Source organism: Scyliorhinus canicula, chromosome 11 (assembly GCF_902713615.1).
Source record: "Scyliorhinus canicula chromosome 11, sScyCan1.1, whole genome shotgun sequence".
NCBI classification, from domain to species: Eukaryota; Metazoa; Chordata; class Chondrichthyes; order Carcharhiniformes; family Scyliorhinidae; genus Scyliorhinus; species Scyliorhinus canicula.
In genome coordinates this window covers 5,036,594-5,180,772 of record NC_052156.1, presented here as the reverse complement: position 1 = coordinate 5,180,772, position 144,179 = coordinate 5,036,594, and the positions used below count along the sequence as shown (strand labels likewise).

At 46.0% G+C, this 144,179-nt stretch overlaps 2 protein-coding genes across 2 annotated transcripts in view; both read left to right on the top strand.

Annotated features, from left to right (window-relative positions):
• Positions 1-18,736, top strand: part of rpn1 (ribophorin I) — a 21,000-nt gene extending 2,264 nt beyond the window's left edge. Inside the window, exons 2-10 of the mRNA XM_038812141.1 lie at positions 4,492-4,556; positions 6,764-7,070; positions 9,481-9,690; positions 10,841-11,033; positions 12,393-12,492; positions 14,595-14,733; positions 15,209-15,328; positions 16,722-16,967; positions 17,937-18,736. Of these exons, the coding sequence (XP_038668069.1) occupies positions 4,492-4,556; positions 6,764-7,070; positions 9,481-9,690; positions 10,841-11,033; positions 12,393-12,492; positions 14,595-14,733; positions 15,209-15,328; positions 16,722-16,967; positions 17,937-18,119 (1,563 nt within the window). The 3' untranslated portion in view covers positions 18,120-18,736. The remainder of the gene's footprint in view (positions 1-4,491; positions 4,557-6,763; positions 7,071-9,480; positions 9,691-10,840; positions 11,034-12,392; positions 12,493-14,594; positions 14,734-15,208; positions 15,329-16,721; positions 16,968-17,936) is intronic.
• A 4,918-nt stretch (positions 18,737-23,654) lies between these two features.
• On the top strand, positions 23,655-139,835 carry LOC119973732 (host cell factor 1-like). Its single transcript, XM_038812140.1, has 26 exons — positions 23,655-23,844; positions 48,723-48,871; positions 56,733-56,893; positions 59,521-59,726; positions 60,949-61,033; positions 61,150-61,256; positions 62,000-62,179; positions 67,085-67,447; positions 69,885-70,060; positions 74,171-74,368; positions 75,494-75,721; positions 81,262-81,363; positions 82,773-82,992; positions 86,085-86,221; positions 86,955-87,102; positions 90,623-90,831; positions 94,254-94,512; positions 96,439-96,599; positions 105,108-105,510; positions 108,694-108,996; positions 113,349-113,467; positions 123,540-123,683; positions 125,553-125,741; positions 127,895-128,192; positions 133,663-133,720; positions 135,974-139,835. The coding sequence occupies exons 1-26, from the start codon at positions 23,685-23,687 to the stop codon at positions 136,017-136,019; spliced, it is 4,809 nt and encodes a 1,602-aa protein (XP_038668068.1). The 5' UTR covers positions 23,655-23,684; the 3' UTR covers positions 136,020-139,835.
• Positions 139,836-144,179: the final 4,344 nt, after the last annotated feature.

Here is a 144,179-nt window from a genome sequence, read left to right as displayed (position 1 = left end):
TCTCAAGTCCCAGACTCGCCAGCCAGTGGGAGATTTAAAAAAAATTCCTGATTTCACTTTGATCAAAACTGCTGATGATTTTCATCACTTTTTATGTGGTATTGTTTCCTGACTGAGAGTTTGACTGGTGCTTTTAGAATCAGAATTTACAGTGCAGAAGGAGGCCATTCGGCCCATCGAGTCTGCACTAGAGAGGCGGAGAGAGATAAATTGCCCTTGGAAACAACACCCCACTTAAGGCCATGCCTCCACACTATCCCAGTAACCCCACCTGACTTTTTTGGATACTAAGGGCAATTTATCATGGGTAATCCACCTAACCTGCACATCTTTGGACTGTGGGAGGAAACCGGAGCACCCGGAGGAAACCCACGCAGACACAGGGAGAACGTGCAGACTCTGCACAGACAGTGACCCAGCACGTAATCGAACCTGTGGGAGGAAACCGGAGCACCCGGAGGAAACCCATGCAGACACAGAACGTGCAGACTCTGCACAGTGTTCCAAGCTGGAATCGAACCTGGGACCCTGAGACTGTAAAGCAACAGTGCTACGCACTGGGCTACAGTGCTGCCCATTTCCTCCATGTGAAATGCTTTAAAGAAAGGAGAATTTGCATTTATGTAGTGCCTTTCCCAACCTTATAAGATGTCCCGGGTGCTTGCAACCAATGAAGTAGTTTTGGAAAGCATAGTCGCTGTTGTTGTACAAGAAGTGCAACAGCCAGTTTGCGCACAGTAAGCTCCAATAAACTAAAAGAAAAAATAATTGTATTTATACAGTGCTCAAAGTGCTTTACAGCCAGTGAAATACTTTTGAAGTGTAGTCACTGTTTTAGCATAAGAAACATGGCAGTTTATTTGTGTTCAGCAAGATCACGCAAACATTAGTGTGATAGTGTCTGGCTAATCCTTTTGCATGATGCTGTTTGAGGGATAAATATTGACCAGAAAACCAGAATTTTAAAGAAAAATAGATCTTTGATCAAAGATCAGATCTGTTTCATGTCATGTCCGAAACACAGCGCCTCTTGACAGTGCAGGATTCCCTCCGTTCTGCATGGAGTATCAGCGTAAATGCTTGTGCTTAAGTATTGGATGATTCTTAAACCCAAAGCCTTCTGGCTGCAAGTTGTGCGTGCTGCCCACTGAGCCAACACAGCAATCACATTTCACCATGGAGAATTGTCAGAAATACCTGGTGGCATCCAAGGAATGCTTTTGAAGTTGGCCATGTCAGGAGATACGTTTATACTTTTTGGAAATGTATCCTCTGGTTGTTATGGGAAACTTCTGCATTTCATTTCTGTAAAATGATTTGCAGACCCTGTGAACATGTTCCAGCCCTGTACTGCTTCATCTATGCTTTTGGGTGACTATTGTGTTCCTCTGTTCTGGTTGATCTGCCTCCCATCTTGAGATTGTCAAAAACAGTAACTTCTGCCAATGTTAAAAAGTATGGTTTATGGGTAATGATGCCATCATGCAGAGCAGACTTTGCAATGGCAGAGTTTTTGTTCTCTTTTGTATTTATTTGGTCTACGCCATTTTCAATGCAGGCAGCTGCCTGGATTATTGCTGCCAGTGAGATCACAGATACTGACGCTGCCTTTGTGGGCAGCCTCTGTATTTGCGATGTCAACAAGCACAGTCAGTTGCACCAAGTCCCATTCACCTATCGCCCCCTGTGCTTGCTGAACTCCACTGGCTCTCAGTCCAATAACGCCACGTTCACATTCCTCTATGGTCTTGTCCGTCCCTTCGCTGAAACCTCCAGTCCTTCAGCCATTGAAGATCTTGGCATTGCTCCAGTTCTGCCGTTTTGTGCAGTCCTAATTTCCATCATCCCATCATTCCTGGCTGACCTTTGAGCGGCACGGTAGCACAGTGGTTAGCACAGTTGCATCACAGCTCCAGGCTCCCAGGTTCAATTCCCGTCTTGGATCACAGTCTGTGCAGAGTCTGCACAGTCTCCCTGTGTCTGCGTGGGTTTCCTCCCTTTCCAGTCCAGAGATGTGCAGGTTGGATGGATTGTGTATGCCAAATTGGCCTTAAGTGTCTAAAAAAACCTGTTAGATGGGGCTACTGGGTTATGGGGATAGGGTGGAGGTGTTGGCTTGGGTAGGGTGCTCTTTCCAAGGGCCGGTGCAAACTCAATGGGACGAATGGCCTCCTTCTGCACTGAAAATTCTATGATCTTCCAGCTGTCACGATCCTAATCTGGAATTCCCGCCCTAAACCTTGATGTCCAATTTGTATCTCATTACGCTTCTTCTGAAGTGTGTCAATAATAATCTTTATTAATATCACAAGTAGGTTTACATTAACACTGCAATTAAGTTACTGTGAAAATCCCCTAGTCGCCCTACTCCCGCGCCTGTTCGGGTACACAGAGGGCGAATTCAGAATGTCCAATTCACCTAGCAAGCACGTCTTTCGGGACTTGTGGGAGGAAACCGGAGCACACGGAGGGAAGACACGGGGAGAACGTGCCGACTCCACACAGACAGTGACCCAAGCCGGGAATCGAACCCGGGTCCCTGGCGCTGTGAAGCAACAGTGCTAATCACTGTGCTACCATTTATAAAGGTATAATGTTAAATGGCTGATGCTGGGGTATTGAGTCTGAGATCATTGGGTCCTTAAAGTCTGACACAAATCTTGGAGGTTTCAAAGTACTAGTCTTGGATGATTTGGGTAGCATTCTTGCCTGAGTCAGAAATTTTTTCTCCCATAAACTTAGAGTACCCAATTTTTTTTTCCCTATTAAGGAACAATTTAGCGTGGCGAGTCCACCTACCCTGCACATCTTTTTGGGTTGCGAGGGTGAGACCAGTGAGTCAGAATTTGCTGTGCTTGAGACTCCAGTGCATAATCCAGCCCAACAGTCCCAGTGCCAATTCCCTAGTATTCATTGTCGGAGGCGTCTTTTAATGAGACATTAAGCCAAAGCTCATCTGCCCAAAGCAGTGCATGAAGAAAAGCAAAAGAGTTCTTGACTATCTTGCGCAACATTTAATCCTCATCTAACATTGCTGTTTACTATGTACAAACTGCCGAGTTTCTCTATTTTGTAACAACAATGTCACCTTCCTTTCTGTCCCTCCCTGTGTAGCTCAACCATGTCCTGCTGTAACTGACATTTAAATAATGTCTAGTGTCTCGCTCACTTGCCTTGTTTTAGTAATGTCCTCTTTCTTGCATGGGTCACTTTGATGTTTGTTCTGGTGGCATCTGAATAATGACAAATATATTTTAATGGGTTAGATCCAGAGTAAAGCTCCCTCCTGAACATGGACGACTAGGTATACTTTCCCCACGATAAATGATATCTGACCCCGGGCTGTTCCTGTCCTGGGAGTGTTTGATGGGACAGGATAGAAGGAGCTTTACTCCATTTCAACCCATAGGGAGATATGTCATTACCCAAAAATTGTCAGACTGACTGAATGAGTAGTGGGAAGAGACTAGCTGAATACTCCATTCCCTTCTCCCTGAGAATGTGCAGGGTCAGCGCCTTTATGTAAAAAAAAAACCCATCTCCAAACCTGAGACAGTGAATGGGAGATGTATCCCTGGACAAGAGAATGACCTGGAGCAGAGAGGTTCCACTGGACTAGGAGTTTCTCTCCGCTTGTTCAGACTCTGCTTCCAGTGATTTTGCTGGATAGGGTGCATAGACCCCTGAGAACACATGGCCTAGTTCACCACAGCAGCTGGTCCTTGTAGTGAATTATTACTAAGAAGCTGCAGGACTGAGTCGCTCCACAACTTGTTTCTCTTCCTCAATCTGTGTGGAGTTAACTGAAATCAGCAGGCAATTGGTGTACGAGTTTGTATGTCAGCCTTGCCTCAATGCTCATATGTTACAAAGTTCGGCTGCGGGCATCACAGTGGCGTAATAGTTAGCACTGCTGCCTCGTGCAGCCAAGGACCCGGGTTCGATCCCGACCCCAGGTCACTATCCGTGTGGAGTTTGCACATTCTCCCCGTGTCTGTGTGTGATAGGTGGATTGGCCATGCGAAATTGGCCCTTAATTGGGAAAAAAAAATTTTTTAAAAAGAAGGGTCGACTGCTTTTTCTAAGACTTGGGCAGGTAATCTAGATTGACACAATAGTACGAGCCTGGTACTCGAGGGACTGGTGTACTATCACAGTTTCTGTCTTTAGGATGAGGCATTAAACCAAAGCACTGTCCACACCAATGTGAAGTGCTTTGGGACATGCTGAGGCTGTGGAAGGAAAAATAAGTGCAAGTTTATTAGTTCATTTCAGTGTTTGCCATTCTGGCCCTGGGCTGAACCAAGATAGAAATATGGTGATTTCTATCCTTCGGTAGAAAGTTACCCATGTGCAGGGTTTATCTATTGTCAAGCATGCTGACAATTGGTATCTGGGTCCCTACACAAAGATGATGTTATTTGATAAGATCGTCGATTATAGATTGGTTGAGCTTCACTTTATGATTAATTGCACTATTATTTTATCCAGTTGAAATTTGAAGATGAAGAAGAAAGTTCATTGGCTTTGGAAGAGACGCGTGTCACAGGCCAGAGGTAAGTGGTCTATCTTCATTCTGCCCATATCCATTCTCTTGCCTTTGTGCTCATTTGGGGGGGGGGGGGGGTCAAGGCTTTCCGTTTCATTGAAAAATGTATCAATCCCCATAGCCAGGGTTACGAGCTATTGCTGTCCAAATTGAATGTCCAGTTTTCCACGTCTATTTTCCTTGGATTTAAACTGCAAATGGTGTGTGTAGTTTCCCATAAATCTGCTTCCCCTCCTTTCCCAATGTGTTACTTGACTTTCATTCACCTGTTGGTGCAAATTCGTTAATGTTGCAACTTTTCAACCAACCGATTATCTGACAACTTTTGTATTTAAAAACTCCAATTCATTCCCCAAAAAATTTCTTTTCAAAATGAAAACTGGCACGATCAGGTTTGTGCTGATTGGGATTCTGGGCAAAATCGGGAACTACAAAGTGTGGTCAAGGGTTGCAGAAGGTAGGTCGGTTGGAATTTCCAAGACTGATATTAGGTAACGGCACCTTGGGGTATGGAGCAAAGGTGGGTTAATAAAATTGAGGCATACAACAGCCTTGATTCAATGTAGTGGAGCAAGCTCAAGAAGCTGAATGACTTTCTGCAGATATTTTCATTTACACTCCCTCTATTTTTTTTACACATTCCCCTCCCAACTGGCAAAGGGTTGGCGAGCTGCCCTCATGAAGTGGACCATTGGGGAGCTTGAGTTTTATAACATTCACTTTTCTGAGAAGTAGTCGCCATCTAGTTTATTTCAAAGCAGTGAGGAGAGTGGACGGGGTTCACCCAGTCCATGCTCCATTTGAACCCTCTCCCATCTTTCCATTGCAAAACCTACCATTGTAACCCTCTATTCCCATCTCCCTCATAGGTTGTCAACTTCGCTTTCAAGTTTTACATTCACTACCCTGGGTAAAGAGGTTGCTTCTGAATTCCCTATTAGACTTCTTGGGGGCCATCATATATTGATGGTCTCCAGTTACATTGGCTTAATAGTCTCCAATGTAGATCATATTCAAAAAATACTTCCAAAGTCCCATCTAGGTGCATCATGAGTATGATAGAATATTTCCACCTCCCTGAATGACTCTAGCAGCAACAATATGAGCTCAGTGCCATCAGGATAAAGCAGCCCACTTGAATGGCATTCAATCTACCACCTTAAAACTTCACTCTCCACTGCCAATACAATGTGGCTGTGGTGTTTACCATATGGAAAATCCATTGCAGGAACCTGATGAGGCAGCACCTCTCAAGCCATGACCGTTGCCGCTTAGAAGACAAGGGCAGCAGGCGGGTGGGAACATCACCCCCTGCAAGTCACACCATCCTTTTTTATAAATGTTTTTTTATTGAGTTTTCATGTTTTATATATGGCAAGTTACAAATTATTAGAGAGAAAAAAAGAAAACACAAAAATTTAACATGTGTATTTACAGGTAAGCATCTTTAGAACAACAATTGTGGCCGCCCCCTTTAGCCGGCATACATATTTTACATTCCCCAATATGGCCGAGGCACATGTTTATAGGCATTTATTTATAGTTTGGTTTTGGGCCTTAGCTTGCCATCAAATCCCCATAACGAACCTGTGACCCCCCCCCCCCCCCCCCCCCCCGGGCTACCTTCCCCCGATTCCCGTCCATGTTCCCCTTATTCTTGGCCAAAGTCACACCATCCTGACGTGGACAAATATCTGCCTTTCCTTCACCACTGCGCAGTCAATATCCTGGAGCTCCCCAAAATGGTTAAAAGCAAGAGAAAATCAGCAGGAACGGTTAGGTAACTGGATAGCAGCCCAGCAATTGAGAGTTTAAATCTGTCTCAGGACATTGAGGAAACTGGTGTGGCTGGTGCCTGAAGGAAAATGGCCACAAATTGCTGCAAGAACTTATCTGGTTCATTCTTTTAGTGAAGAGAGCTGGCCATCCGGCCTGGTCTGGCCTTCATCAGACTCCAGTCCTTTGTGAAGTTGCCTAGCAAACCACTCCATTCGAAGCACAATTTCAACTTGAAGACCTATTGGGGCATTTAGAATTGGATGATGAATGTAGTGATGCCCGGGTCACACTCTCCCTGAGAGCAAATAATTTCTCATCTGGCTGAGCGTATATTAAAGCTATATTGGGTTAACTAGTGGGGCTTTTGTTTATTGAGTCTAATGCACCAGAGAAACCTCCTGGGAGCTCGCCCAATATTTTCTGTTTTATTTGCAGTGGCAAGTTCTTCAAAGTGAAGTTGGGAATGCAACTGGCTGCCGGTGCCAAAGTCAAACTGGCCCTTGAATCTATGTACACACATGTCTTGCGCCCTTTCCCAACTCACATTGCTCAGGCCGAGAAGCAGTTTGTGGTCTTTGAGGGCAATCATTACTTCTACTCTCCATATCCCACCAAGACCCAGACCACTCGGATCAAGCTTGCTTCGAAGAACATAGAAAGCTACACCAAACTTGGTAACCCCAGCAAATCGGAGGACTCTGTTGATTATGGACCATTCAAGGACATTGATGCCTTCAGTCAGGTGAGCACAACAAGTTTGTTTTGAATGTTTCCCGCTCTCCAAATCCCGCCTCATCAAACACCTTGGCTTTTCCTGTCAACGGCTGGAATTTGGAACACAAAACGTGCTGTTCACATCGTGAGTCAGTCAGGGTAACAGAGACCTGCCCAATTAACATTCCCCAGCCGGTAGACCTCCATCCGTTTGGTCACCTGGAATATTAGGGCTGAAAAGGCATTTGCTCATCTCAAGAGTTTAAACTACAATGAGGTGTTTTTACAATAGACCTACTTGCGGGTCAAAGTGGGCCAGGTTTTCATTCGGGTTTTGGTGGCAGGGCCAGGGGTACAACAATTCTAATTAATAAAAAGGTTCAGTTTTCCTCCTCTTAAGATTATTGATGACACCAGCGGTCGATATGTTGTTGTCTGTGACTCTCTGGTGGTGGTGTTTTTTGCACCAAATGATAAAGACTTTTTGTCTTTTCACGTGTCCTAGCATATTGGGGTATTGATTTATTTGTTTTGGACAGGGCTCTCTTCCCTTCAGCGGTGGCAGCTGAGTGCTCAGCAATTGTTATTCCTGACCATACTCCGCACTTTATTAATTTGTTGCTAGAGTCTGGTCCTACTCAGTGTCCACCCTGGAGGTTAGATATAGCATTTTTAACGAATAAAATGTTTTGTGAGCGTATGTCCACTGCAATAGAGGACTGTATAAAATCTAACAACCCCGAGTCAGTCTCACCTTCCACGTTGCAGGGGCTCTTAAGGCAGTCCTCATGGGACGGTGTGGGGGACATATTTATTGACGACAATGAGGTTGGAGCAGCAGACTCTGGTGGATTCCATTTTAGAGGTGGATCACCAGTACTCGCTTGATCCTACTCTGGAACTGGTGGCAAGTAGAATAAAACTACAGACCCAGTTCGAGCTATTGTTGACTAGCACAGCAGTAAGTCAATTCCAATGCTCCAGGAACACGTTTTCTGAATGCAGGGAGAAGGCCAGTCACCAGCTCAAACGGCAGGCAGCCTCCCGGGAGATAACTCAATTTGAGTGGCAGTTTCTTTACCGCTCCATCTCTGGTTAATGTGGCTTTTGAATATTTTTAACCGCAAACTTGAAGGCTCGGAGCCTCCTGTGGATGAGTCGGTCATGGACTTTCTGGATGGTCTACCCTTCCCAACGGTTGAGGCAATAGGAGCGGTGAGTTGGAATTCCAGTTATGCCCCAACGAGAGTTAAAAATGTATTGGGTTGATGCAATCTGGCAACGCCCCTGATCCGGACGGCTTTCTGATTGAATTAGAACATAGAACATACAGTGCAGAAGGAGGCCATTCGGCCCATCATGTCTGCGCTGACCCACTTAAGCCCTGACTTCCACCCTATCCCCATAACCCAATAACCCCTCCTAACCTTTTTGGTCACTAAGAGAAATTTATCATGGCCAATCCACCTAACCTGCACGTCTTTGGACTGTGGGAGGAAACTGGAGCACCCGGAGGAAACCCATGCACACATGGGGAGAATGTGCAAACTCCACACGGGGAGAATGTGCAAACTCCACACGGACAGGGGAGCTAAATCACTGGCTTTTAAAGCAGGCCAGCAGCACGGTTCAATTCCCGTACCAGCCTCCCCGAACAGGCGCCGGAATGTGGCGACTAGGGGCTTTTCACAGTAACTTCATTGAAGCCTACTCGTGACAATAAGCGATTTTCATTTCATTTCAGTGACCCAGAGCCGGGATCGAACCTAGGACCTCGGTGCAGTGAGGCAACAGGGCTAACCCACTGTGCCACCATGCTTGACAAATCTACTGGAATTCTTCCTTAGAGTTGATGAAGGGGAGTCAGTGGATGTGGTGTATTTGGACTTTCAGAACGCTTTTGACAAAGTCTCACATAAAAGATCAGCTGGTGGAATTTCTGAGCCTTAAAACTTGACGGGTTGTTCTTGGCTCAGTTGGTGCACTTATTTCGTGCATTATCGCATCTTTCAAACGTCTTGTGGCATTTTGCAAACTAGTGTACTACCAAATGTGACTGTTGATTTGCGCAGTCAGTAATTGGTTTGGGGAATATTTGCCATTCATTTTATTTCTCTGACTTGCACTCCTGCACTCGGAGAACCTGGTATGAGTTTCTCTTCATGGTGCAGAGCTAACTGTTACCAACAGTGTCAGACTCCGATTAGTAACCTGACAGAGACTGGTGTTTGCAGAAAGACCGGGAGGTGTGACACAATCAGTGAAACTGGTTCGCTGCAGACTCCCTCAATTCTGCACTGTTAACAGGTACCTGTGAAAATGTAGCCCAAACACATTAGAAAGATAATAAGCAATGGCGCTTGTATAGAATAACGAGCAGAAATCCAGGTCTCTTTGGCTATTTTTCCAACTGATTGCGATCTGCCTTAACATTTCAGGACACACTGAAGCTGCACTATGAGAACAACAGTCCTTTCCTGGCTATCGTCAGCATGACCCGTCTCATCGAGGTGTCGCACTGGGGTAATATTGCTGTGGAGGAGACCATTGACCTAAAGCACTGCGGCGCAGTCCTGAAGGGACCGTTTTCACGCTATGACTATCAGAGACAGCCTGACAGCGGGATCTCCTCTGTTAAATCTTTCAAGGTATACTGATTTACAGTGCTGCCCTGTTACACTGGAGATGTATCAAAGACCAGTACAATGTGAGGCAGTAATATCGATCCACTGGATAGTTCAACTTGGGTCACTTGTTGCTTTCAGCATGATTCATATTTATGGATTTTCACTGATTAGAATGTAAAGATCCTGGGTTCAATCATGGAAAAGCCTACATAAACTGGCATAGGTATGATTAGCTGATGGGCCATTTTCTGTGCTATATCATTCTATAGAGGAATTGGGGGTATAGTTCTAACCCCAGACCTGGGGATGGTTGTACACATCTTTGAAGGTGTTTGGCAAAGCAGTTAGCAAGGCATAATGAGATCTTGGACTTTATAAATAGAGGCATAGAATACAAAAGCCTGTAAGTTACGTTAAATGGATACAAAACAGTTGCTCCAACCCAAATGGAGCATTGTGTCTAATTCTGAGAACCACATTGTGGAAGGTTACGATGATGGTGGATAAGCCAGAGACATTTTTTTATGGAAATGGTCCCAGGGATTACTGTTAGTGGAGAGACTAGAGAAGCTGGGGCTATTTTCCGACAAGAAAATATTTGACAGCGGTGTTTTTAAAAAAAAAGATTTGGCCAGAGAATATAAAATCCGTGGCCAGCGGTTGATGGCAGAAGAGCCAAAGGTGACTTGAGCGGGAACCTTTTTTCAGCCATGAGTGGTAAGGATTTGGTACGCACTGCTTTGCAGGGATCTGGATACAGATTCAGTAGTAGCTTTCAAAGGGGAATTGGATAAATACTTGATGGAGAAAATAATTGCAGGAAAATAGGGAACGAGCAGAACTAATTGAATTGCTTTTTGAAAGAGCCAGTGCAGACTTGAGCTGAATAACCTGTTCTGTGGACACTGTTCAACAAAATAGATTAAAGTCATCTACATGTCGCTCCTCGTTCTTCCTACTTAAATGTGTACTTTCAGACTTTCTTCTGCCATGTATTGGCCCATACCACCAGCTTATCTCTGCCTTCTTCAAGTCTGTCGCGATCCTCTGAGTTCACAATGCTTCCAGGTCTTGTGTCATTGGCAAATTTCAAAATTGTGTCTATAAGTCCAAGTCATTAATGTACGTAAAAAACAGGAGTGGATCTAGTATTGTTTCCTGCTTATTGCAGACCATCCTACCTGCTGCGGCGCAGGATGTTTACTACCGTGATGATATTGGGAACATCTCCACCAGCCACCTGGTTGTTCTGGATGATTCCGTGGAGATGGAAGTCCGTCCTCGCTTCCCACTCTTCGGTGGCTGGAAGACTCACTATGTCATCGGATACAACTTGCCCAGCTACGAGTATCTTTACAATCTCGGTCAGTACCCACCCCAGCTTCTTAAATGGAGAAGTGAGGTCTTAACAGAGAGTTCTATTTGTTCAGACTTTGAGTAGCATCCACTTTAAAAATTGCTTTGCACACAGCCAGTGACGATACTTTGTGTAAGTTAGCAAGGGTAATTAGCAGGACCGGCACCTGTTTGTGGGTGGTGTCTACAATTCTGGACAGGTGTGAGGACCAGTCTGAAGCCTGTCAACCCCAGGTTAAGTGCTCCATCAGCACTGCCCAGAACCCACAGCTCTTATTCTTTTCCCTGTCCTCTCCTGAAAGCAATAACTTTCAGTGCTCATTTCAAGCAGTACCTCATCCAAATCATTGGCTTCAAGTTGTTTTTTGTTATCCATTCAAGGAATGTGGCTAGACCAGTATTTATTGCCCACCCTTAATTTCCCTTGAGAACCTGTTGGTGACCTGACACCTTGAACTGCTGCAGTCAATGAGGTGTAGATACACCCATGATGCTGTTAGCAGGGGAGAGTTCCAGGATCTTGACCAGTAACAGTGAAGGAACGGTGATATATTTCCAAGTCAGGATGGTGAGTGACTTGGAGGGGAACTTCCAAGTGGCGGTGTTCCCATGTGTTTGCTGCCCTTGTCCTTCTCGGTTGTAGCTGTCATTGGTTTGGAAGGTGCTGTCTAAGGAGCCTTGGTGAGTTGCTTCAGTGCATCTTGTAGATGGTACACACGGCTGCGACTGTGCATCGATGGAGGAGGAAGTGAGTATAGATGGGATGCCAGTCTAATGGGCTGCTTTGTCCTGGATGGTGTTGAGTTTCTCAAGTGTTATTGGAGTTGCGCTCAACCAGGCAAGTGCAGAATATTCCATCACACTCCTGACTTGTAGATTGTGGACAGGCTTTGGGGAGTCAGGAGAGTTACTTGTTGCAGGATTAGCAGCCTCTGCAAAACTAGATTGATTGTCAACAAGGTATTCAACCATAGGAAGGGGAGTCTCTTGTGGAGCTTGGGTGGTTGGGCCAAAAAGGCCTGTTCCTGTGCAGTGAACCTCTGTGAAAATCCAGACCCATCATTCATTCAGGAAGGGTTCAGATTCCCTGAGACTTATTTGTAATGCTCCATAAACTGCCCTGGGTCAGATCTGTCGGGGTACCTTACTGACCTATCTGGCTCAATGCCAGGCATTGCACTGACCCATCAGTATCAGAAATAACGTTGCTCTGCTGCTGTGATTGGATCAAATTAGCACGTCTCCCATTCTTGGCCCTGCTCCGTTACTGTGATTGGTTACTTACTGCATATATTGTATTACTTGTATTAGTTCTGCTATTCCAGTTGTTTACGCCCATGTATGGCATGCTTTTTGTTTCCTGCCAGGTGACCAGTATGCACTGAAGATGAGGTTTGTTGATCATGTGTTTGACGATCAAGTAATTGATTTTCTGACTGTGAAACTTATCTTGCCAGAGGGAACAAGGTAAGTGATCAGCCAGACTCTCTGGGTTCAGGGAAAGACGTTGTTTGGAGTCTGTGGTGTATCTTCATGTTACACTCCTGGGAATTGCTCCTGTCCTGGGTTCAGTCTGAAAGCACTGCTCTCACTAAAGTGGCCATTCTTCACACATGAGCTCCTGGTGAATGTTTGCCCTCCATCCCAGGGAGCCAAATTTAATCCTACACTTGTCTGATCAGTGTCAGTGAGCACAGGTACAAGGACCTATTCACCCATCGTCCATTTGCTTACTACTTTGGCTCCCAGTTAAGCAACGTGTTAATTTTAAAATTCTCATCCCTGCTGTTCAATCTCTCCATGACCTTGCTTCCCTTTCTCTGTAATCTCCCCCAGCTCTAGAATATTACAAAATACCTGAATTCCTGTAGTACGTTAGTATGCAGGGGGCTGGTTTAGCTCAGTGGGCTGGACAGCTGGTTTGTGATGCAGAGCGAGGCTGACAACGTGGGTTCAATTCCCATCCCGGCTGAGGTATTAATGAAGGCTGTGCCTTCTCAAACTTACACCCCCAACACCCGACAACCTGATGACAGCCCTGCCTCGACATCTGGTTGTCTACAAACATCACCAACCACAACCTGGTAAATAACCATACAGCACATAATCCAGAGAGCCCTCAGCCGTTTCAGGATGGACCGGGGAAGATGTTGCAATTGTTCCATAAAAGGGACTGTGGCCATCCAGATCAGACCATCGCCCACCGATGTCCTCCGAGACCTGTTCCAGGTGGCATCGCAATCATTCACACTACGTCAACTGAAACGTTCGAATGGATTGTTAACTTTGACATCCAACTATAACTGCAATCTGGGCCATACAAATGGAAAATAAACTGTCCTAATATCACCCGAGTGCCAGGTAGTTTCATAAATTGCTGTGAAATGCCTTGTATGCTTTATTAATGGCATTATATAAATGCAGGCAATAGAGTTAGTAATTTGTAGAAATTATTCTGAGGGGCAGTGAGCAAGAGCTGGAATGCCAGAACATTCCCCCCCCCCCCCCCCCCCCCCCCCCCCCAATCTCCCTTGGCTCCACTGCATCCAGTTTCATGCCCAGACTGGAGATCCAGGCATGTCAACCTTGCCTGATGCTGTACTCCGCATTTACCAATTGGACCATCAACTTTGAATGATGAGAAACTGGTTTAGTGGGACATTGATGGTGGAGGAAAGAACAGATAATGTACTAGATAGACTGAACAGTTTTAAACCCGGTGACATGGGTTTGACATGGACAGCAGGGTAGCACAGTGGTTAGCATTGTTGCTTCACAGCTCCAGGGTCCCAAGTTTGATTCCCGGCTTGGGTCACTGTCTGTGCGGAGTCTGCACGTTCTCCCCGTGTCTGCGTAGGTTTCCTCTGGGTGCTCCGGTTTTCTCCCACAAATTCTGAAAGATGTGCTGTTAGGTGAATTGGACATTCTGAATCCTCTCTCTGTGTACCCGAACAGGGGCCGGAATGTGGCGACTAGGGGCTTTTCACAGTAACTTCATTGCAGCATTTATTGTCACAAGTGGGCATACATTAATACTGCAATGAAGTTACTGTGAAAAGATTATTATTGTATCATTATTATTACATGAGTACCCCTGAGACACATTAAATCCATCTGTATGAGGCTGGACAGTCAGTGCATGAAGAGACTACTTTCTCATCTATACATTTCATTACTTGCTACAGATAACAATCGTTGGCAGATTATTGAGCCAGATTAGAGGGAACGTTACTCTGTATCTAACCCTGTGCTGTCCCTTCCTGGGAGAATTTGATGGGGACAGTGTAGAGGGAGCTTTACTCTATCTAATCCTGTGCTGTACCTGTCCTGGGAGTGTTTGATGGGGACAGTGTAGAGGAAGCTTTACTCTGTATCTAACCCCGTGCTGTACCTGTCCTGGGAGTGTTTGATGGGGACAGTGTAGAGGAAGCTTTACTCTGTATCTAACCCCCTGCTGTACCTGTCCTGAGCATCTGATGGGGGCACTGGGTAGTTGAAGTGGAAAATACTTTGCCTTGAGCACATAAATAAGCTGCTCAGTCACTTCATTTTGCCCTTCAATTCCACAGGAACATTCACGTGGACACTCCATATGAGATAAATCGACAGCCTGATGAGCTTCATTACACCTATCTGGACACTTTTGGGCGGCCTGTCATCATTGCTCACAAGTCTAACCTGGTGGAGCAGCATATTCAGGATATTGTTGTAAGTTGATTGGGTGTGATGGATCCAGTGATGAGGTGTCTCATGATGGATACCCTGATTGCCGCGGGAAGGGGAGAACTGGTTGCAGACCCACTGATAGTGAGGCTGGTGGTATTCACATTGTGTGTTTCCTGTAATGGTGTCTGTTTACCGTTGTCATTTCCCTGGCTACACAGACAGCTGAGGAATTAACCTGGCTGGTATTTAAATCAGTGTTGGGTTTACACTACCTGTCCTTTGTCTGTGAACCAGGCTTTGGGAATGAGGTGATTTTTCCTCCTCTGCACAGCGGATAATTGATACTCCAAAGTCACACCCATCACTGTACAGCCTGAGATATTGATTTTACAACTTCCCATATTGTACCGTCCCACAGCTGTCATACCCCCGCCCAAGGAAGCTGCATTAAACTTGAACTGTTGCCTGCAATAATAAATGCACTTTCTCAGGTCTGTATCTCTATTTTTCTCTTCAGGTCCACTACACTTTCAACAGGATCCTGATGCTGCAGGAGCCCCTGCTGGTGGTCGGAGCTTTCTACATTCTCTTCTTCACCGTTATCATTTACGTGCGTTTGGATTTTTCCATCACCAAGGTGAGCTGGTTAAGGTTAACAATCCTGTCACTGTGCCTCCTATTAAGTTGCCCCTCCAAAACGTTTAGTCTGTCTTTACTCTGCTGCTCGTATCTTATCGCAGTAAATCCTAGTCCCATCGCTCACTATGCCTTCTGACCTACATGGGCTCCCAGTCTGGTAAGACCTTGTTTATCCTCTTCCCCCCCCCCCACCACCCCCTTTCATCCTTTTGCTAGCTGTGACTCAGTTGGTCGCACTTTTGATTTTGAATCACTCAGTTGTGGGTTCAAATCCCACTCCAAAACCTGAGTACGCTTTGATGGACAAGTGCTATACTGGGAGTGCTGCCAATGTTGGAGATATTATCTTTCGGGTGAGACCCGGAAGAAAGACCCTGTTTGCCTTTTCGGGGGAGATGTAAAAGATACTACTTCAAAGGAGCGAGGCATTTCCAATGCCCAGATTAACACATCATTCGAGTAAAATCACATTATTACATCACTGTTTGTTGGATCTTGCTGTCCACAATTTGACAGGCATATTTTCCATGTTACAGTGGTGACTGCACTTTAATTTTTAAAAAAGTACTTCAATGGTTGTAAAGCTTTGGGGCACGTGGCGGAGATGAAAAGCAGCATAAATGCAAATCTTGCTAGTGTTCTAATCTACTCCATACACCCCTCCAAGATATCTGTTCTGCTCCAATTGCATCTCCAATTTTAATCACTCTGTTGTTGGTGGCTGTGCCCTCAGCTGCCTGGGCCCCAAGCTTTGGAATTCACGCCCTAAATGTCTCCACCCCTTTACCTCGCTCTCCTCCTTTAAGATGCTCATTAAGACTTTCCTCTCTGAGCAAACTGGTCAGTTGTCCTAAATTTCCTTCATGATTTGGTGTCAGATTTTAAAAAATTTTAAAGTACCCAATTCTTTTTTTATTTCAATTAAGGGGCAATTTAGCGTGGCCAATCCACCTATGCTGCACATCTTTGGGTTGTGGGGGTGAGACCTCTGCAGATACGGGGGGAATATGCAAACTCCACACGGAAAGTGACCAGGGGCTAGGATTGAACCCGTGTCCTCGGCGCCATGAGGCGGCAGTGCTAACCACAGAGCCACTGTGCCGCCCCTGTGGTGTCAGATTTTGTTTCACATTTATTCCTGTGGGGTACCTTGTTTCCCTCTACACGTTAAAGGTGCTACAGTAAATTTCTAAACCTGCAGCATCACACGTTTGGTTAAACATGCTGTATCAGAATCTGCCTTTTTGAAAGAAAAAAAATGTGTATCTCCCCCCTTACCCCATTCCATGAGACTGTGGCAACATTGAACTGTACAGAAGCCAATTTGATCCTTCTAGTTTTTTCAACTAACCCAATCTCCTGTTCCTTCCACATGATCCCCACCCCTGCAGGACCCAGCAGCAGAAGCCAGGATGAAGGTGGCATCCATCACTGAACAGGTTCTGACTTTGGTTAACAAAAGGTTGGGCTTGTATCGGCATTTTGAAGAGGCTGTGAATAAGTACAAGCAGTCGCGGGATGTTGGCACGTTAAACAGTGGCCGCAAGGCTCTGGAGACAGAGCACCGGGCTCTTTCTGCTGACATCAGCGCCCTGCAGTCAAAGCTGAAGGCTGAAGGATCAGACCTGGCTGAGAAGGTAAGGGATTTCTACTCAGTCTGTCCTGGCACACGTGACCCATGTCAGGTTTCTATCAACATTAAAAACAGATACAGGGACTAGATCCAGAGTAAAGCTCCCTCTATACTGTCCCCATCAAACACTCCCAGGACTGATAAATCTTTATTTCTAACTGGCTGAATTAGTGGGAAGCTGGAAGAATATATTTTGCAGATTGGGCAATGAAAATAGCGGTAGATAATTATTTGAAACGTCAATTCTGTTCTTTGAGAAGGAGTGAGATGGAAGCAATGGGATGAAAGGAAGGAGAATAAATGTACTTCCTGTTCTTGTACAGTAAGAAGTCTTACAACACCAGGTTAAAGTCCAACAGGTTTGTTTCAAACACGAGCTTTCGGAGCGCAGCTCCTTCCTCAGCTGCGCTCCGAAAGCTCGTGTTTGAAACAAACCTGTTGGACTTTAACCTGGTGTTGTAAGACTTCTTACTGTGCTCACCCCAGTCCAACGCCGGCATCTCCACATCCTGTTCTTGTAGACAGTGGAGGGCTGTCTCCCTTGTGTAGAGGAGGAAGGTTTGATAAAGTGCTATCAGGTCCAACTGGCCAGAATTCCTGACAGGATCATTCTTAAAGGTTATGCCCTAGTTTCTTTCTTCCAGTATAAACAACTTAAACCACTCATTCCTCCACTCTCCTTGACCTCATCAACATGTCTATGGGGCTGGCGGACTATTCTCCCCAAGATTGAGACCTCCCCCACCTCCCTCTTTTTCACCTTGCCCTGAACTCTCATCTTTACGAGTTCCTCTTGCCCATGAGATCCATCTCCTAGTTTGACCCTATTCCCACTTGGGATGGTTAATTCATGAGCTAATAGAAATGTAATTTGCAATTTGGGAGTCTGTGTTCAGTGGCTACTGAACATGGGAAGGAAGAAAGGGGAATGGGTTGGGCTGTGTCACTCTGGCTGATTCTGTCTCTCCGACAGGTGGCTGAGATCCAGAAGCTGGATGGTCAGGTGAAGGATCTGGCACTGAAGGCGTCTCAAGAGGCAGAGCGGCTGGTTGCCGGCAAAGTGAAGAAGGACACATACATCGAGAATGACAAACACCTCACCTCCAAGCGGCAAGACCTGGTGTCTAGGATCGATACTATTCTGGACACCTTGTAGTAATGATCAGAAACCTGTGCATTTGGTTTATCTCCTCGCCCCCCCCTGTAAATGCAAGATCAGATGGTATTAAATCAATTATTCCTTTTTTGATGTATGGTGTGGGTCGAATATAATTGGGTGAAGGGGTGGTGACTGCTTCAGATTTTGAGGCTTTTACAGTGCGTGGGAGGGTTGGTCTTGTTTTTTCTCTTTTCAGTTCTTAAGCAATCCCCTCCTCTCTGCCCCAGCTGACTGGTCCTTTTGAAGTTTTAAAAGCAGCTGCCAAAAGGCCCTGGTGTGGGTTGTGGCAGGGCGATGATGATGGGGGTGGCTGATGACGAGGAGTCTGATTCGGTGCGAGGAGGTGTGTGTAAAATTGATCACAGTGTATATTTGAAGAACCTTTACAGACCAAACTGCGCTTGTGTAATTATTTTTTAAAATGGAGATGAAAACAAGCTTTTTTTTTTACTGTGTATCATCGTGAAGCCTCAAACTCTGGAAGGCTTTTCCAGGGGGAGGGGGGGCTCCCTCTCCAAGCTGAGCTGCCACTCCCCTCGTTGGAAACTAATTTCAACACTCTTGGATTTCTTAAAGTTGGACGGAGCAAACATTAAAAGTACAACAGAACCAGTTTTCCGTCTCTATGATACTTGTGACTGCTGATGTAATATTTTATCTAAATCTTTACATCTTTCTCCCTTGTACACTGCTGGGGGAAATCTGAGGGAGGGAAGAGTTAGAGGGAAAACTAGAGCTAGATTCTAGAACATGAAGAGGCACTGTGCCAAACAATCACGATACATGCACCAAGAAATCTTCAGCAGCTGGGCTAGGGTGGCGAAGAGAGAAACAAGTTAGATATCTAACTCCGATAGCTGTCTAGTGACCTTTCCTGGTAAATGTGTGTGAGACTGTCAGATGAGGTATGGCAGCAGATGAACAACCTGCCAGCTCAATGATTCACATATGATGGATGGTCAGTTGAGTGTTGCTGTCTGGAACTATAAGCAGCTAGTCAGTGATGAGGAAGAGATTCCCTCAGCCCTTTGCACCCAGAAAGAATTGGGCTAGAGGGGGGGAAAATTAAATTTAACTTCACAGCTTGCCTGAGAGTTGATTATACAACATTCATTCACTTCAAAATTTAATTCATCCCCATTTGGAGATGTTTTGGTGGAACCAACACGACTGCCACCAGTCAGCCATCACAGATAAATCTGGTCATTTCACATCATTTGCAAATTAATTCCTCTTACTTAAAAAAAAATAAAAAAATATTGGCTTTGAAAGATGTCCTGTGGTGTGATGCAAATATAAACATTTATTTCATATCTATGAAAGAATGAAATAACAGGTTCTGTTTGCTAACTTTACCCCCTCAGCTCAGGTCTCCATTGCCTTATCCAACTGTGATGTCTACTTTCCTCTTGAGAATTCTGTACTCCATGTGTCATGATCTAAAGTCCCCAATCCATATCCTTCACCTGTGCAATTATGTGGAAATAAAGTTACAGCAGTCAGCGCTCTGAGGTGTCCCCAAAACCCTCGTGCCTCTCGCTTCCTACATATCCCACTGTGCACTGAGCCACCCGGTCGCAGGGAGTGATGTTACATTTGCTTCCGAAAGCCCAGAGCAATGAAACAAATCAGCCAGGGATCGGCTCTGTCCCCAGGCTGAAGAGGTCTGATAATTGCAGTCAAATAACTAGGATAACGCATGAACAATTGGAAAACACTGAATGCCCAACACTCAGAGAGGAGCCAAGGGTGCAGGAAAATAAGCAAAACTGTTATTAAAGTTGTTAATATTGTTTGGGACAAACACTTGTAACATCTATTATTACATTGATTCAGTGTTCCTTGAAATATCTTATCCATCTTTAATCAAACTTCAGTCAGATGGATCCCCTGCTAATAGGCTGAACGATGCACAGGCTGATACAATAATATAACTGACAAGATAGTTGAAAAAATGACAGTATTTTGTATGCTGGAAAACTGAAAAATTAACTATTGCACTAAAAGTTGGCACACAAATACCAATGTTGGCAATTAAATATAACAATCCAAGATTAACTAGTTTAAAAATATAATTGATTTTTTTCAATTGCTTTATAATCCTGACTCATTTCCATCTGAAGGTGAACGGTGATTCAGATAACTTCAATGTTTATGCTCCGAATATCAATGCTGGGTGCATTTACCAATTGAACCACCAGAGAGAGCCCTTGGATTATTTTCACTCACCTTGCAGCCTCTGATTAAATTGACAATTCAGTTCCGAAGAGGGAGCATTCTGTGCTGTGAATGCTGCCTTGCAGTAGAATGGAAAAACCTGAATCCATCTGTCATGGCTGGGCCCTCTGATTCAAACCAGTTGTTCTAACGGTTGAGTTTAGTACAGCTGGAATTTTGGAAATGCTTATGTCAAAAGTGTCAATGTTATTTGGTTTGATTATCTGCCAGTTTGTGTGAACTCCAGATGATGCTGAGAGAGGGCCACGGCACAAATTTCTCGTTCTTGTTTTCTAATCCATCTGCAGTCGCATTCCATCTCTTCCTGTCCCTCAACTCCAAGATGATCTTTATTGTCAAATGTAGGCTGACATTAGCACTGCAATGAAATTACTGTGAAATTCCCCTAGTCACCACACTCTGGCGCCTGTTTGGGTACACTGAATTCAGAATGTCCAATTCACCTAACAAGCACGTTTTTCGGGACTTGTAGGAAACCGGAGGAAACCCACACAGACACGGGGAGAACGTGCAGACTCAGCACAGACAGTGACCCAAGCCAGGAATCTAACCTGGTACCCTGGTGCTGTGAAGCAAGTGCTAACCAAATTTTATAATGATTAAGTGTAACAAGAATGTGCCTATGTGGGTTTGTTTTTTCCTCCATTCGCTGTCCTGTCCAATATTTATCCCTCAACGAACATCACAAAAACCATTGAAAAAATCTTGCACCATAGGCCGTGCCTTTATAAACAATGAAATACTTTCTTGAAATATTGGAACTGTAGTAGCCAATTGGACAACAGCAATCTCCCATAGCAACAATGTGACAATGACTGGCTAATCTGTTTTGTGATGTTGACCAGGCATAAATCAGGATTGGGGGGGGGGGGGGGGGAATGGGGGTGGACATCGCCTCTTCTCATCAATATATGGGATCTTGTATGTTCATGCAAGCCGACAGAGGTCACCTTGTTTTAACATCTTGCCTGGGGGGGGGGGGGGGGTGGCACAGAGCACAGTGTTTAGCACTGTTGCTTCACAGCGCCAGCGTTTCATGTTCAATTCCTGGCTGGGGTCACTGTGGAGTCTGCATGTTCCCCGTGTCTGTGGGTTTCCTCCCACAAGTCCAAAAGACGTGTGGTTAGGTGAATTGGACATTCTGAATTCTCCCTCTGTGTACCCGAACAGGAGCTGGAATGTGGCGGCTACAGGCTTTTCACAGTAACTTCATTGCAGTGTTAATGTAAGCCTACTTGTGACAATAAAGATTATATTATTATGAAAAACAGCACCTCTGACAGGGCAGCACTCTGGAGTGTGAATTGAATCTAGCCTTCTGAGGATCACCTGGTCTCCAAACGTTAGCTCTTTTCTCTCCCTACAGATGCTGCCAAACCTGCTGAGATTTTCCAGCATTTTCTCTTTGGTTTCAGATTCCAGCATCCGCATTTGCTTTTATCGAGTGCTACCAACTGGGACGTGAATATTTATCATGTTAGGATCTTACTGTGTGAGCAGGTTACCATGCCCGACAATAGTGACTGCAATTCCGTTTGCGGTTAAGTATTTTGAGACCTGAAGCTGTGTAAGACACTACAGAAATTTAAATCAATTGATATATAATAGAGGGCATTAGAACCATGGATCTCGGTGTTAATCTTGCCCTTAGAGGTGTGGATCATCTTCGATGGTGCATTCATCCAGTTTGCAAGGCTCTACAGAAAGGTTATCATTTTTGTTTTTACAATCTTATCTTTCCCATCAGCATCAGACTTTCCATATGATTTTAAAGAAAAAATAGCGTGCCCATGACAATCCCACTAACTCTCTTTGGGCGGGATTCTCCCGAATCCCCGCGATGGCCCAAAGTCGTTGTAAAAAATGGCGCGAACCACTCTGGCGCCGGGCTGACCGGAAGTTGCGGAATCCTCCGCATTTCCTGGGGCTAGGCTGGCGTGGAGGGTTTGGCACCATGCCAGCCAGCGCTAAAGGGCCAGCACGAATTAACGCATGCGCAGAACCGCCGGCATGTGCGCAGACCAGCCGGCGTATTCTAGCACATGCGCAGGGGGTGTCTTCTGCACCGGCCATGGCGGAGCAGTACAGGAAGTGTCCCCACGGCACAGGACCGCCTGCAGATCGGTGGGGCTGGATCCGCCCCCCCCCCCCTCCCCTCTCCATGAGGACCGCACCAGCCAGGTGCCACCCTGTGGGACCATGTCCATTTCATGCTGGCGGGAATGGCCAGAAACCGACAGCCACTCAGCCCATCGGGGTCTGGAGAATTGCCCCGGGGGGGGGCTGCCAACGGGTACCGAATGGCATGACGTGATCCCCGCCCATAAAACGGCACCAGAGAATACTTTGGTCAGACATTTACTAACATCTCTTCATTGGGAGTGTGACTTGTCTGATACATCCAGGCAAGACTTTGCATTCCATAGGATAAAACAAAATAATAGAAATGAAGATATGAAATATGCTGATACACCCAATAAAAATATTAAATATTCAGTGGTTCCTCCCCCATTGGTGAAATTCACAAGTAACACTTCAATTCATGCTTCAACAGGACCCACGATGAGCTGTCTAAATCATCTGCCTCATTGCAAAAAGAACATTCCTGCTGACAGGATTTGTTTTGCATTCGATAAATTGATGCGCAAACATTGCCTTTTCTTTTTTTTAAATCAGATTTTCACCAAATAAATTGTTAACAGTGGGGCCTTTCTTGTGGCTAAGCCCCTATATAGGTGTCCAATTTCTTGGCCTCTTTTATCAGACAATTAATTTACATTCTGGTCTCTCTCCCTGAGCTCATCCGGGGACTTTGCCCCAGTGGTTAGGTGCCTGCGGATATTGCCTGCGACGGGGACGTTGGTGGATATTTGTCATTTTCGCACCGAAAACCAAATCTACCTCCGGAATAGTCTGAAAGGAGTATTTTTTGACGGATGGAGGGTGAAAAGTGAAAGAACCGTCACTTGTTTCCACCGCCCTCGGGCCGGTCCTGACATCCGGGCATTCCGCCTCGGCGGGCCCCGCCTTCTTTCCGTCGCCCGGGAGCTTTGCCCGAAAAAAATGATCCCGTGAAAGGCGAGCGGACGTCAGTTGTTTGATGCTTAAAACAAGACTAAAAATAAAATGAGCCACGGGGAGAAAAGGCGAAACGTGGGGGGAAGGAACGGAAGGGAAATGTTTCCCTGGGAGGTGGATGGTGCAGGCGCGGGGTTGGGGCAGCCCGGCCGGCGGGGGCCTGCCGAGGAGGGGGGGTCCTCCGCTGACAACATCCGGGCTCCGTTCTTCTTCACCCGCCGCCTTCTCTGGGAAAGCGGCGCCAAGATGGCGGCTCCCATACTCAAATGGAAGCGCGTAACCAACTCGAGCGGCCCGGTGCCCAGGCCTCGCCACGGCCACCGAGCCGTCTCCATCAAAGAGCTGATGGTCGTTTTCGGCGGGGGAAACGAGGGGATCGTGGACGAGTTGCACGTTTATAATTCAGGTGGACTCAGTAGTGATAATAATGCGCCGCCGCGGCAGAGTTTTTTTTTTCAACATCCCCCCCGCCTTCTCCCTGTCCCGGGCGGGGGGGAGGAGCGGCCGCGGCTGGAAGTGGCGAGTGCGCGTGCGCACGCAGGGCCGCTGGAGGGAAGGGGAAGCAGGAAGCAAGATGGAGCCGGGCTGCGGGACCGGCCTCAAGTCAGCCAGCGCCGCCCGGCCGCCCCGCCCCCTCAAAATGGCGGCCGCGCGCGCGCGCACTGGCCAGCCCGGCGGACAATCCCGTGTTGGCGCCAAATCCTCTCAGGCTCAATCTTTCTGTTTTATTTTATCTAAACGTAAAGAATAAAATTCACCCCCGCCCAAATTCAGTCATTTAAAAAAAAAACAGCCGGAGATAAAAGTGGCTCATCTCCCGAATGTCCAGCTAATGTTTAACTCTTTTCTCCCCCCCCCCCCCCCATCAATAAGTTTAAAACGGGAAAATTGTCAGATTAATGGATGATTTGTTTAAAAATTGCTGTATTTTAATGTCGGGGTTGAGGGTGGAAGGGAGGTTTCCGCCGGCTCCCGGCCGCCATCTCAACATGGCGGCGCCCGCCGGCTCCCCCTCTCCCTGTCTGTTCGAGGGCGGGGAGACGTTCCCCAGCCATGGCCGGCCTTCCCTCCCCCAGCCACGGCCGGGCCTCACTCCCCTCGGTTACACCGTGCTGTTTGGGTGCTCGGTACCTCCACAGTCAGCGTTCTGTCTTCTCCCTCTCTGTGTACAAATGGCGCCATTTGTGTCTGGTTGTCAAGGGAAGGAGCTGCAGCAGCTTCATGTCCACGGGGAGCTTTCTCTTTTTTATATATTGTCACACGCAGGCTTGCATTAACACTGCAATGATGTACATATTCCGTGTCCTCTGTACTGGGGGGTGGAAGTGCCAAAAAAATCGCCTGCGCCTATTAAGTTTTATTTAAAATAAACATGACGCAGAGTAAACATCCCAGATATTTATTTTTCCCTCCTCTCCGAATTAAAGTTTCCAGTACTTTCTGATTTAGATTTTTTTTTGTTTCCAGTGAGCTCCAAGGTTGGTCATTGGTTTGGCAGCATTGCCCAGAGCCTATTGAAATATTTTTGATTCTTGACTCGGTTGCTGCAGTCAGTGTATTAATAATCTTTATTAGTGTCACAAGTAGGCTTACATTAATGTTGTCATGAAATTACTGTGAAAAGCCCCTAGTTGCAACACTCCCGGCAGGTAGCACAAGTGGATAGCACTGTGGCTTCACAGCGCCAGAGTCCCAGGTTCGATCCCCTGCTGGGTCACTGTCTGTGCAGAGTCTGCACGTTCTCCCCATGTCTGCATGGGTTTCCTCCGGGTGCTCCGGCTTCCTTCCACCGTCCAAAGACGTGCAGGTTAGGTGGATTGGCCTTGGTGTATCTAAAAAGGTTGGGAGGAGTTGTTGGGTTACGGGGATAGGGTGGAAGTGAGGGCTTAATGTGGGTCGGTGCAGAGTCGATGGGCCAAATGGCCTCCTTCTGCACTGTATGTTCTGTGACTGTTCGGGTACACTGAGGGAGAATTCAGAATTTCCAATCCGCCTATCAAGCACGTCTTTCAGGACTTGTGGGAGGAAACCGGAGCACCCGGAGGAAACCCACGCAGACCCGGGGAGAACGTGCAGACTCCACGCAGACAGTGACCCAAGCCGGGAATCGAACCTGGGACCCTGGAGCTGTGAAGATACAGTGCTAGCCACCGTGTCACGTGCTGCCCCACATGAGAACTAGTCTTACAGTTGCCTGTGGTCTTTTTTTGTTTGGGTACTCTATGCTTTTTCATTCTTTTGTTTCTTTTGCAGCTATTCAATAGTGCCATATCTGGGGTTCATTTTCTCAGTGGTGCAATAAATCACACTTTTCAAACATTACCCGTTTATGTTCTTTACATTTACATTTCTACTAAAGTTGTTGAAAGTAGGGTTTTTTAAAAAAAAATGCAAATTGTATTTAATTCTTCATGGCCCCAGTTTTCTTCTACTTGGCCCTTGCTGGTTTTAAGTTCCCTGTATGTTTGCAGCCTTCCAGTCGCTCGCTCGCCGCCGCCCGGCCACTGTCTGACATTGAACCAAACTGTTTGCAATCTTGTGTTGTCTTTGACCCAGCAAGAGGCAGCACGGTGGCGCAGTGGTTAGCATTGCTGCCTCACGGCGCCGAGGTCCCAGATTCGATCCTGGCTCTCTCACTGTCCGTGTGGAGTTTGCACATTCTCCCCGTGTTTGTGTGGGTTTCGCCCCCACAACCCAAAGATGTGAAGGGTAGGTGGATTGGCCACGCTAAATTGCCGCCTAATTGGGGAAAAGCAAATCTTTGACCCTGATATAATCTTCTGATCATTGCCAGGTTTGGCCATTCTGTCGCATCCAATTTTCACCGCTGCCTCAGCTCATCATCTGCTGAAGATGGTCGAGGCTTGACTATTCCATAGCAGCTTCCCATACTCCACCTTCTTTGAGTTTGAGCACATCCCAAATTCTCGTGCCCATGTATGGACTTGTACTAAGTCCATTCACCCATTACCCCTGTCCTTGATAACATTGACCTGGCAATACCTAGGCTTTTAAAATTCCTGTACTTGTTTTCAAATCCCTAAATGGCCTTACTACTTAACACTTTTCTTCCCGTCCTCCTCCACTCCCATCTCTGTACCCTGTAAGATATCTGCACTCTCTGATTCTGGTCACTTGCACCCTCCCCGCTTTTAAACGCTCCCCTGTTGTCATCTATGTTGTTACCTACCAGAGCCCGCCCTGGAACTCTCTTGCTCTTTAAGATGCTCCTTAACAACCTTTCTGTTTGAACAAACATTTGGTCATCCATACTAATGGATATATAAAAATAACATCATAAATCCTTTGGTGACTCGTATCAACATTTGTTTGATTCTGTAGGGTGCCTTGTGGTGTCAAGGCATTATATAAATTCAAGTTATTGTTTGAAGTGGCTAGACAAGTTGATAAGATCATTGAAAAACCATTGGTTTTATAAATAGAGCTATAGGGTTCAAAAGCAATGACATTATGGTCAACCTTTCTTCTTGGGCAGTCCCTCAGTGTGGAGGATGACCTGCTTCCACTCTGGGAAGGTGGGTTCAGCGGTGACTGAATAGTCCGATCCTCGATTCCCATGTGTCGGTGAGGATTTTGCATTTATTTAGGGGGGCTTTCAGTGTGTCACGCAGCATTTCCTCTGCCCTCCTGGTGATCACTTGTTACTGCAGAGCTCGGAGTGGAGAACTTGTTTTGGGAGTCTTGTGTCGGACATGCAGGCAGGGGTCGAGTGTTACCAGTGCTCGATACTGGGGATTTTGGCTTGGGAGAGGGCGCTCACGTTGGTACGCCTATTCTGCCAGTGGATTTGTAGGATTTTGCGGCGGCAGTATGGGTAAAGAGGTGCCTACTGTACATTGTCCATGTTTCTGATGCATACAGGTGGGCGGGACCATGATTCCTCTGTAGACCATGAGCTTGGTGCTGGATTTGAGGTCTCGGTTTTCGAAAACTCTGCTCCTCAGACATCCGAAGGCTGCACTGGCACATTGGTGTCGATGTTGGATTCCATCATCCATGTCGCCTCGCACCGAGAGGGGGCTTCCGAAGTATGGGAAATGATCCACATTGTCCAAGGGCTCACTGTGGGTCTTGATGGTTGGGGGTCAGTTCTGTGTGGTTGGAGCGGGTTGGTACAGAACTTTGTTTTCCGGATGTTTAGTCTGAGGCCCATTCCCTGATATGCCTTGGTGAATGTGCTGACTGGTTTGTAGCTCAGCCGTTGAATGTGCACACGCAGGCGTTGTCTGCTTACTGTAGCTCTTATGGCAAAAGATTGGGTTGGTTTTGGCTTGAGGGCATCAGAGGTTGGACAGTTTTCCGCTTGTCCAGTAGGTTAGGTCGGGATGGAGTGTTGCTGCGAGGAAGATGGAGAAGAGCGTGGGTGCGATGACTCCAGCCCTGTTTGACTCCGGTTTGCGCGCACATTGGGTCTGTGGTGGTTCCATTTGTGAGGGTCACGACTTGTATCATCGTGGAGCAGGCGGAGGCTGATGACTAATTTCTGTGGGCTGCCGAATTTGAGGAGGATGCTCCACAATCCCTCACAGTTGACAGAATCGAAGGCCTTTGCGAGATCGAAGAAGGCCATGTACAGAGGTTGATACTGCTCCCTGAACTTTTCCTAGATTGTCGCGTGCTGAAGATCATGTCCATTGAGCCCCTTGATGGGTGGAAGCTGCACTGAGACTCGGGGAGGAGCTCTTCAACCATTGGGAGGAGGCGGTTGAGGAGTATTCTCGTGATGACCTTGCCCGTGGCGGAAAATCCCTCTGTAATATCCGCATTTGGAGCTGTCTTCTTTCTAAGATGGTCACTCCTGAATGATTCTTACAGAATCATAGAATTTACAGTGCAGAAGGAGGCCATTCAGCCCATCTAATCTGCACCCGCCCTTGGAAAGATCACCCTACTTAAGTTCCACCCTCTGCCCTTTATCCTCGTATCCCCACCTAACCTTTAGAGCAATTTAGCATAGCCAATCCACCTAACCACATCTTGGGACTGTGGGAGGCAACCGGAGCAAACCCACACGCAGAGAGCGTGCAGACTCCACACAGGGTCCAAGCCGAGAATCGAACCTGGGACCCTGGAGCTGTGAAGCAACTGCGTAGCACTATACTCCGTATGCTTCACCCGATATCTATGTATTTACATTGTGTGTTTATCGTATGTCTATGTTTTTCATGTATGGAAAAATCTGCCTGGACTATATGCAGAACTATACTTTTCACTGTACGTCTGTACACATGAAAATAAATCTAAATAAAGGCATCTCTCAGATCATCCGGCATGCTCTCGTCATTCCAGACACCGGTGATGAGGTGTGGATTCTTGTTAAGAGTGCATCTCTACAACATTTTAGTACTGCGGGGATTCCATCTGCGCCAGAGGCCTTGTTCTTCAGCTGTCATTTGTCCTTTTCAACCTCTCAGCGAACTGGTGTGCTGAGATGGTGGCGAGTAGTGTACTGCAGGATGGTGTCAGGACACTGTGTCGAAGGCTGTGTCTTGATTGAGGAGGTCCTCGAAGTCCTCTCTCCAGCGGGCGTTGACTGCCTCTCTGTCTTTGAGCGCTTCTCCGTTTCTGGCTCTCAGTGGGGTGGGCCCCTGGGTGCTCGGACCGTCAATGGTTTTGATTGTGCTGAAGAAGCCATGCCATTGTGGTTGTCAGCAAGTTGCTGAGTCTCCACGCTTTCCACCCACCATTTGTTCTTTGGGTCGCGGGTTCTTTGTTGCACCTCTGTCTTCAGTTGCCTGTAGACTTGTTTCTTCTCACTCTTGGACAGTTCCGGAATGCTGTGTGGATTTTGGTGGAACCGCCATTCCGGAACGCCTGGTGCGTGTGGTCAAGGAGATCCTGGGTCTCCTGATCGTTCTCGTCGAACCAGTCTTGGTGTTTCATGGTCGAGAGCCTCCTCGCAGGTGCTGACTATGGTGGCTATTAGGGTGGACCAGGCGCTGTGGGCGTTCTGCAGCTCTGGCTTGTTGGTTGTCACCAGGTTAGCTGTGAGGTGCCAGCAGAGTAGCTCTTTCTTCTCTGCGTCTTTTGAGTCCAACGGCATTGAATCTCTTGTGGATCTCTTGCAGCAGAGTTTCTTATGCCTGTGTCGGGTTGGGACCAGAGTGATGGGGATGGTAGAACGGATTAATCAGTGTTCAGTCCAGCAATCGTCTGTTCCGGTCGTGGTGCGGGCGATGCTGGCTTCTTTTGCCGTCCCTTGCCCGGATGATACAGTCTATTAGGTGCCAGTGCTTGGAACGGGGTGTTGCCATGAGGATTTCTCCTTCTCCCTCTGGCGGAACAGGGTGTTTGCGATGACCATGTTAAGTAATGGGTTAAGAGACATTGCAATTAGTTGTCTCATTTATGTTAAGTGTTCAATGATTGTCTCATTTACGTTAAGTGTTCAATGATTGACACTGATATATAAAGGGCTTCCTCTGGATCAGGTGATGTGTAGAGTCTTGTGCAGAGTCTGTTGGGAGAAATAAAGGTGTGTTGGTGAAAAGGGAACAGGACTTTTGTCTCTTCATACCACAGCTTGGAGTACGTTTAACAACCACGTCATGTTCTAAACATTTTGTCAGGAAGAGGACTCAGTTGGCGTTTGTTTTCCCCGTGCCTTCCCTGTCGAACATGCAGTTCCAAAGGTTTGCGTCTTTCCCGACCTAGCATTGAAGTCGCCGAGGACAATCAGCTTGTCTCTCTTTGAGATGCAGGACAGCGTTTGGTCGAGGCTGGAGTAGAATACCTCTTTCGTCTCATCCCTTGCATCTAAGGTTGGAGCATAGGCACTGACGGCTGTGATGTGCTGTTTCTGGGCCAGGGTGAACCGTAGGGTCATGAACCTTTCGCTCGTCGCGCAGAGATGTCCGTTGAGGTCAACCTTTTAAAAAAAAATATATATATATATTTTTTTTTTTTTTTTAAATCACTTGTTCAGTTATTGTATTGTATTCAATTCTGCCCACCACACCTTTGGAAGGGAACCAAGGATTTAGAGAGAGTGTAGAAGCAACGTGTTAGAATATCAGAAGTGAGGGACTTCAGTTTCATCGAGAGACCAGAGAAACTGGATTTGTTCTCTTTAGAGCAGAGAAAGGTGAAGAAAGATTTGATCGAGATTTTCAAAAAAAGTCGACTGAGGAGAAACTGTGGTTATCAGCACCTGCCACTGGAAACCAATTTAAGATGATTGGCAAGGGAATCAGAGGCAACATATGGGGAAGAAATATTTACACAGCAAATTGTTGTGATCTAGAACATGTTTCCATGCAATGGTGTTGGAAGCAGATTCATTCAGAAAGGAATTGCATAAATACTTGGAGAGATACTTACTGCACTGTGGAAGAGCTGATGTGTAGCGAGACAAGTTAGGTATCTCTTTGATAGAGACAGCATGATGGGTTGAATGACCAGCTTCTGTGCGGTGAGATTCTATGATCAAGGGAGGAATGGCTCCGCACTCGGGACGATGGTACATTTTGAAGCTGATAATGTAACTTGCCTGACAGCAAAGCTGATGAGAGCAGCAGTGATGCACTCCCACCGATCTGTGCTGCTACACGTAATTTGTGTGTCTTTGTTGACGATGCCTTTTGGAATTTAAAGCAGTTGGTTTCTAGATCTATATTTAAATTTTCAGGGGTGCTTAACACAAATTTGAAATCCGTACTCAATTGTTCCATTGTATGGAAGACCACTCGTTTGTTTTTCGTTTTCTTGCACTTTCTGTGAATAACAACCTCATGGAAATATAAACTGAACTCTGAGCAAAGGGTTCTGCTGCTAATTTTTATGCCCCTTCACTGATTATAAATTCCTAGGCCTACATCTATAATGGGATTTACCTGTACACATCTCCATGCTTTGATTGCATTACCTGGCTGCATAGTGTTTTTGTGACCTACCTGGAAATATCTTCCCAGAGGCCCTTGGTGCCTTTTGAGAACTGGTTAATGGACAGAAAACAGTAGGTTTAAATAAGCTATTTTCAGGTTGGCTGGTTGTGACTAGTGGGGTTTGGCAAGGATCAGTGTTTGGACCCCAACTATTCACGTCCATTAATGATTTGAATGTGAGGATTAAGGGTAATATTTCCAAGTTTGCAGATTACACAACTGAGTGGTTTCACTTGAGTAGGACGCAAAGACGCTTCAAGGGCACTTCGAGCTGAAACAAGCAGGCAAAAATTTGGTAGGTGGCATACAATATGGAGAAATATGAGGTTATCTACTTTGGTCGGAAGAACAGGGAGACGGGGTATTTCTTAAATGGTGAGAGTCTGAACTTCAACGGTATTTGTGTCCTTGTGTCACTGAAAGTAAACATGCAGGTGCAGCAAGCCAATATAGAAACATAGAAAATAGAAGCAGGAGGAGGCCATTCGACCCTTCGAGGCTGCTCCGCCATTTATTATGATCATGGCTGATCATCAACTTCAATACCCCGATCCCGCCTTCCACCCCCATATCTCCACCCCATATCTCTTGATCCCTTGAGCCCCAAGACCTATATCTGTGTGCGCCAGTCATGTATTTGTGTCACCTCAAGAAGCCAGACTGAATCGGAATGACCGGTTTCTTCAGCCAAACGTTATCAGTAAAAAGCTTGGGGGTTTTGCAGCAACCCTGCTTGTCTGGTGCTGAGTCACGGATTTAGTGAATTCAGGTTCAGAAAATGCTGTAATAGGGTTTGCATTCACTATCTTGCGCAGGTGGCTGGGGGAAGGGTTGTATAGGTGAAGGAGTGAGGGTAATTTTTGCTGCAGTCTCTGTTGACACACTTGGGTGAACGATGCCTGTGCAGTTGTAAGTGTTGGAGCTTTCAGTTGAGGGATCACAACTCATCCAAAAATGAAATCCCATCAAGCTTTTAACCTGTAGTCTTTCTGTCAATCCTCTTGCAGCATCCAATTAATTCAAGAGATTTTACCCCACAGCCCTTTTGGGAAGAATTTCTTGACGTCCGACCTAAGTGAATCATTTGTTTGAACTGATGCAGTGGTGTTAATCAGAGATGAAAATATTATCAGACAGCATTGAATCAGTGAAATGGTCACTGTACTGACATACAAATTAGAGAAGCTTGCAACACAGGAGGCCATTTGACCTATCTTGTCTGTGCTGGCTCTTTTTGAAAGAGCAGTCATGCTTATTGTCCTTGACCCTGGTTTCCCCACATCCTTTGGTAGCTGTCTAGCTCCCATTTAAAATTAGTTATGAAATCAGCGTCGACTCTTTTTCAAATAGAGCATTCAGATCGTCGTAGCTCTCAGTTTGAAATAAAAAATCTCATATGTCTCCTCTAGATCCTATGCCACTGGTTTTAAATCTATGACTCCTGATTAACTGCTTTTTCACAGCAATGTGACAGATTCAAGGTGCAGCACCTTAACCACAAACAATCGGTACAAGGTATTTATGTAATTCAATATGTTAACATTTGGGTCAGGCTTGCACCTCATTTAAAAAAAAATGTTTTCTGGACTAATTAGTCTGCCAATCTCAAATGATGTCCTGACAAGGGAGGGCATGTGTGTGCACTTGTAAAAGCCCAGTAATGCAAATCTTCCACGCTCTGGTAAACAAAAGAAAAGTGCACTTTAGGGGTACAATATAATTTTTAAATTCCTTTACTGACTAGGCTAGCATTTAATGCCCATTCCTAATTTTCCTTGCAAAGATTTTAAAAAAAAATTTAACATACCCAATTCATGTTTTACAATTATGGGGCAATTTAGCATGGCCAATCTACCTACACTGGACATCTTTGGGTTGTGGGGGCGAAACCCACGCAAAGAGGGTGAGAATGTGCAAACTCCACACGGACAGTGACCCAGAGCTGGGATCGAACCTGGGACCTCGGCGCCGTGAGGCAGCAGTGCTAACCACTGCGCCACCCTGCCGCCCTTCCTTGCAAAGATGATCGATCATGAGGCACCTTCTTGAACTGCGACAGTCCATGTGGTTTAGATAAACCCACAGTGCTGTTACAGAGGATAGTTCAGGATTTTGACCCAGCGGCAATGAAAGAACAGCAATATATTTCCAAGTCAGGATGGTGGAGATTGGCCTTGATTTGAAAGGGGATGATATATTAAAATAAATAGGGAAATCTTGCTACAACTGTACAGGGTATTGGTTAGACCGCATTAGAGATTGAGAGGTGATCTTATTGAAAAATGGTATGAGGTAAGGTTGACAGGGTAGGTGCTAAGATTTTCCCTCTTTTGGGGGAATCTACAACCAATGGTCACAGTTTAAAATAAGGTGTCTCCAATTTAAGATGGCGATATGGAGGAATTTATTCTTTCAGAGGGTCTACCTCTTTAGAATTCTCTTCCCCAGGAAGCTGTGGAGGTTGGGTCATTGAATATATTCAAAGCTGAGCGAGAGAATTTTTTGATAAGGGAGTCAAATGTTATTGGGGGTGGGTTAGGCAGGAGGTTGAAACACAATCAGATCAGCCATGGTATTATCGAATGCCAGAGCAGACTCGATGGACCGATGTCCTGCTCCTATCTCTTATTCTTACACTGACTTGTAGAATGTGGACATGCTTTAGGGGTAAGCAGGTGAGTTATACGCTGCAGAATTTGCAGCCTTTGGTCTGTTTTTGTCATCCGTTTTGTTATCTGTTGGTATCAGTTTCTGATTGATATTAGTCCCCTGGGATGTTGATATTGGGTCACTACCTGGAGGAACTCCTGCAGTAATTCCTTGGGACTGAGATGATTGACTGCAATAACCACAACCTTTGTGCAAGATATGACTCCAACCAGGGGTGAGCTTTTCCCCTGATTCTCATTGACTTCAATTTTGCTTAAATGCTGCCTCGATGTCGAGGGCAGTCAACTTCATTTCACCTCTGGAAGTCAGCTCTTTGTCCATGTTTGGACCAAGGCTGGAAAGGTGTCTGGAGGCGAGTGGCTCTGGCGGAACCCAAACTGATCATCAGTGAGCGGGTTATTGCTGAGTAAGTGCTGCTTGAGCACTCTTGCTGCCACCTTTTTATTGTTTTGTAGTTGATCAAAGTAAACCATTGGAACTATAATTGGCTGAATTGAATTTTTCCTGCTTTTTTGTGGGCAGGACATATCTGGACCATTTCCCATTGACAGATAGATGCTAGTGTTGTAGCTGTACTGGAACAGCTTGGCGAGGGAGATGGCTAGTTCTCGAGCACGTGTTCTCATTACTATAGCAGGGTTCTGGTCAGAGCCCCATAGCTTTCTTTGGAGCTTGTGTTCAGCTGATCTTGATACCATGTGAGGTGATCCGGATTAGCTGAAGACTGGCCTTTTATTATGCTGGGCTTGTCAAGAGGAGCCTGAAGATGCCTTTAGCACTGATGAAAGTTCACCATCATTGAGGGTGGGGGTGAGGGTCGGGGTATTTGTGGAACGTTTTCCTGTCATTTAATTGTTCACCGCCATTCATAACAGTTTGCAGCAGGACTGCAGAACTTTGATCTGATCCGTTGAATCTGCGTACTTCCAGCAAATATAAGGGAGGCGGGTTCTTATACTGCATGCAGAAGACACACGAGACTGTTTATACTGTATCAACTTATTTATAAGTTTATTACATAACTGTTTAACACACAATACACTTTAAAGTGGCTTCTGGTGGCGGCTATGAAGGAGTAGGTTGCACATTTGGTGGCTCCCGCTCGGGCCGGACCTTTTCCCCCGATATATATTTTTTAAAATCGGACTTGATTTGGCAAATTGATGGTAGAGGCAATTGTGGAGTGGATTTCTACATCAGTGCGTGGAGAGGTGGACGAGAAGTGCTCGCAAAGGAAGAAATAGACAAACAGAGAAGGCTTGGGCTGAAGTTGCGGATGACCGGAGTCCTGGCTTGTCGACGTAGCAGCTGATGCAGTTTACTCAGGAGGGCTTCGCCACGCAGATGCAGCAATGCTTGTACCCGATTTAAAGAATTGATTGCACGTCTGGAAATTAGATTGGATGCCCAAGGTCGGGCAATCCAGAAAGTAGAGAAGGCACTGGCCGAGCAGGAGGAACATCAAACTGCGGTGGAGTTGGAGGTGGGGATGCTGAGAGACCAGTTCTGCTGACGGGAGAGGGATTTTTGCTGTGGGGCAGAAAGGAGGTCGGGGGCAGAATATGTGTGTCCGAGCGGTGGGACAGAAAGGAGGTCGGGGGCAGAGGCAGTCTCGGGGCGGGCCGGCGGATGCGTGGGGCGCGGGCTGGAGACTGGCCCAAGAAAGGTGATGGCTGATCGGCGAGGGGGGGGGACGCGGTGAGCCCCTTGACTAGGCTGATCACATGGAATATGAGGGCTAAATGGGCCATTTAAGAGGGCACGCATGTTCGCGCATTTGAGAGGACTGAAGGCGGACATGGTAATGCTACAGGAGATGCACCTTAGAGTATCTGATCAGATTAAGGAAGGGATGGGTCGGACAGGTTTCTCACGTGGGGCTGGACCCGAAGACTAGAGGGGTCACGATCCTGATTAATAAGCGAGAAGTATTTGAGGTGGGAAGAATAGTTGCGGATGTGGGATGTTGGTACATTATGGTCAGTGGGAAACTGGAGGGGTTGCAGGTGGTACTAGTAAATGTGTACGCGCCAAATTGGGATGATGTGGAATTTATAAAGAGGATGCTGGGAAAGATCCCGGACCTGGATTCGCATAAGTTGGTTATGGGAGGGGACCTTAACACAGTTATTGACCATGGGTTAGACCGGTCGCGCTAAGGACAGGCAGGGTGCCAGCAATGGCAATGGAGCTAAAGGAGTTTACGGAGCAGATGGGGGGGTGGACCCATGGAGATTTGGGCAGTCGAGAGTGAAGGAGTTCTCCTTCTACTCACATGTGCATAAAGTGTACTCCCGGATTGATTTTTAAAATTTTGAATAGGGCTCTACTGATGGGGGTGGTGGACACGAGGTATTCGGCAATCACAATCTCTGAATGTGCCCCGTACTGGGTTGACCTACAGGTTAGCAGGATTTATTATTCAGGATTTTGACCCCTCGATTAGCCAGCGCCCGCATTTGGACACTCAGCAGGGGTGAATACGGCGTTCAAGGAGTTTTACAGTAGGCTATATGGGGTGAAATCCCCAGCGGGGCCGGAGGTGGACGGGGGGGTTGGTGGAAGGGCTGGGGGCCCCGATCGGGTTGGAAGAGATAGCAGAGGGTCTGAAGGCCATGCAGTCGGGTAAAGCCCCGGGGCCAGACGGGTACCCAGTGGAGTTTTATAAAACGTTCTCTGGGATATTGGGGCCGGTGTTGATGAGGACATTCAATGGCAAGGGTGCATGGGGTGCTTCCCCCGAAGATGCCATAGGCCACAATCTCATTGATCCTGAAGCGTCACAAGGACCCGGAGCTACATGGGTCCTACAGGCCAATATCCGTATTGAATGTGGATGCCAAACTGCTGGCCAAAAGCTTGTCCTCTAGGATTGAAGACTGTGTTCGGGCGTGATTGGGGAGGACCAGATGGGGTTCATTAAGGGTAGGCCGTTGGTGGCCAATGTAAGAAGGTTGTTAAATGTGATCATGATGCCCCCAGAAGGTAGGGAGGTGGAGGTAGTGGTTGCAATGGACGCAGAGAAGGCTTTTGATCAGGTAGAATGGGAATATCTGTGGGAGGTGCTGGGACAGTTCGGATTTGGGTGGGGCTTTATTGACTGGGTCAGGTTGTTGTATCAGGCTCCTGTCGTGAGCGTACAGACGAATAGGACAACATCGGGCTATTTCAGGCTGCATCGGGGGATGAGATAGGGATGCCCCCTCTCCCCACGTTGTTTGCAATTGTGCTGAGAGCCTCAAGGGGCTGATTTGGGGGGGGGGAACACAAAAGTCTCGCTTCACGCAGACAACCTGCTCCTGTATTTATCGGACCCACTGGAGGGGATGGAAGAAATTATGACGATTCTGGGGGAATTTGGCCGGTTTTCGGGGTATAAACTAAATATGGGGAAAAGTGAGGTGTTCGTGGTCCAGGCAAGGGGGCAGGAGATGCGGTTGGGAGAACTGCCGTTTAGGGTGGTAGGGGGAAACTTTTGGTACTTGGGTATCCAGGTGGCACGGAAATGGGAACGGCTACACAAGTTAAATTTGGCCCGATTAGTAGACCAAATGAAGGACGATTTTCGGAGGTGGGACGTGCTCCCGTTGTCACCAGCTCGGAGGGTGCAGACAGTGAAAATGACGGTCCTCCCGAGATTCCTGTTTGTGTTTCAGTGTCTTCGCATCTTTATTCTACGGTCCTATTTTAAACGAGTCAATAAGGTAATCACTGGCTTTGTATGGGCGGGTAAGACCCCGCGAGTAAAAAAGGGGATGCTTGAGCAGAGCCGGGGGGAGGGCGGGCTGGCCTGCCGAACTTTAGCAATTATTATTGGGCGGCGAATATAGCCATGATCAGTAAGTGGGTGATCGGGGGAGGATTTGTGTGGGAGTGTTTTGAGGTGGCTTCATACAAGGGCACCAGTTTGGGGATGTTGGTAACGGCGCCTCTGCCATTCCTGCTGGCATGGTATTCCACCAGCCCTGTGATGGTGGCGGCCCTGAGGGGCTGGGGGCAATGGCGGATGTGTGGGGGCAGAGGGAGCATCGATGTGGTCTCCAATCTGTAATAATCACCGGTTCGCCCCGGGAAGGATGGATGGAGGGTTTTGGAGATGGCAGAGAGCAGGGATTGAGAGGATGGGCGATATGTTTATAGAGGGGAGCTTTTCTAGCCTGAGGGAGCTGGAGGAGAAATTTGGATTGGCGAGGGGAAATGAATTTAGGTACCTGCAGGCGCAGGACTTCCTACGCAGGCAGGTCTCAACCTTCCCGCTCCAACCACCAAGGGGGATACAGGACAGGGTAGTTTCTAGAGTGTGGGTGGGAGAAGAGAGGGTTTCTGACATTTACAAGGAACTCATGGGGCCAGAGGAGACGCAGACCGAGGAGTTGAAACGCAAGTGGGAAGAGGAGTTAGGAGGAGAGATAGAGGATGGTCTCTGGGCGGACGCGTTGAGTAGAGTCAACACGTCCACAACATGTGCCAGGCTTAGCCTGATACAATTTAAGGTCGTGCACCGGGCCCACATGACAGTGGCCCGGATGAGCAGGTTCTTTGGGGTAGAAGGCAGGTGTGCAAAATGTGCGTGAGGACCAGCGAACCATGTCCATATGTTCTGGGCATGCCCGAAGCTCGGGGGATTCTGGCAGGGGTTTGCGGACGTCATGTTCACGGTGTTAAAAACAAGGGTGGCACCGAGTCCAGCGGTGTCGATTTTCGGTGTGTCGGAAGATCCGGGAATCCAGGAGGAGAAAGAGGCAGACGTTCTGGCCTTTGCTTCCCTGGTAGACCGGACACGGATACTATTAGCCTGGAGGGACTCAAAGCCCCCGACGACAGAGGCCTGGTTAACTGACATGGCTAGCTTTCTCTGTCTGGAGAAAATTAGTCTTACAACACCAGGTTAAAGTCCAACAGGTTTGTTTCAAACACTAGCTTTCGAAGCACTGCTCCTTCCTCAGGTGAATGAAGAGGTAGGTTCCAGAAACATATATATATATATATATATACAAACCTGTTGGACTTTAACCTGGTGTTGTAAGACTTGCTGTGCTCACCCCAGTCCAACGCCGGCATTTCCACATCATGGAGAAAATCAAGTTCGCCTTGAGAGGGTCAATGTTAGGGTTCGCCCAGAGGTGGCAACCGTTCGTTGACTTCTTTGTGGAAAATTAACCGTCAGCAGGGGGCCTGGGGGTTAGATTAGTTTAGAGTAGGGGTTAGTAAAGGTGGGACCTGTAAGGAAGGGAGACGGCTTTTGCACTATGTTTATAAATTCATGTACATTGTTTATTTTGTTGTTGTAAAACCATAAATACCTCAATAAAATGTTTAGTTTAAAAAAAATACACTTTAAAGTGGATCAGTACGTCGCAACATTAATGGCTATAAAAACCTAAGGAAACATCATCTTAATTCTAATGCAGAATCCAGTTGAAATATAAAAATACAATGCCACAGCTCATATCAGTGTTAGAATACCCCAAAGATGTGCAGGTTAGGTGGATTGGCCACGCTAAATTGCCTCTTAATTGGAAAAATAAATAATTGGGTGCTCTAAATTTATTTTTAAAAAAGAATCCCCATCAGTATTCAAAGTAATGTTTTGCCTGAATTCCCGAGTGAATCAGTTGTTGGGCAGTTGGATACAAAAGTTGTTTACAATATCCAACTCCACGACAACCGGAGAAACTTTGAGGAGGTGCTGCTAGTACCCTACAATAATAATAACCTTTTATCGTCACAAGTATGAAGTTACTGTGAAAAGCCCCTTGTCGCCATTCCTGCTTTTCTGAAAGGAAACTGGAACAGTTATACCCTAGTAAACCAGATTACATAATTCTTTAGTAGAGATGGGTGTTGTCTCTTTGACTAACTCCTCTTAGATGTGTGCTTATTATTCGCTATTATTGAATTGTCAAAATGATTTTTATCATAATGATCACATGCCGTGATCCAGATATATGATCATTTTCTTAAATATGTTCTTAATATCTTTCCTGTTCAGCCCCAACTTTTTAAAATATCTATTTGTTGGATTTTCCATTTTATTTACAAAAATCCACCTCCAACAAACAAAAGTAGAAAGATAGCTGTAGGTATCAATGTACCACGCAAAACAATAGGAATTACATAATTAGGAACAAAACTCCGGATGAATCATTGACAAAATATCCAACATCTTCCTTCCACGGATAAATGACCTGTCTGCACCCAAACAGGATACAGGCAACATTATGGACCTACGTCTCACCCATAGCTACAAAACAAAATGATAAAGAAAACAATACCCCCAAAACCCCAGTGCTACAGTGTAATTTGAACCTAAATTTCAACTTTTCTCCAGATCCACAGTCAGGTCAGGCAGTCACCCTACTTCGTCAGTAAGTGTGTAGAAGACTGCGTGCCAAAGAAGGTAGTACGTGAGGTCCCCAACCCGCAACCACGGTTTAACCGGGCAATTCACTCCCTACTGAAGGCCAGGTCGGAGGCGTTCAAGTCAGACGACCCTGACCTATCAAGAAATCTAGGTACCAGCTCCGCAAAACCATCGGGGACACCAAGCGACAATACCAGTTAATACCAGCTAGAGTCACAGACTAACAACGTGGACTCTTCGTCAGTTGTGGCAAAGCTTAAACAAAACAGGCTACAAAGCAGAGCAGAATCTCCGACAACAGCGCATCCTTCCCCGATGAATTTAGCATTCTATGGTCGTTTCGGGCAGGAACCCGACAAACTGCTCCAACAGGACACACCCCTACCTGCCGTCACAGCCTCCAAAGTCGATAGGCCATCTTGAAAGAGAACCCTCGGAAAGCAAGGGGTCCTGGTCATGCACTCAGATCCTGCGCAGACCAACTGGCACCTGTGTTTCTGGACATCTTCAACCTGTTTCAAATAGATCATCATACCGGTGCTGAAGAAGAACCAGACAATGTGCCTCAACGATTACTATTCTGTGACCTTGCCATCTATCATTGTGTTTTGAGAGGTTGGTTATGAGGCACATCAGCTCCATACTCCCAGAATGCCTTGATCCACTGCAGTTCGCATACCGCCACAACCAGTCCACAGCAGGGGCCATCTCCCTGGCCCTACACTCATTCCTGGAGCATCTGAGCATCAAGAACTCCTATATCAGACTCCTGTTCATTGACTACAGCTCTGCCTTCAACACCATAATCACCATATCAAAACTCCAAAACTTAGGACTTGGGTCCTCCCTCTGCAACTGGATCCTTTACATTTATCCAGTTAACGGGCAATTTAGCGAGGCCAATCCACCTACTCTGCACACCTTTGGGTTGTGAGGGTGGGACCCACGCTGACACGGGGGGAGAGCAGACCCCACTCGGACAAACCCCACTCGGACAAACCCCACTTGGACAGCGTTTCATATGGTCTTCAGCAAATGTGAAGATATCCTTCATCGTATATCTGGAAGATTTGCTCAAAACTACTTGGAGCAACTCGCCCAAGCATTTGGCCAATTCATGCTGAAATGTTCCACAAAAAGAAGATATAATATAGATAGTGTTGCAGCACTTTATCATGGCAATCTAGACCCACCACGGCAATCAGTATTCGTTCAGCTTATGTACTCAGCAACACTCTCAATTGAGTTCAGTTTTGTTGGCACCATGTATACTCAAATAGCTGGCGTTGCCACCTCTCTAGACCCAGCTCTCGCAAGCATCTTTGCTGGGTTCCATCAGGAACATGTCTTCAGTGGAGTGACACCTAACCTACCTCATGCATATTACTGAATGAAATGTTTGCTGTGTTTAAATCTGTACCAGTATGCAATAATGTCCTTGCATGACTTTAATGGGCTCCATCTGTGGTGATATGCACACACCAATCACCACATCCCATTTCCTTTGGAAATGTGAATGTTTAACAAATATAACTGTGCTTTACAGTCGGCAATAGGGTCAATATACAAGAACACACCGAGTAGGAAGCATCGCTTCAAAAGGCTGAAAGAGTTGGTGACTCAAAGACCAGCCAGAAAACAGGTGTTTCAAAAGATAAAACGAGATCACGTATTCAGTCAAGGTTCAGGAGACCAACAAGAACATAGAACAGTACAGCACAGAACAGGCCCTTCAGCCCTCGATGTTGTGCCGAGCAATGATCACCCTACTCAAATCCACGTATCCACCCTATACCCGTAACCCAACAACTCCTCCCCCTCCCCCTCCCTCTCCCCCTCCCCCCAGTTGGTACTAAGTTGTACCAGAGGACAGTCGCATTAGATGTAGTTCCAGGAGAATTCACTTATTCGTTACCATTTGTATTATACTTTGTTCGTTATTGTTCCACATGTTCATTTTGTTAAGAAACTATCTTACTAGTCAAAGAACTAGATGTTCTGTGTGCATCTTTACCACGGCCACAACGCAGAACATAACACCATCCTCCACTCAAATTCACCTTTTTTGAAAAGGAGCAGTCACCTAAACTACCTTTCCTTGACGTACTCATTAAGACATCCTCCATTGGGTTCACTACCACTGTTTATTGCCAACCTGCCTCCACTGGTGAATGCACGGGTTGTGATACTTCTAGTTCCACATACTGCAAGATTGGCCTTATTGGCAACCTTGTAAATAGGGCCATTTGCTCACCATGTAAGCTTGATGCTGAAGTAGGGCATCAAAGACAACCTGCAGGATAATGGTGACAGGTCATGAGTTTATGTGACATACAGTGCTAATTGAACAGGCCTATAGCTGTCATTTCTGGCCTTGAAAGTACTTAACCTACCTCAGACTAGCCTGGAATGCCAAGGTATCTAAAGATGTGAGCAGCAGATGAAACTAACTACTTCACGCTGCTACTATACAGTTGCAACACGAGTGGTATTCACCACTAACCAGATGCTGCCATCTAACTGAAAAGACTTTCTATCACGTACATAAACAATATGGTACATGAACATCAGTGCCAGTGTGATGCACTGGCAGATCATATCAAACAGCATGTCCTTCCCTTCTGCCCCTCACAACAGACCAGTTACAGACCATATCCAACCAGCTTGTGCTTGCAAAATTCAAAACATTAGATGTGATCCTGTGATTGGACATTTGGTAAATAATCCTAAACGTGATAAAAAGATACGCTGACAACCAATTATCAATTGGGCTTGCAGTGTGGCTTGTACTGAAGCTGCATATACACAAATAAGGCCCTGTTTTGTTTTTTTGCAGAAAGAAAAAACGTGTACACACATTACGCCAGTTTCAACTAGACAGAATAACTGACAGCCATTCACAGGTTTAATCCACAGGGCAATGCATTGACTAATCAAGTCGAGCTGCCTGGTTTAAGATTTCAAACAATGTTTGGCAGTTAACTGTCAGTCACCATTAACTGGTCGATTGTCTGTTGCAACACCTCGACCAACCAATCAACTGTCTCCTTGTACAGTACAAAGTTGTTGATTCTTCTGCCATTGGTATTCTTCTGAATGTCTTGTCGAGTGCACAACGAAAAATTTATATTTTTCAGCAGTACTCCAGTTCATACTCAAATAACTAATTGAGCAATTGTTATTTAAGCTGTATCATTGTTGCCTTAGTATCAGAATATTGTGAGCTTGGGCCTCACTAGACTTGAGCATGCAATCTAAACTGACATTCCTTTCCTGTTTTCTGTGTGCACAGTCACTCGTGAAGAATAATAGATTCAGTCTGCTGACCCCAGGGTGAATAAATGGCTGCCCTGGTGTGGCGAGAATGATGCCTGCACGTTACTATTTATTTATTTGGCAGATTCTTGGGCAGATCTAGGCAGATCCTTTCAGCCTCCAGGACTGCTGAACTAAGATAGACAGCTTCTTGTAAAGATTGCTAAAGGATATTCCCAGTTTCAGCTCATGCCTGACCTTGGTAGCTGTACTCAATCCTGTCTCTTCAAACTGATTTTGTTTTGTTTTTTAAAATGTCAAAAGAACCATGGTGAGATTGTTTCCTTTTTATTCTGCTTTTTGTTCAATGACGATGGAATAAGCTTGAAACACTGAATGCACTATCGCTATAATTTAGCCGATAACTCCATTATCATGGTGTGACCCAACTGCCGAGGAGGTAGAAGGTGAATCTGGATTAGAAGTGGTTGTGCTTTATCTAGCAATTCCTATGTATTTATCAAAAGATACATTCTATGCAAGCTATATTTGAACATGGATTTACATATTGCAACTTGTACTTCTATTTTCCCATAGAGCATACAATGCAGATGGAGACCATTCGGCCCATCGAGTCTGCAACGACCCACTTAAGCCCTCGCTTCCACCCTATTCCCGTAACCCAATAACCCCACCTAACCTTTTTTGGACATTAAGGGCAATTTATCATGGCCAATCCACCTAACCTGCACGTCTTTGGACTGTGGGAGGAAACCGGAGCACCCGGAGGAAACCCACGCAGACACTGGGAGAGCGTGCAGACTCTGCACAGACAGTGACCCAGTGGGGAATCGAACCTGGGACCCTGGCGCTGTGACGCCACAGTGCTAGCCATCTTCACCTGTTTGTGTCTTTAATGTTTTCTTGCAGTTGATTGGATTGGATTTGTTTATTGTCGCATGTATCGAGGTACAGTGAAAGTGTTGCTCTGCGTGCACTCTGATAGATCATTCCGTACATGAGAAGACGATACATAACAGGGCAACATAAAATACACATTGTAAATACATAGGCACAGGCATCGGGTGAAGCATGCAGGAGTGTAGTACTACTCAGTTGAGAAGAAGATGTGTGAAGAGATCCAATCAGTCCATAATGTGATTTACGTGGATCTATGATATTGGCTAAGAATTGATTGTTCTTTGGTCAATGTGACCTAATTTCACCAAATCATCGGTCTGCATATTCCTGTTCCTGTGTTTAAAAATCTATATTTTTGATTTGAAATATTATTCAGATCACCATTATTCCAACACTAACCGTGTTTGCACCAGTCAAAGCCAAGGCTTCTCTTTCAAACTTTTGGGAGTGCCATTAGAAGCCGTGAAAATTAATGATGAACCTGGTGCCCAATGGTTTGTTTTATTTCCTGAGGAGGTTAAGTGTTCTTTTAGAAGTTTATTCCTACTAATGCCACTGTTCTTGGTTTTTACAGAAAGGGTCTTTTCCAAGAAATAATGAATGAGATCTCTAACTGCGCCACGGGTACCTGCTGTTTGCCACTTGCTAGCATGTGTAATTGAAAGGGATGTCACCGGAGAATAAAAACTGGGAGAAGTGGGTGTTGGTTCGATCGGTTTGGGAAGTTTTTCTGATTTTTTTTTTTCCCAGCTGGATGGGTATATTGAGATATTTGGTGTAATTCTGTGCTCCTTGTGTTTGGATGAATATGGACAGTTCCACTATTCGCCACTGACAGGATGCTACAGTCAAGTCAAAAAGCCATTCTGCCTATCACACAAATGAGTAATGCGGTTTTAGAATTTCAATGCTGGGTAATGCAAGCCGCATGTCCCAAACACTAGCAGACCTTATCAAACAACATGTCCCCTCCACTGTTTGCGAGTCCATGCTTGCAAAACTCCGAACAAGTATTCAATATGAGATTCCGTGATTTGACCACATTTGCTCACTAACCCTCGTGTGTACTTAGAATTCCGCTGGCACCCAATTAAAAATAGTCAGACGGGCTCGCAGTGTGGTGCATTTGTGTGTACTGGAAACTACATATTATTACACATCGCCCTGTTCTTTGCAGATAGTGAGATTATGTGCGCACACTGCATCTGTTTCAGCTATTAAAATAAAAGGACAGTCATTTGCTGGTTAATTCTTCAGGGTAATGCCTTGAGCAATCAGAGTCAAGCTGTCTGGTTTAAATTTCAAACAATACTCGTCAGTTAATTATCAGTCACCCTCAACTGCTGCATTCTCCATGACAATTCCTCCACCAGTCGGAGTCAATTTGCCAACCAATCGGCAGGCTCTTTTTGTGCAGTATAACTTTTTTATTTCCCTTGGGTTTATATTCTGGTGATTGTCCTGATGAGTGCAAGACTAAAAAGATTTGACAAAATGCCTTTTTTCCCAGCAATACTCAGTGTCAAATTTTGTTTGCTGCTTCTTAGGATATTACACTATGTTAAACATGTTACACAATTACGTGCTGTTGTACAGATGGAGCAGTTTATGGAGAAGGATGAATTCTGTAAGATAGTTTTTTTTCACGCTGACGTTCTGTCTCGTGCTCCCTTGTGTAATCCATAGAATCCCGACAGTACAAAAGGAACCCATTCGACCCTCCAGTCTGCACCGACCCTCCGAAAGAGCGCTCTACCGTGGCCCACTCCCCCCACCCTATCCACTGAACCCCGCGCATAGATCATGGCCAATCTGCCTAAGCTGCACATCTTTGGAGTGTGGGACCAAATCCACACAGAGACACGGGGAGAATATGCAAGCTCCACACACAGCCACCCATGGTCAGAATCAAACCCTAATATAATTTATTTTAAATATGCAAACAAACTATTCTCCCATGACAGTTTGAAATAACAATTCTCGCAGAGGCCAATTTTCCTGTGCTGTAATTAGCGTGTCGCTCTTGGTGATGTCCTGTTGCATGGAAATGGAATTATGTCACTTTCAAATCACTAGAATGATTTTTGCATTGCAGATTTATTTGAAAAGATTTTGAAATCTGCATCTTAAACTTCTATGCACAGCAACAAAACAGTTCTTGTGCAGTCTGTAGATGTTTTTGAGGACTAAAACACAGCAGAATACAGTAAAATGTTGAACTTTGCTCATCAAAATTAATTTTTAACATGTGATGTCCTGAAAAGATACATAGCCTGTGACCTGATTTGTGATGCCAACTGAAACCTGGCCACTTTTCTAATGCAGGCAGTAGGATAAGGATCTTGAGATCTTCTGTATTTATTTCAGATGTGTGTGTGAGATCTCATCTCAAAGTATCTTTTTTCTATATCTTTGAAGTTAATCACAGATGAAAACAAAGGTTTTGGGAAATGCAAAAATATTTAACTATACTTCATCTCTAAATTTGACTTCGCCAATTGACATTCACCCAACCTAGCATATCTGGAATTTTAGTGTTTATACTCTGACTCTCACCAAGTCTCACTGGGGAGTCGACTCCAGTGGCGGCACGGCAGCACAGTGGTTAGCACTATTGCTTTGCAGCGCCAGGGTCCTAGGTTCGATTCCAGGCTTGGATCACTCTCTGTGCGGAGTCTGCTCCTTCTCCCAGTGTCTGTGTGGGTTTCCTCCGGGTACTCCGGTTTCCTCCCACAAGTCCCGAAAGACGTACTTGTTAGGTGAATTGGACATTGAGGTCTCCCTCTGTGTACCCGAACAGGCGCCGGAGTGTGGCAACTAGGGGATTTTCACAGTAAGTCATTGCAGTTTTAATGTAAGCCTACTTGTGACACTAATCAAGATGATTTAAAAAACATTCTCCCACTCCTTCCTACTTGTCTCCTAAATGCATACAATCTATATTTGCAACCTCTTTTAGCCTCGAGTCCCATCCTGTGTCCGCTGGTTTTCTGTTGTGACCTTTTCTCCCCACATCAAGTGACAAATCCTTCAGTCTCAGCTACTTTGGCTGGAACGTTTCCTTCACCACTATCTAAAAGATTTCTTCAAATTCATTTATTTTTAGCTAAGGCTTCTGACATTGTTCCTAAAATTTCCATGCCACCAAACATTCTGTTTCACGGTGGAGTTGCCAGATTCATTCTTAGTTTGTGTAAACATCATATTTGCTTTTACATGGGAGAGATGCAGAATTACCATCATACCTCCGTCTCTACCTCTTTGTTGACATGTTATTGCATTCCAAAATTAATTTGGTGTTTTTAAAAAAAATTGATGTTTTTGTGCCAGCTGTGGCCTGGCAACATTCTTGTCAGTGAGGTGCAAGTTTCCAAGTTCCCAAGCCCCTGTGGGTGGCACGTAGCACAGTGGTTAGTGCTGTTGCTTCACAGCACCAGGGTCCAAGGTTCAATTCCCGGCTTGGCTCACTGTGCAGAGTCTGCACGTCCTCCCTGTGTCTGTGTGGGTTTCCTCCGGGCGCTCCGGTTTCCTCCCACAAGTCCCGAAAGAAGTGCTGTTAGGTAATTTGGACATTCTGAATTCTCCCTCTGTGTACCCGAACAGGCGCTGGAATGTGGCGACTAGGGTCTTTTTACAGTAACTTCATTGCAGTGTTAATGTAAGCTTACTTGTGACAATAAAATTATTGCTATAAGTACCATTCCAGGGCTTGAGTACAAAATCAGAACTGGGGGTGCTACGTTTCCTGAGGAGTCATCTTTTGCATGGGAGGTTAAACCCTATCTGCTTGCTTGGCCGTATGTAAAAGATCCCACGACACTATTCTGAAGAAGAGCCTGGTGTCCTGTCCAAAATATAATATCCCTTAATCAACAAAACTGATGATCTGGTCAGTATCACATTCTGTTGGTAGGAGGCGTTTGATGTGTGCCTATTGGCTGCCATATTGTCCACAGTACAACAGTAACTACACTTCATAAACAGTACCTCATTGGCTGTAAAATGCCCTCCGAAGTCCGGTGGCTGTGAAAGGCCCTCTATAAATGCACGCCAATTTATCTTTTTCTTGTGATAAAGTGTGATAGAAGTGCAAGTAACTAGCTTAGTTAGTACATTGGTTTTGGGACACAATGGGGGAATTACATTTTCTGTCTTTTTGCCTGCCATCAGCAACCAATCAGTGGTTCATCCCAGCAGTGAGGGGGGACATTCCTGCAGGCTGTGCGGCCTATGGATTCGTATGTGATGGGACTCGACTGTTGGTCTTCGGTGGCATGGTGGAGTACGGAAAGTATAGCAATGAGCTGTATGAGCTACAGGTAAGGTGTTGCCAGTAAAGTTCTTTTGAGACAAAGTACTGAGGAGTTGGTATAAAATAACAGGTTATGTGGGGTTTACGGGGATTGGGTGGGGGAGTGGGCTTGGGTGCTGTGCTCTTTCAGTGGGTCGGTTCAGACTTGATGGGCTGAATGACCTCCTACACTGTATTTTTTTAAAAAGGACTTCATCAATACACTGTTTTTAAGGGCTTTGTTTAGCTCATGCCTACGAATTTTAAAAAAAACTTTTGCTGCAACAATATCTTAGTTTTCCTTTGGGGAGCTTGAATGTGTGCATACCCAAAGATCTCCAATGCAGAAAAGTACTTGAATGCATCTCTGCCATGGGTAACTTGAGAGGAAGCATAGTTTCAACATTGACTGACTTTGCACCTTGTGTTTTTTCCTAGTATTTGCCCCTCCCCACATACAGCTCAGGACACGTTGAGAACCAAATGTTTTCCCTTCCCCTGCTGCTGTCCACCTAACCTTAGTTACCACACGAGAGGCTGGGCCTGATTGCTGAGGTTCTTGAGTGATGCATGTTGTGAAACATTTAGAGAGGTTATCATTGTTGTGTTGGCACCTGTGTGAGGAGTTCACAACTTCAGTGAAGTATATTTCAAAGTTTACCGCACTTTTCCTCGACAATCTGACAGCTGTTTTTATTTGCTTGTTTCCCACTGAGGCTCTTGCGCCAGAAATTACCGTCATGCGTTTGCAACATTTATCCAAATTCTCCAGTTCTGGGAAATGTTTTCCAAATAAAATCATGAATACCTGGAGTTTTCAGAGCATTTGTGTTCTGATCAAAGCAGGCCTGCCTGGGTAAATCTCGCCTTCTGTTTACTAATGCAGCAATTTAAAGAGGGAAAAAAAAGATTCTGGCTTCTTCCCAATTACTTTCTGATGCCGTGTTTATTTTAACCCCATTGTTGTTTAGCCATAAACTAGATTTTTTTATTTGAGTATTGTTGTGAAACCATCACTGGCAGAAGAATTCCCGAGGGACGTTACATCGCTGGCTAGGCCAACATTTGCTGCTTATTGGTAATTGCCTTAAAGGTGGTTATGACCTGCCTTCTTGAACAGCTGCAGTCTATTGAGTACTGGTACATAGAATGCTGTAATTGATTTCAGGGGATTTAGGGACATTTCCTTTGTTTCACCGAAATATAGACGATAGGAGCAGGAGTGGGGCATTCGGTTCTTCGAAACTGCTCCGAAATTCATTATGATCATGGCAGATCATCTAAATCAATAACCTGTTGCTGCCTCTTCCCCTCCCCCCAATGTCCTTTAATCCCTTGAGCCCCAAAAGCTCTATCCAACTCCTTGAAACCATACAAAGTTTTGGCTTCAACTACTTTCTGTGGCAGCGAATTCCACAGTCTTACCACTCTCTGGGAGAAGAAACTTCTTCTCATTCCATTCCTAAATGGTATATCCCATATCCTTAGACTGTGACCTTTGGTTCTGGATTCCCCCAGATGTTCCCCATTCGGGAACATCCTTCTTGTATCCACCCTGTCTAATCCTGTTAGAATTTTATATGTTGCTTCCGGTGGCGGCTATGAGGGAATAGGTCGCACATTTGGTGGCTCCCGTTTCAGGCGGACGTTTGGACCTTTTCCCCTGACTTTTTTGTGCTTTTGAGCGCGGAACTGGAAAGCAATAGTACTCAGGCACAGAACCCATATAAAATTGTATGGACCTAAGAAGCCGGAGGGACCGTAAACAGCAGAAGAAGTGGTTGAGTAAGGGCACAGTGGAGGCTGTGAGAGAGACCAGCATGGCTGGTGTTCAGAGCAAGGAGCCGACAGCCCAGCCCACAATGCAGCAGCTGCTGCAGACTATGCAGCTTTGAAGTGTGACAACTTGGAGCCGCTTCAGAAGTCGATTGATCGGATGGGAAAAAGGCTGGATGATCAGACTGAGAAGCTCCAGCAGTTGGAGAAGTCAGTGGAGGAGCAGGCTGACTTTCAAACGGTGGCGGATGTGGAGATTCGGAGGCTGAGGGACCAGCAAAAAGTGCTTCTGGAAAGGCTGGAGGATCTGGACAACAGATCTCGCCGGCAGAACGTGAGAATAGTGGGCCTCCCGGAGGGGGCAGAGGGGCTAGACGCTGCCGCATATGTGGAGGGTATGTTTCAGAAGTTGTTGGGGAACGAGGTGTTCGCGCGCCCGCCGGTGGTGGACAGGGCACACAGAGTGCAGGTGAGGCAGCCGCGACAAGGGGGTCCCCCACAAGCGATGGTGGTACGCTTTCACAGGCACCTGGACAAGGAATGGGTGCTGGAATGGACAAAGAGCGCACAAAGCTGTATTTGGGACAATACCACCCTGCGTGTGTACCAAGATTTGAGTGCGGAGGTGGCCAGGAGGAGGGGAGGCTACAGGAAGGTGAAGGAGATACTGTATAAAAACAAGGTGAAAGTTGGGCTGCTTTTTCTGGCGCGACTCTGGTTTACGTACAAGGGTCAGCACCACTATTTCGAGGAACCCGAAGAGGCAATGGACTTCGTTAAGAAGCAAGGGCTGGCCCTGAGCTGAGGATGTTTGGACTCATGTTAGAGCTTTTAAGTATATGTGGTGTCTCTGCCGTTTTGGGCTGTATCTTTTTTTTTCTTGTTTTTGTGTTCTTTTTGCGTGGTTTTCCTGAATGTTTCCTGTTTGGGCTCTTTGCTTAGTTGGAGTTTGGCTGGGGGGGAATTAATAAAGAAAACAGTTGAAAGGGTTGGGTTAAAATAGATGCTTCAGGGGAACTTTGTGCAATTTGTTTCTGTGTCTGGGTAGGACTGAAGAGTGCCTGTTATTATCTCTTTTTTTCTTGTTTAACTTGAATTGTTCCATTTGGGGGGGTTGTTTATGACTTGTATTGAGTGTTTGCTTAAGTAGGGCTGATCTAGGAAAGTGGTGTGGAGGGGTCAGAGGGAGGGGTGACAGGGAACAATGGGTGGGAGACAGGCTGGTGCCGAGGCTGGGAGCCCCAGGCTAGCTCAGTGCAGCTAGTCAACGGGAGCCGAGGTCGGGGCGTCCATATAGTTAGATGGGGGGGGGGGGGGGGGGAGTTCTGCCGACGGGGATGGAAACTGGGCGGGTGGGGGGGGGGGGGGGGGAGTTCTGCCGACGGGGATGGAAACTGGGCGTGGGGGGGGGGGGGGGGGGGGGGGAGTTCTGCCGACGGGGATGGAAACTGGGCGGGGGGGGGGGGGGAAGGAGTTCTGCCGACGGGGATGGAAACTGGGCGGGGGGGGGGGGGGAGGAGTTCTGCCGACGGGGATGGAAACTAGGCATGGTAACAGTGAGGAGGTCATGGGTGGAGCTGGCTAGGAGGCGGGCCAGAGGAAGCACGACACATGGCTGGGGGGCTGGCCACGGAAAGGGGAAAGCGAAGTGCCCCCCAACCAGGCTGACCACCTGGAATGTTAGAGGGTTAAACGGGCCAGTGAAGAGGGCACATGTGTTTGCGCATCTGCGGGTTCTGAAGGCGGACAGAGTCTTGTTGCAGGAGACGCACCTGAAAGTGGCAGACCAGGTTAGGTTAAGGAAGGGCTGGGTCAGTCAGGTCTTTCATTCGGGGCTTGATTCTAAGATGTGGTGGATTGCGATCCTGATTAATAAAAGGGTACAATTTGAGGCGGAGGGCACAGTCGTGGATGGGGGTGGCAGGTTCGTTATGGTGAGGGGTAAGCTCGAAGGGGTGAGAGTAGTCCTGGTCAGTGTGTATGTCCCTAATTGGGACGGTGTGGATTTTATTAGGAGGATGCTAGGAAGATCCCTGACTTGGACTCGCGTAAGTTGATCATGGGTGGGGACTTTAATACAGTCCTGGACCCGAGCCTGGACCGGTCATGCTCAAGAACGGGCAGGTTGCCAGCCATGGCAGGAACTGGGAGGGTTTATGGAGCAAATGGGGGGGGAAAATCCGTGGAGATTTGGCCGGCCGACGGCGAGGGAGTCCTCGTATTACTACCACGTCCACAAGGTGTATTTCCGAATTGACTACTTTGTGGTGAGTAGGGACCTGCTGGCCGGAATGGTGGGAGCAGAATATTCGGCAGTTGCCATATCGGACCCTGCTCCGTACTGGGTAGACCTGCAGTTTTGTAAGGATAGCTTTCAGCGCCCACCATGGAGGCTGGAAGTTGGACTACTCGCGGACGAGGCGGTGTGTGAGAGGCTGAGGAAATGCTGCAGAATTATCTGCAGGTGAACGATACTGGAGAAGTCTCGGCAGCGGTGCTCTGGGAGGCATTGAAGGCAGTGGTGAGAGGGGAGCTGATTTCATTCCGGGCATACAGGGACAGGACAGATAGGGCAGCGACGGGCCGACTGATTAAGGAAATTCTACGGACGGACAGGAGTTGCGTGGAATCCCCGAGGCCAGAGTTACTCAGGGAACGACAGAGGCTGCAGGCCGAATTTGGGGTGCTGACTACAGGCAAGGCTGTAGAGCAGCATAGAAAGGTAAAAGGCACGATTTATGAGCATGGGGAGAAGGCCAGTAGAATGCTTGCTCAGCAACTGAGGAAGAGGGAAGCGGCTAGGGAAATGGGGAGGGTAGTGGATGGGGAAGGTAATCTAGTGGGTGACCCGGCAGGGCTGAACAAGGTCTTTAGGGACTTTTATAGGAAGCTGTATACTTCGGGACCGGGGGGGATGAGCGATTCCTGGACGGACTGACCTTCCCAAGAGTGGGGAGGGGGTTGGTGGACGTCTGGGGGCCCTGGTCAGGATCGAAGAGGTATTGGGGGGCCTGAAGGTCATGCAGTCGGGTAAAGCCCCCGGGGCCGGACGGGTATCTGGTGGAGTTTTACAAAAAATTTGCCAGGATAGTGGGGACGGTGCTGGTCAGGGTCTTTAACGAGGCAAGAGACAGGGAGTTTACCACCGACGATGTCGCAGGCCACCATCTCGCTCATTCTGAAACGGGATAAGGACCCGGAGGCCTATGGGTCATACAGGCCAATCTCCTTGATCAATGTAGACGCCAACTTACTGGCCAAAATTTTAGCGACCTGAATGGAGGGCTGTGTACCCTATGTAATTGTGGAGGACCAAACCGGGTTTGGAAAGGGGAGGCAGCTGGTGGCCAACCTAAGAAGGCTGCTCAACGCGATTATGATGCCCCGGAGAGTAGGGAGGTAGAGATAATGGTAGCCATGGATGCTGAAAAGGCTTTTGACCGGGTCGAGTGGGATTATCTGTGGGAGGTACTAGGACGGTTCGGGTTCATCGACTGGGTTAGGCTATTGTATCAGACCCCGGAGGCAAGTGTAAGGATGAACAGGACGACATCGGACTATTTTAGACTGCACCGTGGGACAAGACAGGGCTGCCCTCTCTCCCCACTGCTGTTTGCGTTGGCCATAAAGCCGCTGGCAATTGCACTGAGAGCTTCCAGGGGCTGGAAAGAGCTGGTCCGGGGGGGGCGGGGGGGGGGGGGGGGGGGGGGGGGAGGGGAAGGAAGAGGAGGGAGGAAAGAGAGAAGAAGAGTGGAACATAGAGTCTCGTTATACGTGGATGATCTGCTGTTATATGTATCGGACCCAATGGTGGGGATGGACGGTATTATGGCAACCCTGAGGTAATTTGGCCGGTTCTCCAGATGCAAACTGAACATGGCTAAGAGCGAGTTGTTTGTAATTCAGGCGAGGGGGCAGGAGAGTAGGCTGAAGGGGTTGCCGTTCAGGCCAGTGGGGGAGAGTTTCCGATCTTTGGGGATTCGGGTAGCACGGGACTGGGGCAGGTTGCATAAGCTCAACCTGTCCCGACTGGTGGAACGAGTGAGGGAGGAGGTCCGGGGGTGGGATGCGCTCCCGCTGTCATTGGCGGGGAGGGTGCAGACTGTTCAGATGTCTCCCCATCTTAATCACACGGTCCTTCTTGAAGAGGCTGAATAAAATTATTCTGGGATTTGTATGGGCAGGGAAGTGCCCGTGGGTGAAGAGGGTGATGCTTGAAACGAGCAGATGGGAAGGGGGGCTGGCGTTGCTGAACTTCAGCAACTATTACTGGGCGGCCAACATAGCGATGATAAGGAAATGGATGGTGGGTGCAGGGTCGGTTTGGGAGTGGATGGAGGCTGCTTCGATCAGGGGCACTAGCTTAGCAGCCCAGGTCACGGAGCCTCTTCCGCTTCTGTTGGCACGATACTCCACCAGCCCGATAGTGGTGGCGGCTCTTCGGATCTGGGGCCAGTGGAGGAGGCATGTAGGGGAGATAAGAGCATCGGTGTGGACCCCAATCTGCGACAACCACCGATTTGCCCCGGGGAACATGGACGGGGGGTATTGACTGTGGAGGAGGGCGGGGATTGTAAGGATGGGAGATCTGTTCCCGGAAGGGAGCTTTCCGAGCATGAGGGCTCTGGAGAAGTTTGGGCTGGGGAGAGGGAACGACTTTAAGTACTTGCAGGTGAGGGATTTTGTACGCAGACTGGTGCTGTCCTTCCCACGTCTCCCGCCGAAGGGGAGGCAGGACAGGGTAGTTTCTAGGGGAGAGGTGGGAGAGGGTAGTGTTTCAGACGTCTACAAGGTGTTAATGAGTGCTGAAGATACACAGACTGAGGTCCTGAAGCTTAAGTGGGAGGAGGAGCTCGGGAGGAGCTGGAGGACGGTATTTGGGCAGAGGTCCTGAGCAGAGTAAACACGACTGCAACATGCGCCAGGCTCAGCCTGATCCAGTTTAAGGTCGTGCACCGGGCCTACATGACTGTGGCCCGGATGAGCAGATTCTTCGGGCTGGAGGACAAGTGTGCTAGATGCGCCGGAGGGCCGGCTAACCATGTACACATGTTCTGGTCGTGCCCTAAACTCAGGGGGTATTGGCAGGGATTTGCAGATGTCATGTCCCGGGTATTGAAAACTGGGGTGGTAATGAGCTTGGAGGTGACAATCTTCGTGGTCTCAGAGGACCCGGGAGTCCAGGAAGAGGGAGAGGCCGACGTTCTGGCCTTTGCTTTCCTGGTAGCCCGGTGACGAATACTGTTAGCATGGAGGGACTCAAAGCCCCCGAGGGCTGAGGTATGGCTATCGGACATGGCGAGCTTTCTTGGCCTAGAGAAAGTCAAGTTTGCCTTGAGAGGTTCACTATTAGGGTTCGCCCGGAGGTGGCAGCCATTTATTGACTTCTTCGCCGAGGAGTAAGCGTCAGCAGGGGGAGGGCGGGGGGATGTTTAATGTGTAATTTGTGTCTTGACTTTTTTTTTGTACTGTACAATGTCACTTTTTCTATATGCCTAAAATACCTCAATAGAATTGTTTGTTAAAAAAATTAGAATTTTATAGGTTGAAGGGCAGCATGACGGCGCAGTGGTTAGCACTGCTGTCTCTCAGCGCCGAGGTCCCAGGTTCGATCCCGGCTCTGGGTCACTGTCCGTGTGGAGTTTGCACATTCTCCCCGTGTTTGCATGGGTTTCGCCCCCACAACCCAAAGATGTGCAGAGTAGGTGGATTGGCCATGCTAAATTGCCCCTAAATTTAGAAAAAATTGGGTACTCTAAATTTATTTTTAAAAATAGAATTTTATAGGTTTCTATGAGATTCACCCACTCATTTTTTCTAAACTCCAGCGAATACATCATAATCGACTCAATCTCTCCTCGTATATCAGTCCTGTCATCCCATGAATCGGTCCGGTAAATCTTCTTTGCACCATCCACAGTGCTACTGGTTTTGTACTACTGAGTGGCTTGCTAGGCCATTGCAGAGGGAGTTAAGGGGAAATCATTTGGTGTGGGTCTGGAGTTGCATGTCAGATCAACTAGCCCTGGGGATGTGTAATCAACACTGAAAGATTGGGTGATTATCCAGGACAGAAATCACCAGTCATTAATACTGCTGCTCTTGTTTTCCAGGCAAGCAGATGGGAATGGAAGAAGTTGAAGGCGAAAGCCCCCAAAAATGGCCCTGCACCATGTGCCCGTCTTGGGCATTGCTTTTCTGTAATTGACAATAAATGTTATTTATTTGGGGGATTGGCGAACGACAGTGAAGATCCAAAAAACAATATTCCACGGTAAGAAAACTGGGTGATTATTATGTCTCCCCTCCTGTTTCTGTTGGCAATGTGAGACCACGGAGAGCTGTCCTACAAATCTGAAGAGCACATGATGGAGGGGTGTGGTCATGCACTGCCTAAAAGCAAGTCAATGACATTTCTTAAATTTAGGCTTCATACACATCAATCAGAACAATTCACACTTTATGCAGGGTGCAAATGAGAAGTAAAATACCCAGGTGGTATTGCCTTATTGCTATCAGCAATTGTGGGTGTTGCACTATCTGCCTGTGACATCAAGGCATCATTTGACAGAGTAGGGCATCGAGGAGCCTTAGCAAAACTGGAGTCAATGGGAATTGCGGGGGACTCTCCGCTGGTTGGAGTCATACCTGGCACAAAGAAAAATGGTTGTGGTGGATGGAGGTCAGTCATCTCAGTACCAGGACATCACTGCAGGAGTTCCTCCGGATAGTGCCCGAGGTCCAACCATCTTCAGCAACCATCATAAGGTCAAAAGTGGGGATGTTTGCGAATGACTGCATGATGTTCAACACCATTCACGACTCCTCAGGTAATTAAGCAGTCCATGTCCAAATGCTGCAAGACCTGGACAATATCAACCCTTGGGCTAACATGTAGCACAAATGTAACTTGTCACTTAAGTGCCAGTCAATGACAATCTCCTACATGAGAAGATCTAACCGTCGTCCCTCGACATTCAATGGCACTACCATCGCTGAATCTGAGCTGGAGCAGCCATATTTTTTTTTTACTTTTTCCAATTAGGGGGCAATTTAGCGTGGCCAATCAACCTACCCTGCACATCTTTAGGTTGTTGGGGCTGAAACCCACACAGACACTGGGAGAATGTGCAAACTCCACATGGACAGTTACCCGGGGCCAGGATCTACCCCGGTCCTCGGTGCTATGAGGCAGCAGTGCTAACCACTGCGCCACCGTGTCACCATACTAGCCACATTAATACTGAAGCTACCAGAGCAGGTCAAAGGTTACAAATCCTACAGAGTAACTTGCCTCTCCAGCCCCACCTCCCAACAACACTCAAGAAGGTCAACACCATCCAGGACAAAGCCCGCTTGATTGCTGCCGCTTCCACAAACATTCAATCCTTGCATCACTGAAGATCAATGGCAGCTGTGTTTACCATCTACAAGATGCACTGCACGAACCAGCCAAGGTACCCTAGGCAGCACCTTCCAAACCCTCAACTGCTCCCATCTAGAGGACAAGAGCAGCCGATACCTGGGAACCCCACTACCTGGAGGTTCCCCTCCAAGTCACTCACCACCCTGACTTGGAAATATATCACCATACCTTCACTGGGACAAAATCCTGGAACTCCCTCCCTAACAACACTGGGTGTACCTACACCTCCGGGACTGCAGCGGTCCAAGAAGGCAGCTCAGCGTCACCTCCTGAAGGCCAACTAGGGATGGGCAATAAATGGTGACATAACCAGCAATGCTCACATCCCGTAAATTATTTTTTTTAAATCTAGTTTATCTTGACAAGTTGGTGAGACCCACATATACTGATCCTTTGACTCAGTCCTGTGTAAAAGTGCCTCAAATTGTGCATATATTGTGAAATTAGCTGTTTAAAGATTTACATTATATTCAGATGTTTTATAAGAGAGTCTTTTAAAGTTCTTATTCTCCACCAACTAAGTCACCTTCGACTGATTCATGTAATAATAATTTTTAAAAGCGATGGGTAGATACAGAAAAACTTCAGGGCAAGGGCAAAATGTTAAACCTGTACTTCATACACATGGATTGGTTGAATTAAACTTCGTGCAGGGGGCAGAATGCTAAACTTAAAGCCATTAAGAAAATACTTTTTCACAAAGAGTAGGGCGGCACAGTAGCACTGTTGCTTCACAGCGCCAGGGACCCGGGTTCAAATCCCGGCTTGAGTCACTGTGTGCACTGTCTGCATGTTCCACCCATGTCTGCTTGGGTTTCTTCCGGGTGCTCCGGTTTCCTCCTGCAAGTCTCGAAAGACGTGCTTGTTAGGTGAATTGGACATTCTGAATTCGCCCTTTGTGTATCCAAACAGGCGCTGGAGTGTGGCTACTGGGGGGATTTTCAAGTAACTTCATTGCAGTGTTTATGTAAGCCTACTTGTGACACTAATAAAAGATTATTATTAGTACAAATCTGACGCTTCCCCCAAAAGTCTGTGGATCAATTGAAATTTTCCAAGACCAAGATCAAACATTTTTCAGGTTCGGGTGTGGAGAGATAAGGAAAAGCAGGTTAATGGAGTTCATAGTGCCAATTAGCTGTGATTTAATCTTGTTCCTCTGCTATTGTGAGTTTGGAGTCACTTGTAAAGACAGTAAGAATTGTTCATTCTCTTTCCTGAACACTATTAATGATAGTTGTGTTTTTATGACAAAATGGCAACTTGCAATGATCATTTTTCACTTCTAGTGTCAGTCCTGAAATTACCCACTTCATTGAATTTGGCATGTTGGAATTTGAACTGGTGACCAGTGGGTTGCAGATCCTTGCCATAAGCTATTACGTTACCCTGTTCATTATCTACAGAATTGAACAGTAAAAATCTATACATATATATTCTGGCCTTCATGCAAAAAAAACTTTGTTTTCTGAAAGGTACTTAAATGATTTGTATATATTGGAGCTGAAGCAAGGGTCAGGAGTTGCAGGATGGGATATTCCAGTCACCTATGGAAGCCCTCCACCACCCAGAGAGTCCCACACTGCAGTCGTGTATCGCAGCAAGGACAAGAAAGCAAAACTCGTCATCTATGGTGGAATGAGTGGCTGTCGACTTGGAGACCTTTGGATATTGGATATTGGTAGGTGTATTTTATTTCTGTACTGGCAACAAGTTTGTTTTAGGGACTTTAATATTTGGAGATCCAGTAACCAAGCAGATACGTTTGACCGCTGCGTGCTGCTTTCTAGTTAATTGTACCTGGTGCTCTTCTCGTGGTGACCAGTTGAAATCGGAGATCCATAATTGCCATAAGTGCGTGAAGCCAAATTTCTGCTTTTAATTTTAAGCAGAGCCCTGATGATGGCTTGTGAGACTCGGATTGGAATAATGAAGGGTGGATCATTTATATTTAGAAGACCGCTCTGTGATAGGAACAGCACCTGTTTGCCATCTGCTGCATTCTCCTAACATGAAGGCACCATTAGAGATACAGGAGGTTAAAGTGTGCTGTTTTATGTAGGATGCAGTTATTTGTGGAAGGGCTGGAAAGCATGATTTATGTTCCTCCATTACAGTTATATCCATTTGATTATTTTTTTTGCCGCCTTTCATTATCCCTTGTGCTCGGAGACTTGTAATCTTGAGTTATTGGATTGTGTGGAGGAGGGGGCAGCAAAGTGTTGCAGCCAAAGCCTGACCCACCAATTATACAAAGTAACTTCCAGCAAATCTCACTAGTAGTGACATGCAGGCGGATCATAGCACCAGCACTGCCGCCTTGGCGAAGAATGGATTACTCAGCATGGGCAAAATGGTCATACTTCAGACCTTTTTGATCTCTGGCCGCAACATATACAGTGCGGTAGAATTTTGTTCCCCACTCCCCAGCCCCTCTTCAGATTCCACATACACACACACAACCCCAGCAAGATTTTGGATTGTCAAAGCTGGAAGGATGCTTCAATCACAGAATGATAAAGCACAGAACAAGGCCATTTGGCCCACCATTCCTGTGCTAGACTTTTGTAAAGGCTACCCACTCCCTCTTCGGCACCTGCTCTTTTCCCTTGCCCCCCCCGAATCTTTTCCTCTTCCAAGTATTTAATCCTATTTCCGTTGAAAGTTACGATTCAATTTGCTTCCACCACCCTGTCGGGGGGGTGTACTCCAGATTGTGAGTAGCTGTGTTTATGTTCAAACATTCTCCTTGTCTTCCCTCTGATTTTTTTAGCCAATTATTATTAATTTGTGCCCCTGGTTACCAATCCATCGGACACAGTAAGTAACATTTCAACTTGCCATATTAGGATATCTGTAAATTAATTATATTGATATAATTTAATTATTTCCGTATAACACAGCGACTTTAACGTGGAACAAACCAGAAGTTGCCGGAGTGCCACCTCTGCCCCGAAGCCTACATTCAGCCACAATGATTGGGAGCAAGTGAGAATCTATTTGAATTCTTAAGTGAAATTGCACTGAAATGTTTACTATTTGTGCCAATTGTGCTCGCATCCAGCAATACACTTTATTTTATTGTATTTTTTGTTCCCTCCCAGAATGTATGTTTTTGGCGGCTGGGTCCCCCTTGTGCTGGAAGATGTCAAAGCTCCCACACATGAGAAAGAGTGGAAGTGCACAAATACGCTGGCTTGTCTAGATCTGGGTATGATGTGTTGTTTTGAACTATTCAATTTTGCACTATATTATCCCTGTGCTGTTTTGATAATGGGATCTCTTCAGTGGAAGTAAATGAGTGCCAATATTGATATTTCGTATAATCACAAGTGAAAATTCTGCATAGTGGATTCTTTGGAATGATTTCAAGCAGTTTTGCTCTTGCATCGAGTCTGCACCGACCCACTTAAGCCCTCACTTCCACCCTATCCGCCTAACCCAATAACCCCTCCTAACCTTTTTTGGACACTAAGGGCAACTTAGCATCACCAATCCACCTAACCTGCACATCTTTGGACTGTGGGAGGAAACCGGAGCACCCGGAGGAAACCTACGCATACACTGGGAGAACGTGCAGACTCCGCACAGACAGTGTCCCAGCGGGGAATTGAACTTGGGACCCTGGCCCTGTGAAGCCACAGCGCTAGCCACTTGTGCTACCGTGCTGACATATAGACAATTAAACTGGTTCTTATCAAACAAGATTACTGTCACTATAAGCAATCTCGTACGCCTCTAATTTTTCATCTGTAGTGTTACTGTGGAAATGTAATGGGCTGGTTTCTTAAGGTTGGGTGAAACTCTCTTTTAAACCATATTTCTCTCTTTTATTGGATGACTCCTGTTCCCTTCCTTTCGATAAGCATTTGGCCAACATAGCATTGGTATGCAGGGTTTTCTTTTGCTGTACCAACAATGGCTTATTAATGTATAATTTCTTTGTTGAACTAGAAACAATGACTTGGACTCAGATTTCTACTGAGTCGTTTGAGGACAGCATTCCTCGTGCTAGAGCTGGTCACTGTTCAGTCTCCATAAGTACACGCCTCTACGTGTGGAGTGGCCGAGATGGCTACAGAAAAGCTTGGAACAATCAAGTCTGTTGTAAGGACTTGTGGTATCTTGAAACAGGTAAGTGCATTTTAGAGAACCGGTTGTAGTTGTATATACAGCACAATATGTTAGAGAAACTTGAGGTGTGTAAGGAAAAGATTGAGATGGTATTTTAGATGTTGCAGGTTTCATAAATTGAGAGTATAAGTCAAAATGTGCTTGCCAAGATTTATTCCTCCAGCAATAATGCTAAAGTAGATTATCTGGTCACTATTACATTGCCAATTGTGGGACTTCGCTGCCCTTTGCGACAGTGGCTCAACTTAGTACTTTGATGGCTGTGAACTCTCTTGGGATGTCCTGAGGGTGTGAAAGGAACTAATTTGTTGCAAGTTCTTTTCTTTACAAAAGGAATTATGTAGTGTTTAAGCTTTATGAACTATTGGTTACACCATTATTATATTACCCCGTTTTGGACATCTTACTTTAATAAAGCTGTTAGAAAGGGGCATGCAGCCATCACACCAGACTACGCCTGGGTCTCTACGCATCTTTTCTACTGTTGTCGAACTGCGTCCATGTATTTACATTGTTTATTTATCGTATGTCCTATGTTTTTCATGTATGGAACGATCTGCCTAGACTGTACGCAGAACAATACCTTTCACTGTACACGTGACAAATCTAAATGTGAGTGAGAAGTAGATTGAGTGAGGAATTAGGAATTTGGTTCAGGTGGACATTTCGGGTAAACTTTTAAATTTAGATTATTTTCAAACATTGTTGGTTGAATAGCCTAGTTAAGCATGGAAGTGGCTGAAATTATCTGTCAATCAGCTGAAAGCTGCTCTCAATAGGTGTGAATGGCAGTTTCAGAAAGGTGAGCTTTGCACGAGTAATCAGAGGTTCTAGAAAAGCAAAGATTTTAAACTTGCAAACAAAAAAGGCCATCATTTATTGCCCATCCCGAATTTCTCCTGAGCTGAGTGACTTTCTAGGCCATTTCAAAGGGCATTTAAGAGTCACCACATTGGATCTGGAGTCACATGTAGGCCAGACCAGGTAAAGCCGGCAGATTTCCTTCCCTAAAGGAATTAGTGAACCAGATGAATTTTTCACGACAGTCAACAAATGGGTTGATTATTAGACTTTTAATTCTAGATTATTTTATTGAATTCAGATTTCACCATGTGCCATGGTGGATTTGAACCTAGGTCCACAGAAGATTACCCCGAGTCTCACAGGATTACCAGTACAGTGACAATACTAACGCACCACCACTTCCCACGTGTGAGTAAGACATTGATTGAATGAAGAGTTAGCCATTTGGTTCACATGGGAATTCAGTCCAGAAGAGAAATGAAGCACTCCTTTTTCAGATTTTTTTTTTCAGCCTCCAATGGTTAGTGAGTTTCCTTCCTTGTCTCCAAGCTGTGTGAATGCAATTTTCTATTACTTTAACTGTGTAAATTGTGTGTAAACTGATTGACTAATTTAAAAAAAATAAGGTTAGACAGAAATGGCAGGAATTGTGGTTGCTGTGATTGCAGCAAGGAATCTGTAGAATGCACTGCAATTCCGGACAACTATATCCACAGAAAGTGTTTGCAACCAAGGCAACTTTGACTTAAAATTGCTGAGCTGGGGGCAGCAAGGCAGCGCAGTGGGTTAGCCCTCCTGCCTCGCCGCGCCGAGGTCCCAGGTTCGATCCCGGCTGTGGGTCACTGTCCATGTGGAGTTTGCACATTCTCCCCGTGTTTGCATGGGTTTCGCCCCCACAACCCAAAGATGTGCAGGCTAGGTGAATTGACCATGCTAAATTGACCCTTAATTGGAAAAACTGAATTGGCTACTCTAAATTTACTTAATTTTTTTAAAATTGCTGAGCTGGAGGCTGAGTTGTGGTCATTGTGGGGCATCAGAGAACAGGAGAGTTACCGCGAGGAGGCAATCACTCCCCTTAGGTCCTTAGGTGAGAGTCGGTCAATGGTCAGGGTCAGGAGGATGGGACTGCGAGTCAGGCACTGAAAGGGAACCAGCATGTCGTGATGGAGGAGCCTCAGTCCTAACTTTGTCCAAGAGCTATGAGGTGCTTGCTACTTGTGTGAATGAGAAGAAGGATGTCAAGGTGGATGAGGGGACTGACAATGGTGAAAGATACCATTCAAGTGGGAGAGCGAAGAGGAATGTGGGGGTGATAAGAGACAGCATAGTAAGGCGGATAGATAGTGTTCTCTACTGTCGTGAGCATGATTCCAGGTGGCTGAGTTACCTGCCCGATGCCAGGGTTCGGGATATCTGCTCAGGACTGGAGAGGAACATAAAATGGCAGGGGGAAGATCCAATGGTCGTGGTTCTTGTAGGTGCTAACTACATAGGTAAGACTAGGAAAAGGGTTCTGTATAGAGAGTATTATGAGCCAGGCACTAAATTTAAAAAGTAGATTAGATTTAGATTTATTGCCACCTATACAGAGGTACACTGAAAAGTATTGTTCTGCGTACAGTCCAGGCAGATTGCTTCATACATGGAAAAACATAGGATATATGATAAATACACAATGTAAATACATAGACACAGACATCGGGTGATGCGTTCGGAATATGGTGCTACAGTTGTAGAGAAGATGTGTAGAGAGATCAGTTCAGTCTATAAGAGGGCCACTCAGGAGTCCGGTAATGGGAGGAAACTGTTTTCAATCTGTTGGTGCATGTTCTCAGACGGTTAGAACCTCAAAGGTAAGAATCTCTGGATTATTATCTGAGTCATGTGCAAATTGCTTGGGTAAATAAAATTAGATGAATGCATGGCTCTAAAATTGGTGTGGGAGAAATGGGTTTCGATTCATGGAATTATGGCACCAGAACTGGAGAAAGTTGGAGGGGTCTCCACTTGGGATTGTTGTGGCGGATTCATTCTGTAGGCTATGGAATGGTCCCTGTACATCGGAAACCTGAAAATGTAACCTCACAGTTAATTAAGGAGGGAGAGAGAAAACTACAGACCTGTTAGCTTGACATCTATCGTGGAAAAATCTAAAATAAAGGATGTGATAACAGGCGCTTGGAAAATAGTGGTAGGATTGGGCAGAGTAAGCATGGATATATGAAAGGAAATTTTTTTGAGGATGTAACCAGTAGAATAGATAAGTGAGGGGGTGGGGGAGGGGCACAACCTGTATCAATGATTTGGATGTGGGATTAAAAGTAATATTTCCAAGTTTACAGATGACACAAAACTAGGTGGGATTTGTGAGGGGGATGCAAAGGAAATACAAGGGGACTTGGAGAGCTGAAACTAGTGGGCAAACATTTGGCAGATGGCATACAATGTGGAGAGATGCGAGGTTATCCACTTTTTGGTCGGAAGAACAGAAAGACAGAGTATTTCTTAAATAGTGAGAAGCGGGTCAATGTTGAAATTCAAAGGGACTTGAGTGACCTTGTTCTCGAGTCATTGAAAGCTAACATGCAGGTACAGCAAGCAATTAAGAAGACAAATTGTGTGTTTACCCTTTGTTACGAGTGGATTTGAGTACAGAAGTAAAGATTTGGATTTGAGTACAGACGTAAAGAAGTCTTACTGCTATTGTACAGAGTCTTGACGAGACCGCACCTGGGGTATTGTGCACAGTAGTGGACTCCTCACCTATAGAAAGATTCCATAAAAGGAGTGCAATACAGGTTCACTAAATTAATTTACTGGGATGGAGAGGTTGTCTATTGTGGAATGATTAAATAGACTGGATCTTCTCTGCAATTTAGAAAAATGAGTTGATCTCTTTCAAATATTCAAACTTCTTACAGGGCTCAATAGGGTAGACGAGGGAAGGGTGTTTCCGTTAGTCCCCTAGGTCAAGAACCAGGGGACACAGTCTCAGAATAAGGGGCAGGAACAATTAGCACTGAAATGAGGAGAAATTCTCTACCCCAAAGGGATTTGGAAGCTCAGCCATTGAGTATGTCCGAGACTGAGATCAATAGATTTCTACATTTTAAAAAAAAATCATGGGATACAGGGTAGTGCAGAGAATGGTGTTGAAGTAGATAATCAGCTGTGATCTCATTGAATGACGGAACAGGCTCGGAGGGCTGAATGATCTCCTTGTTTCCTGCATTCTTGTGTCCGGGCCGTGAAGTTGTATTTGCTATGTGAATAACAGGGATGAGGGGCTTTTGATTGATGTCACAAACTGTAATCTTCCCTGTTCTGTTGAGAACTGAAAAATGTTCAAACTTATAAAGGGTTTTGATGAGGTAAATTTGGTTGCGGGGGAGCTGTTTCCACTGGGCAGAAAATATATTGGAGAATATCACAAAAAGAACAAAGCGATGTTAGGAGATGCTCTAGTAGGCCGTTCGTAAATAAAAGGTCATACCAGAGAGAGTGGTTCAAACCAATCTATCATGCCTTTTAAAAGAGTAATGGTTAAATATCTGAAAATGATGTGGATATCTGGGAAAGGGTGAGGCTGGCACTAATTAGATAGTGCTTTGAAAGCTGATACGCGCACAGGATGGACAAACATTCTTCTTGTGTCAGTGTACGGCATTATGCCAAGATAGAAAATTATAATTGTAGAGCAAGGAGAGTTGGAGTAAATGGTGCCAAGTCCAATGTCAGGGAGCATGTTTCTGGATTGAGTAATACCAAGCAAGATGGTGAAAAAAACCAAACTCTGGTGCCAAATGCTCTGCTGGGTAGACTGGTAAGCTGGATGGACCAAATGGCCCCTTTATCTTGACCACACCCTCCACCTGTTCCATTTTATAGAGGCTGATTTATTACAGTGGGCTAAACAGCTGGCTTGTCACGCCAAATAAAGCCAGCAGCACGGGTTCAATTCCCATACCGGCCTCCCTGAACAGGATGTGGCAACTAGGGGCTTTTCACAGTAACTTCACTGAAGCCTAGTGATAATAAGCAGATTATTATTATCTGCTTCTATGTAAACTAAATTTCCTATCACCTTTCTCTCAATAGAAAAGCCTCTTGCTCCTGGCAAAGTCCAGCTCGTTCGAGCAAGTACCAACTCCCTCGAAGTCAGTTGGGGATCAATACCCAATGCCGACAGCTACTTGCTTCAGCTTCAGAAGTACGACGTCCCAACAGCCACTGCCGCCGTGACCCCTTTGTCAAGTTCTGCCATTTCGGGCATCCGGCCATCCAGCAGTCCTGCTCCTGCTGCAGCAGCACCAATGTCACCTGCTCCGGTACAGCCAGGAATCCGCTTTGTTACACAGACAACCGCTGCTCTGGGAGCACAGGCTGCATCCCTAACCACTGCTGCAACATCACCAACCGTAGTCCGGATTCCTGCTGCTGTAGCTTCTCCACGTGGGCCAGGTAAGCCACTGCCTCTGACTTCATTTGGTAGAAAAATTACTGATGGTGCTTTCTTTATGCTGACAAAATAATGGCGAGTTTAATGCATGTACTGCTATTGGCTTGTAAGTAACAGCAATTTGTGGCAAAGAGGGTGCACGTTGTGAACTGCAAATCAAAGTTAACCTTGTGAGAACGACATCTCGCCATCAACCTCCTCCATCAATTTCAAGAAATGGCTGCATTTGTCCTGTTAAAACAAATTAACTTTCCGCAGAAAGTTTGGGCTGGCAATTAATGGCGTAAGGACCGTTTCAATGATTAATGTTCCAAACCAGAAAAAAAACCAATTGGAACTGTGGAGACTCATGCAAGTTGTAAATTGTTTCTAGAAGTTTAGAAACAAAAGTTTTCTTTCCTTTTCCTTTCTGTCTTTTCTCTTTTTACTCTCAATCCAATCTTTCTTTCCCTGCTTTCGTACTCTAATTTTTAAAATTATTATAAATTTAGAGTGCCCAATTCATTTTCTCCAATTAAGGGGCAATTTAACATGTTCAATCCACCTACCCTGCACATCTTTGGGTTGTGAGGGCGAAACCCACGCAGACACGGGGAGAATGCGCAAACTCCACACAGACAGTGACCCAGAGCCGGGATCAAACCTGGGACCTCAACGCCGTGAGACTGCAGTGCTACACTGCACCACTGTGCTGCCCTTTCTGTATCTAATTTGACTCTAATTCACCATTGTCTAATTGCCACTGTTTTGCTTTTCTTTCTCTATCTTTAAATGGTTTTGGTTAAGGAGATAGAATGTTGACCCCATCATTGCCATAGTTAATGTTGCTCGTGCACCTATTATGGACGCCTGGTCAACTCACAACAGTAGCTAAGAGACTGGACCAGATGCCATTTAGTTCTTTTAAGTTTTAAGACTGAGCGGAAAGATCGATTTGTTCCAGGAGTGATAATATAAGAAATAAGGCTCGGTTATTTTATAAACAAACTTTATTAAAACAAAAGAAAAGAAAACAATAAACTTTTACTTCAGCTCTAACACAGATTACATGCAGTTTCTTAATCTTAACACACTAGTTTCCATTAAACAGCACTTTTAGGGCTGGATTAGCTCAGTGGGCTGGACAGCTGGTTTGTGATGCAGAACAAGGTCAGTAGCGTGTGTTCAATTCCCGTACCAGCTTACCCGAACAGGCGCAGGAATGTGGCGACTAGGGGCTTTTCACAGTAACTTCATACTTGTGACAATAAAAAGCTTATTATTATTATTATTATTAATTAAACATGCCGCTTACATTTGTTCAGAACCCTTTTTAAAGCCAACTTTCATGACCTCTCCAGTTGATTTCCACAGCCTTCCCCTGTAACTGTTCGATCTCTCTCTCTCTCTCTCTCTCTCTCTCTCGCTCTCGCATGTGCTTTCTCTCTTGAACTTTCTCTCTCTCTCTGGTCAAATAAGTTTGTCCTGAATGATGATGGATCTTGAGTGGATCATCCTGACTGAACAGGGACATCCTGTGTATTCCCAATAACGAGGTTATGTATGAATGGGACAAGGTAATTCAGGCTGTGGGTGTATCCATCTGACTCTGCTGCTAGCAGTCTTTTCCCTCCGTCTGTTTAACCCCTAAATTGCCTGCTACATCTTGACCCCATTTCTGGACCAAGTTCCTAATATCTCCCTATCATGACACACTTCTAATGATTTGATTTTTCAAGCTGACGGTTAAGGAAGAAGGAATCTTGACAAACTAGGCACATGGCATGGTGCCCCATTCCAACGTGTTCTGGTTAATGTACTCTCTATATTTTAAGAGGAGGGTTTAGAGTCCTATCAGCACGAAAGGAGGCTATTTGGCTCATCAAGTCTTTACTGGGTCTCGGAAGGGTAATACAGTCAATCCCATTTCCCTGCTCTGCCCCTGTGTGTTTGTTTCCCACAAGTGCTCATCCAGTTTCATATTGAAAGCATTCATGTTCTTCGTCACCCTCCATAGAAAATGGGTTTCCTTGTCATTGTCACTAATGCGCAAAAAAGAAAGTTGTTTGTGTACCCCTCCAGCCCCTCGGCGGCTTGGGGTAAATGTGACTTCAGCTGTGGTGTTGAGCAGTGTAGACCAGAACTTCCAAGTTAGCTCCTGTCTTCGGTCATAGGTTAATATAAAAGGTCCCACAAGCAAAATCCCAAGAGGAACAGGGGAGTTCTCAGCAGTTTGCACACCAATATTTATATCTCAGCCAACATTAACGCAAACACATTGTGGTTTGCAGGAACCTGCTGTTTGCAAATTGCTCACCATGTTTACTAAATTGCAGCAGTTCCAAAAAATACTTAATTGGATGGATAATACTGGATGCCGTCAGGGTAAAAATGCAAGTCCTTCTCTTTTGAGACTCACTAGTTTCTTTGAGCTGATATTTAACTGATCTCTCATTACAGGCTCACCGATGATCAGAGCCGCGACAGGACAGCCGGTGGTTGCGACAGCAGCTTCAGCCACACCCCTCATTACCGTGCAACGGCAAGCTGCACCTCTGAGCAAAACGCCCATTACCATGGCAGCCCTTCCACCAGGTGTTCGCATGGTGATGCCAGCGCAGACCACAGGAGGGACCGTAAGTTTTACTTATGTTGTGGTTTATGCAGATTTGCAGGTGCATTATTTCATTGTGGTTTAAAACCCTTAAAATTCTGTGTAATCTTTGGTCAAATTCCTCCGACTTTTGCAACTTAAATTAATTAGGATGTTCATTTCAGGTGCCTCTGTATGAGCAAAGCATGTGATTCGAGGCAAAGTGCACTGGTGGTTATTTAAGAATGTTGCACCAGAAAAATATTTGTGGCCACTTCAATAACCCAGTTAGTGTATGTAAAACACTTGGATTGCGAAAGTCCCTAGTTTCATCCATTCTGTTCAAATCACAGGTGCTAATCTCTTGCCTTCCAGCCTGTCACAGAATTTCCCCTTTGTTCTTTCCCTGTGTTCTTGCAGCATCTCCGCAGGAAAAAATAACATTATTGTTCCAGGTAGTTGACCTTTCATCAGAGCTGGAAGATGTTTGATTCTAAGCAAGTTGAGAGACATGGGGAAAAATAGCTGGGGTTGAGCGGAAAGAACCAAGAGGAAATTCTGTGTAGGCGGGAAGGCAAGAGAGATTATATGACAAAGGGAAGGGGAAGGCGGTGCGAGGCAGAAGAGGGTGGTCATGGGACAAGTAAATAAATGAATGGGTCCAGTGGAGGTCGAAATGGATGCAGCACAATAACAGTGGGGTAAGGCATAGTGAATCTTATCAAGGAGGAAAAGATTCCTATGGCCCAGGAACACAGTGAAAAAAGAGCTGATAGACTGCAGAGGTGAAGGGCGGCACAGTGGCTAGCACTGTTGCTTCAGAGTCAGGGACTTGAGTTTGATTCAGAACTTGGGCAACTGTCTGTTTGGAGTTTGCAGGTTCTTCCTGTGTCTGTGTGGGTTTCCTGCAGGTGATTCGGTTCTCTCCCACAATCCAAAGATGTGCAGGTTAAGTAGATTGGCCATGCTAAATTTCCCCCGAGTGTCCAAAGATGTGTAGGTTAGGTTAAGGGGTTGCATGGATAGGGTGGGGGAGTGGGCCTAGGTAGATAGCTCTTTTGGAGGGTCAGTGCTGACTCAATGTGCCTCATTCTGCCCTGTAGGGATTCTCCACTCCTCCAAGCTCCATCTTACACCACCTCCTCGCCCAGCGGCTCTAGTGGAGCTATTCTCCAACCCTGCTGTCCAAGAAAATGGGAGCAGTAGCTAAGATCAGCTGTTATTGGAAATATGGGTGTGAATGTCAGGCCATAACCGTATTGGGCTTAGCTGTGATGGTTTCTTAAGCCAGGTGACCTGCTGACATCCCTGTTGTGCCTGTGGCTGTTCATTGAAAGCTACCAATTAGTCCCACTCCCCTGCTCTTTCTCCATAGCCCTACACATTCCTCCTCTTCAAATATTTATCCAATTCCCTTTTGAAAGTTGTTGAGCTGCTTCCACCAACAATTTTAATTCTGAATTCATAATGTTTTTTTTAATGTTTTTTTCATATCGACTCTGGTCTTTGGACAAATATCTTAAATCTGTTCCTCCCCCTATAACTGAACCACTGGAAGCAGTTTTTTCCTGATTTCCTCTTAACTATTGAAATCATTATTGACTTTGAACACCTCAATCAAATCTCCCCATTACTTCTGTTTTGAACTTGTTTGAATTATTTGAGGAGGTAACAAGGAGTGTCCCATGTTCCTTCAGCAGTGGAGGCTGGGCCATTGCATTTATTCGAGACTGAGTTAGACATATTTATGATAGACAAGGGAGTCAAGGGTTTTGAGGGGCAGATAGAAAAGTGGCATTGAGACCACAATCCGATCAGCCCTGATACTGAATGGTGGAGCAGATTGGAATGGCGTCCTCCTGCTCCGAAGTTGTACGGTTCGATAAGTGCAATGCGTTTAATCAGGTTTTACACTTTTTTGGGGGGGGAATTGGAAATGCACTTGAAGTACCGTAATCAGCAGAACTCTGGACAAAGAGCTAAAAGGTGGAAATAAGCTGGTTACATTTCTTGGCTGTCACAAATATGATTGAATAGCTTCCTGTATAGAAAATGTTTCTTCCTATGTACTAGCCTCAGTTTCTATAGTTTCTATGAAACTAAAGTCTTTCAACCATGTTACCATTCCCACACCAGCTGAGTATGATGGCCCACCTTCACAGCCTTGCCCCTCGCCTCAGGTGTGGTGATCCTCCGGTTAAATCACCACCAGTCAGCCCTCGCCCCTCAAAGGGGAAAGCAGCCTATGGTCATCTGGGACTTTACCTTTACTATTCCTGTAAATCTCTTCATCCTCTCCAAGGCCTTGACATTCTTCCTGACGTTTGGTGTCCAACAATAAAAATGAGAAAGAGGGTAGCATACAAGGTAAAGCTAGCATGAAATATAAAAACCGATACCAAAATTTTGTACAAATATTTAAAAAGGAAAATAATAACTAGATGAGCATCAGTACTCTAGAGTTTGGGGAATTAATAAGAGAAATAAGAAAATGGCAGAAGCATTGAACAGATATCTTGTGTCTATCTTCACTGTAGAAGACACTAAAACTGTAGAAGATGCTAAATTGCATCAAGAGCTGAAAGGCAGAGGGGAGCATAAAGCAATTACAATTATCAATGCAACGGTATTGAAAAACCTATGAGAACTAAAGACTGACAGGTCCCCAGGACCTGGTGGCCTCCATCCTAAGGTCTTGAGTGGCTTCTGAGATAGATGCATTGGGTGTATATTTTTCAAAATTGGAACGGTCCCATCATATTGATAAAATAGTGGATGAAACTTCTCTATTCAAGAAAGGAGGTAAACATAAAGCAGGAATCTACAGGTCAGTTCGCCTAACATCGATCATAAAAACACGAAAATCTATTATTAGGGAGCAGAACACTTAAGAAAATCTTAAAACAGTCAGACAAAGTATCATGGTTTTGGAAAAGGGACATAGTGTTTGGCTAATTGGAGTTGAGGAAGTAATAAGCAAAGTGGATAAAAGGGAACCTGTCGATGTGTATGTGGATTTTCAAATGCATTTGATAAGGTGCCACATCAAAGATAACATTAGCTCATGGTGTACGGGGTAACAAGCCTGGATAGAGGGTTCTGAAGGAGTCATATTGGACTCAACATTAAATCTCTCTTTCTTTCTCCACAGATGCTGCCAGACCTGCTGAGTTTTCTGGCACTTTTGTGTTTTTATAACATGGATAGAGGGTTGGTTAGCAGAGAGGAAGGGATAAATGGGTAATTTTCAGGTTGGTACGTTCTAACAAATGGAGTGCTGCAGGGATTAGTACTGGGGCCTCAACTATTTGCAATCTCTATCAATGACCGATTATAAAAACTGAGTGTATGATTGCTAAAATTGCTGAAGATGCAAAGATAGGTAGGAATGCTGCAAAGTGGAACATAGGTTATAACTGGGCAAATATTTGGCAGATGGAGTATAATGTGGGAAAATGTGAACTGGTCCATTTTGGCCAGAAGAACTGAAAAGCAATATACTATTTAAGGGGGGAGAGATTGCAGAATCGTGAGGTACAGAGTACTGGTACGTGAATCGCAAAACGTTAGGAAGAGATAGCCACAATACTCCTAACCGTTGTTGGTAAAGGTATAGCATACCTTCCTTGCTTTTGTTCTGTGCATCTAACTATAAATTCAATTATCTCATAAATTTTAATAAGCTTGTCATCCTGTTTTGTTAATTTCAAAAACCTGTGTACGTCTCCCCCCCCCCAGGTCTCTGATCCTGAATCCCGTTTAACATTGCACCAGACTGTCCTCATTCGTCCTACCAAATTGAATCACTTTGCTCTTCTCGATTTTCTGAGATCATTGATAGGCCGAGAGGCTCATGAACATCCTGTTGTTGATTTCTGCTTTTCCTCTGGACTGCTTAGACTCCACTCTTTCGAGAAAGGTGGCAAAAAATGAAAGTTAGAAAATGCTTCCATGACCTCCAGTGGAGGACCCTCTAATAAGTTGTTTTCTTCTTTGCAAGCTCGATCTGGAGGGTGTTGGCTCTCCTGACCATCTACCAATGTGTTTGTGAAATGTGTTAAGGGAGATGGGGAAGTTTGGTATTGTGTTGGAGGTTGGTGTTACATTCTATTTGTGCCTTTGTTTATTTTTGTAACTTTTTCCTCCCTCCCAGCCACTTACTTCTAGTCCACAGATGAGTGGAATGGCGGCTTTAGCTGCAGCAGCTGCTGCTACTCAGAAGATTCCTTCCAGCACAGCAGTTACCTCAATGGGACTTCACCCCAGCACAACCATGGTGAAAACAGTGGCTGTTGCTCCTGGAGCCAGTACACTGGCAACCACTGTGAAGGTAGCCACTCAGTCAGTCATGGTAAGTCACTTCTTTTAGAAACCATTGCAAATAACTAATTTTCATACCGGCTCACTCTGCCCTTGAAGACTGGATAAAATAGGATTCTCAGGCTGATTAACAGTGACTATCGATGCTCCATTCATGACCTTAACTATCTTTATACGGGCCAATAATAAATAAATAACCTTTATTGTCACAAGTAGGCTTGCATTAACACTGCAATGAAGTTACTGTGAAAAGCCCCTAGTCGGCACATTCCGGCGCCTGTTCGGGTACACAGAGGGAGAATTCAGAATTCTCAGCTGATTGAACCCGCGATGCTGGCCTTGTTCTGCATCGCAAACCAGCTCTCTAGCCCACTGAGCTAAACCAGCCCTAGAGGTTCACCTGATGAGGAGGAAAGGAGATACTGGCTCCCACAAACCTGACACAAGAAGGGTTTGCCCACTGAGTATCCTGCTGAATGTTAACCCAGAGCACAAATGGTAGCAATTCAGAACAGTTTGGGAAGGGCAGTAAATGCTGAACTTGCCAGTGATGCCCACATCCTGAAAATGAATTTTAAAATAAATTTAAAAGCAGAGATACTGGTCTCTACCGTGGCACTGACTGCACAGTGGAGTTTGAATCATGCGTTTTTCCAACTCCGAGAAAGGATGTCACTTGAACCAATGTCTTGACCCACTGATGTAGAATGCTTGAACTAGCAGTTTTCTCACCCACCTGCCCAATCCTTACCTTTTCTCCATTTGCTGCTATTTTAAAGATTAGCTGTGTTGCATTAGCCTGGCATATTTCTAGCCCCTCTCCACCCCCAACAATTTTGTGCGGCTCTATCAATGTTGTGGCTTGGTATATGTCACAATTCAGAGAGTGAAATGTTAACATCCACAGACCTCTGCAACATGTATCAAATTTACGATCTATAGATCTGCGTTACTTAGCGTTATTTTTAAATTTTGGGGGGGGGGGGGGATTTTAGGACTGGAAGAGGTGGTGTGGCCGCTGTATGGTTTTGAAGACCTTATGAGCTTGAAGCTTTTATATTACTGTTTATTCCAAACAATGAGGGAATGGGGTGTCTTTATTCCTGGAATGCCTTTCACCTACTTATCTCTGTGTGAATTTGCCTCTGCTTTCCAGGTCAACACACCGGCAACGTCAATGTTGAAGACCGCTGCTGCCCAGTTAGTGACCCCCAGTCATTCTGCCGCTTCCACTACTTCGGCTAGACCCATCATCACAGTGCACAAATCGGGAACAGTCACTGTGGCCCAGCAGGCACAGGTGGTGACTACTGTGGTGGGAGGGGTCACAAAAACCATTACACTGGTTAAGAGCCCTCTCTCCATGGCGGGAGGAAGCACACTGGTAAGGATGTCAATATTCGATTGTGTTCCTGTTTGTTTAAGCACCTACATAACTGATGAGCTTGTGTTTAGTGTCAATGTTATTGTTAGAAGATTGATTGTAAGACTTCCTGAGGTGGCCACGGAGTGTGTAACCGCACATAAGATGGCTCCTGCCCAAGGTTGCATTATTTGGCCCTTTTTGCCAGTTTCCCAGACCGTTGGCAGGTGGAAAAAGTGAGAATTTTAAAGATTAATGTATTCTTAATGTTCAATATGGGTAATGTTGAAGAGTCACCGAACAAGGAATGCAACAAATAAGGGGCAACATTCGGACAAAGGAATTGCATAGCGCATCAGGAGATAAGATGGCGGAGGGACCTGTGGCGCAGTTGCCCGCACAATAGTCACCAGAGTAGTTAGTGGAATTCCTGGGAGCTGGGTTCAAGCAGTAAAGGAAGGTTGCCTCAGAGGATCTGGCCAAGATGGCAGAGACGATCGGGCTGCCCTGGGGAGAGTGGAGCAGAAGCTGGAGGCGCAGAATGCATCGCTCCAGAAGGTGGAGGTGGTGGTGGCTGACCATGAGGATCGTTTAGCCTCTTTGGAGGCTGAATTGATGGCAGAGGCTCAAAGAAAGTTGAGGAAGAAGGTTGGTGACCTGGAAAATTGATTGAGGAGGTAGCATCTGAGAATCATGGGGCTGCCTGAAGGGATAGAGGGAATGCAGGCCACAAAGTTATGTGGCCAAAATGTTCGAACAGTTGGTGGGGAAGGGGATCTTTGACCGCCTTCTTGAAGTGGATTGGGCACGCAGGTCACTGCAGAGGAGGCCAAAAGCGGGAGAGCTGCCAAGAGCGATCATCGTGTGGTTGCATCAGTATTTGGATAAGGAGAAGATTTTGAAATGGGCGAAGGAGATATGGGAGTGTACCTGGGAAGGCCAGACGGTTCGTATCTACCCGCACTCTGGAGCCGAGCTGGCCAAGCGGCGGGCCGGGTTTAACAGGGTCAGATCCCCCCCCCCCCCTCTTACAGGAACATGGTGCGGTATGGGCTGCTGTACCCAGGTTGTCTGTGGGTCACGCATGGGGAACAGGAGCACTATTTTGATATGCCAGAGAAGGCTAATTGAGGGACCATGCGTTGGGGGATGTTTGAGGACATTGGATTTTGGTTGGTTCATCTGCGGTCAGTTGTCTCTGGTGGGGGGGGGGGGAGAGAAGAGTTGTGGTGGAAGGAGGGGTGGGTGGTGTTGGTTTTCTTTGTTAGTGGCTTGGTGGGGGGGGGGGCGGGAGGGCGGGAAGAGAGGGTGGGATGGGGAGGTGGGGCTTTTGTATTTATGTTTGGGGTGGGTTTGGGAGAGGGGTGAGTTGGGACGTTTAAGGAATTGTTGCGGTGCAGTTAGTAAGGGGGAATAGCGGAGGCCACCTTGAGGGGACCTGGGATGTGGGGGGGGGGGGGGTGTGGGGCGGGAGGAGTCCATTGAAAAGTGGATATGTCTGATCATGATCGATGGGGGTGGTAGGGTTGGAGGCCGCGCCTGTGCTGTTGATGAATGCCTATGCCGCCAATTGGATTGATATAGATTTTATGAAAAGGGTATTGGCGAAGGTTCCGCATTTGGACACGGACAGGTTAATTATGGGGAGAGGGGTGAGATTTCAATACGGTTCTTGATCCTAGGATGGATTGGTAGTGTCCCATGTCCTTGGGGTTTTCAGCGGCCTCATTGGAGGCTGGATGTGGGGTTATTGACTGATGAGGGGATTGTGAGCAGATTGGGAGGCCATAAGTACTGTTATGGGAGCGGCGTTTTCAGAACCCCAAAATGTAGAGTTCAACCCTTTAATGTATTGTTGCTTTTGAAGCACACGGCTTGTTCTCCAGGTGTGGTATTACAATTATGCACACGTGGGTTTTTAAACACAAAACAATGTTTATTCCATGAATTCAATTTAACCTTTTAAATAAACATTGGATCACTCAACACCCCTTACTTCAAAGATAACCCCGATAATAATACAACAATAAATAATCCTTCAGTTGTTCCTTTAAACATCCAAGAGACTTGACACCTTTAAACAGAAACACATCAGGTTAAAGGCATTACTATTATGAGTTTAAATCACCCAAATGATTCAGAGATAGTCTTTCATGGCAGGGGTGGGTTAGTGACCTGGCAGAATTCCTTCATTCGGAGAAAATTAAATTAGCCATGAAGGTATCAGAGGAGGGGTTGTTTTCGAGGTGGAGGCTGTTCATCGCCTTATTTAAGGAATGGTACATGTCAGTGGGGGAGGTTGGGGCTTTTACTGCACCGTGGTTATTTTTTGATTTAAATGGGCGTTTTGTAAAAAATTTTGAAATGCTTTGAAGAAAAAAATATATATATATATATATATATATTTTTTTTTTAAAATTTAGATTACCCAATTATTTTTTCCAATTAAGGGGCAATTTAGCGTGGCCAATCCACCTACTCTGCACATTTTTGGGTTGTGGGGGCGAAACCCACACAGACACTGGGAGAATGTGCAAACTCCACATGGACAGTGATCCAGAGCCGGGATCGAACCTGGGACCTCAGCGCCGTGAGGCGGTTGTGCTAACCACTAGGCCACCATGCTGCCCTAATATTTTTTAATAAAAGAACAATGATTGTAAATTATTACCTTGGCTCGCAAGTTTAATAAACAAAATTAGAGCGCATGGTATTGGGAGTGATATACAGGCATGGATTGGTGGACAGAATACAGAGTAGGAATAAACGGGTTACTCTCAGGTTGGCAAGCTGAGGGCAGCACGGAGACGCAGTGGTTAGCACTGCAGCCTCACGGCACCGAGGTCCCAGGTTCAATCCCGGCTCTGGATCACTGTCCGTGTGGAGTTTGCACATTCTCCCCGTGTTTGCGTGGGTTTCGCTCCCACAACCCAAAGATGTGCAGAGTAGGTGGATCGGCCACGCTAAATTGCTCCTTAATTGGAAAAAATGAATTGGGTACTCTAAATTTTTTTTTTAAAGGTTGGCAGGCTGTGGCACGTAGAGTACGGCAAGGATCAGTTCTTGACATCCCAGGTATTCACAATCTATATCAATGATTTAGATTTGGGGACCGAATGCAATTTTTCCAATTTTGCTGCTGATACAAAAGATGGGAATGTGAGTTGTGAGGAGGATGCAAAGAGGTTTTGTGGGGATTTAGACAGGCTAAGGGAGTGGGCAGGAACATGGCAGGTGGAATATAATGTGGAAAACAATGTGAAATTCTTCACTTGGTTGAATAAAGACAGAATATTTCTTAAAAGTAAGAAGTCTTGCAACACCAGGTGAGGAGCAGTGCTCTGAAATCTAGTGGTTCGAAACAAATCTGTTGGACTTTAACCTGGTAGTGTAAGACTTCTTACTGTTCCCACCCCAGTCCAACGACGGCATCTCCACATCATTTCTTAAAAAGTGAGTGATTGGGAAGTGTTGATGTCCAAAGGGCCCTGAGGGTAAGGAGTTTGGGAAGAGGGCTACTGAGTGAGGGGAGGAGGATTTGGGAAGAGGGACTGTTGAGTGCATGAGTGAGTCAGGGAGGGAGTTTAGGAAGAGCAACTGATGAGTGATTAGTAAAAATTATTATTATAGACAAATGTTTATCTGTAATGTGTAAATATAATGATTTACAAAATGTGGTGGCATTAGAGAGGTAGTTAAAAAATGAAACAGCCTGTATGGATATGCAAAATATGAGGGTACATCAAAAACATTTGGGAACCACTACCATCGAGTGAGTGCAACAAAGGTTCACCAGACTGATCCTTCTGGATTGTCCTTTGAAGCGAGATTGAGGAGACTGGGCCTGTATTCCCGAGAGTTCAGAAGAAATAGAGAAAATTCCATTGAAGATCTGTATATATGTTTCCACATTAAACACCTGTGCGAAATTCTTGGGAATTGACAAGGTAGAAGGATATTTACCCTGGCTGGGAACATCTTGAACCAGAGGACACAGCCTCCGACTAAGAGGTCGGCCATTTGGGACTGAAATAAAAGAAAAATACTGCGAATGCTGGAAATCCGAAACAAAAACAGAAACTCTGGAAAAAGCAGGCCTGGCAGTACCCGTGGAGAGGAGAGTTAAAGTTTTGAGTTTGTATGACTTTAGAGCTCTGAAGAAGTCATACAGATTCAAATTGTTAACTCTGTTTCTCTCTCTACAGATGCTACTAGACCTGCTGAGTTTTTCCAGCATCTTCTATCTTTGTTCTATTTGGGACTGAGATGAAAAGGAATTTCTTCACTGAGGGCGATAAATCTTTGGAATTCTCTGCCCCGGAGGACTGTGGAGGCTCACTCATTTGAGTATGTTCAAGCCAGTGATTGGTGATTTCCAGATATTAAAGATATCAAGGGAGATGGGGATTGTGCTTGATAATGGCATTGAGGAAGACAGTTCGGCCATGATCTAGTTGAATGGCGGAGTAGGGTCAAGGGGCAAAATAGCCTACTCCTATTTCCTATGTTTTAAATCGTGACTGCTTAGTCTGGCTGTTTAACTTTTTAAAACGGCCTCATAAAAAGCTGTGAAAACTAGTGCTTCCATCAAACTGTTTATAAGCTGTAAAGTAACCATAACTATAAGCTTCCTAATTGTTCTTTGATATTGGAACAGCATTGCCCTATTCTGTGGCAGGTTCAACCCTAATTCTGCCCCAGTTACCTGATCTCCTGTGGGGCATCAGTTTGTGCGTTGCAGTTACACACTGAGACCCCACTCTGATTCTCAGCTTCAGGCGAGGAGCAGAGAAAAGTGAGAGGGAGCGAATAACTGGGGCTGTCCTGGTGGGGGAAATGCAAAACTTGTCAAAAAAATTGTAAACATGGGATTGATCTGAATCATATTTAACTTTATTTATGTTGTTCTATACCCGTGGACAGATTTCCCATTATTTAAAAGTAATAGGGAAGCAATAAAGCTGAATATGCTGGATGTACTCAAGTCAGGCAGCATCTGCGGAGAGAGAAACAAAATTAACATTTCCTGTCCAGATCCTTTCTGTTCTTGTTTAAAAGTAAAACCAATTCTACACTATATAGACCAGTGTTGAAGTGCACTGCACACCCCCCCCCCCCCCCCCCAAAACCAAGGTGGTACATTGTGCGGCTCAGAGTGGAACTGAGCAATGAACCAAGAAAGTCCCCGGTTTTTGACTCCCAGATTCAGCTGAGTTAATCTGTCTCTGTCAAGGAGGTGGTAGAGATGCTAATGTTGTCAATCTTGACCTGGTAATGTGGTACGTGTGATTTAACCTACACAATACCTCTCCAATTAAGTTGCTGCATTATGCTCAAAATGAGTAATAAGCCAAGAGATTTCACCGAGACAGAATTACTTTTTTAGCTTGTCAATGGAGGGGACGGGATGCAGAAGTAGTTTGTTTTTGGTAATTATGACGGAAAGTAATAGAAGTATGAAAACTTTGATGATGAGCTTTGGTGTTTGTGTTGTCGTTTAGTGTGTAATGATTTTCCCAGTGTTTTTACTTTTGTTGCAATTTATACTCTTCTCATCCTAGATTTCCAACCTGGGAAAAATGCTAACCCTGCAAGCTAAACCGGGGCAACAGGCCACCATCTCTGGCCCAGGCTCCACTGGGCCACTCACACAGATTTTCCAGGTTGGCAAATTACTCTGCATTGTGAAACCTATGAGTAGTTTGTATTGCAGGTTAAGAATTTAGCTTTTTTTGAATTATTTCACTGGAAAGAGAGTCTGCAATTGTTGATAGAGTGGGTTTGTGTGAAAGAAGCAAAGGACTTAATGGACCAGCTGACCTTTTCCTTGCCATCGATTTCATATGGGTACAATGCAGTGAAGGTGCACTTAAAGCAAGCAGATTTGGACATCCCCATGAGAACAGACTTGAATAATTCCAACCCACAACTCTAATGTTTGAACAGTCTTTCTGTCCAATATACTGTGCCTTTTCCATTAGCTTGGATATCTTGGTGTTCCCATGCCCTCCCAACCATCCCCATTTCTCCCCACTGAGATTTACACAGACGTTAATGCAGTAATTGAATGTGAAAATTCTGTTCATTTCAGAAAGAAACTTGGCTTAATTCCAAGAGATTTAGTTCCAGTTGCAAACCGTGAAAGTTTGGTTTACATTTTATATTCTTGCCTTGAAAAGCTTGGGTATTGAATGGAAATGAGAGAACATTTTAACACCCGTGCCCATTTTGTTAAGCTGCTAGTCTGTGGACTGCTCCCAGTATCTGTGATTGGGCAGCACACAGCCACAATTTGCAGGTGAGGAACATTAGTGTCCAAAGAAGTTAGATGGGGTTATTGGGTTACGGGGATAGGGTGGAAGTGAGGGCTTAAGTGGGTCGGTGCAGACTCGATGGGCCGAATGGCCTCCTTATGCACTGAACGTTCTATTGGGAGCCATGCTAATGTGAAACCATCAGTCCACATCTCCCTACCCCAATGTTACATCCTTTTTTAGTTTTTGGAACAAAAGGAGTGACCAGCAAAGTCCTGGTCCCACAGTGTCTCCTGACTGTGGCTCAAAATGTTAGCTGCTATTTTTCAAGCTGTTTATAGAGCCAGTGTGGAAACTTCTGGTATAGGGTGGCTTGTGTTATCTTCCCATACAGCAGTACTAACACTGAGCCATTTAATGCTGAAAACTGCACCTCCTTTTAACTCTCCAGTTGCTTATTGTAAGTGGGGCATGCAATCCCAGCCTTCAAATATTCTGTCATAGACCTATTCTGGTTATTCTCAAATTATGCACCGTGTAAAATGTTTATGAAGCATGAATAATTCCCAACTTTATTTTTAATTGAAATTATAAGATGTTTTGGCTAACTGCAAAAATACGTAGTTTTATTGTTACTGCTGTTCTTTCAACTCTGCCGTTTGTGGTCATCATTTCATTTTAAAAATACTTCCTTGTCACGCACACACTGTCTGATTTTCATAAGATACATGTTTGTCCAGACTACAACCTATTTTGAACTGTTGGATTCGTTCTCCTGTAGTAGAGCTGACCGCTTTTTATTATTTTGAACACATCAGACCAAAGGTCAGCTGCCCCCAGGAGCTACCATTTTGAAGCTCGTCACTTCAGCAGACGGGAAGCCTGCCACCATCATCACCACCTCCCAGGCAGGAAATATGGGCCTTAAGCAGACATTCGTCAGTCTCGGTAACGTGTCACCTGCCACTTCAAAACCAGCAACCACCATTCTCAAAACAATCCCCATGTCTGCACTTATTTCGCAGCCAGGAACAACAGGTACAGTCCAGGGTAATAATGATCTGTTTTAATAAAGACAGGTGTGGGATGGTGCATTTTGATAGGAGGAGTAAATAGGCTACTTACTTTTTGAAAAATAAGTGTCTGAGTAGGAGTACAGAAGCAAAGATCTAGGGATAGAGATTCCCAAATCATTAAACGTAGAAATGCAGGTTAATGAGGCCATAGAAATGCACTGAAGCATGGAGTTTTTTCCAGAGGAATAGAATTGAAAAGCAATAAATATATGTTCAAACCTGTGTAGAACATTGGTTAGACTACATTTAGAGTACTGTAATCGGTTGCAGTTTCCATGTCACAGAAATATGGAGACACACGCTCCATATGTGTGGGCTTAATTATCGGGAAAGATTGAACAGGTTGGGGGTCTCTTCTGTAGAAAAGAGAAGACTGACAGATGACTCAATGTTAAAATAATGCTGATGTTACACCAACAGTTCTCAGTGGAAACGTCAAGAGCGGGCGAGAGACCAAAATACTGGAGATGGGTGAAAGGGTCCACAGACTGGGTTTGGAGGCTTGTCAACAACATAAATATTAGATATAGTCACCAATAAATCCAATAGGGAAGTAAAGAGAAACTTCTTTCCCCAGTGAGTGGTGAAGAAAATGGAACTCGCTACCATATAGAGAAATTAGATGATTAGCATGGATACATTGAAGGGAGGAGAATTAAATAAGCACACGAGGGAGAAAGGAATAGGAGGATGTGCTAGTGTGTTGGAAGGGGATGTGTCTGGAGCATAAACACTGGTGTAGAACTGTTGGGCTGATTGGCCGTTTTCTGTGCTACAGATTCTATATAATATGGTGTACTATACAGATAATGTGCATTGTTTTATTTTCAGTCCAATATTTTTGCTTCAATTTACATTTTTTTATCTCAATGCTACTTTTTGTCACACCCCTCCTTTAACTGTGAGGTAGGAGCAAGCTAAGCAGCAAGTTTCCCCTGATGGTGCCAGTCTTTTCCACAGTTGGTACAAGGTGAGCGAGTGAGCAGAGTTTGAAAATACCTTGATGTTGAGCATTATCCCACTTTTTGGTGCACTGGGTCCAGCTAGACTGTTTGTTTCAGTTGCATCCTGTAGGAGAGATTTAAAAATGAGATTTATTTAATTTGAAAGGCAGATTGTGCACTAATCTGCACTAACTTGGTATTTTATCGTAAATGTTTTTGCATACACCCAAGTGAAAAATAGTATGGAGCAGCCCCTGAGAGTAGGAGAGGCAGGGCTCAGCTGCAGGTAGTTAGGCTTCCGCCTTGTGCTGCCTCCTAGTGCCCACACCTGAGTGATAGTAGCTTCGGGGGAGTATAGGGTCCGCTGCTAACCTGTGACACCGAACCACAGCATGAGTAACTCCTTCGCAAGGGGGATGTCAGTTTTGTGCAGAAACGGTGTCCCCTTCTTTGCTGTGGTACCAGATGAGAAATGGGAGCAGGAAGAAAATGTTTAGATCGACAGCAGCCTTGTTTTGATTGTTGCTGTGAAGGACTGTAGGAAGAGCCAGTTGAGGGTGTTTCCCAAGGATTTTCGCTTTTTTAAAAGAAAATGTTTTGATTGATGCTTTTACACATTATATGCTATACAAGCTGTAAGGGTAACTGTGCGGATTACAGTGTACATATCAATTTCCTTTTGTGTCGGTCTCTCATCCCCGACCCCCTTCCCTCGTCGTTTCCTTTTCCCAGCCCTTCACTGTACAATGGTTAGTTTGTTGTTACTTACATGTGGGCAGTGCCTCTTCTCTCTCTTCTCCTCCCCCCGCCCCACCCCCAAATCCTGTTTTCGGTCTTCCCTTGGGGGTCCCTATTCCTGTGTTCTTGTTCTAGGTTCTCCGGCCTCTGTGTCGGTTGTTTTGTAGGCTCCTTCTTCTTTCCCTGGTCGTCACTCTCTCTCTCGCACTCTCTCTCTCGCACTCTCTCTCCCTCGCGCTCTCTCTCTCTCTCTCTCTCTTTTTCTCTCTCTCTCTTTTTCTCTCTCTTTCTTTCCCCCCTCTTCCCCCCCACCCCCCGCACACTTTCCGATCTGCCACCTGTTGTCCCGTTGGCTTCTGTGCATTTCCCATCCCCATGAACAGGTCCTGGGACAAGTTGGTGAATGGCCTCCACGCTTTGTGGAAGCCATCTTCTGACCCTCAGATTGTGAACTTGATCTAACTTCCGCCGGGTCTGCCAGCCAGTCTGCAGCTGTGGGTAGTGCTGCTGATCGCCAGCCAAGCAGGATTCTCCGGCGGGCAATTAGAGAAGCTAAGGCGCAGCCCTTTTCCCCGTGCGTAGTTCTGGCTGGTCCGATACCCTGAAGACTACCACTTTTAGGCACGACTCTGCAGTCACCCCCACAACCTTGGACATTGCCTCGAAGAAGCCTGTCCAGAACCCGACAAGTCTGGGGCATGCTCACAACATGTGGGTGTGGTTAGATGGGCCTCCATAGCACAGTTTACATTTGTCCTCCACCTCTGGGAAGAACCTGCTCATTTGGGTTCTGATCAAGTGAGCTCTGTGCACCACTTTAAGCAGGAGGAGGTGGAGTTGACCCTACACACTGCTCCGCTCCAGAGTCCCCACCCATTTTCCGTCCCTAGCGCTTCCTCCCATTTTTCCCGAGTTTCGTCCAGTGGGGAGGTGTGGCTGGTGAACACCTATGGTTGCCGCATATGGGGGCCAAGATGGACATTTCAGTCAAACCAAAATGTTGCCTCATCTGGTTCCAAGTTCTCAGGGTCGCTACCATCACTGTGGCTTGTTGAGTGTTTTGCTGGCAATAGGTGTTCGGATAAATTATCTTGACATTACCACTTTGTATTTTGTGGGCTTTTGCTGTGTGCAAATTGGCTACCATATTCTCTACACTGCAACAAGTGACAGCGCTTCAAAGTAATTCATTGGCTCTGAAGCACTTAGGGACATGCTGAAGCCGTGCAAGGTGCTATAGAAATTCAGTTCTATCTGTTCATCTACCAGTTGAGCTAGACCAATCTAGTTGTCACGTAATGTAATAGAAATTCATCTCTGAATGGGGTGAGTGACTTGAGTTTCACCATGGCTTCTTTGCCTGCCATTTCAGGTGTCACAGGAAGTCCTGGTATGAAATCCCCAATTACCATCATCACTACAAAAGTAATGACTTCAGGAACTGGAACACCAACAAAATTCATCACTGCTGTGCCCAAACTGCAGACAGGGCAACAGGGACTCACCCAGGTTAGTACAGGATACACACTGTTGTCAATCTTTTTTGTTTTGATTTAAATTTCCTTCCTTTCCTCCATCCCTCAAAAGAAAAAGTATAATTGATAACAATCACAAGTAACCTTTTTGGGTCTGGCACATTTAAGTATGCCGTGCACAATACTTTTTTGTCAAGAAGCCCAATTGTAGAAGGAAGGCTGCAGGGTAAACTTTGCCGAGGTAGAGGAATAGTCTAATTACTGCAGGGCATCTGGAGAAATACTTATTAAAAATCTGGGAGAATCGAAGGAAACTTGACGTGGGAGAGGGAGAGAAGCAAAGTCCTGAGCACTGGGAAACAACACTGTTGGGCAATGGAGGTGTTGGAAGGAGATCCATGGGTTGGAAATTTTCCTGAAACTTTACATATCTATCATTCTGAAGGTTAGAAGTTGTTTCTGATGATGTTCACCCCTTGACAGCCAAATGTTGAGTGCTTTCTTCTTTACAAGTCCAACAGAGACCATGCATGTGGAAGGAAAATGTCTCACTTTCTTCCCTGGCTGGCTTCAGGGGACCTGCTCCATTACAAAACTGCTAACATTGCTGGCGAATAGGTTTAAGAGCCAGAAAGAGCTTCACTTTAATTGTTTTAACTATTTTGAGCATGGAAACTGATTTGCATTGTATTTGCTCCTGTCTGCTTACATAATTAAGCCTAACTTCTTAAAATACCTTTTTGTTCTCTTCCCCATTCCCTCGCCAGGTATTGCTGAAAGGTGCTGCAGGACAGCCTGGCACAATCCTGCGAACAATCTCGGGGACACCAGTTAGTGGAGTCAGGCTCATCACCCCAGTGACCGTCTCTGCCAGCAAACCAGCACTTACAACTTTGGTAGTAAAAGGGACCACAGGTACCAACTATGCCACATGTGGATAGTTTTTGTTAAACTAGCTAATGACACCATCGACTTGTGTATGTAATCTTTCCTAAATGTTATAAAATGTCCTAAAAAATTTCAAGCAGTGATGGGTCAAGAATTGGGGAAATTGCGCAAAGTCATAGTCAAAGAGATACGTTTTGAACCGTTTAAAATATAATTAAGAAGTCTCACAACACCAGGTTAAAGTCCAACAGGTTTGTTTCAAACACTAGCTTTCGGAGCACTGCTCCTTCCTCGGGTGAATGAAGAGGTATGTTCCAGAAACATATACAGTAGTCCCCCTTTATAACGCGGGTGTTGGGGTCCAAGACAGCCACCCGCGTTGCATCCGAGCCGCGGATATCCACGATGGGGGTTTTAAATTTATTTAAAAATCTATCCTAGCGCTTCCCATTGAGAGTCTACGGGGGGCGGGGGGAGAGGTCAGACCCCCGTAGACTCACAATGGGAAGCGCTAGCATAGATTTTTAAATAAATTTAAAACCCCCATCGTGGATCTAATTAAAACAGTGTCAATTTCAGCGGCCGGCTCACTTTGATCCGGAGAGGGAAGCTGCTCTCTCACTGAAACAATCAGCCGGCCGCTGAAATTGACACTGCCGGCTGCTCTCTCCCTCCAATCAGAAACATTAAAACTTAAAAGTTGGATTGGAGGGAGAGAGCAGCTGGCTGTGTCAATTTCAGCGGCCGGCTGATTGTTTCAGTGAGAGAGCAGCTTCCCTCTCCGGATCAAAGTGAGCCGGCCGCTGAAATTGACACTGCCGGCTGATTGGAGGGAGAGAGCAGAGAACACAGGAGGAGGTCATACGGGCCTCTGCAAGACCAGCATTGTCTCACATCGCCCCTCCTCTCTGTAGCTGGGGTTCAGGCTGTGGCTCCTGGGGTACAGGCCGTGGCTGCTGGGCTTCAGGCTGTGGCTGCTGGGGTACTGTGGCTGCTGGGGTTCAGGCTGTGGCTGCTGGGGTTCTGATTGGAGGGAGAGAGCAGCGGGCAGTGTCAATTTCAGCGGCCGGCTGATTGCTTCAGTGAGAGAGCAGCTTCCCTCCGGATCAAAGTGAGCCGGCGCTGAAATTGACACTGCCGGCTGCTCTCTCCCTCCAATCAGAAACATTAAAACTTAAAAGTTGGATTGGAGGGAGAGAGCAGCCGGCAGTGTCAATTTCAGCGGCCGGCTGATTGTTTCAGTGAGAGAGCAGCTTCCCTCTCCGGATCAAAGTGAGCCGGCCGCTGAAATTGACACAATTGACAGTTGGGGTCCATAAGCCCCCCCGCGGTATATCGCGAACCGCGGTATTGCGGAGCGCGGTATAACGGGGGACTACTGTATATAGACAAATTCAAAGATGCAAGACAATGCTTGGAATGCGAGCATTTGCAGGTAATTAAGTCTTTACAGATCCAGAGATAGGGGTAACCCCAGGTTAAAGAGGTGTGAATTATCTCAAGCCAGGACAGTTGGTAGGATTTGCAAGCCCAGGCCAAATGGTGGGGGATGAATGCAATGCGACATGAATCCCAGGTCCCGGTTGAGGCCGCGCTCGTGTGCGGAACTTGGCTATATTTTAAAATATAGTGAGTGGCAGGGCAAAAGGCTTTAGGGAGAGCCTTGTAAAGTAGGGTCCAGCCAGCTACGGGTTAGGAAGAACTGAGGAAAAGCTAGAGTTGGGGAATAAGAATGTGCACTGGTATTTAGGACTGGAGGAGATTGCAAGTGAGGCTGTCGAAGGAATTATGTCTGAATTAATGGATTATGAATTAATAATTGGTGAAAATGGCAATTAAGTGGAATGGTTAAATTTACAGTGTGAGATTAAGGAGGATTGCAGAAGAAAAGTTGAGAGCTGGCTGAGAGTATCAGTCAGACAATGTTGCAGAGGTGAAAGAAGACTGTTTTCATAGTAATTTGGCTGGGAAGTCATCGATTAAGTTGTGCTCGCTACATTGAGGTGGAAATATGTGGAACCAAGTAATGACAGTACCACAGAGGAATGGCAGTGAAGGTATGTAGAGTGATAACCACAGAGGGTGAGGAGGACAAGAATAGATAAGGTATCATGGCAAAACTGAAAGGATGGCTTTTGTGACCTTGAGGAAGTCGGTCCTAACACTTTGAAAAGAACAGCAAGTGTTCTGAAAGGAAGTGGCAAAAGGTGTGGGCATGGTGTATGTCACTAGGATATGCCAGCATGCTCACTCACATTCTGAATAAATTGAGGCATTGCGTGCTGACAAACATTGAACTGCAGCAATGTGATTATGGGATAATACGTTAGAATGGGAGAAGATTAATGGTGGATCTTGTGGAAAACTTGATCTTGCTGTGGTTGGGGAGCCAGATGATGGTGTTGGGGAGAGGAGCTGGGTGTCATCAGCATTTGTGTGAAAACTAGCACCGTGCCTTCGGGTGACTTTGCAAAGGGGTAGCATGTAAATGAGAAATAGGAGGTGACCAAGGATAGATCCTGAAGTGATATCACAATAACAGAGCAGGAGTAGAAAGAAAAGCCATTGCAAGTTATTCTCAGACTATGATTGGATAGATGAGATTGGAACCGCATGACAGAAGTCCTACCCAGCTGGTCAACAGTGGAGAAGTATTGGAGGAGATGGTGTGGTCAGGCATGTCAAATGGGTGGAGAGGGATGAGAAGGCAATATTTACTTTTGTCACAGTGACGTACAATGTTCTTTGTGACTTTGACGAGAGCTTTTTCACTTCTGTGGCAGGGGAGGAAATCTGATTGGGGGAATTCGAACAAGATGTTCCTGCAAAATCTGGGAATGGATTTGGGAGGTGACAATACATCGAAGGACTTTGGAGAGCAATGGGGGGTTTGAGATCCAGGGTTTTTTTGAGCAGAGGGGTAAGGAGAGGCTATATAGCCTCATCTAGGAGGAGGTTGTGGATGATGAGAATCTTGCTCACATGGGAAACATTGTTTTTGAGGACAGCATGGACTAAGTTATTATCAGGAAACCTGCCAAGATGGGACAAGTACTGCAGCCAGTACTGAATTATCCCATAGAGATCAGGAAGATCTTGCTTTTGTTTTGCCATTTTCTACTGAATTACCCAATCACAGCCAGTATGTTAACTATAATTGACTCTCAAGTACATGGACTAGAGATTGGAGAAAAAGTAGCAAGACTTTGTGCTCATGATCACTATATTGACCTTGTAGCAAGCCTCCAGGAAGGTGTTCTTGCCTGTTCTTGGAACTTCTTCAGGTGTCGAGCCTGATGGGCAAAGAATAGACAATATAAATGCAAACGGGTGAGCTTTCCTAAAAAATGAAAATTTAAACGAGTCTACAAATTTCCTCATGAAGCAATAAAAGTCACTGACACAAAAACAGGAAATGCTGGAAAAACTGACAGTTTGGTTCATGGTTCACTATAATTTTTGTCTTTGGAGTTTGGAATTGATTGTAAACTGTCGTTCAATGTCTCTTTGACTTTTTGATTTTTTTTTTAAAAACCTGTTTTATTAGGTGCAAGTACATTGGGGACGATAGCAGGCACGATGGGCACTGCACTTAAAGGAGTGTCCACGGTTTCACCCACACCCAACATGCCCATTGCCACCCTTGGTACCATCACCAACCTGACTGGCCAGATAATCAGTGCATCCCCCAACACACCTCAGAAACTTACTGCTGTAACTGGAACCACTTCCACAGCTCCCATCATCACCATTCAGGTAGGAATTCAATTGGAACAGAACCGTATACCCACAACACTTTGCATCCTTGAAATTATGGAAAACCTTGAAAATTGTTCTTGATCCATTTCAGTGGGAATGTTGTGACTTCAGCAAGGTAAATCAACGCTTGCCAAACCTTTTCCTGTCTGACCCCAGAGTAGAAATTAGTTGGGAGGGGAAGGGTTTGGAGTTGTTGAGGGAGAGGTGGGGCGGTTAAAACCGCTGGGTCTGCCCGTAAAAATGCGAAATACCTCCCTTCTTGCAGGCTGTGGTTACAGCAGCAGTTGGGCCTTAGCGAGCAAATAGTTAAGCCACATTCACTGACAGAAAATAAAGGAATGGTTTAAGGATCCTAGCACCAGCCGAAACTCAGTCCAAGCCTAATAGCGAACTCCAAAAGCACCCCCTCCCCCGAGGCTCACAACCCACAGTTTTGGTACCCCTGGGGTAGATGGAAGTAGCTCAAGAACCTGGCAGAGAGAACTTTGGTATTTGATGTGCTGAGATGAGTGGTGATTACACCAGGGGTTGATGCGGTACTCCTGCAGTCACTGGAATGTGTGAAGTTACACCAGAACAGATGAGGCACACCAGCTGCATTTATGAAGATGTTTTTATTTGAATTCCGTTTTAGGATTGCAGTGCCAACAGAATATTTTTTTTAAAGTATATTTATTGAAGTTTTATATAACACTAGCAATAATTGCAAACAAGCAACAAAGATGTAAGAGTGCAATGTCAAAAAGTTACCAATAAATCCTCAAACACAAACGAAGACCTAAACACTATGACTAACCCCCTAACAGCTGATGGTGTCTAGATCCTTAAAGGAAGTAAATGGTTGCCACCTAAAGTGGAACTTCCCCACCGACTTCATGATGGTATATTAAATTTTTTTCTAAGTGCAGAAATGTCAAGTGCTGGGCAGGATGGGAGACTCCAACTAAGCAATATCTGCCTCCAGGTTACCAGTGAGGCGAAGGTGACAACATCCGCCCCTATCCCAGAGTGAAACGTCGGTGAGTCAAAGACCCCAAATCTGGCTCGCCATGGACATGGCTCTAGGACCACCCGAAGAATCTCCGCTATAGTGTCTAACAAAGTACACCAAAAACTGGCAAGTTTGGGGCAAGACCAAAACATGTGTGTATGTTTGGCTGAGGCAAGCGAACAACGATCACACTTGTCCTCCATGTTTAGGGGAAAAAGAATAATCCTTTCCCTGGTTAAGCGTATCCTGTGCAATGCATGGAACTGCATTGAACTCAACCGGGCAATAGAGGACTTGGAGTTGACCCTGTATAGGGCTTCCCTTCGAGCCTAATCAGTAAGCACAGGACCCAGCTGCTCCCCCTCCCATTTCACCCTCGCCCCATCCAATGAGGCAGGGTCTGACGAGTGGGTGGCAAGTAGCACAGTGTCTAGCCCAGTTGCTTCACAGCTACAAGGTCCTGGGTTCGATTCCCGGCTTGGGTCACTGTCTGTGCAGAGTCTGCACGTTCTCCCATGTCTGCGTGGGTTTCCTCCGGGTGCTCTGGTTTCCTCCCACAGTCCAAAGATGTGTAGGTTAGGCCATGCTAAATTGCCCTTAGTATCCAAAAAGATTGGGTGAGGTTACTGGGTTGCGGGGATAGGTAGGGTGCTCTTTGCAAGGGCCGATGCAGACACAATGGGCCGAATGGCCTCCTTCTACACTGTAACTTCTATGAGATTATGCCCATGTTAGTCCGAAACATACCCCTCGCCAGGTTGAGCCAAGAATAAAACCTACTTCAACAAGGAGGAGGGCGGGGCCAAATGAAAGGAAGGAAAACCATCACAGGAAAAGTCACAAATCTGAAATTAACAGAAGAGGCTAGAATTGTCAACTGTCAGCCAGCTCTCTAAAACTGACAAATATCCCCATAACATAGATCCCTAAAATACTCCCTTTGCCTTCCAAGGTGTAAATGATGGGGCAAAACCAGAAGGTAAGAAGAAGTGATCATTACAAATAGGAGCTAAAGAAGATGGAGAAAAAAGTTTAAAGTGCTTCCAAAACTGTTTCCAAATCCTAAGGGACCACCACTGGATTTGAGGAAATTCTCGCAGGAGAGGAGGGCAGTGGTGCAGTAATTACGGCATGAAGAATAGAGAGAGTGCACAAGCAAGCGTCCGGTTTGCCTGAAAATCGAGTCGGGGGTCACTAATCCACTCCCAAAATATTTGGGTGTTAGCAGCCCAATAGTAAAACAGAAGGTTTGGGAGATCCAAGCCTCCCGTCTGCATGTCTCCCTGGAGCAGAACACTGCGGATTCTGAGACTCTTACCCGCACAAATGAAAGTAGAAATCAATTTGTTAACCTTAATAAAAGATTTGGCCAATAAAATAGGGAGGCATTGAAAGAAAAATAACAACCTAGGAGATGCATTCATTTTGATCGTTTGGATCCTGCCCGCCAGAGACAGAGGGAGGTTGTTCCACCTCTGTAGATCCACTCCGACATTATTGATCAGGCTTGAGTAGTTTAATTTATGAAGTGAGAGGGCAGCACGGTGGTGCAGTGGTTAGCACTAGGAGTACGGCGCTGAGGACCCGGGTTTGAATCCCGGAACTGGGTCACTGTCCGTATGGAGTTTGCACATTCTCCCCGTGTCAGCATGGGTTTCACCCCCATAACCCAAAGATGTGCAGGTTTGGTAGATTGGCCCACTAAATTGCCCCTTAATTTGGGAAAAAAATAATTGGGCACTCTAAATTTAAAAACGAAATGATGAAGTGAGGTCCAATTAAGGGTGACCTGGACCTCCAAATAACGGAAACTGGTTTTGAAAAGGCTCATCCATGGTCAGCTATCACATCCTCCTCCCTGACTAAGATAGCTCTGTTGAGACAGTGTGTTTATATTTTAGTTTGTATTGTGTTTGTATTGGGTGGCACGGTAGCATAGTGGTTAGCACTGTTGCTTCACAGCATAGGGACCCGGGTTCAATTCCCGGCTTGGATCACTGTGCGGAGTCTGCAAGTTCTCCCAGTGATGCATGTGTTTCCTCCGGGTGCTCCAGTTTCCTCCCACAAGTCCTGAAAGACGTGCTTGTTAGGTGAATTGGATATTCTGAATTCTCCCTCTGCGTACCTGAACAGGTGCCGGAGTGTGGTGACTAGGGGATTTTCACAGTAACCTCATTGCCGTGTTAATGTAAGCCTACTTGTGACACTAATAAAGATTATTATTACTTAACTGATCCATCATGCTGATCTGTCAAAATACTCCAAAACAAAGCATCCGCTTTTTGATGCCATTGCTTTTACTCTGTCGCTATGCACCTTCCATTAATAGTTTAAAATGGGTGAGGAACAATGAACGGTTGGCATGGTGAATGGTTGGCATGGTCTCTCCTCTTTGAATCTCTTATCTATGTCTGTGAATTCATTTCAGCCTGTGTCTGAGCCAAACCGGGTTACAATCGTCGCCTCCCCCAGCGGCATGGTGACGCAGCAAGCACAACAGCTCGTAAATTCAGGGGCAACTTTGGTTGCTGCACCTCGAGTCGCTACTGCGAATTCAGAAACTCAGACCCACAAACTTGAGTTTGTAGAAATGCCAGTCAGGTGTTCAAATCCTCCACACGAGACGTCAGAAACCAACACCACCAACACATCTACAACCACCACAGCAAATATTACAGCAAACCAAGGCAAGTGTACAGCAGGGATGAGAACATTGGGAATAGTTTTGATTACTGGTTTGTTCTCTTTCTTTCAATCACCTCTAAGGTGACTAAGGCAGGTAAATGAAAGGTGCAAGAGGCTCAAGTGGCCTCACCCAAATGCTCATTTCATTGTATGTCAGTTTTTAATGATTTGTTGTAAATTTGTGTAACTGACAAATGAGTTAACTACTTGTAACGTAACTGAGTAATATCAGAGTGCAGCTGTGGCTCAGTCTTACCTCTGACTCAGATTATGGGCCTGAGTGCACAAATCTAGACTGACGTTCCCAGTACTTGGGGAGTCCTTCACTGCTGGAGGTACTATCTTTTGAATGAGGCCTCACCTGCTGTTTCAAGTGAATGTAAAAGAGTCCATGACAGTATTTCAAAGCAGGCAAGGTTCTCTTTGGTGTCTGGTCAATGTTTAACCCTAAATCCACATAACAAAAGCAGATTATTCTGGTCATTATACCGGGGCAGCACGGTAGCATAGTGGTTAGCACAATTGTTTCACAGCTCCAGGGTCCCAGGTTCGATTCCCGGCTTGGGTCACTGTCTGTGCGGAGTCTGCACGTTCTCCCCGTGTGTGTGTGTGGGTTTCCTCCGGGTGCTCCGGTTTCCTCCCACAGTCCAAAGATGTGCAGGTTAGGTGGATTGGCCATATAAATTGCCCTTAGTGTCCAAAATTACCCTTAGTGTTGGGTGGGGTTACTGGGTTATGGGGATAGGGTGGAGATGTGGGTTTGGATAGGGTGCTCTTTCCAAGAGCCGGTGCAGACTCGATGGGCCGAATGGCCTCCTTCTGCACTGTAAATTCTATGAAATCTATTATCACATTGCTGCTTGTGGGACCTTGTTACACAGGAACATGAGAATTAGGAACAGAAGTAGGCAATTCAACCCTTAAGAGTTTGTTCCTCCATTCAATCAGATTATGGATGATCTCTCTTTGGTCTCAAATCCACCTCCCTGCCTGTTCCCCATATCCCTTTAACCTGTTTTTTAATCAGAAATATATGTTCTATGTTCTATCTCCCTCTTGAAACCATTTAATGATTCGGACTCCACCGCACTTTGGGGGCGCGAGTTCCACACATTCAGCACCCTCTGCGAGAAGTAGTTCCTCCTCATCTCAGTTTTAAATCTACTGCCTCCCAACCTATATCTGTGACCTCTTGTTCGAGATTGCCCCACAGGTGGGACCATTTGGTCTACATTGACTTTATCAATCCCTTTTATTATTTTATACACCTCACCTCGTATGTCAATCCTTTCATCCCCGGAATCAATCTGGTGAACCTCCTTTGAACTGCTTCCAATGGCATCACATCCTTCCTCAAATAAGGAGACAATACTCCAGATGTGATCTCACCAACACCCTATACAATTGCAACAACACTTCTCCACAGATCTTTTGCAATAAACGCTAACATTCCATTTGCCTTTTTAATTATCTTTTGTACCTTTATACTGACTTTCTGCGTTTCATGAACAAAGACACCCAGATCCCTCTGCCCAGACACATCTTGAATCTGCTTTCCATTTAGATAATTTGCCTGACTATTGTTTTTGTCCCAAATGAATCTCGCACTTATCCACATTAAATTCCATCTGCCCAATTTTGGCCCAATCTCCGAGGTTATCTATATCCGTCTCTGAGTCTCCTCTTCACTGCCTGCTTTCCCACCTATTTTAGTATCATCGGCAAATTTTGTTATGTTCCATTCTGTCCCTGTTTGCACATCATTTATGTAGATTGTTGAGTACAAATTGGCTGTAACGTGTCATGGGACGTCCTGAGGTTGTGAAAGATGTTATGTAATTAAACGTCTTGATGAATTTATCACGGGCAAAGCCTAATGAAATCTGTTGTCTTGTGCATTTTTTCTCTCTCGCCCTCCAACTCCACAGTCCAGCCACCTGCTTTGAATACACAAGGTATCCCTGAAAGTGTGCACGGTGAAACAGCAACAGCAGGAACAACAAACACTGCAACCACGGCATCCACAGCTCAGAGTGGGGCGGTTACCATGGTAACACAGTCCACACCTGCACCTGGACCCTCCACGCAGGTAGGACAAGGAAGAGATACATAGAACTATATCACTGGTACAGGAAGATGGGTTTCGTAGTATCATAGAATTTACAATGCAGAAGGAGGCCATTCGGCCCATCGAGTCTGCACCGGCTCTTGGAAAGAGCATCCTACCCAAGCCCACACCTCCACCCTATCCCCACATCTCCACCCTATCCCCGCCTACCCTTTTTTGGACACTAGGGGCAATTTAGTATAGCCAATCCACCTATACTGCACATCTTTGGACTGTGGAAGGAAACTGGCGCACCCGGAGGAAACCCACGCAGACACGGGGGGAATGTGCAGACTCAGCACAGACAGTGACCCAAGCCTGGAATCGAACCTGGGACCCTGGAGCTGTGAAGCAACAGTGCTGACCACTGTGCTACTGGGCTTGAACCCAGCTGTGTGCCAATGCACTAATTAGACGCTTTTAGATCATGTGAAGATTCCAAATAGTTTCCTTTGGTCCAAAAGTTAGACTGTCACTGCAAAGTTGTTCGTTGGAATGCTACATTGTTGGAGGAGCCATCCTTCAGGCATTAAAACCAAGTAAAGATACGTGGTACCATTCAAACACGTGGCATGTCCCGTTGCCTTAATCCATATTCCTGCTTCTACCAACAGCACCAAAAAAGCTGATCAAGGCGTCATTCCTTTCATTCCATTTTTGGAATCTTGCTGTGCAGACAGTCACTGCATTTATTGACATAATAAAACAATAACTAGAATCATTTTCATTTACGTGGCCATCTTTGACATAGTAAAATGATCCCAGATGCTCCACAGAAGTGTAATCAGACCAAAACAGCTTCTGAGGTGAAAGTTTAGTCAGGGAGATCTTAGAATAGGAAAGGAAGGCAGAGGGGTATAAAAAGGAATCCCAGAACAATTGGGTCTAGATAGCTGAAGATATGGCCATCAATGACAGGGTAAAACGAAGTTGGGAATGCATAAGAGGACAGAATGTAGGGCTGGAGTAGACTGCAGAGTTTAAAGGAATGAGATGATGAAGTTGAAGGCGAGCTTTTTTAAATCTGATGTTAAGAGACAAGTGGCGGGAATCTCCGATTTCCCCCCCCCCCCCGGCCGGGTGGGAGGATCGCCCAGGGGTCGGTGTGAATCCCGCCCCCGCCGTCCTCCCAATTCTCCCGCCCCACAAAAACCGGCCCGGCATGAGTCGCGCCGCCCGCCTCGGGCGAATGGCGGGGTCCGGCATGACTCCATGGACGCCGGGGCCGCCCGAATTCTCCGGCCCGCAATGGGCCGAAGTCCCGCCCGTCTGTAGCCGGTCCCACCGGCGTAAATTAGAGTAGGTCCCTTACCAGCGGGACCTGGCGGTGCGGGCGGGCTCCGGGGTTCCTGGGCGGTCGCGGGGGGATCTGGCCCCGGGAGGTGCCCCCACGGGCGGGCAGGCCTGTGCCGTGGGGGCACTCTTATTTCTCCGCATCGGCCTCTGTTGTCCTCCACGATGGCCAATGCGGAGGCATACCCTCCCACGCATGCGCGGGGATGATGCCAGCACGCGCTGACGCTCCCGCGCATGCGCCGACTCGTGCGGCCGGCGGGGCGCCAACCACTCCGGGGCGGGCCTAGCCCCTGAAGGTGCGGAGGATTACGCACCTTTGGGGCGGCCTGTCGCCGGAGTGGTTCACGCCACTCCGTCCCACCGGGACCCCCAGCCCCGCCGGGTACAGGAGAATCCGCCCTAGGTACCTGCGTACCATCAGTGAACACGATGAGTCTGATGTATGTAATAACATACATTTTGGACGACCTCAAATGTATAGCGTATTAAAAACTAAGCGCTGGAACAGCATCTGTGGAGAGAGAAAAGGAGTTAAAGTTTCAGATAGCAAGAGTTTCTACAGATATTTAAACAGGAAAAGAGTAAGCAAAGTGAGTGAGAAAGGGGAGTTAATAGTAGATGATAAGGAAATGACTGATGAAATGAACAGATGTTTTGCTTCGGTATTCACCATGAAAGATACAAGAAATATTCAATTAATAACTGTAAATTGGGAGGTAGAGGGGAGAGAGGAACTTGCTGAAATTAAAATCGCTGGGGAAGTGATACTGAGTAAACTGATGGTGCTGCGGCTGACAAGCCTCTGGGTTCTGATGGACTTCATCCAAGGTCGTAAGAGGTGGCAGATGATGTAGTGTATGTGTTGATGTTAATTTTCCAAAATTCATTAGATTCTGGAACGGTTCCATCAGACTAGAAAGTAGCAAATAATTCAAGACGGGAATGAGGCAGAAAACAGGAAATCATAGCCCAGTTAGTTTGATATCTGTCATAGGGAAGGTGTTACATTTGATCATTAAAGTTATAGCTGGGTACTTAGATGAGCTCATGGTAATTGGGAAGAATCAGCATGGTTTTATGAAAGGGAAATCATGATTAACCAATTTACCAGAGTTCTTTTGAAGGAGTAACATGTGCTATGGATATAGGGGAATTTGTCGACATACTGGGCTGGATTCTCCGCCGAGGGATGCTCCATTGTCCCGGCAGCTCAGTGGTTTCCCGACGGTGTGGGGCTGCCTCACAATGGGAAAGCCCATTGACCAGCCGGTGTAATGGAGCATCCCACCGGCGGGGTGAAACAGAAATGTGGCGGGACGGAGAATCCAGCCCACTGTGCTTGGGTTTCCAGACAGAATTTGATACGGTGCCACATCAAAAGCTATGGGGGGGTAACACATTAACCTGGATTAAGGATTGGCTGGCTGGCAGAAAACAGAGTTCACTAATTCCATGTGCAGGATCCATAGTCCTGGAGTTCATGTACAATCAATCCTCCTGGTTGCAATCCTCCTGGTTGCAATCCTCCTGGTTGCAATCCTCCTGGTTGTCACAAGTATTTATGGAGACAAAAAAGCCCAGCTATTGTAGGTCTACTGGTGACCTTGCACTAGTGACAATCAGTCTGACCTCCTACAGCAGGTAAACCTCAGCAACTACTCCTATCACCTCATGAACTATCAAAGAATCCATAGTGTGAACAAAATTGGCGGTTTCAAGGGAGTTGCAACGTTATGCAAATTCACCAACTGAATTGCCCCGCTGATGACCACACTTATCCTCTAATCTTGCCACATCGTGTGCACCAAACCCCCCCCCCCCCCCCCCCCCTTGCAGTTCTCTGCCCACCACATTCCCGTTCATGGGCAGAACGGTAGCACAAGTGGCTAGCACTGTGGCTTCACAGCTCCAGGGTCCCAGGTTCGATTCCCTGCTGGGTCACTGTCTGTGAGGAGTCGCCACGGTCTCCCCGTGTCTGCGTGGGCTTCTTTCCTCCGGGTGCTCCGGTTTCCTCCCACAGTCCAAAGATGTGCAGGTTAGGTTGATCGGCCATGATAAATTGCCCTTAGTGGCCAAAAAAAAAAAGGTTAGGAGGGGTTATTGGGTTACAGGGATCGGGTGGAAGTGAGGGCTTAAGTGGGTCGGTGTAGACTCGATAGGCCGAATGGCCTCCTTCTGCTCTGTATGTTCTATGTTCTATTTGCATTGCTTGCTAGCGTGGCGACTCCCGCCCAACCCCAACCACCCTAAATATAAACACAACCATCAACACAACCCAAAGGACCTACACGAACCTGCCTCCCATCCATTGACTCCCTCTACACCTCCCGCTGCCGGGGGTAAGCGGGCAGCATAATCAAAGATCCCTCCCACCCGGCTTACTCACTCTTCCAACTTCTTCCATCGGGCAGGAGATACAGAAGTCTGAGAACACGCACGAACAGACTCAAAAACAGCTTCTTCCCCACTATCACCAGACTCCTAAATGACCCTCTTATGGACTGACCTCATTAACACTATACCCCTGTATGCTTCATCCGATGCCGGTGCTTATGTAGTTACATTGTATATCTTGTGTTGCCCTATTATGTATTTTCTTTTATTCCCTTTTCTTCCCATGTACTTAATGGTCTGTTGAGCTGCTCGAAGAAAAATACTTTTCACTGTACCTCGGTACACATTACAATAATCAAATCCAATCCAATCTAGCATACCCCTTTCATGAAAAAAAACACCAAAATTCACAAATCATCTCCTCCAAAAGTTTGGAGCGGGGGGGGGGGGGGGGGGGGGGGGAAGAGAGAGATTGCTCCCCCCGTACAAAACTCACAGCTTCTGAAAGTCTGTCATCTTCCCCGCCACCCCCTCCCCGCCATCTGCAACCCACAACAGTGATTTCCCAACTTTCGCGGACTTAACTCCTCCATACCGTACCACCTCTCCGTTCTCTCCCAATGTTTCGAGATAATACTCCCAGCTGTCTTGGGTCACCCAGAGTCTGGCCGGGTACAGCACCCCAAACTGAATTTGTCGTCAGTGCAACACTGCCTTGATCTTGCTGAAGCCCGTACACCACTACGCCAGCTCCACGCCAATGTCCTGGTAAATCCGGACTCCAATACCTTCCCATTCACAGACTCACTTCGCCTTAGCGCACCTCAGGATCTCTCCTTGTCTAAACACTTTTGTGCATCTGCACAATCATCGTTCACAGCAGCTCCCCTGCTCTCGGCTTCTACCTCAAGGACCTATCGGCCCGGTCCGGCTCTGGGGCCTTGTCCAACACCACCTCCTCCACCAATCAGGCCAACATCCTTGAAACATACTTCATGGCAATCGTTCCTTCCACACCTTCCGGCAGCCCCACAATCCGCAAATTCTGTTGTCTGGACCTTCTGCTCATCCACCTTCGACCACAGCGACTTGCATAGATTCCCCAGGATCCCCACCTCCGACTCTAAGGGCACAATCGGGTTGCTCTGGTCAGACACAACCTTTTCCACCTCACGGTCGCCCCTTGCGCTTCGAGGCACTTCTCCACCCGTTTCAGAGACCCGCAAAGAGGTGCCACTGCTCCCTCAATGGCCTTTGACCAGTCACTGTGCATCTCCTTCCTCTGCTGTCGAAATTCCTCCGTGAAGAAGCTCATCAAATACTCCATCTGAAGCTTTCTCACTAACGACGATCCTTCCCCCTCCGCCATCTCACAATTGGTGCAGCCCCACAGGTCTACTCCACACCGTAGCCAGGTCTTTCACTGTCTTCAGTCGTGTCTGATAGCCAGTAAACATGCCAATCGAGGGGAGGACTTCTCTTAACTTTCCGCTCCATTTTTCTGCCGCATCTACCCAATATACACGGGTGAAAAAAGCCAAAACCAACGCTTTCGAGTCGGAGCTGCCCTGTGTGCGACCATTCACTCCATGGCAGCCACTGGAAGTCTCTCGCCCTTTATCCTAACACATCAGTGGGTTTCGCTATGACCTTCGTGGCTATGGATGCATGTCTTTAAGAACTGGCAGGTCCCCTGTACCAATCTTGGCCAATAAGGAGCAGTTACCAACTTTCTTAGGGCAGATAATTTGAATCTTTGCAAATGACTCGGGAAGATGCGATGGCATCTTATGTTTTCCATGTGATTGGTGTGTAATGCATGTGTTCACTGCTCTTCATCTCGTTGTGCACATCATTGTCATTTTCTTGTTGTCAATCACCTCATATATGTTTCTATTTTTCTTAAGAGGCAATTTAGCGTTGCCAATCGACCTACCCTGCATATCTTTGGTTGGGGGGTGAGACTCACGCAGACACGGGGAAAATGTGCAAACTCCACACGGACAGTGACCCAGAGCTGGGATCGAACCTGGGTCCTCGGTGCTGTGAGGCAGCAGTGCTAACCACTGCGCCACCGTGTTGCCCCTCATTTATATGTTTTATTTTGGTATACCAGATGATCATTCATATTGCTTGAAATGACCTGTTGAGTATGGGCTGTTTGGATTCGTGTACAGCTCTTGGTAGCTGCATCAGGCTTTGCTCTGGTGCATAGACCTTGACCTAAGCCTCGACCTGGGAGATCCGACTGGTACGCAGGATTCCACAGTTTTAAAGAAAACGAGCAGGTTCTTCAATGGGCAAGGGAGCATCGTGATCACAAGGGGAAAGGCTGTACCAGGGGAGTGTGGATCTAGCTTTTTTAAAAAAAGAGCCACTTTTAATGGAGTGAAATCCATCCTACAAGAATGGAGTCCAGTTCGGGATGGTCTATCCAGCTCGCCTTCGAGTGACATTCGGGGGGGGGAAAAGATGACTTTGGCAAACTGGGAGTAGCGGACTCCTTTGTTAAAAAGCACAAGTTGTGCGCTGTTTAATCTGTTTTATGGCATTGTGGACTGGCTCTTTGTATTTCATGCTCATTGTTTGGGCATGCTCTTAATTCCTTTAGAACCATAGAATACTTCGAGCAGAAGGAGGCCATTTGGCCCATCGAGCCTGCACCAACCCTCTGAAAGAGCACCCTACTAAGGCCCACCCCCCACCCTATTCCTATCACCCTACCTAACCTGAACATCTTTGGACGCGGTTGAGAGCCCTGTCAACCACAGTGGGTGGGAAACCACTATTAAGGAAGAATGAAGTCGGGTCAGCAGCATCATGTTGGAAAGTGTCATCATCGGAGCAGATGCAACAGAGGCAAAGGAACCGGGAGAATGGGATGGGACTCTTACAGGATTTGGAGTGTGAAGAGCAATAATCATGGTAGCTGTGGGAGTCAGTGGGCTGGTAATGGATACTAGTGGGCAGTCTATCAGAGATCGAGGAAGGGAAGTGTCCGAGATGGCCCAAGTGAAGGTGATAGAGAGGTGGAAACTGGAAGCAAAATGAATACATTTTTCCAGGTCCAGTCGGGAACCTGAAGCGGCATCGAAACAGTTGTCAGTGTACTGATAGGAATTGTGGAATGGGGATGGAGTACAAAGAACATTACAGCACAGGAACAGGCCCTCCGGCCCTCAAAGCTTGCACCGACCATGACTGTCATGGAGGCACGTTATAGCCTTCCGGACTTAGTTCAACAACTTCAAACTGTGAACTCTCTCTCCTCTACCTTCACAAGTTTCCCTCACCGTTGTTTCTTGAGCCATCTGTCCCCCTGGTCCAAGTTGTCCTTTGGCACACTGCTATTCTGCCATTAACATATGCTGATCACAATGTGGCACTCAGCACCCTTCCTACCTTGATCACCATTTACGTTCCCTTTGTCTTGTTTTCCACGACATCTTTGTCAAATTACCCCAACACTAGCGCTAATTCCTGCCCTGCCCCCCCCAGCAGTATAAATCTGATGCTATTTCCAGTTCTCTAACATTGACAAAGAGCCATCCAGACTGGCAACTGTTCTCTCTCTGTTCTCTCTCCACAGATACTGTCAGACCTGCTGAGATTGTCCAGTATTTGTTTTTCTGTGTTTGAGCAGATCATCTTAGTGGTCCTGGTTAGAGCAGCAGTGGGAAGTTAAGTGGTGCTGTATTTTGTGGACTGCCTAGTTTCCCCCACTTGTGGATCCCTAAGGGCGGAATTCTCCGCTCCCCACGTGGCGTGGGAGAATCGTGGCAGGGCCTCCCGACATTTTTTATGCGCCCCCAGCGATTGTCTCTCCTCCCCCCCCCCCCCCCCCCCCCCCCCGCGCTCGCAAAAATCGCCATTTTTCACGGTGAACGGCGATCTTCTGAGCCCGATGGGCCAAGCGGCCGCCCATTTCACCACGGCAGCAACCACACCTGGTCGCTGCATTCGTGAAACGGGCGGCAGATGCCCGTTTGGGGCATCTAGGGGCCCGATTGGCACGGGAGCGGCTGAGGAGAAAGACGGCCACCGCGCATGCGCGGGTTGGAACCAGCAACCCACGCATGCGCGGATGACTTCACGTTCTCGGCGTGACGAGGTCGCTGCCGAGAAAGACGGAGGCCCGCTCCTAGTCCTAGGTGGGGGTGAATTAGGTGCGGGCTCCGAGGCCGTCGTGAACCTCGGCCGAGTTCACGACGGCCTTCATGAATTCGGCCCCCTGCGGAGAATTCCGCCCTAAGCCTTTCTTTATTTTGTTGCATCTATATGTGGTAAGTGAGTCGTGTCCCCACAAGGAGAGTTTCTGCACTCCATGTTGACCAATGATGTGAGATGCCGGAGCTGGACTGGGGTGAGCACAGTAAGAAGTCTTACAACATTAGGTTAAAGTCCAACTGAGGAAGGAGCAGTACACCGAAAGCTAGTGATTCAAAACAAACCTGTTGGACTTTAACCTGGTGCTGTAAGACTTCTTACTATGTTGAACAAAAGCTGTACTTCCCTTGGCTTAGAGACTCTTTTTAGACTGGGGGTGAGGGGGTTTGCATTTGCACGATAAAGTTGATTCATGCCATATTGCTCTTCTCCATGATGAGGATGCCTCAGCTGTGTAAATCCTTGCTTGAATTTCTGACTAAAGTTAATAGAGAGCAAGAGAATAGACGCTTGAGATTTTGGGTTAATTCCTCAGGTGACTCGGATCAGTAATTGTTCTGTCCAGCTATTGGGGCTGCCACAAGCTGGCATCCTAACTTAATTATAATGTAAATTACATCCATGTCATGTGTATCCTATATAGTGATTAAGGACAAATCATTGAGCTGATATACTATTTTTCTCTCCCTGCAGGCGGCTTCATCAACTGAAGCACAGTCTAATAATGTTGAGCAAGGTTCTGCGCCTGTATTGGGGCAGAGTGCTGGACAGAGTCTGCCTACCAGCTCTTCAGGTGTCCCGGCCACATTAGCAGTTCGGGTCTCCAGCAGCACAAACAGAGGAACAACAGTGGCTCCCTTGGCACAGGTGGTGCAACCTCAACCTACTGTCAGCCTGCAGCAAGATCAGCTCCTCCCTCCTCGAGAGCTGCTGGCTGACAGCCGACCCGAGACCCTCGCTGAATTGGGTCTGTCCCCCGAGGAGTTGGCTGTAGCGGCTGCTGCTGAAGAGGCAGCTAGGTTGGCAGCGCTCGATGAAGCTAGGACGGCAACAGTGGCACAGGTGTCTCTGGTATCTAAAGGGGCTGCAACTGCAGGTAGGTGTCTGTGCAGGTTTGGGTTCCCAACTGCAAGGGTAGTAAGTGGGGTACATGGTTAAAAGCGACTGCAATTTAAACTAGAGGCAAAAATATTGCATGGATGTTTTGGGTACTAAGTAAATTCACGTGGTTGGGCAGGATTGTGATTACCGTGACAGTTCAATAGCCAATCAGCATAAAAATAGGAGGCCATTCAGCTCTTCAGTGCTCTCCGCACCATTCAATTAGATCATTTGACTCATTTGTACATTATCTCCCGTTTACTCCCATTATCCCCCTCTTGCCCTTGCCCAACAAGCAGCTGTCAAATACTGCAGATACTGGAAATCTGAAATACAAATATAAACGCTGGAAAATCTCAGGTGTGGCAGCATCTGTGGAGGGCGAAACAGTTAATGTTTCGTGTCCAATATGACGCTTTTTCAGTTCCTCTATTGATCTTTGTGTTGAAAACTAGACCCACAATGTTCACAGCCTTTTAGGGATCAATGGGGGGGGGGGGGGAGAATGTTCCAGGTTTCCACTACTCTTTGTGTGAACATGATATCCCTCTTTTAAAAAGTCTAGCTTCTTTAAGAATAATTATCCACCAGAGGAAATAGTTTCTCTGTAACTAATATGGTTACTACTTTTAACATTTCCAATCCCCTGCAACCTGTTTTTGTAATTTAGCCCTGATGAATCTGCACTGCACCCTCACCACAGCCAGTATGTCACTTGGTGCTGCGATGCCCAAAACTCCAGTTGGGGTTTGAGCCCAATTTTGTTACTTTGAACCATGTGAAGTGTGTCCACTTAAATAAGGTTACAGAGAGCACATGCTGCCCATGGAACTGTGCACCAGAAAGGGAAAGATGAGACACAAATTGGCAAACAGCAGAAAAAAATATATAATTATGTTTGTTCTTAATCAGATTTCAAACAGACACTGGCGATGATGCATGCTTCAGCAAAGCGCAAATCCCACTGAACTGTTTTCATTCTCTGAGACCTGCCACTGCTTCAGGCAAGCAGGATGAGGTCAGTGGTGCTAAGCTGCAGCAATGCACCTTTCACTGTCTGAATATTGTGAGATAGTGTGAGAACACACTTGTGTCTCCGCCACAATAAAGTATGAACTCTGTTTGCTCAGCTCTACATTTGTGCTGTGCTCTTGCAAGTGACACCAGCTGCAGAGAGAGACAGGAGCCCTGTAGCTGGTCATTGCGGGTATCCTGTATCCTTCCAAGTCTCCAATTCTGCATTGCAGAATAAGGAAGTGTGGCGATGACACCCTTGTTTGTTCTTATGAAGGGTGAACACCTGAAACATTAACTTGACTGCTATTGGGTGGCGCAGTGGTTAGCACTGCTGCCTCACAGCGCTGAGGATCCGGTTCGATCCCAGCTCCTGGGTCACTGTCCGTGTGGTTTTGCCCGTCCCCAAATCTCTTTGTAGCTGATGGTGAACCTCCCCTTTGAATACAGCTGAGTGGCTTGTTAGGCCATTTCTGAGTCAGCTACATTGATGTAGGTTTGGAGTGCATACAGGCCAGACTGGGTGAGGGCAACAGATTTCCTTCCCGAATGCACATTAATGAACCAGATGGGTTTTTAGTTTAATTGTCACTATTACTAGCTTTTTATTACCGATTTAATTAACAAGTGAATTTAAATTCCCTAGCTATTGTGGTGGGTTCCTGTATCAGTCATAAGGCTTCTAGGTCAGGCATTGTCAAACTCAGGGGCATGACCCGCAGGTGGGTGTCGGGAAGGTCGCGGAGCCATCCGTCGCGGCGCTCTCGATCGCGCAAATCCGCGCGCAGCAGCCGGCTTTTAACTATGTCGGCTGCAAGCGGCCTCCAAAATGACCACTAACATATAAAAAATATTCGGCCGCACTATGCGCATGCTCACCGATGATCGGGCATGCATGCGCAATGCGGCCGCATTTTTTTTTATATGGTCGCAGCCTTTTTTTGTCAAGTTCGGGGGGGGTCAAATGGACCATTGGGGCCAAAGGGACCCAAAACCATTTACTTCATTTTTGTCAGCAACAAACAAGGTATTGGAAAATGGTGGGTCGCGCAGGTCGGCCAGCGTGGGTCGCGCAGGTCGGCCAGCGTGGGTCGCGCAGGTCGGCCAGCGTGGGTCGCGAAGGTCGGCCAGCGTGGGTCGCGAAGGTCGGCCAGCGTGGGTCGGCCAGCGTGGGTCGCGCAGGTCGGCCAGCGTGGGTCGGCCAGCGTGGGTTGCGAAGGTCGGCCAGCGTGGGTCGCGCAGGTCGGCCAGCGTGGGTCGCGCAGGTCGGCCAGCGTGGGTCGCGCAGGTCGGCCAGCGTGGGTCGCGCAGGTCGGCCAGCGTGGGTCGCGCAGGTCGGCCAGCGTGGGTCGCGAAGGTCGGCCGGGTTGGGACCCAAAGGTTCGCCGGTTGGTAAAAATGGGTCCCATGAAAAAAAGTTTGAAAAACACTGCTCGAGGTGACTAGTATAGTGCATAATCGCTAATAATAATAATCTTTATTATTATCACAAATAGGCTTACATTAACACTGCAGTAAAGTTACTTTGAAAAGCCCCTAGTCGCCACATTCCAGCAGCTGTTTGGGTACACTGAGGGAGAATTCAGAATGTTCAATTTTTTTTTTAAATTTGAAAAATAGTACCCAAATTCATTTTTTTTCCAATTAAGGGGCAATTTAGCGTGGCCAATCCACCTACCCTGCACATCTTTGGGTTGTGGGGGCGAAACCCATGCAAACACTGGGAGAATGTGCAACACACGGACAGTGACCCAGAGCCGGGATCGAACCTGGGACCTCGGCGCCGTGAGGCAGCAGTGCTACCGACTGCACCACAGAATGTCCAATTAACCTGGCGAGCACCTCTTTCGGGACCTGTGGGAGGAAACCGGAGCACCCGGAGGAAACCCATGCAGACACAGGGAGAACGTGCAGACTCCACACAGACAGTGACCCAAACCGGGAATCGAACCTGGGACCCTGGAATTGTGAGGCAACAGTGCTAATCACTGTGCCACTATGCTGCCCATGTACTACACAAATGTATCAAACCATTATACTAACATACAATCTACAGCCTTTTTAAATTTAAAAAAAGCTGATCTTGATCCTGTTGAAAAATCTTCGAGCTAATAACTTAACACTGCTGTAGCTTTAAACTATTTTTTCCCTCTGTAAATTGCAGCAAGGGAAGAGGCCATGGATACCTCATCAGTAGATTTAGCAACCTTGCAGCCAGCACAGCTGTCGCAACAGGCACTGCAGACACTGGTGTCCCTGCAGTCTATCGTACCGTTGGCTGAACTTGCACAGCAAGACATAGAAAGAGCACGTCAGCAACAAGCTGCAGAGAACAACCAGCCCTCTCGGCCGGCAGAGGCTCTAGCACCAGCAGATAGTCTCAATGATTCTACCTCTGAGACCAATGGACCACAGGAAATGCCCAGTACGGTCACAAGTGTCCAGATGCCTATTCAGAAGACCACAGGTATGTATGGCTAAATAGCTTTAGTTCTTCCTCTTCTAGTTTTCATCCAAAGCTCTGCTGTTTGTATTTTAACTTGTCAACTGTGTTCACTGATTTCATTGGCTCTAGTCCAGTTTTAAAATTCTTGTTCATCTTTTCAAATCCCTTCATGGCCTCCCACCTTCATCCAACTTTGAAATCTCCCCCAATCCTACAACCCTTGTCTTTTCAGAGTCCCCGATTTTTTTTTTCATTGCTTCACCGTCCATGGTCATGCCTTGAATCATTTCGAATCTAAATGATGAAATTCACTTGTGACGCCAACTCCCTCTCTACCTTTAATATACTTCTTTAAACCTCTTTGACCAAGCTTTTGGTGATCTGTTCTAATACCTCCTCACATAGCTCAGTTGTCAAATTATGTGAGATTTATACTCCTGTGCTATGCCTTGGGACATTTTATTGTGATGAATGCCAGTTGTTTAAACCAGTTGTTTCGAGGATGTGAGTGATGGCGGTGCACCTTCACAAGAAAGGCACAGTGACATTTTGTAGCTGTTGTTTCACCAAATGGCTTGCTAGAGCTTTGATCTGGCCACGTAATGTGGATCAGGAGTCCAATATCGGCCAGACTAGGCAGATATGGCAGCTTCCCAGCTGCACACCGGTGAACTAGTTGGGTTATTATTACAACCTAGTAGCTTCCACGGTCACTTTTTTCCACCCAATGTCAGCTGGCAATGCAGTTTCACAAAATGCCATGGTGCAATGTGACCGTGTGACTTTTCGATTGTTAGTCCAGCATATGATACTGCAGTATTAACAGCAGTGGATAGGAAACTCCCATTGATTGGATAGCCGAGCATTCCAAAGTAGTGTATTAACTCACAGATAAGTACCACATTTTCTTTTGCAAGAGACAACAAGTGAGATATTGACTGCATACACATTACTGACTATAGATATTTTAACCTGGCGTATAGTCAAAATACAAGGGTGACTCATATGTGCAATAGTACAGTAAATAAATAAAAACCTTTTATACTGCACCAGAGTTGCATTATTTCCAAGGTACACTAAATTAGGGGTTGGTTTAGATCACTCGGCTAAATCGCTGGCTTTTAAAGCAGACCAAGCAGGCCAGCAGCACGGTTCGATTCCCGTACCAGCCTCCCCGGACAGGCGCCGGAATGTGGCTTTTCACAGTAACTTAATTGAAGCCTACTCGTGACAATAAGCGATTTTCATTTTTCATTAATTAAATTCTTACATTTTCCCAATCTGATTGTTGAAATGCCTCAAAAGTGCTTTTAGTTTTTGGAGTGCAGTGAAAAAGCTTTTCTAAACCAATAATATCCCACAGACAACAAAGCAGATTGTACTTGTTAGAAAGATTCATCAAGTCTTGTGTCCTCTTCCCATTAGAGCAGGTTGTGACCCGCTGGTGGTCAAGGGTGGGTGTAAAAAGCATTGCGGTTTCCCCCAAAGATCACCTGACATTAATTGCTTCTCGCTGCCCCCATCAGCTAACACAGGCATTGAACTAGAGAACTGTTGCATAATCAGCAGTACAGTCTCCGACCATAAGAGGCAGCTCTGAGTAGGTTAGTGCCCCCTATACATACATGAGCACCAAACACTCTATACATACGTGCTTTTGGTGTGTCAGGAACACTAAAGGCAGTGTACCTATTGGCCAGGATCTCATCAGAATCTGTTAGTAAGGGAATGGTCAGTAGACTGACGAGCCTTATTCAGTCATATCAGGCTGCTCAACAGTTTTTGTTATTTTCCAGAGAAGTTGTTTCAGATTTTGAAAGAGAAGTGGTTGGTGAAAAATTCCTTTGAGCTTGAGACCTGAATCCGTTATTAACTTTACAGCTGACATCTAATATGGAGACTGAGCTGCCGCACCTGACCTGTAGCATGTTAAAAACACAGCACGAATCCATGAGGCTGTCAGCATTTTGGATTAACAGCCCCCAGGAATATCCAGTGCTGAGTAAAACAAGCAGTTTGGGCTTGATCTACCTAAAAGGGGACAGAGTCCTGTAGCACACAAGATTAGCCGGGTGTTTCCAGGCATCGGAGCACCGAAAAACAGCTTGCTATCTAATGGCCATCAGGGTAGATCGGGGGCCTCAGCGGGGAACCGCCTGACAAAGCCGGACTTGGCCCATTTTCTACACTGAGGAGCTTGGCTCACCGGAACTCCGAGAACAGCAAGAGATCAGGGTGCCATTTTCCCGATCTCTTGAGCCCCTGACGCTACCCCTGAAACCCCCCCTCCCAAGCCCCAACTCATCATACGGAGGTTCCCCACCCCACACCCGCACTGAACATAACCTGACTCAGTCATGCCGTGCAAAAATTGCCAGCCTGAGGGCAGCACGGTGGCACAGTAGTTAGCATTGCTGCCTACGGCGCTGAGGACCTGGGTTCGAATCCCGGCCCTGGGTCATTGTCCGTGTGGAGTTTGCACATTCTCCCCGTGTCTGCGTGGGTTTCACCCCCACAACCCAAAGATGTGCAGGATAGGTAGATTGGCCATTCTAAATTGGAAAAAATTATTGGGTACTCTAAATTTATTTATTTTTTAAAAGAAAAATTGCCAGCCTGGCACCCTGGCAGTGCCCCTGCCACTGGTAGTGCCAGGCTGTCACCAAGGTGGCACTGCCAGGGTGCCTGTGCCAGACGGCATGCACCTGGAAGCCTCCAATCCCCTGGGAGACCTCCACAAGTGCTGTTCTATCTGGTCCCAGTTTGTAGGAGACCAGTACTGAACGGGCACTCGCCTAAGGTCTCCAAGGCGAGGGAGTGTGGTTCCACACCTTGATTAGATCTCTGGAATATATATTGGAATAAGACCAGCTGTCTCTCTATGCAGATTTGCCAAAAAGCGATCCGTCCCAAAATGGGAGGGATTCACGTTGCAACGTCTCACGAGATCACGTTAGATCTTGCAAGGCATGGCGAGTCGGGTAGATCCCGGAAGTGGGATCTCACGGCATCTACCAGTCGTGTTGCGCCGCGCCTTGCTGCTTTTCTGGTGCAACATTACCAGTAGATCCCGCCCTTTGTTGCTATTGGACATGATGACAATAGCCTAAATGCGAGGTGGGAATTTTCATTCTCAAAGGTGAAGACTGCACCTGATATGCACTGGATAAAAGCAAATTACTGCGGATGCTGGAATCTGAAACGAAAGAGAAAATGCTGGAAAATCTCAGCAGCTTTGGCAGCATCTGTACGGAGAGGAAAGAGCTAATGTTTCGAGTCCGATGACTCTTTGTCAAAGCTAACAGACAGAAAAAGGCGACTACCATTAGCACTCGTTCCCCTTGGTTTCTGTGGCCATTAGCACCCGATTTCCCTGGGTTTCTGTGGCTATGACCCATCTTTCATTCTCACTCCACAGTATATTTCCCACTTTCTCTGTCTGTTAGCTTTGACAAAGAGTCATCGGACTCGAAACGTTAGCTCTTTTCTGTCCCTACAGATGCTGCCAGACATGCTGAGATTTTCCAGCATTTTCTCTTTCACACCTGATATGCATATTGCCCGCTCACCCTGTGAACCTGATTGGAGTGAGATCGTGAGGGTCAAACAGACTCACCTGTCACATTAAAGGTAACTGAACATGGCGTGGGTCCCGAAGGTTGGCCAGTTGGCAGAGGTGGGTCTCGGGAAGAAAAGTTTGAAAAACTCCATTAGAGCATCCAACTGGATTTTGACTGTCCCTGTTACTTTTTAAGGTGCAAACAAATGTTACCAATGACCACGTACAGAAGGAAACTATTGCTTATATAAAAGTATATTTTCAAAATATGTAAATTTAATGCAACAGGATTCCAGTGGGCACACCACCACCTTCTGCAGGGCAATTAGGGGTGGGCAATAAATGCAGGCCTGGCCAGTACTGCCACATCCTGTGAAAGAATAAGTAAAAGAAAGTAATTGTTTTGAGAACCCTGTCTCCTTTCCTTCCTTCCTTTCCTGACTAATTAGTCTAAACATTTGCTTCATTCTGTCCAACCCTCCTTGGCTACTGTGATCCTTTTCCTGAATGTAACTTACTTATTCCCCGCCCTCCTCTCCAGTTTATAGCTTGGACATCGCCTAATTACTAGTGCTTGACTTACTCCTCAACCCCTGTCTTCAACTTACTGCACTTGGTAGAAATGTGACCAGTTAGCATAATGTATGCAGACTCCATGAGAGACAAATGTTTTCTTGAAATCGGAGCTGAATTTCCATTCGATTGTAGCGTGAGAATGCTAAAAGGACACCCAAATGTAGGGGCTTGGAATTACAAACTGTATGTGAGGGGGAATTCCAAGGCAAAACTGACCATTGATTTTCTTTTATAACAGGTTTGGCACCATACACTTCCCTCTTGACATCATCAGCTAACCAAATCTCTAGTCCAATGAAACTGCAGGCAGCCACTGCTTTAGCCCAAGTGGCCAATGGAATTGGCCTTCCTGTATCGGTAAGTCCTGTAAGGACAGGCAGTTTGATTTTGTTGCCTCCCTTGTCAATTATTGGTTGTTTTTTTACAGCAATCTTGGACATTTCAAGATGAGCAAAATGAAAGCAGAATTATTTTCACAAATAATGCAGTGCCTTAATACAATGTGAAAACATCTCGGAACTTAATGTTGTTAGGAATCCTGTATAAGAGATTGGCTTTTTGTCTCTGGGACATAGACTCTCTGACCAAGAACAGATTGATGAGATGAACATCTCCTCCTTCAACTGATTCAAATGGTACTTCAGTCTCCATCCAATACCTGTAGGGTCTGCAATAGAAAGACAACTCAAATTCTACGTTATACTGAAATCCTCCTAATCAGTGGCCTATTGGTATTGCATGGGATGTAACATAGATGAGCTGTAGCTGAGTAACTTTGCTCCTTCTGATGGTCCTTACTCAGGATGTCTTGATATACTGGGTCTCCATATTAAGAGGGTGTTACATTTCCCCAAAATCCCTCTTTCCTCAAGGGTACTCATGCACAAAAGCTGCCATGTAAATGAACAATCCAAAGTCTACCTAAAACTAGTATTGTACAAAAGAGACAAATGAGTTTGAAAAGATGTCCTTGAAGTTAGGTATAAAAAGGCAGATCTGGAAGTCCGTGTGTGCATAGCAAGATCCCACAGTCCCCCAGGATCGATTGACAGTGATGTTGATTGATGGAGAGATTTTAAAACTAGAATAAATTTGAGGTTGGGCTGTTTGTATCAATGTGATTTAATTAAGACTTTCTTCATTCTTCTTCCCGGATGGCTTCATCTGCAGAAAGTGCACCCAACTGGAGCTCCTCACAGACCGCATGGTTCGGTTGGAGCAGCAGTTGGATGCACTTAGGAGCATGCAGGTGGCGGAAAGCGTCATAGATAGCAGTTACATAGATGTGGTCACACCCAAGGTGCAGGCAGAGAAATGGGTGACCACCAGAAAGGGCAGGCAGTCAGTGCAGGAATCCCCTGTGGTTGTCCCCTTCTCTAACTGGTATACCCCTTTGGATACTGTCGGGGGGGGAAGAGAGAAAGCCTATCAGGGGAAAACAGCAGCAGCCAGAGCAGTGGCACCACGGCTGGCTCTGATGTCCAGCAGGGAAGGTCAAAGCGCAGAAGAGCAATAGTCATAGGGGACTCTATAGTCAGGGGCACAGATAGACGTTTCTGTGGACATGAAAGAGACTCCAGGATGGTATCTGCCTCCCTGGTGCCAGGGTCCAGGATGTCTCTGGAAGGGGGAGGGCAAACAGGCAGAGGTCGTTGTACATATTGGTACTAACGAAATAGGCAGGAAGGGGCATGAGGTCCTGCAGCAGGAGTTATGGGAGCTAGGCAGAAAGTTAAAAGACAGGACCTCTATGGTTGTAATCTCAGGATTACTCCCTGTGCCATGTGCCAGTGAGGCTAGAAATAGGAAGATAGAGCATCTAAACACGTGGCTAAACAGCTCGTGTAGGGGGGAGCGTTTACGTTATCTGGACCACTGGGAGCTCTTCCGGGGCAGGTGTGACCTGTATAAGAAGGACGGGTTGCATCTAAACTGGAGAGGCATAAATATCCTGGTCGCGAGTGTCACACGGGAGGGTTTAAACTAGTATGGCAGGGGGTGGGCACCAGAACAGTAGGTCAGAAGGTGAAAGCATTGAGGGAGAACTAGGGAATAGGGCCAGCATGGCTCTGAGGCAGAGCAGACAGGGAGATGTTGCTGAACACAGCGGGTCTGGTGGCCTGAAGTGCATATGTTTTAATGCAAGAAGTATTACGGGTAAGGCAGATGAATTTAGAGCTTGGATTAGTACTTGGAACTATGATGTTGTTGCCATTACAGAGACCTGATTGAGGGAAGGACAGGATTAGCAGCTAAACGTTCCAGGATTTAGATGTTTCAGGCAGGATAGAGGGGGATGTAAAAGGGGTGGTGGAGTTACGCTACTGGTTAGGGAGAATATCACACCTGTACTACGGGAGGACACCACAGAGGGCAGTGAGGCTATATGGGTAGAGATCAGGAATAAGAAGGGGGCAGTCACAATGTTGGGGGTTTACTACAGGCCTCCCAACAGCCAGCGGGAGATAGAGGAGCAGATAGGGAGACAGATTTTGGAAAAGAGTGAAAATATCATCGTTGTTGTGATGGGAGACTTCAATTTCCCCAATATTGACTGGGACTCACTTCGTGTTAGGGGCGTAAACGGGGCAGAGTTTGTAAGGAGCATCCAGGAGGGCTTCTGAAAACAATATCTAGACAGTCCCAACTAGGGAAGGGGCTGTACTGGACCTGGTATTGGCGAATGAGTCCGGCCAGGTGGTAGAAGTTTCAGTAGGGGAGCATTTTGGGAACAGTGACCACAATTCAGTAAGTTTTAAAGTGTTGGTGGACAAGGATAAGAGTGGTCCTAGGGTGAATGTGCTAAATTGAGGGAAGGCTAATTATAACAATATTAGGCGGGAACTGAAGAACCTAGATTGGGGGCGGATGTTTGAGGGTAAATCAACATCTGACATATGGGAGGCTTTGAAGTGTCAGTTGAAAGGAATTCAGGACCGGCATGTTCCTGTGAGGAAGAAGGATAAATATGGCAAATTTCAGGAACCTTGGATAACGAGAGATATTGTAGGCCTCGTCAAAAAGAAAAAGGAGGCATTTGTCAGGGCTAGAAGGCTGGGAACAGACGAAGCCTGTGTGGAATATAAGGAAAGTAGGAAGGAACTTAAGCAAGGAGTCAGGAGGGCTAGAAGGGGTCACGAAAGGTCATTGGCAAATAGGGTTAAGGAAAATCCCAAGGTTTTTTTACACGTACATAAAAAGCAAGAGGATAGCCAGGGAAAGGGTTGGCCCACTGAAGGATAGGCAAGGGAATCTCAGTGTGGGGCCAGAGGAAATGGGCGAGGTACTAAATGAATACTTTGCACCAGTATTCACCAAAGAAAAGGAATTGGTGGATGTTGAGTCTGGAGAAGGGGGTGTAGATAGCCTGGATCACATTGAGATCCAAAAAGACGAGGTGTTGGGCGTCTTGAAAAATATTAAGGTACCCCAGGGCCTGATGGGATCTACCCCAGAATACTGAAGGAGGCTAGAGAGGAAATTGCTGGGGCCGTGACAAAAATCTTTGGATCCTCACTGTCTTCAGGTGATGTCCTGGAGGACTGGAGAATAGCCAATGTTGTTCCTTTGTTTAAGAAGGGTAGCAAGGATAATCCAGGGAACTACAGGCCAGTGAGCCTTGCGTTTAAGGTGCGAGGGGCAAGATTTAGAGTAGATGTACGAGGCAAGTTTTTTTACACAGAGGGTAGTGGGTGCCTGGAACTCGCTGCCAGAGGAGGTGGTGGAAGCAGGGACGATAATGACATTTAAGGGGCATCTTGATAAATAGACGAATAGGATGGGAATAGAGGGATACGGACCCAGGAAGTGTAGTGAAACCACTACCATTTCCCTAGTGGTAGGGAAATTACTGGAGAGAATTCTTCGAGACAGAATCTACTCCCATTTGGAAGCAAATGGACGTATTAGTGAGAGGCAGAATGGTTTTGTGAAGGGGAGGTCGTGTCTCACTATATTGATAGAGTTTTTCGAAGAGGTCACAAAGATGATTGATGCAGGTAGGGCAGTGGATATTGTCTATATGGACTTCAGTAAGGCCTTTGACAAGGTCCCTCATGGTAGACTGGTACAAAAGATGAAGTCACAAGGGATCAGGAGTGAGCTGGCAAGGTGGATATAGAACTGGCTAGGTCATAGAAGGCAGAGAGTAGCAATGGAAGGGTGCTTTTCTAATTGGAGGGCTGTGACTAGTGGTGTTCCGCAGGGATCAGTGCTGGGACCGTTGCTGTTCGCAGTATATATAAATGATTTGGAGGAAAATGTAACTGGTCTGATTAGTAAGTTTGCAGACGACACAAAGGTTGGTGGAATTGCGGATAGCGATGAGGACTGTCCGAGGATACAGCAGGATTTAGATCGTTTGGAGACTTGGGTGGAGAGATGGCAGATGGAGTTTAATCCGGACAAATGTGAGGTAATGCATTTTGGAAGGTCTAATGCAGGTAGAGAATATACAGTGAATGGTAGAACCCTCAAGAGTATTGAAAGTCAGAGAGATTTAGGTGTACAGGTCCACAGGTCACTGAAAGGGGCAACGCGTTCCGGTGTGCACCATGGAGTAAGTGGTCACACACAAGGCAGCTCCTGCCCACGGTTACAGAAAAGAGCTCTTTTTTTAAGCAATATGGGGTGGAATTTTGATGAAAAGGCGTAGGTGAATGTTGGAGGAGTACTTTCCCCCAGGAATGGTATGTTTCTTGGTTACCTGACCCGCAGAAACAGTGAAAGATTTGGCTGAAGCTACAGCAGAGACAAAAGCCTCTTCCAGCATGCAGGTGGGGGAAGGGCGAGCTTAAAGGCCTCAAGCTGACTTGAGGGCCTTTATGAAAGCTGAATTCTAGCAGCAGAGGGAACAACTGTGAAAAGATCTCACAAAGGCCATTGAAGAAGCAGTGACGGCTGACATCCGGTGACAGCGGGCGGGAGGCAGCCGCGCGTTGGAGGGCTCCCGTTCGGGAACGGCATTGTCGGGGATTGACGCCCGGTCCTAGGGGCAGCGAGGGCGGTGAAGGCCAGGAGAAAGTACAGGGAAGGGATATGTCGAGGTCCAGAAAGAAGACGGCTGTTAAAACAGCTGAAAGTTCGTTGGGGAGTAGAAAGGTCACCACGGGGTCAGCAAGGAAAATGGAGGCTGGAGCATCAGGGGAGGCCGAATTGCTTACGGCTGAAGAAATAACTACGGTGATGGCTGCGGAATTCGAAAGGCAATTTACAAAATACATGGAGACAATGAGGAAGGAGATGAGGGAGGTTTTGAGTGTGCTGGTGGAGGAGGCGATTTCCCCGGTGACGACGGCGGTGGCGCGTGCAGTGGCGGAGGTGCGGGAGCAAGGGGAGGCGCTGAAGGAAGTGGAGGAGACATTATTGCAGCATGGTGATCAACTTAGGTCGATGGAGAAGGAGACGCGGAAGGTTATCAAGATTAACAAGGATCTGCGAGGGAAAATGGAAGACCTGGAAAACAGGTCCAGGCGACAGAATTTGAGGATTGTGGGGCTGCCCGAAGGAGTTGAAGGGCCGAGGCCGACTGAGTATTTTGCTGCGATGCTTGCGGAACTAATGGGGGAGGGGGAGGATCCCTCCCGATATGAACTGGATCGGGCTCATCGGTCGTGGAGGCCTGTACCAAAGGCGAGTGAGCCGCCAAGGGTAGTGACTCTGTGCTTCCGTAGGTACAGTGTGAAGGAGAAGGTCCTGTGCTGGGCCAAGCAGAAGCGGGTGGTGCAGTGGGCTGGAGCTGGTATATGTGTATACCAGGCCTTTACGGTGGAGCTGGCAAGGAGGTGGGCTGCTTTCAACCGGGTGAAGTGGGCACTGTACATCAGCAAAGTGCAGTGCGGCATTGTATATCCAGCGAAGCTAAGGGTGACTTACAAGCTCAAGGACTTTTGTTTTGAAACGGCGGAGGCAGCGGAGGAGTTTGCGAAGGCAGAAAGACTGGCAGAACTGAGAAATTGAGAAATGGCCATGTGCCGATGTAACCTCATGACTGTATTTTCTTTTTTGTTTGTTTGTTTCACTGCGTGCGGGTGTATGGGCTAAAGGAGCTGGTGTTGTATATATTTGGACAAGGGAAGTGATGGGACTTTCACTCGAAGTGAGGGCTCTTTGGGGTGTAGGTGGATATGTGGGGTTTGTGCGCTAAAAGGGGGATTTTTGAGGGCAGCATGGTGGCCTAGTGGTTAGCACAGCTGCCTCACGGCGCTGAGGTCCCAGGTTCGATCCCGGCTCTGGGTCACTGTCCGTGTGGAGTTTGTACATTCTCCCCGTCTCTGCGTGGGTTTCGCCCCCACAACCCAAAGATGTGCAGAGTAGGTGGGTTGGCCACGCTAAATTGCCCCTTAATTGGAAAAAATAATTGGGAAATCTAAATTTATTTTTTTTAAAAGGGGAGATTTTTGGGCTTTCCTAGGTTCGGGCAAGGGGGAAAGGGACCCGGGCGGGGGCCTCCACGCTAGCCGGTCTAAGCCGGCCAGTGAACGGGAGTGAGGTGGGGGGAGGGGTTGCGGCCATCAGTGCCTAGCAGAACAGGGTCTGAGTGGTCTAGCCTGGGTGGAAAGTTGGAGGGAAGGAACCGAGGTTGGGGGAAGGAGTTTTACAAGAGGTAGTGGACGGGAGGAGTTTGTGGGGGGGGGGGGAGACCCTTGGGTATCATGCACAGCACTCTTTCAGAGGTTGGATGGCGTTGAGTGTGGGTGGGGGGGGAGGGGACCATGGTGACCATGGACAGTCCTGGACTCCTTTTTTTCCTTTGCTTTTTGTTTCCACCGTGGGAGGGTTTGTTTTATAGGATGCAGATATTGACAGGTGGGCTGTTGTTTGCGGTGGTGGGAGGATGGGATTGTTGTTATTGTTAAGGGGATTGATTTTGTATTTGTTACTGTTTACTGTTTGTGGGTGGGGTGTAAATTTTGGAGGAAAATGGAGAATAAAAACATTTATAAAAACAAAGAAAGGGGCAACACAGGTGGAGAAGGTAGTCAAGAAGGCATATGGCATGCTTGCCTTCATTGACCGGGGCATTGAGTATAAGAATTGGTAAGTCATGTTGCAGCTATATAGAACCTTAGTTAGGCCACACTTGGAGTATAGCGTTCAATTCTGGTCACCACACTACCAGAAGGATGTGGAGGATTTAGAGAGGGTGCAGAAGAGATTTACCAGGATGTTGCCTGGTATGGGGGGCATTAGCTGCAAGGAGCGGTTGAATAAACTCGGTTTGTTCTCACTAGAATGACGGAGGTTGAGGGGCGACCTGATAGAGGTCTACAAAATTATGAGGGGCATAGACAGAGTGGATATTCGGAGGCTTTTCCCCAGGGTAGAGGGGTCAATTACTAGGGGGCATAGGTTTAAGGTGCGAGGGGCCAGGTTTAGAGTACATGTATGAGGCAAGTTTTTTACACAGAGGGTAGTGGGTGCCTGGAACTCACTGCCGGAGGAGGTGGTGGAAGCAGGGACAATAGTGACATTTAAGGGGCATCTTGATAAATACATGAATAGGATGGGAATAGAGGGATACGGACCCAGGAAGTGTAGAAGATTGTAGTTCAGTTGGGCAGCATGGTTGGCACGGACTTGAAGGGCCTGTTCCTGTGCTGTACTATTCTTTGTTCTTTGTTAAGTAGCAGCTTATCAAATTCTTTTCCCCTTGTTCTGCCTCACTCCCCAAACAATAAATGATAAACACTTAACGCGCTACAAAATACTTTGAAATAGAGTGAGTAACTTAAAGGTAGATCTGGAAGTCCGTGTGTGCATAGCAAGATCCCACAGCCCCCAAGGATCGATTGACCAGTGATGTTGATTGATGGAGAGATTTTAAAACAGATGCAACCTGAAGTGGTTCACACAAAGAATTGCTATTGAATTGTAGCAGTCATTGTGTGTGGAACAGTACATAATTCCTGCTTTGGTCAAGGAGATTTTGTTTTTCACCCGTCCTCTGGGTAAACTAGAATCCTGACTGTTCACCTGCTCCAGTGGGTCAAGTCCTTTGACCACTCAAAGAACAAGCAGTTCTGCTGACTGATATACAACGCTGTCCCTCAGCCACACTATGACGTACTCAGCCGGCTCAATATCTTTCTTTATGTCATGTTACTGGAGATAATGTTGGCATATTTTCCTAAATAAATGGGCGCATAATTTCACTTGTTAAAGATTCTGTGTGGCTAATACTATAAGGATGATTTATGGCAATAGATAGTTTATTTCACCACTTGAGTAGCACCTTAGTATGGTGAGGCTCAAAATTCATCCTGACTTTAATTTCGCAGAACAGCATTTAGAGAACTGAGGGCTGACCACATAATGACAAAGTCACGATCACAATTGAAATATTCTGCTGAGGTTTGATCTCTGTGCCAGAAACCACAGAGCATAAGATAGAATACAATATAATGTTTCTGCCTGTCTGAGCTTTGACAGCAATTGGAATAGAATTGTATCCCACAGCAACCATTACCAAGTTACCTGAGAGTGACGCAAATGTCTTTATATTGTTCTTACCTGGAAAGTTGACTATGAATAGATCAATAAAGCAAATGAAACGTGACTAGGTAATACGATGGAGTGGGCAGGTAATATCCTGGCTGGTATAATCGTAGTGTAGAGTCCAGAAAGTACAGTGTGCATTGTTCCGAAAACTCCAGAGAAGATATATACGGCCGCAGGATATTGTTTAAAGTTAAAAGTGCAAAATAAAGGACAGCACGTGGCGCAGTGGTTAGCACTGGGACTACAGCATTGAGGACCCGGGTTCGAATCCCGGCTCTGGGTCTCTGTCAGTGTGGACGGACGTTCTCCCCGTGTCTGCGTGGCTTTCATCCCCACAACCCAAAGGTGTGCAGGCTAGGTGATTTGGCCATGCTAAATTGCCCCTTAATTGGAAAAAAATAATTGGGTACACTAAAAATAATTTTAAAGTGCAAAACATATTCAAATTGTTGCCATAGGAGAGAAACTTGCAGCCGATAGTTGTGTCCCTCGTATCTTTTAAAAACAAATTTCTGGAAATGGACAGCAGATCTACCAGCACCCTTAAAATTGCAAGTTCTTTGTCCAAATTCCTCCACTTTCCTGACTCTGCACACCATGCTAGATTTGCCGGATTTTTGATTTTCCTGGATTTTGAATTGCAGACCAACTCCTTCATGCAGGCTTCATGGGGAAAGAGAGAAACCACTGATTACTGGTCCTCCTTTCTGTGGCTGGTGATGTTGCAATCTGAAGAGCAGAGAGGATCGCTAACTCTATCCCATCAGTGGAGCAGGCAGCTTTGTGTCAGAGAATAGGGAGGACCAGGAGACTAAAGCATAGAAAATAGAAGCGAGAAGGCCATTCAGCCATTCGTGCCTCCTTCCCTCATTCGTTATGATCATGGCTGATATCCAACATAGTCAGCGCTCTCCTCCCCACCCCCAAAACCAAACCCCACCATATCTTTTGATCCTAAGAGCTTTATATAATTCCTTCTTGAAAACGTGCAATGTTTTGGCCTCAACTGCTTTGCAATGTTACAATTACACAGAACCTGTCTGTGAACAACTCTGGCTGATGCCGTCGTCTGGGATTGGCCTGATAAATGCCGTCTTCATTCTTCCACTTACCTTGTTCCAGTTTTCAGTCAATTCTAGTTTTCAGACAACCAGTTTTTGAGTATTGTACCTGTATACGGTCAACATTTCAGATGTACACCCCTTATCAGAATTAATCTGAAGATCCAGGATGAAAAAGAGGCAGATGTTCTGGCCTTTGCTTCCCTGGTAGCCCGGAGACGGATACTATTAGCTTGGAGGGACTCAAAGCCCCCCGAAGTCAGAGACCTGGCTATCGGACATGGCTAGCTTTCTCTGTCTGGAGAAAATCAAGTTCGCCTTGAGAGGGTCACTGTTAGGGTTCACCCGGAGGTGGCAACCGTTCGTCGACTTCTTCGTGGAAAATTAACCGTCAGCAGAAGGTGGGGGGGGGTTTGTTTAGCTTCGAGTAGGGGGTTAATAAAGGTGGAGGGTTAATAAAGGTGGGACCTGTAAGGAAGGGAGATGGCTTTTGCACTATGTTTATAGATACATGTACATTGTTTATTTTGTTGTTGTTACAATACCAAAAATACCTCGATAAAATGTTTATTAATAAAAAAAAGAATTAGTCTGCAGAGAGGGCGGCGCAGTGGCACATTGCTGCCTTACAGCGCCAAGGACTCGGGTTCAATCCGTGTGGTGTTTGCACCCCCACAACCCAAAGATATGCAGGGAAGGCGGATTGGCCACGCTAAATTGCCCCTTAATTGGAAACATTTTTGAATTAATCTGTAGAATTTTCTTTCTGATCACTGCTGGTTTGCCCTATTTTATTCTCTAACTCTTCCATGGAAATCTAAAGCCAAGAACTTTTCCTGGTAACCAATGTTTTCAATGTGATTCTTCAGAAACTTGATGCATCTACTCGTACCCAGCCGAAGCCAACAGCCAGGAAGGAACCCAATCAATGGTATGACGTTGGTGTGTTTAAAACTACTAGCACAGTGGTGCTGTCCTATTGCCTGCCTGCAGAGGGCTCCCAAGGCGAAGAGGTAAGATGCATGTGTAAATACTGACCACACCCTTGTATTAAATACAGTCATCCCTCTGAACTGTAAAATATTTCAGCACGTTTTGTACCCCTTGCTGGTTTCCCAAAGGCACAGACTGTGCAAGGGATACGTTTCAAAGGGCACCAGTGTCCCTCCGTTACCTATTCTGCTCCTCAGCACTGCCACTGAGTGGCTGTTCGGCATTTGTGAGCTCTGGCATAGTGCGTGAGCAGGACTGCCCTATTGTGGGTGGGAGGAGAAACTGGATAGGATTCGGAGCTCTCGGCTTGGCAGTGTCCCAGTTTACTCCGACCCATGAGGAATGAAAGTTGCAACCCTCCTGTTCTCTCCAACTCAGTACTGCACAGCCCCACATGGGCATATATCCGCTCTCGGCTATCTGGGACAAGGACGGATAGGGGCTGGTTTAGCACACTGGGCTAAATAGCTGGCTTGTAAAGCAGAACAAGGCCAGCAGTGCGGGTTCAATTCCCATACCAGCCTCCCCGAACAGGTGCCGGAATGTGGCAACTAGGGGCTTTTCACAGTAACTTCATTTGATGCCTACATGTGACAATAAGCGATTATTATTTTCAGATGAATCTGCTGCATATTGTACTAAAATAAATGGTTTTATTGATTTTTGGAGGTGATGCCCAGTTACTCTAGCTTATTGAATTTGAGCCTCCTTTTTAGAAAAAAATGCAGTTCTTCCACAACCTAATCAATGCCATTGTTTTGCTTCCTATTTTTGGAATCAGTTATTTTATAATGAACAAACCTCCCTTTGAGTAATGTCATTGCTCCATATTATGTTGAGTTTTACAGCACAGAAACAGGCCACTTGGCTGAACTGGTCTATGTCAGTATTTATGTTCCAACACCCCCACACACACACCATAATCCCTATCAAACCACTTCAGACTTTTAAAGACTTCTATTAGGTCACTCCTTCAGTCATACGTCTTGAGAAACAAACCCTAACCTGTACAGCCTTTGCTGATGAGTACAGCCTGTTAGTTCTAGTATCATCCGAAAAGACATTTGTGATGTTTTTGCACCCTATATTCCTTTGTTGTAGCTAATTAGATGTGATAGGTGGGGGAATTCTATTCATTCTCCATCCTAATGGTTATTGAAGCAGTGGTTCAGAAGTGCAATATTTTGCATATATTATTAATCAGGCAGTGAATTCTTCTGCTTCATGGCATTTTAAATGAGAGCTTTTTATTTATTTAGGGTGTGTCATGTAAAGAACTTAACAGCCACAAGTGAGTTGAAAACCCTCTTGCTTCCCATGTCAGAAAATTATGGGTTTGATCCCTGCTGCAAACTTGAGCATTTACTCTAGGCTGACCACTTCAGTACGTTATTGAGGGAATGCTGCTTTACCAGGGGTGAACGTACAGGGATTTACCTCCCTGCTTGGGTGGAATAAATAATTCTTATGGCACTTACTGAAGAATTGAGACATTCTGGCCAGCATTCTGCCCTTGGCACGGATCAGCGACACCTACAGATCCAAAACTAAACATCATAAATATGAGATTCTCACTAAGCAACGCACTTTTGCTCATTGTGGTTGGAAAGTGGAACATGAAGCAAGGAATAGTTGAGGCAAATTGCATAGAAACTTAGGGGGAAACAAGATGAGAGAGAAGGAGAGAAAGGAACAGAAGGATATGCTGGTAGTGTTAATGAGGAGACTCACTTGGAGCTTCAATACTAGCAGAGACCAGTTTGGCTGAATGGCCTATTTTGTGCTGTATACTCAGGATCTTTTATGAGCAGAGTGATTTGTGTGTACTGAACCTTTGTACGGTAAAGTGAAATCAATTTAGATTCTACCAATGTGATATTTTCCCACAGGATGGAAGTGGAGATAACATCCCAGATCACAGCAATTTGAAGACTGTCAAACTGCAGTCGGGGACTGCCTATAAATTTCGAGTGGCCGGCATAAATGCTTGCGGGCGGGGTCCGTTTAGTGAAATATCAGCCTTCAAAACCTGCATGCCAGGATTCCCAGGAGCACCATCTGCAATCAAGATCAGCAAGGTGAATGACGATCATTTTAAACCAATTTGTGTATCTAAACCTCACCCTCTAACTGGAATGGTCTTTGAATAACTCCTTGTCTGTTTTAGTGGCCTAGCACTTGGTTTCTCTCGGATGCTACTCCAGTTTGTTCTTTTGAGTTATCAGCTATGCTAGAGGTCTTTCCAGAGGGGAAACTTCACTTTAGGGGACAGGTACCCTCAGACCTGGGTCTTCCAGATTCTTGACATTTTGCCGATGTACATCTGTAGCTGAATTGTCTGATTCTATATCTCTTTACTTTCATCTGTTTGCTGATGTACTATCACCCTATTTCTGTTGCTGCTAGCAAACACTACTGATGCTAACCCTGGTCTGGCCTTTTATCCTTTCATCATCTGTATCCTCCCCAAAATGCTTCCAGTTGATAACATTTGTTAGATAAGGCGTTAAGGATTACAGAATCCAGCAAAGTAGATGGAGTTGAGATCCATGTCAGTCTTGATCTAATTGAATGGTGAATCAGGTTTGAAGAACTGAATGGCCTCCTCCTGTTCCTATGACATTGGCCCATTGGGACATATTCTCCTGTAGCTATTTTTCAGTGGGCTGTTTGACTGCAGGAGAAATTGTACCAGAATTCAATCTTCTCCACCTATGATGTTGATGTGTGCATTTTAGCAAAAGATGATGGGTCAGAAATTGGGGCCCTGACTACTTTCTCCCTCAACTGCTTCCTCTTCGCCCCCTCAATCACACCCAGAGGCATCCAGCCATGTTGCAGCTACCATTTGACTGAGATATAATAATACTGTGTTTGCTTCTTGTAAGATGTCTACTCAACCAAGACCATGATCCTGTTGCTGCTGAGCATTTGATAAACCAGGAGTGATTTGATCACGAACTGTCAAAAACAGAATGCAAGCTGTACTCCCTGCTTTACAAAAGAATTATTATGTTCAGGCCCCCTATCATCCATTCAGTTTTGTTAAGATTGTGTGATACAGTAAACAGTTTGAAACCAGAAGAAGCTGATGCTTCAAACATTTGATCGACTAAAAGAAAAAGGAACTGCATTTTACATATCATCCTTCACATTCTGGGCATTCTAAAACATTTTTTACTTTGCCCACAATTAATAACTACATAAATGCAGCAACCAATTTATACAGAATAAGGGCAGCACACGGTGGCACAGCGGTTAGCACTGCTGTTTCACAGCTCCAGGGACTCGGGTTCAATTCCGGTCTTGGGTGACTGTGTGGAGTTTGCACTTTCTCCCCTGTGTATGGGAGTCCAAAGATGTGCAGATTAGATCTAAATTGCCCCTTAGTGTCCAAAAGGTTAGGTGGGGTTACTGGGTTACAGGGATCGGGTGGAGGTGTGGACTTCAGTAAGGTGCTCTTTCCAAGGGCCGGTGCAGACTCGATGGGCCAAATAGCCTCCTGCACTGTAAATTCTATGATTCTATAAGTTTCCACTAGCAATACAAAAATAAATGACCAGTTTAACTATTTGGGGAGGGTGCATGGATAGGGGCAGTGGCTAAAATAAGTCCTCTAATCTTGTATAGTGCCACCTCAATGGAAGAAAGTCTTGACTTAATTACCCATCTGATAGACTCCACGACAGTAAACTATCGATATTGCACTGGGATTATTGATCTAGTTTGCCCTATCTGTGACTCCTGACCCCTCACAACAATGTGGTTATCCATTGTTCAACCTTTTTCAAGACATTTAAGCCCCTCAGTTGTCAAGGCAGCTCGCCATCCCCTTCCTGAGGGCAATTAGAGATGGACAATAAATATTGGTCTCATCAGCAACGCTTTCATCCAATAAATGAATAAATTTAAAGGATCCGACTCCCGAGATGAAGTGACACCACTGACTTCCTTTGATCACTGCTTGCACCATGAGTGTTGACAGCAATCGCATTCTTAGCAGTCAGTGAGAGATTGAGCTGTTATTAATGACTGTTTTTAATCATTGGTTAACGGTATTGTGGATATGGTGGATCAGGCATACTGATAGTTGATAAAAGGAGCATTTAGACTCTAAGCCAAACGATCCTTGTAACCAGATTATACTGCGGTGTTGTATTGGAGGGTTTAGAAAATGTTTCAGAATTTAATCGAATGGGACTGAGAAATTTGGGTATGTTTTATTTTGCAGGTTGCTGAAGGTGCACAACTCTCCTGGGAGCCTCCTGCTGTCACGTCTGGAAGCATAATTGAATACTCTGTATATTTGGCACTTCCGGGGTCACAGGCAACAGATCCCAAACCTGCAGGGACATCCCATCTGCTCTTTGTCCGTGTTTACTGTGGGCCTGTTCCCAGCTGTCTGGTGTCTTCATCCAACCTAGCAAATGCACACATTGATACAACCACAAAACCTGCTATAATCTTCAGGATAGCAGCCAAGAATGAGAAGGGCTACGGGCCTGCCACCCAGGTCAGGTGGTTACAAGGTGAGCTGGGGTGGTTCATTTTCTTGTACCTGGAGTGAGGAAGGATCTGTATAAACATGAAAGACTCTGAGATTATAGCAACATTTTGCATTTTACTTTAAAAATAGGAAACTGTTCCAAGGCACTTAACAGGAGCATCCTTGAGCAGAATGTGATATCAGGACACACCCATGATAATAGGACAGGTGACCCAAAATGTTGCTCAAAAGAGATAAGTTCTCGTACACATCTTGAGAAGAGGTTTAGGAAAAATTCCAGAGTTCAGGGCCCAGGCCAAATCGCAGATATTGTCACTCAAGTTTTTTTTAAATTTATTTTTTCCAATTAAGGTGCAATTTAGCGTGGCCAATCCACCTACCCTGCACATCTTTTGGGTTGTGGGGTGAAACCCACGCAAACACGGGGAGAATTTGCAAACTCCACACGGACAGTGACCCAGGGCTGGGATCAAACCTGGGACCTCAGCACTATGAGGCAACTGTGCTAACCACTAGGCCACCGTGCTGTCCTATTCTCACTCAAGTTTAAGGTAGATGGAGTTTTCTGGATAAGGGAATCCAGAGATATGGGGAAAGAATAGGCAAGTGGAATTGGGGTAAAGATCATCTAGGATTAATGGAACCGGCTCGAGGGGCAGAATGGCCTCCTCTTGTTTTATTTTCCCCTCCTCCCGTCAGAAAATATTGATTTGTGTTGGGGGCCAGTTCCATTGTCATTCTTCGCCCTTTATTATCTCGATGAAGCCAAGACTGAGGGAGCGGAAACCATGTCATTTGGTTCTGTGTTTAATTCAAACTCTTTGTGCTGGAGTAAATTATTTTAGGTTAAATGGAAAACATACCTTTATCATTCTAACTATTTGTACAGAATACTGGCTCTGTGAAACAGGTCTGTCAATACATCTACAGAGAAGCCAGGTTTCAATTCTCTCCCCTATCTTCCCTCCTGGCCCCTCTGAGCTCATCTTGTCCATGTGACTGATCTCCTGTTCTCTCGACCCTAATCCCATTGCCCATTAAACCGCTGACCGCCCAATTTCCCCTCCTGACTCCTATGTTAGCCAATATTAACCACGGTCTCTCCTCGGGGTCTGTCCGTCTCTTCAAGTTTGCAGTCACCACGCTTCTCCTCAAAAAACAACTCTCGGTCCCTCTTTCCTTTCAAACTACTCCTCCATCTCCTACCTCCTACTCCTCCATCTCCTACCTCCTACTCCTCCATCTCCTACCTCCTACTCCTCCATCTCCTACCTCCTACTCCTCCATCTCCTACCTCCTACTCCTCCGTCTCCTACCTCCTACTCCTCCGTCTCCTACCTCCTACTCCTCCGTCTCCTACCTCCTACTCCTCCGTCTCCTACCTCCTACTCCTCCATCTCCTACCTCCTACTCCTCCATCTCCTACTCCTCCATCTCCTACTCCTCCATCTCCTACCTCCTACTCCTCCATCTCCTACCTCCTACTCCTCCATCTCCTACCTCCTACTCCTCCATCTCCTACCTCCTACTCCTCCATCTCCTACTCCCCCATCTCCTACCTCCTACTCCTCCATCTCCTACATCCTACTCCTCCATCTACATCCTACTCCTCCATCTCCTACCTCCTACTCCTCCATCTCCTACTCCTCCATCTCCTACTCCCCCATCTCCTACCTCCTACTCCTCCATCTCCTACTCCCCCATCTCCTACCTCCTACTCCTCCATCTCCTACCTCCTACTCCTCCATCTCCTACTCCCCCATCTCCTACCTCCTACTCCTCCATCTCCTACCTCCTACTCCTCCATCTCCTACCTCCTACTCCTCCATCTTCTACTCCTCCATCTCCTACCTCCTACTCCTCCATCTCCTACTCTCCCATCTCCTACCTCCTACTCCTCCATCTCCTACCTCCTACTCCTCCATCTCCTACCTCCTACTCCTCCATCTCCTACCTCCTACTCCTCCATCTCCTACTCCCCCATCTCCTACCTCCTACTCCTCCATCTCCTACCTCCTACTCCCCCATCTCCTACCTCCTACTCCTCCATCTCCTACCTCCTACTCCTCCACCTCCTACTCCCCCATCTCCTACCTCCTACTCCCCCATCTCCTACCTCCTACTCCCCCATCTCCTACCTCCTACTCCTCCATCTCCTACCTCCTACTCCTCCATCTCCTACCTCCTACTCCTCCATCTCCTACCTCCTACTCCCCCATCTCCTACCTCCTACTCCTCCATCTCCTACCTCCTACTCCCCCATCTCCTACCTCCTACTCCTCCATCTCCTACCTCCCTTACTTCCTCCAAAGTCTTTGAAGGAACTCCTTCTGATCATGTTTCTGCCCCCCCCCAAAGTAGCTCTCATCAGTTTCGCGGATGACATCCTATATGACTCGCAAAGGCAAATTATCCCTCTTTGTCCTCCTTTAACTGTTTATGGCCTTTGACACAGTTGAGAACACCATCACCTCTCCACTGCCTGAATGGGCCTACACTCACCCGGCTCCATTATTTATCTAATCATAGTTAGAGAATCAGCTGCAACTGTAATGGCTTCTCTTTCTGCTTCCACATCGTTACCTTGCTGCTCCCCCCAGGATCTATTATTGGACCCCTCCTATTTCTCATCTCCATGCTGCTCTTCGGCGACATAATCCAAAGAACAGTGACAGATTCCACATGTTGACAGCAAATTAACCTCCCCACCAACTCCCTTTCAGCCCCAAAATTGTCAGTCTGCTGTCATTCAGACATCCAGTACTGAATGAGCAAAAAATTCATCAAATGAGGTATTGGAATGACTGAAGCCATTATCTTTTTTCCCTGTCGCAAACTCTGCTCCTTCGCCACCAACTCCACCCCTCTTCCAATTGTCATATTTTACCCCAAGATGAGCATTTTAGAGTACTCAATTATTGTTTTTCCAATTAAGGTGCAATTTAGCGTGGCCAATCCACCTACGCGGCACATCTTTTTGTGTTGTGGGGGTGAGACCCACGCAGTCACAGGGAAAATGTGCAAACTTCACATGGACAGTTAGCCGGCGCCAGGATCTGAGCCGGGTCCTCACTGCCAAGAGGCAGCAGTGCTAACCACTGCACCGCCTCTGCTGCTTCCCCACCCCCTTTTGGCTTTTTAAAGAATTCTCATCCTCGATTATAAATCCTCTCCTTGCCTTGCCCCTCTTTATCTTTATCATTTCCTCCAGTCCCACATCCCTCAGAGACATCCACACTTCTCTAACTCTGGTCTTTTGAGCACCATGTTTTTTTGTCACTCTGAAGTTGTTGGCCATGTTTTCAATGTCTTCCGCTGCCTGGGCTCTAAGCTTTGGAATTCCCTCTTTACCCCTCCGCCACATTCTCCATTTTAAGACACTTCTTAAAACCTACCTTCATTAATTCATTTTTACAGGATGTAATAATATAATAATCTTTATTGTCACAAGTAGGCTTACATTAACACGGCAATGAAGTTACTGTGAAAAGCCCCTAATCGCCACATTCCGGCGCCTGTTCGGGTACACAGAGGGAGAATTCAGAATGGCCAAATTACCTAACAAGCATGTCTTTCGGAGGAAATCGGAACACACGGAGGAAACCCACGTAGACACAGGCGGAACAGACAGTGACCCAAGCGGGAATCGAACATGGGACCCGGTGAAGCAACAGTGCTAACCACTGTGCTAACTGGCTAGGGCAGCATTTATTGCTCATTTCTAATTTCTCTTGAGAATATGGTGGAGCTAGCTTTTTGAACCGCTGCAGTCCATGTGGTGTATGTACACCCTCAGTGCTGCTCGGGAGGATGTTCCAGGATTTTGACGCACCAACAATGAAGGAACGGCGATATATATTTTGAAGTTAGGATGGTGATGTCCTTTAACTAAGCATTTAGTTGTGTTCTTGCATGGCTTGTCAAATGTGGTTTTCTAAAACCTCAGTGAAACAAGTACCTTGGGCTGTTTGATTATAGTAAAAGTACTGTAGAAATATAAACTGATTCTTGATAAGAACCTTAGAAATTAGGACGTGTCCACACTGGAACCGTTATTCTGTCGCTGCTGTATTCCATGCATTTCACTTTTTTTGCTTCTTTTCTCTAACTCGGTCTGAATTTTTACCAGATTTTCTGATGCTGATACCATTGTGTGGATCTGTGGTTTTTTGAGAGAAGTGCATTTTATCTGTCTTATTAATTTTTAAATTTAGATCAGATACTCTGCGAATCTCAGGGCGGCAGTGGTTAGCACTGGGACTACAGCGCTGAGGACCCGGGTTCGAATCCCGGCCCTGGGTCACTGTCCATGTGGAGTTTGCACATTCGCCCTGTGTTTGCGTGGGTTTCACCCCCACACCCTGAAGATGTGCAGGTTAGATGGATTGGCCACACTAAATTGCCCAATTGGAAAAAAAAAATTGGATACTCTAAATTTATATTTAAAAAGATACTCTGCGAATCTTAATTGTCCAACTTTGATACTTTAAATGTATAAAGCTAATTTTGTGGGCTCTAATTCTCTATCTCATCTTGTATCAGGCGGTCGAGTCTTTTGAGGATTTCATTGCCTCTTTTTATCCAATATCAAATATTCGTGTGTGTGTTTGAAGTTATTCACCCTGTGACAGTGCTCCAAGAGGAGGATGACCGAGAGATAGGTTTTATTTACAGTCTGACAGCTGGTTTTAGGATCTCCAGCAATTTGATTGCACGGATAATGCCCCATGTTCTTCACTGATTACCAAAGGAGGCAACTTATTTTTTTTTTTTAATTTAGAGTACCCAATCCATTTTTTCCAATTAAGAGGCAATTTAGCCTGGCCAATCCACCTACCCTGCACATCTTTTGGGGGCGAAACCCACGCAAACACGGGGAGAATGTGCAAACTCCACACGGACAGTGACCCAGAGCCGGGATCGATCCTGGGACCTCGGCGCGTGAGGCAGCAGTGCTAACTACCAAGCCGCCCAGGAGGCATCTTATTGACTTGGGTCTGAGTTGGCTGGTAAAACACACAATTGAATTTGGATCGCAACCTCAAACCATCAAAAAGAGTTTTACAGCAAATAGTGTTGTTATAATGGAGGAACCATGGCAGCCTATTCTTGTGCAGCGATGAGAAAATAACCAGGTGATCTGTTTTACTGATGGTTTTTGAGGAATAAAAATTGTCCCGGACACTGCAAAAAATTCCTCTACCACTCTTGAAAATAATGCAGTGGATATTTTACATCCACCAAAGAGGCCAGCCAAGACCTTGGTTTAACGTCTCATCTAAGAGACGGTACCGGTACCGTCGCCAATGTAGCACTCCTCAGTGTACCACTGAGTGTCAGCCTGGATTCTGTCCTTAAATCTCTGGAGTGTAATTCTATCCACACTTTTAATAGGGTGTCAGAGCTACCTACTGAGCTGGCACCTAAAGTTAGCTTGGGGAGCTGAGTATTGGGGAAAATGAGTTATAACCAGTTTCTATTTTGTTTTCTAGATGCCAGCAAGGACGGGGCAAGGCCGGCAACCAAGCGGTCTGTTGCATCCAACGATGAGTAAGTATTTTGTGTTGAGGGAGCTCCTTCCATTAAGAACTGAATTAAGGCTCATTTCATGTCTCCTCGCGCAACGAACTGAATATATTTGCCCACATGCCATTGAATCAGTCGCATGTGGTGTTGGCAGATCATTTAAAAGCAATGGGCGTTGAGAAAATATATAGAATATATACATAGTGTTCTTAGGATGGGGCTAATGGAAATTGAGACACTAGAGGGAGCTTTACTCTGTATCTAATCCCGTGCTGTATCTGTCCTGGGATTGTTTGATGGGGACAATGTAGAGGGAGCTTTACTCTGTATCTAACCCCGTGCTGTATCTGTCCTGGGAGTGTTTGATGGGGACAGTGTAGGGGGAGCTTTTCACTGTATCTAACCCTGTGCTGTACCTGTCCTGGGAGTGTTTGATGGGGACAGTGTAGGGGGAGCTTTACTCTGTATCTAACCCCGTGGTGTACCTGTCCTGGGAGTGTTTGATGGGGACAGTGTAGAGGGAGCTTTACTCTGTATCTAACCCCGTGCTGTACCTGTTCTGGGAGCGTTTGATGGGGACGGTGTAGACGGAGCTTCACTCTGTATCTAACCCCGTGCTGTACCTGTCCTGGGAGTGTTTGATGGGGACAGCGTAGAAGGAGCTTTACTCTGTATCTAGCCCCGTGCTGTACCTGTCCTGGGAGTGTTTGATGGGGACAGTGTAGAGGGAGCTTTACTCTAACCCCTGTCTTGCACCTGCCCGAGCTAACAAAAGGGCTCAATGAACTAATACATCCTACTCTTGTTCGGGGCTGGAATCAAATCCAGGATCAGTTACCAAGGATAACCTACTAACTCCTTGCAACAGTCCAGTTCCCTTCTTGAAAGAATAAATGCTGGTTTGATTCTGTCACTTAAATTGTTCTTTCTCTGATTCATGGCGCTGGGTATCAACAGGCTAATTAGCTGTGGAGTTTGCACATTCTCCCCGTGTTTGTGTGGGTTTCGGCCCACAATCCAAAGCTGTGCAGGGTAGGTGGATTGGCCACGCTAAATTGCCCCTTAATTGGAAAAATGAATTGGGTGCTCCAAATATATATTTTTTTAAAGTGGAAAATGGTGGGAAATTTATTTTGCTTCTTTTCCCCACTATGGTGAGTTGTAATGCCTGTACTGCTGCCATGCCTGAGATCAGCTAACTTGGCCTAGACCAGGATAATTTGTGATCTGTGCAGCTTGGCAGCATATACTTTCTTCAAATCAATCTTGTCAGCCGGTTATCAGCAAGAATTGCAGAAACCATCAGTGGTTTGCACTGCTTACGGCGCTGGGGACTCAGGTTTGAACCCGGACTCGGGTCACTGTCCATGAGGAGTTTGCACATTCTCCCCTTGTCTGTGTGGGTCTCTCCCCCACAACGGTGGGGGAGCACGGTAGCAGCACGGTAGCATGGTGGTTAGCATAAATGCTTCACAGCTCCAGGGTCCCAGGTTCGATTCCCGGCTGGGTCACTGTCTGTGTGGAGTCTGCACGTCCTCCCCGTGTGTGCGTGGGTTTCCTCTGGGTGCTCCGGTTTCCTCCCACAGTCCAAAGATGTGCGGGTTAGGTGGATTGGCCATGCTAAATTGCCCGTAGTGTCCTTAAAAAGTAAGGTTAAGGGGGGGTTGTTGGGTTACGGGTATAGGGTGGATACGTGGGTTTGAGTAGGGTGATCATTGCTCGGCACAACATCGAGGGCCGAAGGGCCTGTTCTGTGCTGTACTGTTCTATGTTCTATGTGCAGGCCATGCTACATTGCCCCTTAATGGGGAAAAAAGAATTTGGTACTCTGCATTTATTTTTTAAAAATTTGCAGAAACCAGAAATGGGGCTGGTTTAGCACACTGGGCTAGTTTGCTGGCTTTTAAAGCAGACCCAGGCAGGCCAGCAGCACGGTTCAATTCCCGTACCAGCTTCCCCGAACAGGCGCCGGAATGTGGCGACTAGGGGCTTTTCACAGTAACTTCATTTGAAGCCTACTTGTGACAATAAGCGATTTCCATTTCATTTCATTTTCATTTATGTTGATCGAGGAGATGAAGAACTGATGCCATGCAGAGATTTGTTGGATGTTATTCTCGAAAGATAAGTTCAAATGGACCCAAGTGTCTTCAATCTGACCTGTCGTATCAGGGATTTAACCTCATCCAGTAGCCCATTTGCTGCTGTTTATAAGGGGGCACAAATGTGATGTTCATTTTGTAATCTCTCTCTCTCTCTCTCTCTTTACGGAAACAGCAAGCTAGTAAGTGTGAACAAGAAGTCTAAGGGAGATGCATCCTAAATCCCACGTGCGTTGTGAACTTTCGCCTTTTTATTTTAAATAACTAAGAACTCAACTAGATGCAGAATCTACTTGGTATATCGGCACACCGCCCAGCAGCAGGATTTTTCTTCAGAGAACAAAGTCCCTACTTTTATTGCTGTCCATTTAAGAAGACAAGAATTTCATTTGAAAGTACCTGCAGTGAACTGGTGGTATTATTTGAAGGAAAGGCACCCTGTTGTATTGAAGTGCATTTACCTGCCAAATGATCCAAATCGCCAAAACACATTTTACTGATATGTCTCATCAGAGTAGGTAAATTTTAAAATCTTTCCTCTCTAGTTTTTTCTCCTCCCTCCTCTAGCAGCGGTTTTTGAAGCAGCACTTGTTTCTTTCTGCATATCACACAACTTGGAAACCTGCAAATCGTGAGACCAGCGTGCACAGCCTGTGCTATCAACCATGTTACAGCCTTTAATAAGGATTCATCACTTGGAACTGCACATAACCTCCTTCCAATGAACTTGATTGAAGGTTTAACCAGCTTTTTTTTCCTTCTCTGAGGAACTAGGTTGTCTCATTCTTCTCTCTTTCTCTCTCCCTCTCTCTCTACTTCCCCACTTCAAAACCTCCACATGTAATTAATTGGGTGTATTAATACCCTTAAATGGTCAACAAAAACTTTTTTCTGTACAAACATCTTCACCTGTAACATTTCAGTGTGTACTATCTTATTATGATTCTTATTGGAGGGAATTGTGAATATATAGTGTTACAGTTTGACACTGGCTCAGCCAGGCTTTGTGTACACTAATATTGTGCCATTTTGTCACAGGTTTGCACAAGAAAAACTGCAGTGTTTGCTGCTGGTCGGGAACGGTGATCCATGTTTTAGAATGAGTTCAGGTTTTCTATTAGACTGGGAATGGGGGAGGACGCAAAACAGCTTTGAATCCAAATTTCTGATCTATACTTTTACGTGTCTGAGACAGCTGTGTAGCTGTATATTGAGTGGTGGGATGATAACTACTTGTGTGATCAGCTGCTGTGTTGTATTGGTCTGCATAAACTCGCGAGATATAATTGATCGGAACTACAAACACGTCCCTTGAAGATTTGCCCAAATGCAGTAGGAGTGTTTCCCCCATAAAGGTTTCTTGTCTGTCCTGTATGACTGGGGGGTGAGTGCACAATTAGCGTGAGAGGAGGCAACAATTTCTAACTCTAAATATTATTATAAATAGAATAATTTCCCCCATCCCAAAGTTCCACAGACAGGAATAACATGTGTTTGTGGCGAGAACTACGACCCCCTTTTCAGGATATTGAGTTTCTGCCCTGCCCCCGTCCCCTGCTCCAACTAGATTGTGATGTGAAAGGGAGAAGATTGAGAGTGGGGTGGGAAGCTCCCCAAAGAAAGAGAAGCAGCTTCTCTGCTTTTCCGTGCTCAACCGTGCAACAAAATAAAGTGGATTGCAACTGGATCTGTACAACAGCTAGAGCGGTGTGTGGCTAAGTCGTTCTATAGCAGGGCTGTGTGGGTGTTTCCATGTCTGATTAATGGCCAACCTTTTTGACAGGTAGGGGTGTGGTCCAAGCGCACAGCTCCATGATCCTGTGCCTGCTTCAGAAACGTCTTTTTGTTTGAATGTGTAGCATGCACAAAGTTGGGTGGGGCAATAGCTAGGAAAGTTCCCAGAGTCTATAGATGGATGACTAATTGCACAGCCTGAGTCAGGCAAGAAGACAGTAGGTTGTGTTCAAAGGACCATCCTCTGGTGACATGAGTGAAATTTACTTGGCAGTAGTATGTAGGAGAGATTGTGCAACTATAATAAGTCACAGTGTCTCTGAAGAACGTCACCTGGCCTTGGTGATCACCCAACAAAACTCCTGGAGAGCGGTATGCTGGGTTGGGTAGGAATTACTTTGGATTCTACTATGATGCCTTGATAGCGTAGCCTACCAATTCTCATCATCTGGACCTGGGTGAAAATAGCCGCTGGTGGCAGCAGATATCTGAGCACATGTCAGTGAAGCATTGGGAGAATTATGGGGTTGGTGGTGGGGGGGGGGGCTGTTTAAAGCTAATTCTGTTCTCCAACTTTCAGCAGCCAAATGTGCTGAACCTTCCACGCACTTTCGGCTCTACACTCCTTACTGAGGTCCGGGGCACTGACGACTATTTATTTTTCATAAATCATTTTAAGTATTAGGTGCACCGATTCTTCCTTTATTAATGCCTTGCACTGATGTCCTTAGGATTTCTTTGTCATTTTGGTACCATCATATACCAAAATATGTTCTGCATTAATGTGCTCGTACATGCCACCTGCATTGATAAGCCTGTGCACACCAATACTGTACCCCAGTATTATACAGTGACCGACCTGTACTCATTCCCGCCCCATAATTCCCCCGATGCCTTGTGTTCTATGGGCCCACATATTGGAAGAACAATATTTATGATTTGAACCAGATGACTTTTCAGAGTATGAAAATTCCACCTACCATTTGTCACTCTATACCATCCTGGCATCCTGAAATTTATTCATCAGATAAATTTGACTTCTGATCAAAACAGCATTTTTAAAATACGTACATGTATATTTGAGAATTTAGTAAGAAAAATCCACGATTGTTCCCTGTGAAAATATGACCCATCTGTTCTGGAAGCAAATATTTGTCATTGGGCAAAATCATTTTGACCTTTTTGTGAAATTAAACTCCTGCAACAGAACTCAGTGTGTCAGAAACCTGTGTGTTACTGCAGGAGTATGGGTCGAGGCTACGTTTTTATATTTATGTGGGTTTTTTTCTTTCTCGATGATCAGAACCTTTACCCAGCTGCCGGGATGAGTTTGGGCAGGTAGCAGGGGGAGCATTATAATCCTAGTCTCATTCTCTCGCAAGCCACACTTGTTTTGTTCAGCCAGATGTTTCGAGCAACATCCCCAGTGCAAACAGCATAATCGCCCTGATTTTATCTGTCAGCGCATGAAGAATTTTTTCTGAGTACTATAATTGGTAGTCTGTGTCTTTTTAAATATATATATAGTTATTCAGAGATCCGGGAGAAGGAAAAATACTGATGTTCTCTCCCACTTTCTTTTAATCCCTTTTTTCCACAAAGAGATATATATATACGCGACATATCTATCTGGATTTCATAATTTAGCAATCTGTATATAAACTTTTTTTTTTCATCCCTTCCTACATCACTTCTCCTTAGCTGTCTCAAGTTCAACGGGCATCTCCCAGGTCATACACCAGAAGCCTTTTTGCTTAAGCTTTCTTTGGACAGGCTAGCCAGTGGTGACTTTGGAAGGGTTTTAGTTATCTGAGGAGAGCTATTCTCTCTGTACAGGGTAAGTCTTTAAATGATGCAAAAAAAAAAACGGCCCAAGTTTGGCCCCAGTCATTTTGTAATATTGTGTACAGCTCAGATAGGAAGTGTGTTAATGTGTTCTTTTTTTTTAAAGAAAAGGGTTTTGTATAGTTTTTACATGTTTAAACTGGGCGGGAGAGAGGTGGTGGGAAATACAGGTAGTTTAGAATTTACTCTCCAAAAGAAGATATTTCCCTCTTTCTCCCACCCTGACTTCTGTATGTAGCTATGTTTCCCCATGCTGTGAAGTTGGTAACATTTATATGTACTTCTCTGCTGCTTTCACCAGTTGTAATGAATTTATATTTTTTTGGATTTAAAGGAAAACACAAAAAAACATTGTCCATTGTAGAAAAGTCAAATTATAAATCATTTTGCTACCTTTTTTTGTGCTTTTTTTGAATAAAACCTTTTTGGAATAAACATGGTTTCCCTGAAATGTTAAACTTAATTCTCTTGCATTTTCTTGCTTTGTATTTTCCGTTGTCTAGTTTTCCTCCGCCTTTTATTCCCCCTCATATCCCCAAAGGTGTTGCCCAAATGTCCATCTGGTGAAATGTACCTTGAGATGGCGAAAGCTGTGTAGACGGTCAGGTCAAAAGTTCGCTTCAGCAGCAACTACTTGCATTTATATAGTGGCTTTAACATGTGTCACAAGTAGTCTTACATTAACACTGCAATGAAGTTACTGTGAAAATTCCCTAGTCGCCAAACTCCGGCGCCTGTTCAGGTACACAGAGGGAGAATTCAGAATGTCCAGTTCACCTAACAGCACCTAACGGAACTTGTCAGGAGAAATCAGAGCACCCGGAGGAAACCCACGCAGACGCAGGGAGAATGTGCAGACTCCGCACAGACAGTGACCGAAATCGAACCTGGGACCCTGGCGCTGTGAAGCAACAGTGCTGACCACTGTGCTGCCATGTAATCCGCCCCACGGTACTTTGCCGGAATGTAAATTAACACCACAATACATGAGATACCAGGACAGATTTTGCACTGCAACAATTCTGTGACTTTGTGGCTGAAAGCTTGACCGAAGAAGTAGGCTTTGGTGCAGCAGACAGGGCAGCTGTGTTACAGAGAAAAAATTCCAGAGCTTAGGGCTAGCACAGGGTCTGAAGGCATGGCCAGCAATAGGGTGAAGCAATTAAAATTGAGGATGTGCAGGAGGCCAGAATTGGGAGCAGTGCATGGTTCTTGGAGGGTTGTTGGGCATGGGGATGTCATTGTGACAGGGTGGACAGTACTTGAATGGGCTCTGGTTAACAAATAATTCAACCAGAGGAACTTGTACATTACTTGAACCATTTCAACGTGTGCGAGAGAAGACATCTCGGGCAGGGTTGTGGTGATGCCTCGCACAGCTGATCAGTTCACAGAGGCTGTGTCTAGATAAATGATCCTTCTACGCTGCAAACAGCAATCTGGAATGCATTATGAACAAGCCTTTTAAGATGAGCTAGCTGTGGAAATCTGAAAGGCACCAAACCGTGCAAGAAAACAGGTTGCAGAAGGCAAATATAGGAAATAATGTTCTAAACTCGTGCATACTGATTGGCCAAGTAATTGAATTTGCTCCATCTATTCAGAGGGGGATGGGATTGAACACTCAGAATAAACTGCATTCTCCAGCGATGATATGCATGAGACTAGGATGCTAACCTGATGTTTTCTTTATTGAGCAGATTTAAAACTCAGATGAGAAAAAATTACTCCTCAAAGGGTTGTGAAACTGTGAAATTCACTACCCCAGAGTACAGTGGAGGCCGGAACATTAAGTACATTTGAGGAGGAGATAGACAGATTTTTAAATTGGAAATGGGCTGAAGGCTTATGGAGAACGGCAGGAAAGTGGAGTTGAGGCCACGAGGAGATCAGCCATGATTATATTGAATGGTGGGCAAGCTCGAGCTGAATTGCCTACTCCTGCTACCAGTTCTTATATCCTCCTCAATACCTGGGCCCCACAGGGCTGCGTATTAGCCCCCTACTATACTCCCTATACTTGCACACAACTGCGTGGCAAAATTCAACTCCAACTCAATCTACAAGTTTGCTGATGACACGACCGTAGTGGGCCGGATCTCAAAACAACGATGAGTCAGCACAGTAGGATGGTAAGAGAACCTAGTGGCATGGTGCAACGACAACAATCTCTCCCTCACCGTGCAAGAAAACAGGGTGCAGAAGGCAAAGACAAATTATAGGAAATAATGTTCTAAACTCATGCATACTGATTGGCCAAGTAATTGAATTTGCTCCATCTATTCAGAGGGGGATGGGTTTAAACACTCAGAATAAACTGCCTATATAAACTAAGGAGCTGGTCATTGATTTCAGGAAGCAAAGTGTCATACACACCCCTGTCAGCAGCAGTGCCGACTGGAGGTGGTTGAGAATTCAGAATGTCCAATTTACCTAACGAGCACGTCTTTCGGGACTTGGTGTGCTTCCACCTCTGCTGGGTCTGTCCTGCCGGTGGTACAGGACGTACCCAAGGATGGTATCTGGATCATTGGACAGTATGATTACATGAGCATGATTATATCAGGCTGTTTCTTGACAAGTCGAACAACTTGAATACAAAGATGGGCAGCATGGTGGATTGCACAAATGCTTCACAGCTCCAGGGTCACTGTCTGTACGGAGTCTGTACATCCTCCCCGTGTCTGCGTGGGTTTCCTCCGGGTGCGCCGGTTTCCTCCCACAGTCCAAAGATGTGCAGGTTAGGTGGATTGGCCGTGATAAATTGCCCTTAGTGTTCGGTGGGGTTATGGGGATAGGGTGCTCTTTCCAAGAGCCGGTGCAGACTCGATGGGCCGAATGGCCTCCTCCTGCACTGTAAATTTCTATGAAATATGCAGAGGAACAGATAGTATTGAGGAAGCAGGGGAGCTGCAGAGGACTTGACAGGTTGGGAGAGTGGGAAAAGAAGTGGCAGATGGAATACAATGTGGTAAAGTGTGAGGTCATGCGCTTTGGAAGGAAGAAAGGAGGCATAGGCTTTTCTCAATGGGGAAATGCTTAAGAAATCAAAAGCACAAGGGACTTGAGAGTCCTTGTTCAAGATTCTCTTAAGGTTAATGTGCAGGTTCAGTCGGCAGTTAGGAAAGCAAATGCAATGTGAGCATTCATGTCGAGAGGGCTAGAATACAAAATCGGGGATGTACTTCTGAGGCTGTACAAGGCTCTGGTCAGACCCCATTTGGAGTAGTGTGAGCAGTTCTGGGCCCCGTATCTAAAGAAGGAAGTGCTGGCCTTGGAAAGGGTCCAGAGGAGGTTCACAAGAATGATCCCTGGAATGAAGAAATGAAATGAAAATCGCTTATTGTCACGAGTAGGCTTCAATGAAGTTACTGTGAAAAGCCCCTAGTCGCCACATTCCGGCGCCTGTTCGCGGAGGCTGTTACGGGAATCGAACCATGCTGCTGGCCTGCTTGGTCTGCTTTAAAAGCCAGCGATTTAGCCCTGTGCTAAACAGAGCTTGTCATATGAGGAACGGTTGAGGACTCTGGGTCTGTATTCGGAGTTTAGAAGGACGAGGGGGATTTTATTGAAACACAGGATACTGCGAGGCCTGGATAGAGTGGATGTGGAGAGGATGTTTCCACTTGTAGGAAAAACCAGAACCAGAGGACACAATCTCAGACTAAAGGGATGATCCTGTAAAACTGAGATGAGAAGGAATTTCTTCAGCCAGAGGGTGGTAAATCTGTGGAACTCTTTGCTACAGAAGGCTGTGGAGGTCACATCACTGAGTGTCTTTAAGGCAGAGATAGATGTTCTTGATTAATAAGGGGATCGGGGATTATGGAGATGAGAAATATATCAGCCTTGATTGAATGGCTGAGCAGACATGATGGGCCGAATGGCCTAATTCTGCTCTTGTATCTTACGGTCTTATTTCACGATTTCTGGACATCCCAAAGTGCTTTGCAACCAATGAAAATGCTGGATAAACGCAGCAGATCTGGCAGCATCTGTGGAGAGAGAAACACAATTAATGTTTCAAATCTAAATGATCCTTCTGCAGAACGGCAATACCATGACCAATCACAGTCGACCTGCCTGGTTTAAATTTGAACAAAAGTTTGGCAGTTAATTGTTCTCCGATACATTCTCCATGACAATGTCTCTATCAATCAGTGTTCACTTGCTAATCAGTCCACACTCTTCATTCCGTATAAATTGTGGTTCCCTTTAACGGTTTGTGTTTCTTACAAGCTGTCCTGAGAGTGAAAGAGCTTTTGACAGCATATCTTTTTTTGCCAAATTAACTCCATGGCTTCTTTTACTAGCCTGAGGTACATTTCATCTGGCCCTGGTGATTTATTCACTTTCGAGGATGTTAATTCCCATAACACTTCCTCTCTCCCTATACTTATCACACCCAATATTTCACACTCCTCCCCCTTAATTACAATCTCTGCAATTCCCACTCTTTTGCAAAGACAGAGCAAAATATTCATTAAGAACCATTCTACATTTTCCATCTCCACACACCAGTTGCCTTTTTGCTCTTTTATGGGTTCCTTATCCTCTTGCACTTAATGTATTGATAGAACATCTTTGGGTTCTCCTTGAATGTGCTGGTCAATATTCTTCCTTGCACTCCCTTTGCTTTCAGCATCTCCTTTATGATTTCACCCCTCTTTTCATTCTCCTCGGCTTTCTGTCGTGTCGAGTTCATGGTATCTGACATACGGCTGGTCCAGTTCAGTTTCTGGTCAATGGTAACCCCCCAGGATGTAGCGAGTGGGGAATTCGGTGATGGTAATGTCATTGAA

Bases quoted from the DNA above. Each gene is read 5' to 3' on its own strand.
- LOC119973732 (XM_038812140.1), top strand. From the start codon at position 23,685: ATGGCGGCTCCCATACTCAAATGGAAGCGCGTAACCAACTCGAGCGGC. The intron at 113,468-123,539 runs GTAAGTCCTGTA...GTGATTCTTCAG, and splicing joins GAATTGGCCTTCCTGTATCG to AAACTTGATGCATCTACTCG. The intron at 133,721-135,973 runs GTAAGTATTTTG...TTACGGAAACAG, and splicing joins TCTGTTGCATCCAACGATGA to CAAGCTAGTAAGTGTGAACA.